The 122354-nt window shown below is 43.2% G+C and overlaps 5 protein-coding genes across 12 annotated transcripts; 3 read left to right on the top strand and 2 right to left on the bottom strand.

Annotated features, from left to right (window-relative positions):
• Positions 1-2851: 2851 nt before the first annotated feature.
• Positions 2852-4856, top strand: CCR9 (C-C motif chemokine receptor 9). The gene is made up of 2 exons (XM_062568481.1): positions 2852-2869; positions 3693-4856. Exons 1-2 carry the CDS (start codon positions 2852-2854, stop codon positions 4854-4856), a joined length of 1182 nt encoding a protein of 393 aa, XP_062424465.1.
• A 4750-nt stretch (positions 4857-9606) lies between these two features.
• FYCO1 (FYVE and coiled-coil domain autophagy adaptor 1) lies at positions 9607-66397 on the bottom strand. Of its 5 annotated transcripts, none has more exons than XM_062569436.1 (18): positions 66379-66397; positions 55914-56098; positions 54245-54351; positions 53024-53149; positions 49634-49740; positions 48579-48722; positions 47706-47799; positions 44442-47072; positions 43279-43371; positions 42100-42218; positions 40557-40724; positions 39967-40116; positions 38304-38509; positions 37748-37892; positions 17645-17740; positions 15536-15746; positions 14031-14140; positions 9607-13577 (listed from the first exon to the last, which is right to left on the bottom strand). In XM_062569436.1, exons 2-18 carry the CDS (start codon positions 55966-55968, stop codon positions 13502-13504), a joined length of 4638 nt encoding a protein of 1545 aa, XP_062425420.1. In that variant the 5' UTR covers positions 55969-56098; positions 66379-66397; the 3' UTR covers positions 9607-13501. The 5 variants fall into 5 exon arrangements, with proteins under 5 accessions (XP_062425420.1, XP_062425419.1, XP_062425422.1 ...); XM_062569435.1 differs by lacking the exon at positions 66379-66397 and adding an exon at positions 64894-64980; XM_062569438.1 differs by lacking the exon at positions 66379-66397 and adding an exon at positions 64894-64980 and having other exon boundaries at positions 46011-47072.
• Positions 26964-32893, top strand: CXCR6 (C-X-C motif chemokine receptor 6). 4 transcript variants are annotated; one of them, XM_062569440.1, is made up of 5 exons: positions 26964-26999; positions 28220-28306; positions 28444-28519; positions 29754-29824; positions 31449-32893. In XM_062569440.1, the coding sequence occupies exon 5, from the start codon at positions 31472-31474 to the stop codon at positions 32498-32500; it is 1029 nt and encodes a 342-aa protein (XP_062425424.1). In that variant the 5' UTR covers positions 26964-26999; positions 28220-28306; positions 28444-28519; positions 29754-29824; positions 31449-31471; the 3' UTR covers positions 32501-32893. The 4 variants fall into 4 exon arrangements, with proteins under 4 accessions (XP_062425424.1, XP_062425425.1, XP_062425426.1 ...); XM_062569441.1 differs by having other exon boundaries at positions 29754-29828; XM_062569442.1 differs by lacking the exon at positions 26964-26999 and having other exon boundaries at positions 27987-28306.
• A 10606-nt stretch (positions 66398-77003) lies between the features above and the next one.
• Positions 77004-78020, bottom strand: XCR1 (X-C motif chemokine receptor 1). Its single transcript, XM_062567869.1, has one exon. It carries the CDS (start codon positions 78018-78020, stop codon positions 77004-77006), a length of 1017 nt encoding a protein of 338 aa, XP_062423853.1.
• A 32111-nt stretch (positions 78021-110131) lies between these two features.
• On the top strand, positions 110132-112906 carry LOC134136136 (C-C chemokine receptor type 8-like). Its single transcript, XM_062567868.1, has 2 exons — positions 110132-110172; positions 111842-112906. Exon 2 carries the CDS (start codon positions 111851-111853, stop codon positions 112904-112906), a length of 1056 nt encoding a protein of 351 aa, XP_062423852.1. The 5' UTR covers positions 110132-110172; positions 111842-111850.
• Positions 112907-122354: the final 9448 nt, after the last annotated feature.

The following is a 122354-nucleotide window of genomic DNA, read 5'->3' as shown; positions in this document are numbered from 1 at the left end:
AAAAAAAAAAAAAAAAAATAGGCACTGTGGAGACCTGCAAAGCTGCCCCAGTGACCCAAACTGGCTCTGCACCTTTCAGCAGATTCTACAGAACATTTAGGAGAGAGGTCCCGGAGGTGAATCAGTACCGAGATGACCGTGTCGCTGGCCACACTCACCACTCAGTTGTATGTGATACGTCTCAGTTTCAGTGGATGGTTTTTGCGCTGTTGTGCCTGAGACGAGAGGCTGACTATCGGGGGTAATTCTGACAGTTACAGTTCTCAAGGGAGATTTCGACTCGCTGAGGAATTTTTTGAACAAACGAATTACAGCGGATGGCACTTGTCAGATTTGACATTGCCTCGTAGCTGAGACAGAGCAGTAGCCCACTTAGTGCATTGATTCCTTAAACCACATCATTCCCAAAAGATAAGCAGAGAGCCATCAGATTTATTCCGATTAGGTAACTGCCCCTGCTTGTCTCGAAGGACAGCATACTGCTTGTCAACTTTTACTGTGCTGTGAAGTTCACTGTAGGAAAAAAATTAAATGCTCGCTAGAACATCTGAAACGAAAGAGCACCACATCAAAAATCAAATTACTGTGATTATTGACATACCCTGTAACAACTGCAGTGACGATACAGCAAACCCCAAAAGCGCTGGCGCCCTTGTGGCTGGCGTGCTGCATCCTCTGAATGGAGGAGGATTTTGTGACTCTTCTTCTCGGAGGTGCAAACCTCGCTCACATTTTCTGCTGTGTTTGGGTTTGCTGCCCCAGGCTCTGTCGCCTGCTCCCGCGGCTTGAGAGAGGGCCGCTTTCCACTGGTCTCTATGCATTCGCAAATATCCTTTGCATACGCTGTTTTCGTGGCTGTGGTTGATCGTGATTTCTACATCCTAGGGTTTACTTGTGGTACATCTGATTTACCCATCAGCTTTATACAGGTGATATCTTTTCGTCTGCTTGTGTATTTTTGCTGGTGGAAATTCTGAGCCACGCTGCAGCATTAGTAGGGTCTGGCTATTTACCTTCCTTGGTTATTTGCTTCAAAAAGAAGACAAATGAAACTATATGTTTTGAATTTTGCATATTCCAAATTCAACTACTATGCACAGTGTACAGATGTCATTGCTAAAAGCAGAATGCTGCATTTATAACTGTACTTGAAACTCGAGGGACCAACATAATTTTGCGTGTAGTTGTGTATCTTGATAGAAAATTTAAAAGTTAATAGAGCACATACTTAAAACTATTCTTATTTGTTTAATCTATTTTTAAGCAAATATTCTCTCTACTTAGACTAATGATGTTCTTTTACTGCAAAGGACTCATGTTACAGACCTTACTCCTTAATAATTCTTGTTCTTTAAAGTTGATTCATGAAGACAAAAAATGGAAAGATTTGTCCTCAGAGTTGTGCTTTCGGAACAAAATCACTTCTGAATAAGTGAAGGCAACCGCCTAAAGAATTCTTTTACTAAATTCCAAAACACTGCAAACATTTGCGGCAAACACGCACTTCGGCACCCATAGCAAGCAAGGGGATACGACGCAATTCAGGCCAGAGCGTAACAAAAACACAGCTACATGTCTACAAACACACTCGCTGTCCCTTAAAGAAGCTGCTTCCGCGAAACTGGCTTTGCTGGTGAACTTGCTAAGAGGGTCAACAGTTCCGTAGGACGTGGAGGTGAACGCTGGATTAATTCGTACCCTGAATAACACTGGGGGAAGGCGTTTTTAGTCAGCGCACATGAGAAACTGAAGGGAAACCAGAACGTGAACGTTGGCCATTTCCCCTTGGAAGAAGTTCAATTTAGTGCAACTGCTGCTGTGGTGAGAGGCTGGGCTTTGCGCCGCGACCTCTGGGGTTGTTTGACCTGTTTTCAAAGATGCAGGTGCACATGCAATGGGAAAGCCCTGTGCTGATTGCCTGAATCCAGCTCCCTGGGAGCCGTGATGGGCGCCAACATCTTGCTTCTCTTTAGGCTTGAATCCCAGCCATTGGCACGTGCAAACTGGTGCACAACGTGTTGAATATATACGAGCCTATAACTTAAAACGTGTCCACCAGGCTCATCTACCTGTTATGATGGTAGACTGGCTTGAATCCAAAGTCATCTGCAGCAATGAAAAAACCCCAGATTTTCTTGTTTATTGTGGTGTAATGATCTGCTTTGCTGGCCACCAGCGATGGACATGACAGTTAAATGTGAAGATAGGAAAGAGATATTGCAGGCAGAACAGAGCAGATGAAAAAAATCAGTCACTGCAGAGGATGCAAATATTTTAAAACTGCAAACTCCTACTAAAGGCAGGTACTTTTCCTTGTTAGTTGCTAGACAATTTGAGAGAGAGATTTTGTTTATTCTCATGAGTCTTTTGAAAGTTTTGGTGCTTTCAGATGACTCTCTTTTTTAATGTGTGCACTGGGGACTCTACATCTTATTAAAAATGAAATCATGGTGACTCTAGCACGTCAAATGACTTAATCAGCACAGCACAAAGAAGCTGCTGAAGATCATGTCATTAAATGTAAACTTGAATGTATCAAGGATATTTTCTGGCAGTCTGTTAGCAAAATGGAAACACCTAAGAATTTCAGACCAGCGACGTGAATTAGTTTGGTTCATTCTTCAGCCTGCCAGACTCATTTCAAAGGGACAAGACCAGGCATGGGAGCTGACACAACGGTTTGGTCCAGAAAGCTTGCTGCGATTCCTTCGGAGGTTTCTTTTAGAAAGGGAAAAAAAAAAAAAAAACACACAGTTCTATTTCAAGGCTATTTCAAATCACTTGTTTTCCCTCCATCTTCCCTCTCTAGGTTACTGTGCCTTCTTCAAGACTGAGTAAAGATTGGCTAAAGATGGCATTTACAAGCATAGTGAGTATACACTTGTACACGCTTGTATTGTTGTATAATCTTACTTTGTCTTTCCCATCTTTTTGCCCTCATCAATTTTCTAGCTCTCCTGAGCCTACAGTGCAGCTCTGCCATAGCAGCAAAACAAAGCCTTTTTCGTCGCCTCTTTCCAGGATTTGGGGATTATGGGTGGGATTATGTATTTTGTTACATGTATCAAGCTGCACTATTGCAAATAGTCTGACACAGGTAAGACTATCACCACCTGCCGTTTTAGTGCTTGAAGTGGGCTAGAGGTTGGGAACAGCTCTTTTGTAAAGAGTTTGTTAGTCAGCAAACTCAGAGCAGTAGACGAATACTGAGCGTAAGTAGTAGCGGTCACAGTAAGTGCACTAGAGCATCTGGCTCCACCCCAGAGGCCAAACTCGAACATTTTTAGTTGGAGGTGAAAGCAGCATGTGGCCGTTTCTAAAGGCTGAGTTTTGCAGCAGCTCAGTAGAAAGTTTGCTCCCCACCAAATGTCTCCTACAGCAGCTCATGGCGCTGATGGGAAGGCTCCTGCTGTTTTTTTGTTGTTGTTGTTTGTTTGTTTGTTTTTGCTGTTGTTACTGGAGAAAGAGCAAGCTGTCTTTTGGCCTCTTTGGAGCAAGGATTAAGTGTTTAGATGTTGGGTGCAGGCACATTTCAAGCAGTCTGAAATGCACTATACTTCACCGGGAGCCTTTTTACTTCTTATCTAAATAGGATATACTGAGAATCTTAAATTACATCTGATGGAGAGGGTCAAATTTATGCTGTATTGAACCACCTCTTCAACACAAATTTATCTGATGCTCCATTGCAGGTCACCCACCATGACAGGACCAGCCTGGGTTATTATAAGAATGACAGCACTGTGATGTCTCTGTCTGGAAACGTTTTAAATGACACAGATTTCATGTGTGACAAGAGGCAGGTCATGAAGTTTGCTAGAACTTTCCTGCCAGTATTTTTCTGGCTTGTCTTCTCTGTGGGCACGGTGGGAAATGCTTTAGTCGTGCTTGTCTATTGCAAATACCGCTTCAGGAAGAGCATGACGGATCGGTACTTGCTGCACTTGGCCATTGCTGATCTGCTCTTGCTTTTCACCCTCCCTTTCTGGGCCAAAGCTGCCTCTGATGGCTGGATCTTTAAGAGTTTCATGTGCAAAACTGTCAACAGCATGTATAAAATCAACTTCTATGGCTGCACCTTGTTTCTAACGTGTATCAGTTTTGACAGGTACATCACTGTTGTCCAGGCAACAAAAGCTAAAAATTCTAAGCAAAAAAGGTTTCTGCGCAGCAAACTCATTTGCTTGGCTGTCTGGCTGATATCTGTGAGCCTGTGCATCCCAGAAATTGTGTACAGTGAAAGTAGGCAAGTTGGCAATGTAACAGCTTGTAAAATGACATACCCACCAACCATCAACAGGACCTTCAGAGTTACTGTCCTGGCTTTGAAAATCATGATAGGATTCTTCCTTCCGCTCCTTGTCATGGTTATTTGTTACACTCTTATCATCAACACCCTCCTTCAAGCCAAAAGATCCCAAAAGCAGAAATCATTGAAGATCATCACCACCATTATCACCACTTTCCTCCTCTCTCAATTCCCGTACAATAGTGTTTTGCTAGTCAAAACCATCAACACGTACACCAGTGTCGTGCACAACTGTCAGGCTGCCAACTGGATGGACATTGGGCTGCAGGTCACCCAGAGCATTGCCTTCCTGCACAGCTGCCTCAACCCGTTCCTCTACGTCTTTGCTGGGGAGCGCTTCAGGAAAGCGCTCTGTAGGATTATGCACAGCTTCGTCCACTGCTCGAGCGGAGGCCAAGACCAATGCTCCTCCGTGTACGACAGCCAGGAGCGGAGCTCAAACTGGTCTTTTGCGATGCTGGGGAGACGACGAGTGAGAAGCTCCCTGACCCTGAGCACCCATTTGAACTTCTCTATTGTGCCCCCCTCCTGCCAAGCCCTCATGTAAGTTGGTACCTCCTGCTCCCAAAACCGGCTCTCCGACACCGTTCATATACCCCAAAGACTCTCTCAGAGGAAGAACTCGCCACCGTGTGTCAGGGCTTGCTTTTGCAAGGGGTGGTGCATGCAGGCCTTCTGCTGGCCCCAGCGGGAGCGGAGGGTATTCGGGGCTCCTTGCACACCCCATCGGTGCCTTGCAGGACCAAGCCCTGGATTCTTAGCTGAAAGGAAGTGAAACCTTGAACGCGAAGCAACAAAATGGAGCGATACTAATTGTAAGCAGAACCGATAGAGGATAAAAGCTGTCTTTGTGACAGCTGTAAATACCCAACCCATCTGTGGCTTGCACCACAACTTGAAATAACAAGCGTCTTGGGGAAACAATGGCTCAGCTACCACGGCAACAGCCACAAGTCAGGCAGGATGAGCCAGTGGTCCCATCCATAACAAGTATCAGGAAAGATATTTTTGTCTTCATTTGTCGTTTCAATCAGGGTCTTGTCCAGAGGTGGTTGGAGTCGAAAGCCCTATCGGTTCTTTTCTACATCATTTATGAAAAATGCTGAAGTCCTTTCACTAGGTGTCCTCTAGAAAAGTCTACATTTGAGTCAAGCTGAAGTCGTGATCAGCCTTGTGATCCCCTCAGACCAGTGCTCAGCTGCATCTTCTAAAATTCAAAATAGCCTCTCAGTGCACCAAACCAACTCCAGATTTCCTCAAATGTAAGCAAAAGCAGCCTTTAGCTCTTATGATATTTTATTTAGTCTCTGATAGGTGAATGGTATTCCCTGTGTGCTGTCTTGTTCTGCTGAACGGATAGTTGTTGCAAAGGAAAGCTGATCTTTCGTGTTCATAAAGTGATCATTATAGAACTAGATTGATTTTTTCCCCAGTTTTAGCTGTTTGATGTAACATGAAACCATCCCCCAGCATGTAATTTGGTATTGGAATTTTGTGTGGTCTCTGCCTTAGCAAATCACACCACGCAATAAAAAATCCAGTGGGATCGGATGCTTTGATTTCTCTGTCCCAGGGAGATTTGCTGCAGTACGGTGAACAGCCATAGTAAACCAAAATACCCACTCCAAACCAATGACTGGATGAGCCATCGGAGGGGAGGGCGCATTTTGGAAGGGGAGCCGCTTCCCGAGGGTGCGGGAGGAGGGGGCCGCCCTGGGCACGCGCTTCCCACCTCCCACCATGGGAGACAGGGCTGGGATCCTACCAAGGTCCGGGTTGCATCCGGGGGAAGCTAACGTGCCGGCTGGGCCGGCCTGGCAGTCCTGCCGCCTGGACGCCGAACGCTGCCCCCTGCCCCGTGCAAACCCCATTGCTCCTTTTCAGTCATCCAGTTTTCAATTTGTTTTTTAACAGCTTCAAGCATGGATAGCAGATTTGTCTCAAAAAAAAAAAAAAAAAAAAAAAAAAAAAAAGCCCTTCTGAACTTTACTTACCTGGAGGGGAAGGGACAGAAATGAGGAACCGGGAAATCGTCCCGCTTCTGCGGTCGTTTTTCGTAACAGTTATTGGCGCTGAAGCCTTAATTCCTCTCCACACCGCACGCAGCCTTGGCTGCTACTCCCCGCCCCACGAATTAGTGTGCAAACCTGAGCTGCGGCCCGGCCTCGCGGCCCAGCTCCCGGCGGCGAGCGCCTCTTCGCCGCGCCGCTTTCCTGCGGCCCCGGGGTCCCCCGCGCGGAGCCACCGCCGGCGCTCGGGCAGGAAGCGGGTGTTTAACGGCGGCCGCTCCAAAAATGACCATCAGTAGGTATGAAAAAAAAAAAAGAAAAAATAAAAAGAAAAATCTGTGCTGGAAGAGCAAGCCAGGCCGAGCGGGAGGCCCGGGGAGGAGGGCTGCTCCTCGTGCCGCGCTCGGCGAGAGCCTGCACCGCGCGTCCCCCTTGCCCCCGGCGTATGCCTGACCTTCCTTACTGCATTTCCCCTTCCCGCTCTTCGGATTTCGGCACCTTTCGCATGAGGGTAAAGAGGCTCCCTCGCGGCGCGATACGCAGTGGGAAATCTTCACGCTCGGTCGCTCAGCGAAACCGCCGAGGCTTGCGAAAGGGCGCCGAGCTTCGGCTGCCCGGGGGCTGCGGACGCCCTGCCCCGAGTCCCGCTCCCCGTGATACGCCGCCGTGCCCGGGGGGCTCACTCCCGGCGCCCCTGCAGCGGCGGGTCCCCGCCGGGCGCCCCGAGGCAGAGGACGGCCTTTCGCCGGCCCTGGCGCCTCCCGCGGGGCGGGAGTTTTGAGCTGCCCGTGTCAGGCGGTGTCTGGATGAATCCCTAGAGCCTTCTCCTGCCCTAGCTGGTTTTTCACCTTTCCCTGCAATTCACGGGCAGCAGGCAATACCCAAAGGCTTTGGGAAAGCCCTCCACATCTAGCCCTTTCTGCACGGCTGGGGAAGGGCAGCGTCTCCTCCTCCGGGAGCCAGGCACACAGCAAACTCGCCCCTGCTTTCGGGCAAGCATCAGCATCTGGTGCTCCGGCTGGCGCGGCGCAACGCGGTCCGGGCGCAGGACGCGTGAGACACAGATACCGCCCCCGATTTCCTTTGGCCTCAAATCTAACAGGTCACGTAAGGTTGCTGTATTTCCCACCGCGGGTGCAGACTGCTGAACCCCAGATCAGTGCACTGGTCTCCCTCGATCTCCTCTCTGTGCTCCCGCTAACCGGAGCAAGGCACCTGGTAGAATCCTTGGAGCCAAATGCAAGCGAGCGCTGGTTTAATAAAGCAACACTAAATTTCTCCACCCTACTCACAGTTCTGCGACCACACGAGGAAACCTCCACCCTGCTACAGGCTATTTAGCAGCAGGAATGAACGCGGCAATAATGCTCCCGGCGTGGGCAGCAGTCCTGCGGCAGCACGGGGCTGCCCTCGGCCAGCTGCGCAGGCAGCTGTGACTCGCGGGCACGCAGCACCCTCGCACGCTGCCTGCGGTATGGGCGGCGGAAGTTGAGACAGCTGATTGAGAAACTTTCGCTTTCTGCAAACTCATTTAACTGATGATCTGAAACATGGGGCACGCTGTATAAAAACGCCACTTCCAAATGGCAGGAAAGCTACGGAAAGGAACGGGAGAACTGCTAGGGATGCTGCAAGCATCTCCCAAGTCATGGTAAACATGGTAGCCCAGGTGTATCGGGTCTGGAAGCAGATCCCTCCCGCTGAGCTTGGCGTGCGTAAACCCACCATTTCCAAACAGATCTGGATCAGTTATGCATGATTTAACTGATCAAATACCTTAGCGCCTGTGTCCGGAGAGCTGCCCATCTCTTCCAAGCCTCCCGGGCCCTATCAATTCAGAAACCTTAGATCTGGACTATGAAAAGTCCCTGCGACAGTTCAGTGGCTAATGGAGAGGATGCTGCTGTTTCACGGCAGCTCTGCAGGCACTTACCTTGCTAGTGCACGCCGCAAGTAAGACAGGCTTAGAAAAGCTGGGGAAAAGCACCACGCGCCTCAGAAGCACAGTCCAGACAGCAGAATGCCCTCCTGGGTGTGCCAAAGCCGGGATTTGGGGCACATGCCAAGAAACAGGTGGGTTAAAACCCCATATTAGACAGACTGAGGGCTAGGAGAGACTTGCCCCTAACACCGAGAAGCACGGGTGGTCTCGATCACTATGGCTAAATGTCAGTTATTGGAGACGTAGATATGGACTTCCCACAAGTGCAGCAGAGCTGTTGAACAGCAACAGTACAGTCACCTATGCTGGTACATTCGGTAACGTAAAACTTTAATCTTTGCCGTTCCCTTGCACTGCAGGCTAGACTTCAGTGAAGACTTTTTTAAGACAGCTGCCTCCGAGCAAGGAGTCCGGGCTGCTGCTCCCGCCGGTGCGCGGGGAAGGGAAGCGGCCCAGCCGGCACCCAGCAGCAAACTCCTCCGAGGAAACAGGAATAAGCAGCAGGTTTGGGGGGAAGGAGGGAGGAGGGGAAGAAAGAAAGAAAAGAGGCCAGGTGGGCCCAGAAGCTCACATTAGCCTACATGTTTGCCACAGGGCTGCGACCGCCCAAGCAAGTACGGATTTCCCTCCCCGCCTCAGCAAGACGTGACCTGGGAAGAGCGTCTCCGACTCGCACAGCGCTTCCCCCTCTCCCACAGCCGCTCAGCACGGACGGGACATACGGGCTCTGTCAGGACACGGAAGAGACCGTGCTCTATAAGGAAACGAGGGAAAGGCTTGGGAGAAAAAATCAGATCCGGGTCTGAATTCCCGGCCGCCCCGTTTAAGCAGGCTTTCAGTGCTGGTGCGGAGGGAGAGCTGGCCGTACGCTTCTTCGGAGGATGAGCTTTGAGAAAAGGCGGCCGGATGCGGTTATCCGCTTCGGCCAAAGGACAACGCTGCTTGGAAGAGCGTAATCCCTGCCCGTTGGGGCGCTTCGTTTTTGTCCCAGGCGGGGAGCGACGGCTGGTGAAGGCGCTGGCGGACGCGACCGTGACGGGGAGGCGCTAGCTGGGGCCGCGGCGCTGCGCTGCCTCTGGGCGCCAGCCTGTTCCCAGCCTCTGCGGGCCACGAGCCCACGGCGATGCTGCCTCTAGCTCGGGGACCAGCTCACTTACCCCCACATTAAGGATCTCCGCTGCTGCTGTGCTGCACCGTGTGGATGTGCCCTTCGTAACTCCACCAGCAAGGCAAACTAGAGGAACAATCCTTATTTTCTAGGATTTTTCCTGCTCAGAAGTAGATCACACAATCATCTGATTCGAGTTTAAGGCAAACTCTACAAGGTAGAAAAGTGACATACGCTCTTAATGATATAGATTTTTATTTATTTAATTCCTGAGGTTAAAAAAGGGGGAAAAAATCAGAAAACATCCCAGTACACAGTCATCTACGTCCCTGTAACTGTACAAATGTTGGTATACATAAATCTTTTTTCCCCCTTCTGGAACGTGAAGTTTGATGTGAACAGGCTGTGAAGTATTTTGGCAAGTAAGAGCAAGAGATGTTTCAAAACAAGTTACAATATATTATGATAAGCATTATTAAAACTACAGTGCAATTTAAATTTTTTTAAAAAGGAGCAAAGTCAGGCATTTGCAGCTTTGCTACTTTGTAATGCAGTAAACTCTTGTGCAATATATGTCAGTGATTTTTCCTAAACCAATGTGGAGTAATGTTCATAGAAATTTAAAGGAACACTGTCATTTTCTTAAAGCAACTATGCTCTTTCCTTTGCATAAACCTCTGGAAAACAAATTATTACCCTCCACTTGTCTAGCTCCCAGAAAGAACACCCAGTTGCTCATGCTGTCCACAACATATACTCTTTGCCACATAAATTTAACATCCCCTTAAATTAATGTTATGATCAATTTTAAGTATTTCTTCTTTCTTATTTGCATTGCCAGGGATGGTCAGTTCCTAAAGGGCCCAGTTCAGAGCACCTGAGCATCCGCAGGTAAACAGACGCATCAGTGTCACTGGAAAACCCCACGCGCACAAGTTCTCCTGAGCTGGGCTGTAAGGTGCTTGAACGAGATCAGTTCTTGTAGGAACCCGTCCTTGCGGTAAGTCCTGTGTTGGGCTCCTGCGACTCCCTTAATAAACGGTCTGGGACGATCAAAGAAAAGGGCCGTATGACAACAGCAAGTTCTTCACCATCTTCTTGGCCCAGCCTCCAAGACAGAAAAATGCCCCTCTTCTAGGTTACGCAATGGGATTCCTGTTCTCCTTAAATAGTTCCTTTAAACACCTGCGCTCTTGTTCACTTGGTGTGCTTTACCATTTTAAATATTTCCTCTTTTTAAACTTTTTCTCCCTCTTAAATACTCCCCTTGTTAGTTAGAGGCAAATATTTTCTTTTCGTTTATAAGCTGCAGGTTTTGGCTCTCACTCATCTTGCTCTTTCAGAACGCAAAGAAATTATAAAACTATTCTCACAGGGCAGAAAAAGTCTGAAGAAAAGGTGCTCTAAAGACTCAAAGGCTAAATAAAAAAAACTCAGTGTTTTTATTCCCTTCCCCCTTACTGAACAGGACAGAGCCAATTACTTTAAGAATTGCATAAATGGTTGCTTAAAAATATTTGCCACAGGATGCAAAAAAATGTTAAGAGCTAGGATGCAGAGAGGAAATCCAGAGGCAACTCTGTCAAACACTTGAATAGAGATAGTTCAAACACTTCTGAGCTGATGTCATATTTTGACCTATATGACAGTGTCCCTTTAACTTACATTTGGCATTTTAAGAAAGATATCCTAGTGAAATTAGTATTCTAACAACAGCAAAATGCTTTCAAAAAAAAAAAAAAACAAAAAAAAACAAAAAAAAACAAAAAACACACACCTAAAAGCTTAATGAAAACTGCAACAAACTTCAGTTACAGTTCTGTGAAATTGCACAGCATATGGTACACAGTATTCAATTTTTAAGCAATAAATTTCTTATTACCTAATTAAATACAAAATATAGCTTCAATGCTGAAATATACCATAATTCATGAACTGATCAGTGCATTGTTTATTGCCCACTTCAGTCTCTTGTCCATCGCATTTTAATGCATACGGCCAGGTATTCAAGGGTTTAATTGTGTTGCATCCTGACCCCACAGGAGTAGAAGTAAAGCAGCTTGTGCCTTTCCTTTTGAGAGCACACCTCTGCTTGGCAGATGCTACACAGCACCACTTAAATATTGTAAAGAACATCTAAAGGGAAGGGAAAGTTACTGCTGGGCCAGACATCCCAGCTGGAGAAGCTTCCCAGTTTCAGCTTGGTGCCACCCCGAGTGCAATTTGTTCTATTAGAAAGCCTATACATGCAACCCAAAATCTGCACAGCCCAGGAAGGGGAGTCATTCTTCCCCCATCTTTTTCAAGATCAGTATATTTATATCGTGATAGCGACTGGCATGAGTGACTATTAAGGCATTTAAATTTATCTGCTTGTCACTACCTCCTTCTCTCTCCTATTAGCAGAAATCTCCTTCTATCCCAGCTGCTTATATTTAAAGATCAAACACTTGTCTTGTGATTATTACCTTTTAAACAACCAGGCTCTTGCTGTACAATGAGATCTCCTATGGGTAGTGAATTGGACCAGCAGTACATAAACGTCAGCTGGATCCTCCAAACTTCCTCCCCTAGCTGAGCTGATCCCTCCATTCCCTGCCCTTGCTTTTACATGCATGTCTCTGCGCTTTCTTTCCTTATCCCTTGATCATTTACTTCAGCTTGTACTTGCTATTCTTCATCTCCCTCCCGTTTTATTTTCTGTGTCCCACCATGACCCTTGTGTATGAGCAATAGTTGCCACCAAGAGTCTACAGGCTTTCTGGTCTGGAGCTTTCTTTCTGGAGCTGGTCTTCTACCAATTGCTGCAATAAAAAAACTCCCAGAGCCTGAAGTTTCCTTGGGAAGACAACAACATGGAAAAAATAAGACATGTCTAAAATTATGATGAAGGCTGGTTGGGAGACACCACTTTTCTCCTTTCTCCTGCCAAAATATTTTAAACGGAAAATATACTTCCAGATATTTTGACAAAAAGTTGAAATTCTGTATAGAAAGCAGACAGTTTGCATGGATATTTTATATAAATGAAAATTCATTCTTCCTTCCCTCAACATGCAGTATGTTTATAGGCAGCTCTGTCCCTAGATTTGAGATGGGAAGTTAGCAGTTTGCTATGGCCCAGCAAATACTCACAGGCAGAGATGAAAACAAGGGTTAGGAAATGGGCAAAATACACTGACATAGGATGGAGAGCTTACCAGGGCTGGATATGCATTCAATTTTAGATGGACTTTTTGAGACTGTTTCAAACACTCTTGCTACCTTCCACTTGGTCTAAAGGAAGGCCTCCTTACAGGCTGCTTTCCTGTGAATGCTGATGACTAAGGTGCTAAAGCAGAAAGAGAAACGCTCTTCTTCCTAATATCACACAGTGAGTGGTACTTATTCTGCAGATTATACTCCTGATTCTGCCACTGATACTCACCCTAAGTGCTGATTTCAATGGATCAAATTGCAGAGTATGGTGAGCAGAAGTGGAAGGAGTTGGTGCTCTATCTTTGATTGTTTTGTAATGGGTAGGTAATACCACAGTATTTTTAAAAGCTACTTACGACTTAGGAAATCTTAGCCCAAAATGTAAAAAACCTCTATATTTGCTGTTTATAAAACTTGAAAAAGACAAAAAAAAAAAATTCTAGATGGATTACAACATATGCCTGCAAAGACTGATGTATTGCATAGCTATTCTGACACTACAACCAGTAGAGCAGAAGAGAAATGGGTATGCTTACTCTCCACTGAAGAGGTCAACAAAAACAAGCATTTTTCTTCAAGTTTCCTTTTGAAATTTTTTTGGGGGAAGAAAAGTCTTTCAGCTTTGAGTATAGAATCTGAGATTCCATTTAGAGAGCCCTTCCTTTATTTTTCTCCCCACTGAAGAAAAATTTAATTGGAACATTACTTGACCTGTTAAATCAAGCAACACGGCTTTTGAGCAATCTGTACACAGTACAGAATCATTAGTGTTCCTAAAGCAGCTTCCTCTTCCTAGTGTGCACGTTCTCTAAGCTTGTTATAACTATTGCATAGTTTCCAAATCCTCAAACACATTGGTAGCCATATTACTTTCATATACATAAATAATAGCATTTCTTAAAAGTGTAATTAAAAATAACACAGTATTTTAAAGGCTATGGAAAATCACTTCCATCATAGATGACAGGTCGCTCGACAGTCAAGTGATAAAATACTCTTTTTGAGATAAATCTGTTGAGAGAAAAAAAAAAACAGGATGAGATGATCATGTTAGCTGAGGTCAGCTAGTCAGAAAGTCTACCAGTATATCCAATCTTTCACTTTACACTCAGGCAAAAACCCCACTTGTGTCTGAAAAGAAGTTTTTGTCTGCAGGAAGATTATCAGGTCTGTTGCTTATAAAATGACAGTCTTGACTAATATGACTTGAAAAAAGTCAAAAATTACTTGCTTACTTCTGTTTACCTCCTCAAACATTAAGACTGAAAAGTGGAATTATGCTATGGTGGGGGCAGGGACTGAAGAAAACAAGAGCTGAAGGCCTTCAGGCAAGCTGGAACCAATTGCTGGTACTTACTTCCAAATGGAAGTAAGTCATACCAGTAAAAACAACAGTATATCTCATCCATTCCACATTCTGTAAAATAAAGCTTATTTCACCTTTTACACTCAGCTAGGACCTACCTAGAAAATGTGTTGTCAAAGATCAGCATGTAGATACCAGAATTTCTGACTTTCACCTGTCCTCTGATAGTTTCCTTATGTGAGTTGCAGCGGGTCATAGGAATAAGAACCTAAAATTAAATACAAATCAAAATGAAACTTATTGTTTGCTCTATAAGTTCACATTTGCCTTCAAAAAAGTATTTAAACCTCAGACATCTTGAAATCCCCAAAGTGTGTTAATGCCTTCAAAACTCTATTTATTTTTACTGATTAGCATTAAAAATCCACTCAATCGAAAGTCTCATAGTGTGACATCTATTTTCTTTTGATAACCTTTTTCTAACATTAATCTATGGCTATAAATCTCAGCTTTTGAGAGAGAATCAAATCCTGACCTTTTTTATGTAGTTTATCAATACAAATTTACTAACATCAGCAGTACTACATTAGAGCTATACAAGTATATTCAAGAGTAAATTCTAGCTAAGTATATCTTTTACAACATCCTTTTATATTCCCTGTACTATTTTAAATGAATAAATAAATAAAATAAAACCTCCCTCAACAAATCTTTACTGTTTGTCTAAATTTGTAGCAAAACTAGGTGTAACATAGGCTGACTAACTTGCTATAACTTGCTGTTGGGCACAAAACTCAGGTGGTTTTCACCTCAGCACAACAGCTGACACAGATCAAAGTCAATTCTATACAACCCAAAGCTGTATCAAATAAACACATCAAGACAGAATCATTATTTAGTTTCCATTAGGCCTTCACATGAAGAAAACAAGAGATTTCTATGAGTTAGGCATACTGCAGTGAATTAACTCATATTGTATAAATGATCTTTCTCCTCTTCCCCCAGTGGAATCACAGCCTTAGAGCATTTCCTAAGATAGCTGATCCAACCAACAGATGCCTTGTTTTCACTAAAACTCTGCAATGAGCCGAGTAATGCAAATTCACTTGAGGCACAATCCTCATGAAATACAGGCAATGCATATAAAAAAATGGTGCCCTGGGCACTGGCAGGGTGATTTTGCAAGATGCAGGTACTTCATCAAAGCACTTAAGTATTTACTTAACTGTAAAAAACACAGGTAACCCAATCAATTCATCTATTTTCTTGTGGTCTCTGCTTAAAAGCCTGATAAGATCAGCCTTAAGCAAGCTGCAAAATAAGTAATATTGAGGACGGGGAAAAGATTTTTGCAGGTTGAGGCATTTATTTTTGCTTAACAAGAAGTGAGTGAATTTCAAATATGAACAATAGAAGCTACAATGCTTTTCAACTCAACTTTCCCAGGCAACATTAAATAATTAAATGTATCTCTGCCTTCAGGAGAACTGTAACTTAATTGGAGAAACAACTTCCTAAGATGCAACAGTAACTGGAATTGTTGTGAAGACCTACCAACTATTCTGACCAATTCCACGAGCTAGCTCATTGTACTGATTGTGCTGTGCTAGAGTTCTTGAGGTAGTAATGAAAGAAAATGTCCGCTGGGAAATAAAGGCCTTACTTTGCACTGATCCAGTGGCGCTTCTTCTGATTCTTGGTAAACAACGCTGAAGGATATGCTTTTAGGGTCTGATGAAAATATCCAGCTAATTGTTAGGCCTGTCTCTGTCACGGTGATGGGAATGATACTGTAAGTGCTGGATTTAATGAACAGCTCTCTGTTGCCTTCTCCAAAATTTACGATGTCTTCAACTGTAAGGGGTAATTTTATCCTGTGAAGGAGAAAAATACAATCATTTGAAGAGATCCAACCTAATTATTCAGGCAGAAACAATAAACATTGCTTTCTATTTTTTTATTATGTCAGGCAGACTACACAGTGATGTTGGGGCAGGGCTACAAGATGCAGCAAAAGTGAGCCTTTGATAAAAGCAAGAACCACAGAAAAGATGACTGATAACAAGCATTTCTCTGCTCTGGCAAATGGGGACTTTATGCACTTATTTATTCCATTTTGACCATAAAAAGCTGAATTAAGCTTTTATTAAGCTTTTTTTGCTTAATAAAATGTATTAAGCTTTTTAATTAAGAGTTACCATGACAAAAGAGTCTGCTGCCCTCTATTGTTCCTTTAAAACACAAACTGTTGTCACCTTACTTTTCTAGATACTGTGCAGCAGGGGGGCACGGGCGATAGATGGATTGAATGTGAATAGCACTTTTCTCTAGATTTTCTGGAGCATTTAATGCTAAAGATCAGATTGCTTTACCCAAACAAGCTGCATAAAAGCTGACTCAAAGTACCTCTAAACAGAAAGGAAGTTCTCAGTGTCCAGACATTCCTGAGTGCCACAGCATTTTATTAGCCTACCACATTTGGATGATATGCAGTGAGCTGCTTAAACAGGAGAATCATCTTCTCCAGGGGAAACATGCAATTTCTAAGAGCAGAGGATCTCACCTACAGTACCCTAAGTAAAACTGATATATCACTCTTTAGACTATATAAATCGTTTCCCAAGCAATAGCCCACTGTAAATCACAGTACTGTGATATGTTTGTCAGCAGCTATCAAAAATCAACACATTTACCAGAAGATAATGCACAACTACCATGATGATTTCCTGTTCTAGAGTAAGGAAGAATTCACTTTCCTGCATTACTGTGCAGTGCTTAGGGATTAAAGTTGATCTATTATAGCTATTTTACTCCAGCCAAAGAGGAAACTTTATAGGAAGTTTTACTTATCTCATTAGTTTTTCTTCTTAGGTGACTACTACCATGTCCCAGGTGACCTTTGGCTTTGGTAAACTAATGATCACTCCTGTTCTTGCCCTACTGCCCAGCTGTGACTCTAGTTACTGCTTCATTTGCCTGATTCTCTGAACAGCAGCAACAAAATCGAAACAATGATCAATTATCTCCTTGTAGTCAAAAATCTGAAACCTTCCCACGATTAAGCAAAAAATTCAAAGCTAGCCCTGAGGGACAAAGGAGTCTTCTCCAAGTCATGGGGGTTTTGGTGTGTTAGATTCTCCCTTTGGCTGTGCAAGTGATACGCTGTTTTGCCATTGCACACAACTATTAATTTCTGAGCAGTATATATGCAGAAAGTTGTGTGCACACAGTTCACAGACATTGTGCAGAGGCTCAGCTGAACATTTTAAGCTGATGCACACAGAGTCGGCAGGACAGCTACTGTGAGGCCTACCAATAAATAACAGGCCATGAATTCCCGCCCCAGCACAGAGGGACAACTAGCACCATACTCCCTGATTTCCCCTTGCAGATGCTTCCAGAAATTACTAGAAGTCCACGGTCCTCTTCCTAAGCCCCTTCCTGTTCATGGCACCTCCTGCAGTAACAACAGAAAGGAAGTATTTCTGATCCAAAATCTCTGCTCTTTCTTTTTTTTGGATCAAGGATCCTAATTTCTCCTTTTTTACCCACTTGCATGACAGTTTTGCAGAAGGGAAGAGAAAGGACTTGGCTCATTGCTGCTGTTCTGCTTAGCTGAGCTATGCTCTCTGCTGCTCCTCAGACCAAATTCTGCCTTTAGACACAAGCAATCAGCTCCTGTGGGAGTCTGCAAGACTTTTGCTCACATAGCTGATATCTGAGTTCAGCCTTTATTCTTTCAGTCTGGTAGTGATGAAACTGTTCTGCTTACATGATTTCTCCTGACTTCAACAAGCATATCTCAGCATCTTGAGCAACTTGCCACTCTTCTGATTCATCAAAGGTTGAAGAATTACATGTGCTGTTTCTAGGACAAGATAAAAGGAAAGCTGTTATTCTCTGGGTAGTAAGTGATCAAACATTGTCTGCTTGCTGATGTCTTCCCAAACTAGAAATGTTTTGATAGCTATGATGCCAAATTCTGGAATTTTTATTTTGTGTGTTTTAGTGACAAAAGTGCTCCAGACAAAACTGCAGCTCCAGTCTGCTACCTGCTGTGCAAATATATAAAACAGTTCCTATTCTGGTTTAATGAGCAAAGGGGAATGCATACATCCAGGACATCTCTTCAATAGTCTTGAAATGAATTCCCTATTCAGATGCTTCCAGGTTTTAAAGCTTCCCTGATAGGCAGAAATCTTGATGGATCCTCTCTAATAAAAAATCCACATAGGGATGTGACACTGGTCCTGGATTTGATCCATGGGATGTGACACTGGTCCTGGATTTGATCCATGAGATGTTTTACAAATGTATTGTCTGGTTCTTTATTCTGACAGTAGTACTCAAAATGCATACTATGGCTGCAGAATCCCTATCATGTATCTTCTGTTATATGAGAAATACTGGATAATTCAAATAAGAGTACACTACAGAAACCGTTACAGGATGAAAAAAACACATGCCTCCTCCCCGCCATCATGTGTCTAGGAGACTGAAAGAAGTAAATGGAAGAACCTCCTATTTACTCCCTGCCTTGAAAGGGGTGAAAATTCTAGGGGTTCAGTGCAGTAGCATCAACTACGAATCACAGTGCTGGTGCACAGAGAGGTAGGTTGCACAGAGGAGAAATGAGTTTGAGGGTTAGTGAACAAATGCTGAAAGTTTCCAAGTAACTTAGTGCATCTCTAAGTGGTATTTACTTAGTTGCTCTGCATCTCAACATGTTTGCTAACTGAGACAATTAGGCTATCATTTTCCCAGAAAAAATCAAAGATTCTTATACACAGGGAACCAATCACTTAGTTCCTTCCAAAAGCCAGTGGAATCTAAAAAAACGTATTATCACTTATACCTGCTTTTGAACCATCAGGTGTAACCATGTAGCAAGGGTATAGGTCTTAAGCATTCTGTTGAGCCAGCTCTCAAAAACAATGCAAAGTTTATCATTTCTTTTAAATTCTAAAAGATCTTGCTCTACAAGCAGCACTACTGAGTAGAAGAGCATGAGAAAACACATCCAGGTAACAGCCACTTCTGCTCATCATTAGTAGAGTCTGACATGCTGTGTCAGCACACACTGCCATGTGCAAGTTTGTGGGGTAACAGTTTTGGTTGAAACCAGAATTTACTGTCCTGACCACAAATTAAACCACAAACACCCACTGTCTATGCATGCATCCCAAACCTATAAAGCACTATTATCTGTGGATTTCATGTTCTCTTATTCCTATAGCTTTTTGGACAACTTTTGACTTCTGCAAAGTCATACCACTATCGTTAATACCCTAAGGAGAGAGCTGTGAGCTACTAGGTAGGAAGGGGGAAGGGGAGAGTTATAGAGAGAGGGTAGTCAGTAAAACACAGCTCGGGTTGGGGGGGGGGTCTCCAACAAGTGCATGCGGGACATGGCTATGGGGCTCCCTTACACCTTTCCTGGGAAACCTGCAGGCATGACTACCTCTCTGAAATGCGTGTACACCAATGCACGCGGCATGGGGAACAAACAGGAGGAGCTGGAGATCTGTGTGCGGTCAGAGGGCCATGATCTCATTGCTGTCACAGAGACATGGTGGGATAGCTTGCATGACTGGAATGCTGCCATGGATGGATATGTGCTTTTTAGGAGAGAAAGGCCAGGAAGGCGAGGTGGTGGAGTTGCTCTTTATGTGAGAGAGCAACTGGAATGCATCGAGCTCTGCCTAGGGGTGGAAGAGGAGGCAATCGAGAGCTTATGGGTAAAGATCAAGATGGGGGACACTGTTGTGGGTGTCTACTACAGGCCACCTGACCAGGAAGAGGAAGTCGATGAGGACTTCTACAGACAGCTGGAAGTAGCCTCATGATCACAGGCCCTGGTTCTCCTGGGAGACTTCAACCACCCCGATATCTGCTGTAAGGACAACATAGCTAGGCACAAACAGTCCAGGAGGCTCCTGCAATGCATTGATGATAACTTCTTCTCATAGGTTGTGGAGGAGCCTACGAGGAAGGGTGTCCTGCTGGACCTTATCCTAACCAACAAAGGAGGACTGGCTGGAGATGTGAAGGTTGAGGGCAGCCTTGGCTGCAGTGACCATGAGATAGTGGAGTTCAGGATCTTGCTTGAAAGAAGTAAGGCAACAAGCAGGATTGCAACCCTGGACTTCAGGAGAACGGACTTTGGCCTCTTCAGAGACCTACTTGGAGGAATCTCATGGGTTAAGGCCCTACAAGGAAGGGAGGGGGCCAAGATAGCTAGTTAATATTCAAGCATTACTTCCTGCAGGCTCAAGAGCAGTGCCTTCCCTGTGAGTAAGAAGTGCAGCAAAGGGGGCAAGAGACTGCATGGGTGAGCAAGGAGCTCTTGGCAAAACTCGGACAGAAGAAGAAAGTACACAGAATGTGGAAGAGGGGACAGGCTACTTGGGAGAATTATAGGAATGCAGTCAGAGTATGTAGAGATGCTGCGAGGAAGGCTAAGGCCCAGCTGGAACTGAGTCTGGCAAAGGACATTAAGGACCACAGGAAGGGCTTCTTCAAATACATCAGCAGCAAGAGGAGGACTAGGGAAAATGTGGGCCCACTATTGAATGGGGCGGGGGCCCTGGTGACAAGGGATACAGAGAAGGCAGAATTACTAAATGTCTTCTTTGCTTAGGTCTTCACTGCTAAGGGCAGCCCTCATGAATCCTGCAGCCTGGATGTGAGGGAGAAAGTCTGGAGAAAGGAAGACTTTCCTTTGGTTGAGGAGGATAGGATTAGAGATCTTCTGGGCAAACTTGACATCCACAAATCCATGGGCCCGGATGGGATGCACCCACGGCAACTGAGGAAGGTGGCAGATGTTGTTGCCAGGCCGATCTCCATCATCTTTGAAAGGTCCTGGAGAACCGGAGAGGTGCCTGAGGACTGGAAGAAAGCCAATGTCACTCCAGTCTTCAAGAAGGGCAAGAAGGAGGAGCCAGACAAATATAGGCCAGTCAGCCTCACCTCCATCCCTGGGAAGGTGATGGAACAGCTCATCCTGGATGTCATCTCCAGACATACGGAGGAAAAGGTGATCAGGAGTAGCCAGCATGGATTCACCAAGGGGAAATCCTGCTTAACCAATCTGACAGCCTTCTCTGATGAAATGTCTGGCTGGGTAGATGAGGGCAGAGCAGTGGACGTTGTGTACCTTGACTTCAGCAAGGCTTTTGACACTGTCTCCCATAACATCCTCCTAGATAAGCTCAGGAAGTGTGGGTTAGATGAGTAGTCTGTGAGGTGGATTGAGAACTGGCTGAATGGCAGAGTTCAGACGGTCGTCATCAGTGGCATGGAGTCTGGTTGGAGGCCTGTGGCTAGTGGAGTCCCCCAGGGATCAGTACTGGGTCCCATCTTGTTCAACTTCTTCATCAATGACCTGGATGAGGGGACAGAGTGCATCCTCAGCAAGTTTGCTGATGATACCAAGCTGAGAGGACTGGCTGATACACCTGAGGGCTGTGCTACCCTTCAGAGAGACCTGGACAGGCTGGAGAGCTGAGTGGAGAGGAACCTCATGAGGTTCAACAAGGACAAGTGTAGAGTCCTGCACCTAGGGAAAAATAACCCTAGGCACCAGCACAAGCTGGGGGCTGACTTGCTCGAAAGCAGCTCTGCAGAGAAGGAGCTGGGAGTGCTGGTGGATGACAGATTGACCATGACCCAGCAATGTGCCCTTGTGGCCAAGAAGGCCAATGGTCTCCTGGGGTGCATTAGGAAGAGTGTTGCCAGCAGGTGGAGGGAGGTGATCCTGCCCCTCTCCTCAGCCCTGGTGAGGCCTCATCTCAAGGACTGTGTCCAGTTCTGGTCTCCCCAGCACAAGAGAGACATGGAGCTACTGGAGAGAGTCCAGCGTAGGGCTACAAAGATGATCAGAGAACTGGAGCACCTGCCCTCTGAGGAACGGCTGCAAGAGCTGGGCCTCTTCAGCCTGGGGAAGAGAAGACTGAGAGGGGATCTTATCAATGTGTAGAAGTACCTGAAGGGAGGGTGTCAAAGGGATGGGGCTAAACTCTTTTCAGTTGTCTCATGTGAAAGGACAAGAAGCAATGGGCAAAAACTGAACCACAGGAAGTTCCACCTGAATATGAGGAGGAATGTCTTCACTGTGAGTGATGGAGCACTGGCACAGGTTGCCCAGAGAGGCTGTGCAGTCTCCCTCTCCGGAGATATTCAAAACTCACCTGGATGCAACCCTGTCTAACATGCTGTAGGTGACCCTGCTTGAGCACAGGGGTTGGACTAGATGATCTCCAGAGGTCCCTTCCAACCTTACTGATTCTGTGATTCTATGAAGTATGGCACAGATCCATGACTGAGAGCTCAAACCTGAGGCATAACCAAACATTCCTGGCCCAGTGAAATGCTGAAATGACATAGCACCTCTTTGTACATAAGGGCTGATTAACAGAACATTTACACAAATATTTAGAAACTGATACAAATCATTTAATTATTAATTATCTACCTTTATAAGATAAGAAAGCTAATAAAATATAGCTTATAAACCTGCATATGTTTTATTTGCACAGTCAGTGTGAAGTGCGATAGAAACTCTCCCTTCCCATCACGTAGGTATACAGCTTAATTTCACAGCCTTGAATTCATACAGATTAAGAGACCTACAAGACTGTGGAGAAGAGACAAACTCTATGATTTATTATGCAGTGCTATGAGTTCCATAATTAATCCATTAATTTCACCTTTCTTTGGGGATCCTGAAATGTAAATTAAACCCCAGGACCAACACATAGTCCATGCTCTGCTCCATCACAAGTGTTTTTTTTGTTTGTTTGTTTTTTGACTCTTCCTGCTGCAGCCTAACACACTCTTATACTGGAGTCCCCCTTTAGTTTGCCACTTGCTGCCCTAACCAGCAAATTCAATGCACCTACTTGCTCTATGCTAAGGGAATGGTAAATCCCTATTTTGTCTCTTAAAGCCAAGTGTATTACAGTAATTGAACAAATCCTCCTTCTCTTCATGATATTCCATTTACCCAGATGGTCTAAACTGATGTCTGGAAGCACATGTAAAAAGCACAGGAAATAGCATGGTGATTTAACTGGACTTCTTGAGTCCAGCTGACAGGAGAATTTTTTCTTGTACGATCTGTTCACGCTAGGTGGCAGTCTGTGCAGCACTGAGAAGGCTCTTATGGCTTGCACGGTCCTAGCCGATACATATGCACCATTATATACACCTCACATACGGCTAATAACATTCAGACTGTTTCTCTTCTCTCTCTATTTTGTTTAAGTGAAATGAAGAGACCATGAGTGTGCCATAAGCAGGAAGAACTGGAAAAGACACTATGACAATAAGAGAACACTTCTGGTTCATAAAGTCCTTGAGACAGACTGTTGGAAGCTGGAAGAGCATTCTGAACTATCATTTCATGCTTGTCCTGCTCTTACACTCTTCTTGAAACACCTGCTGTCAGTCACTGTCCCTCAGTTGGATAGCCTGGCCCAGCCTGGCTGTCCTTATATTTGGATACTTGGAAAGCATTTCTTACAAATGATACTAAAAATATTATGATGAACAGCAGGAGAGGCTTTTGGGGTTAGAAATAAGAAGTCCTCTTCAGAATTCATACCTGAAAAAAACTGGTTCAACTTTGCTCCCTGCACTTTCTTTTTTCCACAAGCACCTGAGCTCAGGCTGCCGCAGCTCAGTGTCTGAGATCTGGCTTCAAAAGGCTGAGCACTGAAAGCTCATAAGCTGTCTGGCTGCTAGTAGCAAAATCATTTTTGAACAGAACTTCAGTCATGGTCAGAACCATACTGAAATTTTGTGAAAGCTGGAAACTTGGAATGGAGACTGGAAGCAATACAGAGCCCCTTACAGCTGCTTAGCCCAGCAGGAACTTCTGTAAATGTCTCTAATGCCAAGAAACAGTCAAAGCAGTTATGCTGGAATGCATTAACGTTACCTTAGGCTCTCCTGTTACCTCACAGGTCAGAGATCCAGCCCAGTTACCAAAAACAGTTACCCTCCTCCTTTCCACTCTACAAAGGGAAAATGGAAAGACAGCAGCGGAAAATCAGAAAACAGCCCTTGGAATGGGCAGAAAGAGAAGTAGGATTTGGGATGGAGCAGGGGGTATACAGAGCTCACTGAGTTTGTAATAGGTTACAAGCAAGTATCTTGTATGTATGGGTGGGAGGGAGATGGAAGGGTTTCGGACATGACCTGATGTGTGCGGGGATGGAAAACATCATGCAGACCTCAATGAAAAAGAAGTGATGGGCAGAAGGAGCCTCTAGTACGTGTTGTGGGTGATCCTCATATTGGTACTAGGAAATCCCAGCTATTTCTCAGTAAAATTGTAGGATTTAACTGTACTACATCATGTATGGACAAACCAAAAGGCTGTCCTCTGCCTTAAAATTGCTTGCAATCTATCTGTAAGACCACGGGCAGCTGGTGCATACAGAGAACCTTAGGAAACAATCATGATTGAGGATCTCCGAGCAACAAGTCCGACCATGCAAAATTTTTTTAGATTTCTTTAGTAGGTATTGCGATTAAGGAAGAGATTTTAGAAAGGCCCTGAAATGAAGAGAGCTTTCAACTGTCAGTCAGATATAGCACTCTCAAGATAATAGGTTCAGATAATAGGTTTCAAAATAAGCAACTTGGGGTTTTCTATAAAAGGGTGCTTCCAGTTCCCTTCCCCAGTAGGAGGCAGCAAACAGACAACCATCAGAATCAGCACTCGACATACCAGCAAGCCTCTGCCCCAAAAGATCCTAAATATTGCACAGTCATGCAGGTCACAACCAGCCCTATGTGTAATTCCAGCTGACTTCAGTTGAGAGGTATTTCCTCCTAAAAACGAGCTGATCTCTCTGTGATACTTTTGAATTTTCTCCTCACCCAGTTCTCTGGAGAACATGACGGTGCCACTGAGACAGAAATATGGGAGAGAGATAGGAGAGATGGCTGCCAGGGCCTGCTGCCCCAGTTTACCCTGCTGCCCCCAGGCCCTGGTGGCAGAGCTGCTGCCCAGCTGGGACCTCTGTGGAAGCTGCTCCATCCCTGGACATGGGCACAGGGCACTTACTGTGGGAGGACTTCATGATGGCACAACTCAACGCTACTCACAACAATCAATCCCTCTGCAGCAGCCACTTCTACTGTCCTCTCCCTGAGATCACCTCCTGCAACTCAACACTAGCTCTACTGAAATTCCTGTGTTACAGTGATAATTCAGTCATGCTAGGGTATCCCATAGGCAAACCTATGAAGGTTACGTGGTCTCACAGCACTGCAAACATACAGACATACATGGCAGCAGCTCTTACCTATTTCATGCCTTTTACCTGGAGAGGGGTGTCTTAGAGCAGCCCATCAAAAATATTTTATGGAAACACAGCTTATGAAACAAAGGGGGAAACAAGTCAAATTATAGTGAGGCTACCCAGCTGAAATACAGCATCTCTTGAGTTTCTTTGGATTTGCAATACATGCTAAAAAGTTGGGCATTATGCTTTCTTCTTCAGTAACGGATTTATTAGCTGTTACACAGAAAGATATTATAGATCCCAGGACGCCTCACGTATGGCTTAGGGCAAGCGGAGCCCTGCTCTCCAGGGAAGGCCATCTCCACACACATTCTGAGAAGGGGACATCCCTGCTTGTTCTGGAACCATCAGGTTCAACAAGGTTACTGTGAACTAAGTTGATGGACAAGCTCAAATCATGTCTCCCTAAGTGCCCACTTAAGACATTTCAAAAGGGACCCTGAATACTTTTTGTTTTGAAGGCATTTCAATGGGCCTGGTTAGCAGAAAGGGCTGATGCTGGCCCTCCACAACATGGTGGGAAACTTGTTTTCTCAAGGCAGACTGGGACAGTCACACCATTACAGGGGTACAAATGTTACCACATAGTTTAGCCACTGCTTTATTGCACTCAGACCCTGTCCTGCATCTGAAAACAACTGATAAATCCCAGGTGGGTATTACAGCCTCTTGTTCCCCTTTTTGACAGGGACACTGTGTATAATTAGACCCCTGCTGCAGGTTTTTTCTTCAAGGCAGAGGAATTGCTACCACCTGTTATGAAAAGCAAGGGGGAACTAAACATGATTTTAAATAGCATTATGGGGTCACACATGTCTTGTGAAAACAGAGGACTGTCTTTCAGGTGATGATCCGGAAGGGTCAGAGTTGTTGTTTGTTTTCTATACACATCTGCAGGTATCAAATTCAAGTCCTCAGAAGTGTATCTGCAAGCATATGGCTCTACAGGATTGAGTCCCAGAAGCACTTCAGCAACTGTATCATCAGCCTCTGCAAAGATCTAACTATACAGGCTAGCTGCTCTAAGCACTGTCATCCTCTCTTTCCAAATTCGTACGTTAGAAAGGCTACAACTTTCTTCCCCAACCACTGCTCCCAAAGAGAAGTTTCCCAAGGGTATCATGAGCAGTGAGGCTCACTCGGGGAGCTGGCACTCCTGATAAACAAATCTAGGAAACTTCTTAAATGTATGGAGGCCTTCCCAGCTTCTTTTGTCATCTCTGAAATAAAATCTAGCATATACACTATCTTTAACTAGGACTAATCAAAAACTCATTTGGGGACAGCCACCAGCACAATATATTTCTAGGTCTATGTTCTGCTCCTCTCAGATGGACAAAAATAAAACCTGAGAGAAAACTGTCACTGAAGTATTTTTCCACCAGAAGAAACATAAGAACTAGGGGAAAAAAAAGAAGAAAACAGTATTCTCCAATAGGTGTCACATAACACGCACAAGTGGTTAAGAAAAGGTAAGTGGTTAATTTTAAATTCTGTAAATAATGTTTCAAAAGTAAATCAATTTGTTTCTTGTCATTTCAGTAAAATGGACATGTGTAAATGAAACACAAATATTTTCCACCAGATCTTGAGCAAACTGCTTCTTTGCACTGTTGTTGCTGTAACAGTACCACTCAAGAACGTGTATCAAAACAGAGGAGTAATTTCACATCATTGTTTTGATCAACAACTACAAAAGTCATGACGAAACAGCACAGGCTTCAGCACAGATAAATGAAGCAAACTGCTGCTTTCAGATTTCCTCTGAAAGATAGACGGCTGCAATCCCCCAAGATGTGACATCGTCTAGTAAGTGACTCTTTTCTTGATTTTAGGTGAATAGACAGAGGATTAAAAAAAAAAGATTTAGGATTTAAAAATACTCAAGCCTGAAAGATTTTGTTAGTGTCATAGATATCCTCCATCCTGAGGTGCAAAATTTAACAGAAAAGGTATATTTTTTGTTCAAACTAGTGAAGATGCTGTGTTTGCATTAGGTTTGTTATTAAGTCTTTTTGAATGTTCTGGTATTGCAGGAGTTCTTCGGTGTACATTTGTTAAAGTCCTTTTAGAGAATTTTGGGGGACATCTGAAACTCAGCGGTTAATTATCTCCTCCTTTCTGTTTATGCTCAAGAATGTGCTTTTCCAACTAGTATTTACTTGAAAACCTTGCTTCCAACAAATATATAATATATAAATATGTCAAATTCCTTTCTTCTGATTAAAATCTTCCAAACCTATTGTAGTGAAAACGGATGATTTTAAGCAAGGCACATCACATGATGCTGACAAGCATTATTTAACTATTTTCTGTTTATAGTTATGGCAAATCATTTTATTATTATTATATGCTAAAATTACGTTTGATTTATTTAAAAAAGAGTTGTCTATATTGGCTATTCTGTGAAAAAAAAAAAAAAAAAAGATAAATTGGCAAGATCACTATTGTTCTTTACACCCTGCTTTTCAGGCACAGCAAGATAGCTGACCAGCACAGCAGAAATTAGATAACTGAGACCAAATGGCAAAATGCCCCTTTAACAGTGAACCTACACGCTCCTAGTTTACCCAGTTCCAGGTACTTTAAATGCCCAGAGCGGTGGAAATGATAAGCAGCCTCCTTCTGGTGACTGGAGTAGAGCCATCTATTGCCAGGGATAATCAGAGTAGCATGTTCTGACTCTCCATTACTTGTTTGTATTTCCATTTCTTTAATTTGAAAGTCCACTATAACAGAAACAGACCTCAGAACAAATTCTGTATTAACACAATGGACATTATATGCCTCTCTTCAATTCACTTTTCTATTCAAGAAGTTGTTTTTATCCAAAGTAAATCTCAATCAAAATTTCAGATCTTTTTAGAACCTAAACAAACTCCATTTGCTACTCTTGCAATTCTGTCCAAACAGACCGCAACATTTTCCGGCAAATAAACTCATCCTGCTCATTATCCTCACGACGATGGAATATTCTTCCCCCCTTCCTATCTATCTAATATGATGCTTTCTCCACTATTTCACTTCAGGTAGAAAGAGTAGAAAAAGCAGAACGTCTCCACAAGGCATAGCACCTCCCAAGTTTGAGACAACATATAATATGGATTCTAACCTAGGTGTGTAAGTAACAGGCAGTACTACTTTAAGAGTTTCTGCCTAGAAAAAAATATCAGCTATGAAAATAACAATGCATCATGAATAAATCACTCAAAAAACCCCCCCATACATTATTAGTCTTTCTTTCTCTTACAAGTTACCATCCATTGAAAAAAGAAAAAAAAGCTCACTGATCTGTGTTTTATTGGACTGGACAGGCTCGTCTGCACAAGGTAAGGCTCTGCTCCTCCATTTTTCATTTCAATATCAGCTTATACATACTGGCAGCACATTTTACTTGGCAGAGGTGGTGAACTGATCTAGAAATAGCTCAGTCTCATAACAAAGAATTGGCCTTTAGGAGAGTTTTATTGAACAACTCAGAACTGTAACTTCAGCCAAAAGGAAACACAACAGTTGAGATTAAAAAATGGTCTTCAGCTTTAGCAACTCTTTCTCAGTTCCTTACTGCTCTCTAGCAAAAAAAAGAGATTTGGCTTAGAAATTTCTACTTTGGCTTCACCTCAACTGCAATGTTAACCTATTTTTATGCAAATAGGGCTTATATATATATATATATATATATTTTTTTTTTTTTTGCAGAGGGCATAGTCAGTCAGGCATTTGAGACATCATCAAACACAAAATATCATTTTTCCTGAAGGACAAGGAACTTAAATGCTTACATCCAGACAGGAGCAACAAGGAACTGAAAGAACACCAATGGCTTTAAGGCCTTTTCATGGAATGAAAAGTAACAGATTTTTAAAATATCAGGTGAAAATTCACTTTCAAGGACTCCCCTTAATCCTTTGGTATCTGGTCGATGGCATCAGTCCCCCAGCCTCTCTGCTAAAACATGATTCATACATCCTGAGTTTAAGAGCCCAACTGAAAAATGTAAAGAGCATGGCATGTTAAAAAAAATTTTAACTGAGAAAGATCTCTTCCACAGTATCTGTTCTCCATCAATATTGAGATCTGCTCACGTCACTATAAAGGCAGCATGTGGGGGAAACCAGAGTATCGAAAGCCACTGCCTCCCATTTACACAAAAACAAAAATCCTTCACATCTGCAGTTCAAAAATTATCTTAGCCTGGCCTCCACATTAAAACAGTAGTAAACCTCTCATCTGCTTTCACCAAAACCATATTAGGTATTATTGCCTGAATGTGAAAATTCCTACGCAGAAAATGAATGTAACATGAAAAGAAGTTTGTTAGGTTTTAAGCATCTTGGACTGTCCAGACAGTGAATGCTACATCTTACTATGGGGAAAAAAATTATACATTGAAAGAAGGTGTTAAATAGACTTCTTTTAGAGGTGTCAGAAAGACTCTCCTAAAGGCTAATTTCCAGGAAGCTTAGATATGAGAAATAACTGTATTACTTTGGTAGGGTTACTAAGGTGGTGTTAGGGTGTCAAACTATTTAACTGAGTACATGGTGAATCACTTTGTTGCAGCTCAGAGAAAAGCATCTTCCTTCGCAAGAAAGAAGCAGGCAAGAAACATCAGTTGACTGCTGTTGCAAAGAGTAGGTAAAGTGAATAAAGCTCTTCCATGTGTCTCATCATATGTTGTCTTCAGCTTGTTAAGCCTATCTTTCTTTTGCTGGTTATCTCGGTCCTGCGCTTGGCTGTTATCTGAACTGAAAAATAAAAGATTTTACAAAACGCCAAGAACTTTTCAACAGGATACACAGTTTTATAGCACCCCTTTGGTGACTCATAGACTTAATTGACTTTGTTTCTTGGCCCCATAGCTGAAACTACTTTTCTGGTAACATTCACTCTGCTGTACATTACAGCTCATACAGGAGAGGCCTTTCAGCCCATCCAAGGGATCAAATGATTCAGGGCAGAATTCTGCTAATCCTATGCTGAGCAATATCTTGTAGCTGGATTAGTCTCACAGAAACATGTTCTTTGTGGTTCAAGAGAGAAGGCATCTGATGTTAGGCTACATATTTTAATACCTCATTAAACTATCTTGCAAATTGTTCTGCTGAACTAGCCAGGCTACACCACAGAATGCACTTTCAAAGGCAGCCACAGACGTACCAAATTAGAAGAGAGTTTAAAGTGACAAGGAATCGTCCCAGCGAGCGCCTGACTCTTGTGCACGTACCCATGCTGGTACTCTCCCACTGAAGAGCGGCCTACAATCTGTGCTGTTTCACTGTAGTCTGATATTCTGATTTTTATACAGTTTCTGCCTTACGAGCATATGACTAAACTTCTTTTTGAAAAACAAATGATGAACAATGCACTTCTGGTACAAAAAAATATTCACAATGAAAATTTGCCTGGCATTCAGGTAATACAAACAGAATCAAAAATGGTAATGTAATCCTATGAATAACAACAGCAATATTTAGTCAGGCCCTTTATCCGCAAATCTAGTTACTGCTCTGTCTGTTACTCATAGGTACTGACAACAACAGCAAACAGGGTCTTTTGCCTTGGAGAGTTCACAGACACGTTGCATCAACTCTAGAGACAGGGTGTGATTGATGGAGAGGATCTCACACAGAAGTGGCCACTTCTATGATAACAATACAAACGTTTGAAACAGACTATTTAAAAACAAATAGGGAAGACACATTCATGAAAATCCTCCATGTTTCCAATAAGTCACTTGAAAAGGGGACAAGAAGAAGTGCCACCATCTGATGATGCAGCTAACATCTACAGAACAAGCTCAGGGTGAACCACAACCCCCCAGAAGGCACACTCACTAAGATTCAAACCCCACTTTTAGAGGTAGGTCTTACCCAAGCACAACACAAACAACACAGATGCTTAGGGTGTTTGAAATTTGAGCCACAAAGCTGAATTTTGCACAATGCGTTTCTCCAAAATCTGTAGGTCCAAACACATATTTTATGTTTTCAGAAGCCTCTTTGTAATTGTTTCGTTTATGTGTTTGAGTCCCCATCAGTGTAAATCTGTGAACAAATGACGTGTTTAAATCCCGCAGCTGTTGTGTTTGGGTCTTCGTTGTCAAGACGCTTGTCTTCCAGTAAATATACGTTTATTTTTGTTTATCTGTTTGTTTATCTCTTATTTGCTGACACTTAGGATTTTGTCTATTTCCTGGATGCATTAGGATTTAATTATTTGCCAAGTAAAAAAAAAAATTAATGTGTCTCTTTACAGACTGCCTTTAAAAAGAAGGCAACATGACAACTACAGATGCTGATAACTTTTATAACTTCTCAGCAATTGATCCCAATGAAACTGGAAGTGACAATTTTTACACATTTACAAGAATCTTTCTGCCCTGTATGTATTCATGCGTTTTTATCTTTGGGCTAGCAGGAAATACTTTGGTTTTTGTCATATTAGTATTCTATGAGAAACTGAAGACACTGACAGATGTATTTTTGCTGAACTTGGCTATAGCTGACTGGGTCTTTCTTTGGACCCTGCCATTCTGGGCATATTCTGCTGCTCAGGAGTGGACTTTTGGCACTGTGGCATGTCGTATTATCCGGGGCTTGTATACTCTGAATTTGTACACGTCAATGTTAACTCTAACCTGTATAACCTTTGATCGGCTTTTTGCTATTACTTTTGCCACCAAAGCACACAAGTGTCAAACCAAACGAACAACATGTGGCAAATTAATCTGTGTCTCGAACTGGGTGATTTCATTAGCCTTTGCCACACCACAGTTTATTTTTAGTGAGGCATTTCGTATTGATAAGGCAATATGTCAGGAAAACTACCCAAACCATCGCACAGAATTTGTTCTTGAAGTAATCCAAGTGGCCCTTGGCTATTTTATCCCTATGCTAACCATGACCATCTGCTACTCACTAATCATTAAAACATTACTGCATGCCAGAAATTTTCAAAAGTACAAATCTCTGAAAAAAATATTTTCCGTAGTTGCCACATTTATTCTTACTCAGTCACCCTATACTTTTTTGAGACTGACAAAGATCATAGATTGGAGCTTTAACTTGAACCGCAACTTTGAATATGCAATCATCATAACAGAAGCTTTTGCTTATTTCCATGGCTGCCTCAACCCTGTTCTGTATTTCTTCATTGGGGTGAAATTCAGGAAGAATTTCCAGAAAATTATTAGGAAGTTAAGATGCATCAAATGGCAAGTTAGACAAGGGCAAACCACAGAAGATGAAGGCTCTAAAACTTTCACTGCCTCAAATAATGCAGATGCAACAAGCATGTATCCGCTATAAAACTGCTTAGAGGATCTGGCAACTATTTGCAGCTTCTTTTTTTTTTCTTCTTTTAATACTGAGGTAGCTAGCACTATTAATAAAGACATGTGATCTGATTTAGGGCAACGTATCTTGAACATAACACTTCAGTGTTTCCTACCTTTCCTTGGATCCAGAACTGATCCTAAGACAAACCTGGTAACTGAGTTAACTGTGCAAAAGTTCTTCAGCAAGTATAGACAACACCACCATAAAATTTCTTTCTTCATGGCATAAAGCTAACTTGGACCTTATGACTCCAGAGAGGTTGGAGACACTTAATCAAACCTTTGGCCTGCTGGTTTTCCATGATAGGTGTTTGTTAACAAAAGCATTTATCAGTTTTGTTTTCAAAGACATTACAGATTTTAGTTCAGCTCATTTATTTGATGAGAATTTTTGGATTAAAAATGTACAAATTTTCATCTGGGCTTCATGTTTGCTTTTTTTTATCTTTTTGTATTTTTCCATGCTGGGAGAACACCTCCACACCCCTTCTACTTCTTTAGTGGTGGTCTAATATTTCTGTAATAAAACAGCATATTCATCTGCTTTCCCTCATCAAATATCAGGTCTTTGGACTCAATCACCATTACACAGCTGTATATCTCACCTCAGAAAATAGAGCCAATGTTGCCAGATGACTAGATTTCAGCACAAGAGATACACCAAAACTTGGTTCTCCACATTCAGCAGTATTTCCCAAAACTTGAATTCTCTCACTCTACTTCCCACACAGTCTTTGGAGCATAAAAGTATTCCATTCTTTCTTCCTGGCACCCCCCTGGCACACCGGTTCCCAATGCCACGAAGTCATAGATCCTCACACTGTTCTCCTTCCGCGTATCCCCCATCATTTTCCACTCTGAGCCTTTCCACTTGCCAGTAGAAGGCAAAAAGGTGGACAGGGAGCAGAGCACAGTGAGGTAGAAAGCATGCAAAAGTTTGTTGCAGAGAGAAACAGAGCACAGGTGGAGACTGGAATGGGGAAAGGAAAGGAGGAGGGATGTTGGACAAGAGCAGAGGAAGGGCTTCATGTGGCTGCAGGTCGTCTAGGATGAAGTTACCTTGTGCCCAGCCCACAGGCTGGAAGTCCTTTGCACTGCAGTTTTGAAACACTGATTTTGACCTGTTCAAATCATTTTAGCAGTAACCACTGTCAGTTTGTAAGTTCCTTTTCTCCCTACCAACACTCAGGCCTTCCTACCAGATCTCCCCCACTCAGTGGCATCTGACCCTATTGTCACCATTGTGCCAATGTCACTCTTTTTCCCTTAGAAAACAGCTGCTTAGGCAATCCTCCTTTTACTGCACAACCACTCCTGTTTCTCCCATAATGAAATGGTACAACAGCCTTAAAAACAAAACTAGGAAGGAATGTACTTTACCTTTGTGTCTGTGTGGCAAGTAAATCTGCTATCTCAGCACATAGCCAAGAGGCGGGTTTTGCTGGGGGAGGGTGCTGAGAGGTGTTCCCATCCCCACTATTCTCCTCAGCTGGTTCTGCCCAGGGCAGCAAATGCCTCAGACCATACGCAGCGTATTGCTATGTAGTTTGTCTTTTTGGGCTATACCAACAACCCGCCTGCCCAAGTGAGTTGTAATTAGGTCAGAACAGAATGTCATGAGTCATTAGGGAAAAAAGAACCCAAACCAAAGCAACCGCAGCATAGAGTGTAGACAGGCAACCAACAGCAGTACCAAACTGTGAACAAACTCTTTGCTCCTTGCTCCTCATACAATGGTAGTGGATTTTTTTTTTTTTTTTTAACACTTCTACTGTCTATGATCTTGATTCCATTGCTGCAGCACTTATTCCAGGCATGTTATTTCTACAATATGTTGAAATTGAAACACAAGGTATTGGTTTACTCCAGGGGCTTTGACACAGTGCTAAACAGTATCCCAGCCTTTGCTTTAGGATACAATCTGCAAATGTGAACACATTAGAAATAAAAGCAGCTTAAGAACATAACAAAGAAGAATGAATCCACCAGCCTTGAACTAGTGTGATATAACCACAACAGAAAAAGATTATCTCATCTTCTCACACTACAATTTCAAACAGGTTGCTCCAAACTCACATCACAGAACTGAGAGCACTCAGAGATTGTTGCTTACTCCTAACCCGAGGGAAAGAGCTTCTTTAGTGTCAGTCAGGGTAATGCCGGCACCGCATACAGCTTACCTTCTCACACACCTGTGTAGCTCATGACCAAGATGAGTTTTATTTGATTCTGAACTGACTTGTACTAATAAAGGCAGTCTCTCAAAATTTGCTACAGTAATCATTTCACAACATCTCAAGGAAAAATGACAGCAGCACAGTTAAATGAAGAAAACAAGCAAAAAATAAAACAGGAGAACAGGCAGTAAAAATGGACAGACAGAAAACAATGTCACTGAAGAAATTCACCACTTTTGAGTACCAGTCCCATTTCCAGTCTGGCTAGGACTCACCCTCAGAATAAGGTAAGGCCAGTGCCACAACCTCACCCAGGCATTCAGATGGAGTAAGGCCATAAGAAACTGTCAACAGAGGATGCCTATGGCAAGCCTTCTTGCTGTCAATCTGAAGTGGCCAACCTTCCTTTTCTTACAGCTCTTGGCCACTCCTTCCCTTTCAATGCTGCATCAGCTAGTTCAAATCACTGTCAAAAAAGAACATTTTGGTTTGTTTTCAGCAAAATCCCAATTAAAAAGTAACTGGTAACTTATTTATTTGGGTGCATCAAAAATGCATTGCATCCAACAAGCACAATCTTGGATCCTTTTTGTCTTTCCCAGGTACAACCCCAAAGCAAATTCCACCCCATATACTGACTTTCTTGCACAGAGAAACATTATTGGAATGACAGTGGCTTATTGTTTGTACAATACAATACAAACAATTGTACAGTCGTTTGGAGACTACCTCAAGTCTCCAAATGGCATCAGGCCACATTTAGCTGGACACTGTCCATAAAAAGATCAGGTCCACATGAAGTCAAGGTGGCCTGCCAGTCTAGTACAGCCAAGAATTTTGCAGGACCAAAATCAGTAGCCCAGAAAGTCCATGAACTGCAGATCCTTGGAAGGTGGGAGAACACACTGGCAAATTATCAGCACATATGCCACAGGCTGCTGTCAAGGACAGGACAGGGTGTTAGTCAAACCTTTGCTCAATCCCAGTATAGTGGTTCTGGTATGTTTACACTAAAATACCCTGGTAAAGCGTGCTGCATACCTGCTCATGTACTGAGCAGGCTTTGGGTACAATACATTCCTCACCACAGAATAAACTGTGAAAACATCAGTGCTGTAATAGGTAACGCCGCTTGTGGCTTCTTTTCTTAAGCACATACCACAGGTATCACACCATGTGACTCACATATCAATTCCAGCATCTCTCTCGTACTACAAAACCACACAATCGTCAAAAGATGCTCGTCATCCGCACACCAAGAAGGCCGCTCTCATGGTAGGTTAGTGTTAGAGCTAATGAGACCTTGCAAACTTTACAACTGCAATGTCAAAAGGCAGGTACGCTCTGCATTCTCTGCAAAGTACATCCCAAGCCTGAAGCACCCCCTCAGGATCTGCTTGCAATACTAAAGAGTGACAATGGGTAAAACAACCAAATACAACACTTGTTTTCTGGCTTTCCTGCATATATATTGTGAACTACAGGAGACTGACAACCTTTAAAAGTTTGTACAGTGCAAGTAAGATGTCAGGGGGAGCCTTTCAAAGCAGTCTTTCATGTTAGTGGCAATCCTTCTCTCCAGCCCGAACAGTTCGTGGGGCAAGATGAATACAGCCCAATCAAAAAAAAATCCTCAAAAAATTAGACACAGACATATATTCTTTCCTCTTGGTTGTAGGCTCTGGAGTCAATTCTCCTCTGATGTCCCCTGTGCAGACAGCATGAAATCTCCTAAATCATTAACTCAAAGAAATAGAATATTACAAAATCTAAAAAAAAAAAACCCAAAAAACAAAAACCAAGCTCTTGTCTTCAAGCTGTCCTTTTGTAAAACAAAGGTAATACTAACTTGACAAAAACATTGTGAAGCTTACCATATTCATGTCTTCTCCATGTATGATTAGCACAAATATATTGTCAGTGTGGATGGCATACAAAATAGGCAGAATACCCAAAACTTTTTATGCCAAGGGAAAAAAAAAGAGTTTTGAGAAGTTTTTTTTTTTTCAAATGAACAAGTCTGTACAGTCTGCCTCCTATCTAAATAGCAAGTCACTGTGGTTTATGCAGGAAGTGGGTCTGCTGAGGGCAAAGGAATCTAGCTATGCTTTCTCTTTAGCAGGATGGTTACTCTGTGGCTATTTTCAGTTTGGCATTTAGATCTATCACTCTGAGATCTTTTTCTGCTGAGAAGTAACACCAGTACAGAGTTTAGGTGAAATTGCTCTTCATTTTCTTTTCAAATATATAAAAGTTGCAACTTTGTCAAGTAATAGAATTAGTAAAAATTATTCATTTTTGAAATACGATATTTTACAGAAAGGAATTTTTAAAATATTTGAATAAAAGTAAAATAAACTTCTATATAAACACAGATATGCATACTATAATAATACAACATAAAGACTGCAAACTTTACTATTCAGTAGACTTTGGTTCCTCCTCATTGCTAATTTATGCAGAAACAAATGCTTTAAAAAAAAGACAAAAATATGCATTTACTCTCATTTTCTGATGAAAAAAGAGTGAAGCTGTGGCAGATCTAGCTATGTAATTGCTGTTTTTTTTTTCCTCCTGTTAACAGTTTCTTTAAAGTAGTAAGGAATCCTAGAGAGATGGACCAGTTACTTCACACTCACTTCAGTGATGTCTGTCATAAGTAAAAGGATTTTTGCTTCTTTTTTCCACCTACAGTAATGATCAGTCTGACAGAGAATATCTGTTAGCTCCTACCATAGATTAAGGGCAAATAACCAGTAATCTAGTCTGCCTTGCAAGTTGACTTTTACAGCACAGAACTGGGACTAATTCTTGGTAATATGGAGAAGCAGGAGGGGGGAGAGGACAGACCTGTTTGGATTTACTAGATTTGATGCTGACTGTGGAAACAGGCCAAAATTATTTTGTGTTGATACACTGAATGTGGCTGGGAACGGAAGTGGCTTCTCTTCATACAGAAGTTGGCTATCCTCAGTAAGGGCAAAAAATAACATTAAATAAACCCAGAAGAGTCTCCTTTCCATGAAACAGTGTTTACTCACAAATCCATCACACTTTGATCCAGAGACTCTCCCTCCGTCTGACTTTCACTGTGGAGCAACTCTGATTCCTGTACTTGGCACAACTCCTCATCGGTGATTATATCAAATGCCGCATCATCTGGTGGTTTAGAGGCTTCACTTGCAACTGTACCATAAAAGAATATCAAGAGAAACATCGGTAACATTAGCACAAGTATCTGTGGTTGTATGAGGAAAAAAAAAAAAAACAAAAAACCAAGAGCAAAAAAATACCCCAAGCAACGAACCATCACCATCAACAGAAAACCCTTCAGAAGGAATACTGGGCTATTCTACCTTTACAGAAGCGTTAGGCAACTACTAAGAACCAACTGAAATCCTCAGGCTGACTAACCCTCACTTCATCTACATGCAGATTTGTGGCAATACTAACAAAACCCAGTGATGGGACCAGTTCCACCCTGACAACACTCCATGAGCATGCAGGTTCATAAAGCAGGAGGTGACCACATGGTTTCTCAGAGAATGTCCAAGAACCCTACTTATTTTGCAGCAGCATGTGAAACAGTGCACTAACCAAAAGCTGCCTCCGTTGGTGACACTGGTGATTCCAATGAAGCTGGTGATCCTTCCTGGTTTGCACTGGACCCGGAGTCATCTGTATAGTCCACAATCACTCTGGGTTTACTAAAGCAAGCTCTGCAGCAACGCTCCTTCTTCCCACCATGCTTTGTCACCATGTAGTTGTTACAGCAATAATAGCAGAAAATGCGACCACACATTCTAGAAATGATTCAAAAGCAAAGGTATAAGAATGGTACCACTTATAGGTGGACCTACTGGATATGACAGAACCTGGGGCTTTGTCGTAATGGTCTTGCTCACTGTAAAAGCCTGCACATCATATCCATGGCAAAATTCATAATACACACTATGTTGCTTTCAGAGATTAGGCAAGCTTTCTTGACAAATGGAGCAGAAATGCACATTCAATCTTTGTTTTCTTAATAAATAGGGAAAATGGAAAAAACATACAAATATTGAAAAAAGAAAGCAAGACTATACATTTAAAAGAAATACATAATAAGAATTAAATATTTACAAAGCGTGCAACACAAATAAATAATGCATATATTAAACACATATAAAGCATACACATTTAATAATATTACAGAAGTTAAATCTCATATTCAGTTATAGCAAAACTCTAATTGATTATAATAAGTTTAAGAACAAATCTATACGCCTCTACTTACTCTATCACCCTGGCACTCTCTTCAGAAGGGAAGAAGAGTCAATATTGGAGACATACATGTATATGCATTGTTCCTGCCCTCCCCCCACCACAGCCTGTCATTAAACCTGTCAAATACATTTCAATGAACATGTTAGGTTTTTCATGAAGAAAAGCACCTACCAGGGATTACTGTCAATTATGAAGTCTTAGCATTTTTGGTTTTCATAATTATTTGAACCATTAGTAGGTATTGCTGGAAACATTAGCAGGCTTCACAGGTTTTAGTAGAAATGAGTAATTTGAAAGTTGCTGCTGGAAATGACTTCATTATTTTCTAATCACCATGGAACATTCTCTACATTAACATGCAATTGAAACAGTTCCAGTTTTACATGCCTTGCATGATGAATCAGGTAAGGGGGGGGGGTAAAGCACACTGAAGAGCCAAAGCTAATGTATCGCTAAGACATGAAACGTACGGTACTACCTGAACTTAAATAAATTTGAAGAAATCTTAGGCAGGTAACTAATAACTCCAAGCAGGCTAACTGGAGAGTGACTAATTCAATATGAACTTCATATTTCTTTTAAAGATTACTGTGCAATTAGTCATTACCTCTCAACATATCTAAGGCAGGTAACCATATTTATAGTTGCATGTCACGTTGGGTTTGTTCTGGAATATTCTAATTAAAATAACAAAACTATCTGAGTGAATATTATTTACAGCATGCACAGGTCAATGGACAGGTTGAGGAAAAACTGTAAGAAACATGGTGTGTAGGGAGTGAATCTTTCTCTAGTACCATTTCTTGATTTCCATATCAGAAACTGATAGATTCGATGTCCGAGGTTGCATTCAGACCCTTGTGTTAACAGATGCCAAAAGACTTTTTCAATGATTTTGACAACTAAGCTGTGAACTTTAAGAAATATTTTCTCTATGTAACCTAGCATACTGGCCTTTCCTTTTGAACAGCATGTTGGGAGTCCACAAACTCACCTGCAGCGGTGTCGGCGCACCATCCATGAAAATTCTCTCTGGCAGTCCAGGCAATGGTTAACCTCTGTGTCTCCCTGCCCCTTCTGCTCTGCACTAAGCTTCTGCTGGAACTCCAGAGCATCTGATTTTTGCCACAGGGCATCCTTATCTCTGCAGAGACACAGTTAAAGGGAGGAAAAACGCATATGAAGCATCAGTGCTGCCTTGCTGTTAACTAATCTCAAACTGAACACTGGTGAAAGCTTCACAGTATAAATTTCATTGCTGTAACTTCCAAGGAGCTTTCAGGAATAAAGATGGGTCAGGAAAATTACTGAATTTAGGAAAGAGGGAGAAAAATGCATGCCATGCACAGAACTACATAGCTTTTGCAAAAAAGCAGGAAATTAAGGAAGAGATCACTTTGGGGGTTATATTTTTGACTCCATTAAGGAAGAGTAGAAATTCCACTGCTGATGAACTTGGCCATTATCTGCACCTTCAATTCAGGAATACAAGATTTTAGGCAGTATCTAGGCATATCTAGGCAGTATCCCTTAAAATCCTAAGATAGGGTTTTAATTTCTGTCTGTTGTCTTTTTAATGCTAACCTGATCAGTTCTATCAAACGTTCTTCAAGGAACTGTTTTGTTCTCATCAGGTCATCCAGCTCAGCAAATAACTTCTGGTCGCTGCTATCTTTGTCTGCTACCACCTTGCTGAGTTTCTCACTGTATTCGAGGGCTTGTTCTTTTGCTTCTTTAGCTTCCTTTTGGGTCCTGATAAAATATAAATGCATTTTTTTAATTCATGTGCACGAAGGAAGATAAACAGGCAGCTTCAGTGAAATTGTTCAGTGAACTACTATGCATATTTTCATAGCTAACCAGAAACTCTCCAGTTTTCTGAATCAGGGCAACTGCACACAAGTCTGTTATGTAGTGAACACAGTCAGCAATCAGCAATTCTGGATCTCCTGCTTACAGCTAAGCTTAAGATGGTTGCCACTTTGGGAATAAAATTGGTACCCTTCAAAGCTAAGACCATTAGGTGCTGCAAACTGAGCTAACAAGCACAGTTCTATAGCCACAAGCTACCTAGCATCTGCAGGTTGTACACAGGGCCATTTAATACATATTCCTCCATAGCTTTCATATTCACAAAAGGGAAGCAAAAGTTTCTCGGTCTATTCTTCTAACATCCAACACAGATGGAATTCAAAAAGTAAAAGTTAAGAACCAAAGTTCACTGCACAATCAGTACAAAGAAGTAAATGTCCCCAGAAAGCTTCACATAATGTAGGTCCTGGATTGATGCTACTGTAACTTCAGTATTATGAGGCCTAGTACCGGATCAACAACACTAAGGCAAAACAATACAAAGGGCCAAGCTGGTCTAAATGCATTCAGCCAATTTAGCTGAATTCAAATATTTTGGTGAGTTAAATTTTATACTGGCAACTTTCACTGCAGATCAAGCATCATCTGCCTTCCCACAAAGAAAGATGGCACCAGCACAAAAATGTAACAGTGACATAGGCTTTGTCTAGCTCATCAGTACTGTGTGTGCTCCTGCCTCATGAAAAATTATTTTGGACTGCTAGATGATCTGCAGTGTAGAGATCTTTGCTATGGATCTTGGAAACACAGCCTGAGTCAAATGCTTAAAACTGTTAAGAAATCATGCAGGACGTGGTCCCATTCAGACAAATCTTACTGTGCCCCTAAAACATCATGGACAAGAGAAAAATAAAACATAAAGGGCAAAATTTCAATTCCTTACTTAAAAAGAAAAAAAAACAGCCAATGTTGCTATTTTAATCCTGTGAGTAACCTATAAGAGTAAAGGGAGGTTATGAAATGCCTTGCAGTTTCATAAAGGAAGTGAGACAATGAATTTAGGTCAGCAGCAAAATTAACTAAGCAATAAAATCCAAATCATGGATCCTAATTCATGAGTACTGCGTAATTTAGATACTTCTCCTTTGAAGTATCAATCTGATCTTCCCAGACAGTGTCCATGCACTATTCTCCCTACATAAATCTGTGGCACATGCTGCTTCCTATACCATAGCAATTTTTGATATGGCTTTGATTACTTGCTCCTCACTTGGCTTCCAGATAACAGCTTCTGTAAGAGAACCCAAATTCCCACCTTTCTAAAAGTCCTTTCAGAGACATCACCTCCTCTTCCTTCTGCAGCCGAGCAGATTCGGATTCAGCCAGCTGCTCTCTTGCCTCATCCAGCTTGCTAGACAAACTTGTGTTTGCAGCCTAGCAAAAGAAATAACTATATTTACTTACAAAGAAAAACAGCACTTTACCAAGTACTCCACAGTTACCAAGGCACCTAAACAATGCTTTGAAAGAGTCAACTAAAGCCAAGCCATCTATCAAGATTTTATTGTGCAAGTGGACACTAATTATTTGTGTACTGATGACTGATTACTTCTGTCACACTGAATAAAGGACAAACTCTAATGTAAGACAGTATTAAACAGTGCCTGTAATTCTTATTAGCCCATGTAATCAGCTTTTGTCTCCTTATCAAGGAAAATCTCTTAAAGACAATGCAGGACAATAAGCTCTAGAAGTTTTTTCAACATCTAAAAGCCTCAAAAGAAAAAGAAAACATAAGAGCTAAACACCTAGATTTTTGCCTGTTCATTAAAGCTATAGGGAATATGATGATAGTGGAAATAAAATCTTATTCCACAGTCCGCCTCTGCAGACAAATCTGCCAAATTTGGACCCTCAATTAATGCATCTAAATTGTATTAAGGCCTCTAAAAGCGTACATATTTCCATCAGGACGCAGGTCCAGGTTCCTCAACCTTAACTTTCTGCTTTCTTGAACTCTTATTTACACCTCAGTACTACCCTCATAACCCAACTATTTGATAAATACATTAAAAATATACATTTTTTCTGGCTGCATTATTTTTCAGCCAGATTGGTTCTGATTCAGTGCCCCTTGCAGCCTACAATTGTGGGGCTGTGAATCCACGTGTGGGGCTGTGTGGGACAGGAATACAGAGTCTAAGACAGACACTTTTTAAACTGTACCCCCATTCAAGAATTGAATGCACAGCCAGGTCTTAGATAACACCTGACTGGCTTTCAAGGCAGGACAAATCTTAAGTGCTGCTTGTGCCTTTGGTAATCTTCACTTCAGAGGCTAACTTTAGGTTCCCAAGTATTTGGCTGCAGCATCTGTACTTGTTCAAGGGCATTCTCAGGCTCACAGGCAGTCATGAAAAATGCCAGCTGCCCGCTTGACAACAACACCTGCTGACACAAACACCTCTGCCTCTTAATCAGATCAGGCACCTACTTGCAACTCTGCAATCTCTTCCTCTGCGGCACAACGTTGTCGCTTCTGCTCCTCAAGTTGCTCTTGTACTTTTCCACACTCCTCACTGACAGCCTAGCAGAGATATTGAACCAGGAGTTAGCATTCCTCTAGTGGTCACTCCCTCACTTAAGAACTTGCCAGTTGTGGATCATGAGTGCTCTACTGCCACATATGGGATAAAGGCAGCACCCTTTTCAGACTCACGAAAGACACAGTTAAAGTGTTTCATGGGGTCAAGAAAATTTTCTTCTGTGGTGGCAGACAAACTGTTTTTTGCTTGCTATGGGCTATTACAGTTTTCAACAAAAAGAAGACCCTGCTTGCTAATTGCTTTGGCTCAAAAGAGTAAAATGGCCCAAGCCATGTTGAGGTTTAAGTGCATACGAAAAAGAAACACAACCGAATGCACACAATATTCTTACTTTCACAGGATTGCTGCATACCCAGTGGCACAAACCTCCGATCAGCTGCCAGTCTTAGACACTATCTCAGAATGGCAGAATAAACACACTAAAATCTTTAGCCTTCAGGTGTGCCGCTTCACATATACAGGGCTGATTCATGCTTTTGTGGAACAAAAGCTTTGATCTTCTCAGCTGTTACCTTGAGCAGTCAAAAACAAAAATACATGATGGAATTATCTGCAAAAGCATATGGTCTCAGTCTGTCTAAATTTGCTTTCATCAAAATCAGTTTTCATGGGAAGTAGTGTTAGGGCCATGGGAGGCAGGTCTCAATGTTCATATCAAGATAAACAAACAACAACAACAACAGCAACAAAGACTGTGACCTGAGAGTGTAGTTCAAGGAGATGCTACCTTTAGCAGTGAAGCCAGCACAAAAAGTTATCATCCTCTCCTCTACTGGCTGCCTTTTCTACAGCACATGTCTCTCCCCTGGGTTCACAGGGCCACATTACACATCTTCAAAAAACTACAAAGGGTTTTTTTTTACCTTGAATCACTCAGCTCATGGGTGTAGAGACATTTTCAGATTCTCAGGCTAAGGCTAGTTGCGATCTGCTAGTCTCAGAGCCTCAACAACACAAACCTCAGTATTTCACCCAGTAATTTCTGCAACAGATGATGAAGCAGGGGAAATTCTGCATGGCTCCCTGATGTATAATGATTACATTAATTTACCTTGTATTTTGTCTGATAATTTAGAATCTCTGTGCTCAATTGAAATTTTATTGTGGATAGCTCTTCTTGGCTGGTCTCTTGGAAGCTCTGTGCCTGTTTCTTTGCTGTCTCCAGCTGCATTTGCAGATTTGGGACAGCTGCGGCACATATTTGAGCTTCCTCCAATTTCTCTTGCAGGATCTTGTTCTCCTGCCTGAGAGTAGAGATGTCAAGCTTTAGGCTCTCCTGTTCCTTTGCAGTCTGTTCTTCCAGTTCTTTGAGCCTCCCTGTGGCCTCGGCTAACTTCTCTTCTGTATTCACCTTTTCAGAGGTCATGGCACAAATCTGAATACCGAGTTCAGCCATATCTGTGTTGGTCCTGTGGAGGAGATCTTTGTTTTCTTCATTTTCCATTTTAACAACTTCCAAGTACTGCTTAACCTTGGACAGCTCTTCCTCTAGATTCAGCAAATTATTTTCTAGTTCAGCTTTTTGATGGGCTGCCCTCTCCTGCTCTTTTTTCAGCACTTCTTCTCTCTCTTTACACTGCATCAATTCTTGCACATGGTTTCTGTTAAGTGACTCACTTTCCTCTTTCAGTTGTTGGACAAGCACCTTGTGTTCCCCCAAGACAGTCTCTGTGACTGCTAGCTCACCTCTCATCTGCTCTCTCTCAGCAGTGGTCTGTTGAAGCTTGGCTCGCAGGTCAAGGACTTCTGTCTGCAGCCTAGACACTTCACCTCGGTTGACCTGCAGCTGCTCTTCACTTACAATCAGCCTTGAGGCCAGCTCTTTTGCCTCTTTCTCCAGAAAAGCTGTCTGCTGTAGTTGGTGTTTTTCCACTGATTTCTTCTCTGCTGTGAGGGATTCAATCAGCTTTGTCTGGTGAAGACACATCTTTTCAATATTAAGCTTTTCCCCTTCAAGAATTTCTGCTTTCTTCCTGTGTCTTTCAGCTTCTGCTCTTAGCTGCTGGAACTGGTTCTCCATGCCTTGCCTTTCTGCCTCTTTCTCTGTGAGCTGTGACTGGAGAGACTCTTCACTTTCCTTCAAGGAGCCCAAGCTCTTTTCCATTTGTAAATTATACTGTTTGGCACTCTTCAGTTGTCCTTCAAGAAGACTACAAGACTGCTTGGTTGCCTCTTCTCTTTGCTTCAGTTCGTTGTAGTCTGAGTGTAGAGCATCTAACCTCTCCTCCAGAACTTGGTTTTGCTTCCTGGCATTCTGCAAGACTTCATCCAGTTGTTTGTTCTGGCCCCAGAGCTTCTTCTCTTTTTCATCGACCGACACCAAGGTATCATCTAACTCACTCTGAAGCTGTTTCTCAGAGGCTCTCAGCCTGGCCACCTCAGCTTCCAAGGAGGCTTTAGACTGTTCCACATTTTTCAGCTTCTCTTCCACCTTCTTCTTGGCCTGCTGTAAATCTGCATTGTCTGATTTAAGCTTACGGCTCTCCTCATCCTTTTCACTCATTGCAGAGTTTTCCTGCTCCATCTGCTCCTCCAACTGCTTGACTTTCTGGCTGAGGTGCTCTTTTTCAGATGAGATTTTCTGGTTTTGTTCCTCAAGGCTATGCACAGTGTGACTCACCTTTGTTAAGCGACCTTCCTGTAGTTCAAGTTGCTCTGCCAGAGACTGGGCTTCATGCTTCAGTGCTCCTTCCTTCCTATTGTACTCCTCCTCAAGTTCCTCTTTCTCTTTCCTTGCCTCCTCAAGAATTTTTTCCAGTGACCCCACCTGAGCCAGCAACCCCATTACCTGGGTCTGGAGCTCAGCCACCTCCTTCCCTTTCAGGGTTAGGGCCTTCTGAAGTGCTTCCATTTCCTTTGCCATGGTTTCCAGGCTCCCAAGCAGCTTTTCACTCTCTTCCCTAGAGTCAGCAGTTAGGTGATTGTATCTGGATTCCAGTTCCTTCTGCATCTCTTCTTTCAACCGCAGCTCCTCCCTTGCTGCTTTTAGCTGAGATGCCTGTTCGTCATTGAGTCTTTGCACGTCTGCCTTTTCCTTTTCTTTTTCCTGAAGCTTCTCCAATAGTCCTTGTATCTGTATGGCAGAATCACAGTGGGCTGTGGCTTGCTGTCCTTTTTCTCCCAAAGCGGCGTCAAATTTTGCCAGGAGCTCCATGTTCTTCTGTTCTATTGAACTCAGCTTGGCCTTGAGTTCATCAATGCAAAGATCCTTCATAGTGACCAAAGCCCTAGAGGCCTCCAGCTCCTGATTCAACAGCTGCACTTTTGAGGCACAGTTCTCCTTGTTGGTCTCCAGCTGCTCCAGTTTTGTAGAGTATTCCTTCTGCTGCTCCACTGCATTCAGCTCCAGTGATTGCAAGCACTTCTGCAGATCGTGAATAGTGCTCTGAGTGGAATGGGAGACCTCACACTGCTTCTGCAACTCTGTGATCATCTTTGTCAGCCGGGAGTTCTCCTCACTATAGTTACTGCTCTTCTCTTTTTCTACTTGTACTTGTTCTTTCTGAAGGCTGACGGCGGCCTGGAGCTCCTGGTTTTCCATCTGCAGCTGTTGAATTCGTTCCTGAAGCTCTCTCTGTCTCAGCTCAGCCTGGTCAAGTTCTACACGCATCTCTTCAAAGCCCTCAAGGTGTTCAACATTTAGTGAGTTATTTGCATCAGGGCTAGAGGGAAACTCTTGGGCCTATATGAGCAGAAAGCAAAAAACAGAGTTTTTAAAATTTAACTGTGTTGCATTTTTCAAACAAAAAATTCATAAGTTCCAGAAATAAGGATGGCTTAGCTTTTGTTGCTGACTATTGGTGATACTAATGATAAGAACACTGAGGAGATCCTGTCAGGATTAAAAAAAAAAAAAGTGCATAGCACCTTAACATCCAAGCACTTTATGTTTTAAATTATTCCCTTTTGTTGGTAACAGCTTCAAGGAAACTTAAATATGCATTTAAAAGTTTTGTTCAAATGACAGCACTGGGTAAACTCAGGTTCATTGTGGGTTGCATTCATAGCACTACAAAACATGAACTTAAAGGAAAAAATGTTTGTTTTCACTAAAGATAAATGAAAACATACCTATTTATACGCTGTCTTTTAAGGATCTTTTCTTTTTCCTTTAGAAGATCTGCATGTTCAGCTGAATCAGCTACTAGACCATCCGCTTTCATTTTTAATTAAAGATATCTTTCGTAGCTTACTGTTCTAAGATTCATAAGCATCATAAAACTATCAAGCTCTAAGAAACTATGCCATTAAATAAAGGTCTACTGTGCTAAGGAAGTAATACTTCTGTTCAAACATTTATTTTTAATTTGTTTACCTGCAAATAGTTGCTCACTAAACTGCTCATGCTGGAACTCCGACTTGGGGGCTTCCATAAATACGCTGAAGATCCAAGGGAGGATAGCGTTCTCCTGTCAGTCACACAGAGGAAAAAGAGAAGACTAAGCACATACATACACGTTTTTCTACTCCTATCTGTAAGCTTTATCTAGTTATAACTACCACAAACAACAAGATGTAACTGCGCTTGTTGTCTGGGCCAACAGTCACTGAATTTGATGGAAAACAAAACAGAGATATTAAAGGTGCTGATAGAAGACTATGGGATTGGTATCCATGACTTCCCACATTCACAAGATCCAATGCAGTTTTGATCTATGAAATTGTACTGCTGTGTGGTGGGTGCTCAACCAGATGGTGGCAGTATGCAGCTGCAAAAAACTCCAGTGGATATACATGGACCTGAATCAGACCTAGTAGTGTTTGCTGTTCCCTCCTTTGAGATGGGATCAGGCCTCCTGTAGTGAAGGCACACTGTCAACTATACCCCTACAGCAGGTGAAGCAGACTCCTCAGTCATTCAGTCATTATGGGCCTGAGATCTTTAAACAAAGGAGTCAAAAACATTTATTCTTGTGTCTGTGAAGAAGAAAATATCTTGGGATTTGAGCCCAAACTGAGTTAGTGGAAGGACTATTACAGATCTGTGTAAACATCAAAACTGATCTCTGGTATGCTGTATTTTGGAGAAGAAAAAAGGCCCAATTTGTTCACAGACCAATTACATGGAGAAATTGTATGCCTGCTCTAACAGGCATGTTACAGCCTGCCTTCAAAAGCAAAAAAGCTTTTACAAATTCTACAGGTAGGTATAACACAGCCCTGGTGCTACAAAGTGTTTCTCTCTTACCTGGCGAATGTTGGCCATGCAGCATCTAAATCATAGCCTCTTGATGCCAGGTCAAACTGAACATCAGTGAGCTCATAGAGTTGACCCACAATGTCAGAATTCATTTTGGAATTCAGAAATGGACTTCTTGCATAGTACCAGTCACTTGAAAACAAAAGATAAAAGTTGTACTAATTTATAAGTAAAAACAAAGCAGAAGTTTCACTTGCAAGAAAATAAAATATTTTAATTCACTCTTTTCTTCTAAATCATTGACTCTACCACATAAAAATTACTCCAAATGCAAAATGAAAGCAACCAGCCCCATCAACCAAGATGCAATCCCTTTGATATGAATGAGGCAAATTGATCCAATGAAGCCTACAAAAACATTTTTCAAGAAGCCCCTACACAAAACATTTTTTGCTCTAGTGCTTGGGCAAAAAGATTAGCATGACAAGAGTTGCCATACACTGGATAATCACACAGTAAATACATAAAGCACACACTTAGTACATCAAGAATGAGAGTCAGTGAGCAGCAACTACAGTCAAATACACTACAGTCAAATACACTGTATAAAGTTAGCTTTTCCTAAAAGCCCTGCCTATGTCCCTCCCAACTAACTATAAACTGTCTTCGGTGTTCCTTGGCCAGGAACAAGCTGTTCCTCTGCGTGATACTCTAGAGAGTAGTAAACACTTTCTGAGGCTTTGCACAGCACAACCAAATTCATCTTCCTTTATGATGTACAGCACATAAGACAAACCCAGGATCTTCAATGTTTATGAAAAGTTTACTTTCAAAACTTGCATAGAAGCATCAGGACTTGAAGGAGCGACTCACTGCACATACGCTCAACTGTAAAAACTTTCAACATTTACTAGCCTAAGATAGGTATGAACCAGTAACCCAGGCCAAAAGATCTATTTTTATTTGTATCCTATTACCGCTCTATAAGCCAGCCACTGGAAGTGTTTCAATTTCGTTCAACAGCCACTCTGTCAATCTTTTGTTTTGTTGACTGTTCACACTGAACAATCACCTCCTGGTTAACAAGGTACTTTGCTATTTACCTGGTCACTTTGGTGTTCATAAAACATTGCTGCAAAGTGTCTGCCAGTCTTTGGTGAACTAAGGAGTAACGAATAAATGCTCTTCCTTTTCCAAGAGATGTTCGTAGCTGGAAGGGAGAAATAGGAAAATAAAAATAAAGTCTAAGCATCATTTATAAACATATACAGAGACATGACCAGAGCAGACTACATACATATGCAAAAAACACAGTAAGTCGCTAAGCATAAAGGAAGTAATAAGAAGTGCCACTGAGACAAACTCTCTCCCAGTATGTTTTGGGGAGAATCTTTTAGAATGATGATTTCATATTTGTAGCTGCTGCTGCTTGCTGCTTTATAAAAATTCAGAAGGCATCAAAGGACCAATGCATCTTCAGATCTGCTGAGTACATGGGTACACGTTATGTTCAGGGCAATTCCAACATAAGGCAAAATCTCAGTGTGCCTTTTTAGGAAGACAATTAATAAATCAACATTAGAGGAATCACAACACTCAGCACTGAATTTTGTTACAGCTGCTATCTTGGGAAATTGATGCTTTCTTTTGTTTTGTTTTTTAGGTCTGAGCTATTTGCTGTCCTTCGAAACAAGGCAACTACTAATGTTTTGTTATTACTGTGTATCAAATCAGTAATTTAGGAATGGAAAATTAAAGAGATTAGAAGATTTTCTTATCAGTCAGCTATGCTCTTCTATATCCTAACCAAACTGCTTATCCACTTAGCAACTGAATCTATTCATGATGAGAAAATGGAGGCCAAGAAAATATTGGAGGGTTGAGGTTCAAGTTAGTAGGCTACTTTGAATTTAGCTGAATAAGTCAGTATGGAAGAAGGTGTAAAGGTCACAAAAGCTGTCTCCCCATTTGATCAGTACTCCACAGTCATGAAGTGAGAGCAATACCTTAAATTTAAAATTCCTTGATTTTGCTGGCACTGGGCTTCTGCCCTCAAAGAACAGTTCCTTTGTTAAATCAATTGTCAAGCAATCCATTATATACACAAATGTTCCTCACAAATGGAATGAAGAAACGTGAAGCAAAGGAAGCAAAGCCTTTTACTGCTTCTTCTTTTGAATTCTACATGACACAACGTATGAAATAACAAGATCCCCAAAGTTTAAGTAGCCCAGAAACATCCCATCGCATTAATCTATTGGGTTTTTATCCTCTTTGAGCATGCAGATTCCTGGATATTTCCCAGGGAGATGCAATCCCTGCCCTGTGAACAGAAGCATACTGACAAGTGTTTTTCCTCAATAGGGGTTTTTGGTGAATCCCCTAAAAATAGCCCAAAAGCCCGCTGAAAGCTACTGAGCTAATTCTATCATTACTCCCATTGGCTTATCAACTGAAACAGCAATGCTTCTTTTATGCATAGAGGTACTAGAACAAATACACATGACAACAGAAGAAGGGGAAAATATTTACATATATGCAGCTACAAGTAGCCAAAGAACATTCAGCTAGGAACAAAACCATGCCATCTCCTTCCAGAGCCTGCCAGAGTTCAATGAGGCAGGCTTCATGTTGACTGTACACTTTGCAGCTAAGGTGGTAGTGTATGTCTGGGCATAACTTTTAAAAATCAGAAAAATATGCAGCTGCAAAGACTTGGAAAGACGTGTTTTCAATGTAATCACAGTACTACATTGTAGTGCAGGGAAACAACCACAGCTCACCTCATGTCATCAAGAATAAGGCTCTCTGTCTAACTAACAGCAAGGCAGTTTCTACAGTACTCTTACTTTCTATCCTGTTTTACCTCTCTAATGTATCACACACCCTTATACTAAAGCGCTGCAAGCAAAACAGAAGAGGAGACAGTATGCCGTTAAATGTTTGACCCTTCTTAAAGAGTGACTGGCACTGCTGTTTCCTCCTTGTCCACTTCCAAATTTGAAAGTCAACATACAGTATTCTGTGAATAAACAAATGATATTTGGATACCTTAAAACTCTATCCAGCTAGGTTCAAATATTGGCTGTTGATTTCCTGTATTGAAGGGAAACAACCCAGTATTCATTTCTAGGCTTGAATCTGACAGCTCAGTTATGTGAAATGGTTTATTTTTTTTTATTCATATTCCTAAATCACAAGCTAACAAACCATGTTAAAAGAAATCTTCTACAAGGCAATTTCTATAGCTGCAAAGAAACTGAAATAGGAAATGTCCTTCTTCCAAACCATAATTTCTAGTATCATGCAAACCATTAAATACTGACAGATACTGGAAGAGGAAAAGCAGAGCTGCCTTAACCATGGTAACACACATGATGTGACCACACAGAACAGCATGGTTGTTTTTGCAGAGAAGGCAGGTTGGCTACTGCGGCTGAGAGCTTATGGGCCAGTAGCTACAGTTGGAGGACCTCCTCTGCAGCAGCAGTCACTGTCCTTACTTTTCTGGTCTTCCTAGAGGTTGCAGGAAAGGAAAACCTGATTTTCAGGGCTCTGCCCCATTTCCCTTTCCAATGCCTGCTGTGGCTTGTCCTCCTTGCAGCAGCAAAATTCAGTGTAGAGAGAAGAAAGTGAGTTAGGGAACACAGAGCCTACCTGTGCTAGAGTCTCATGGCTCTCTTTCAAATCACTCAAGATAACATTAGTTGGAGCTGCTGTGGAGGAATTGCTCAGAGAATAGATAAATCTGCTGTAAATAGTAACTTGCTAATTAAAATTAGCATTGCTCAGAGATAACAAAATTGGGCATCAGGACAACACGGGTTGGCACTGACAAACTACCACCTCTTCTTCCCTACAGGGAAGTTCCTCTTCAGATGATTCTGGGTAGTCTAAATACTACCCAGTCCTCAGACAGGATCAGCACTGTAAACTTCTTGCAGCACATCTAATCCACAAATCTAGTTACAGATGTAAAACGGCTGTTATGAGATTTATTACTACATCTAAGAAAAATAATAAAGCTTTTTGCCCTGTTCATATCAGCCTACTAGAGGTTACAATAATCATCCTGTACCATTACATCGCATTTTTTGACATCAAAGAACAAAGTAGAGACAGGAGATGAAAATCTCCTCTCAGTTACTCCTCCTCAACTGTACTGACAAATAACACTGTGTTAAGAAAAGGTTAAACATAGGGATTCTTTTCTCTTACACTTAGAGCAAGTCCTGCTTTAAAGGAAGCTGTGCTAATGATAGCAGGCTCTGTCCTTGACTTAATTTTTCATTCCTTTTTAGAGCAAATGTCAGTAATTTAATGAAAAGGCAGCACAAACCCAGAGGCCAACAAGACCATTCATTTGTTTAAGTGCTCTCCATATAACACTTCAGGCTATCTAATCTTACATAATTTGGTGCTACTACTCTCTTGAAGCAAAGCACATATCAAAACACACAGGATATGTTGTGATGTTTAGCAGATATACTTACTTCTGTAATAGATTTAACAAAGCGGATTCCATCATTAGCTCCTTTGACCTTTGCCAGACAGTCACAGAAATAATCCCAGTAGTCTCTTCTATTTCCCAGCAATGTGTTTTTTTCTTTCTGATCAAACTTAAACAAGGAAAACAAAAACAATCAGTGAAATATACTTAAATAGAGCTACTGTGGAATTCTTCCACAACTTCCACAATTCCACAACTTTGTATACACGAAGGGAAGAGATATTATACCGTATCGATGCAATACAGTGGACCTAGAAGCTTTTACAATCAGTAACAGACATTAATGTTCTTGTGTCAGTTAAAATAGAGGCATCCATTCAAAACTTCTGAAACATTAAGATTTACAGCAGTTTCGGCAGCTTTTTAACAACAGCCAGAAACTGCAAGTCCCTGAGGAAGGACTGGCAATAAGAACTGTGCCAGTAGTTTACATGTACATACCAGAAAAACTTGCTCTAGCTAGATCATGCACAGGGTGGTGAAGCAGCAAGAGTATGGAATACATCTTGGACTACTCAAATCCCAAAGGATTTCTTCAGCTTCTGCTGAAGCCTGTGCAACCCAATTAAAACTACCTTACCTAGATTAAGGCTGGATTAGCACGTCTATATTGCAGTCAGTGACATGATTACAGTATGTATAGACACAGACTATGCAAACTGAATTCCAGTTTGCCCAGCAAAGTGTCTTCTTTTACTTAAACTTTGAGAAGGCCCAAAAGCAGCATTTGAGATTCAAATTCAGCCTTTTGCATTAAGTTTTCCATAAAATAAAAAAATGAATTTCCAAAATGAAGTCATGAAAAATTCTGTATATTACTCAGACAGCTCTATTTACACCATGAGTAATTACTTACTGGTAATTATTTTGCACTGAAATGCTGTCAAAACCTCATTATCACAATTTATCCAGGATAATTTAGGAATGTATATTTCCAAAAGTCAAGGTCAGATGTTCCAGATCAATGGGAAATGCCTTACGTTTTTCAACCAACCTGCCAGTACCGCCTTTTGATTATATTCATTTGCTTTCATGTGAAATATATGCATTAAGGACCACACATTTCAGTTCACTTACTAAAGTAAGAGAGACTTAACTGGATATTTATGATCACTATTTGAATAACCCCACACTTTGAAGAGAATAACAGAAAAGAAGGCCTAGCTTTGATACCGGATTATGAGTAACACACATCACTTTTTACCTGTAAAAGATACTCAAGCTTGTAGGAGAATTTTTGCAAGCTGACACTGTCATCTGTGATCGGTTCCCCTCCTTCTTTAAATTCTTTGCTTAATTCAGTCACAGCATCTTTAAAACAAAACACAAGAATAATTAAGAAACGCAAGAGAGATTTTGTACTGAACCCCTAAGCAACTAAGTAAATGGGCTGTATAAGTAAATGCATGTGTATATGTTTTCTTTCAGTAGTAATGTCTTAATGACAGTGCAAAAGCTTGCTGCTGCGCTTGTAATTTAAGATCACCTGTAACAAAAACTAGAGCTCAAATTATGCATGCTCTCATACTGATTTATTATCTCTTTTCCTTAAAAGTAGCAAAACCTTCTCATGAGACTCAGTAAAAAAATGGTAACAGACAATTGCTAACTTGATCCTCAACAGAGGAAAGAGAAATAACTTCTTGCAGTCTTATGTGCACATTAAAGTTCTTCTATTGCAGTAGGCCAAAGAGAATTCTGATTAGAAAGAACAGAACACATAATCTGCTAAAGGGGATCAGTAACACAAGAACAGCTATTCAGTCAGCACATTTATCTTCTCAATGCTTTATTCTGGAAGATTCAGCTTGTACTGGTTACAAAATGCAAATGAAAAAAAAATCACATAACAAGAAGCACAAAGCAATTCCTCTTCCCTAAAACTGACTCCATATCAGGCTAGGAAATCCCAAGTCAAAGCATACTCTGCTCTCTGCCTGGACACTCCGGCCCCAGAAGGGCGTACTCTTCTCAGCACCAGAAGTTGCTGGTTCCACTTAATTCTGTACTCCTTCCAAGCACCTGAGTGAGCCTTAGCTCCTAGTCCCACTTCCTCCACTTTATGAATAAAAATCTCTTCCTGTTAGCGGGCACATAGGTCTCCTTCCTGTATCTCCTGGATATAGGAATATCCAGATTCCCTGCTTTGGTGCATATTATACTTTTTATTTAATAAAAATGAAAAGGAAAAATGCTTGGCTCTTGCTACAGGTAGCTGTTTAGAACAGAGACAGGACAGGAAATGGATATAGGTCTGCTGCCAATGTTACCTGCAACATAGTTGTAGAAAATGAGGCTGGTTACTGCTGGTGGAGGACAAGCCAAGTGTGCAGAAAGCAAATTCCACTGCAGCAAGAGCAGCAGATCGAATTCTCCAGTACTCTTCCTTTGGCTCTCTATCTTCAGTTTAGTTTTGCCTCCTGTTTTGCCCTTTCCCACATTAAAAGCAGTTTGACAGCAGCTTCCCATCAAGGGAGGGGATAAATATCAGATGTTATCTTCCTCTCATGTGAAGTCTTATAACAGCAGAGCTCTATTTATTTGAAATGTTGTAGCTCGTACTGCTCAGGAGAATAATTCTGCTTTCTCTCTGCAGAAAATGTCTTTAAGTTGTAAGACCAATCTCTAATGTTTTACATTTAAGTTTATAGGATTTAAGAATTTTTGATCCTCCAAAAGTACAGCACATCTTCTCTCACACAGAAGAAAATCAGTCACATCTCTATTGAGCACATGGCAGACCTTGAACTGCATTGCTACAATTGCTATACACAAGTATTAAACAGTTAAAAACACAGCTCCCACTCTCTGTTATTAAAACACGCAAGATTCAGCTCAACCTACAAAATGAATCTGTCAGCATGACAGTATACCTTGCAAGTCCCTTATAATTCGCTGTAGCTGGCTTTCGCCACTTGTTGCTGTCATCTTGAAAACCAAAGGAGTTCCTTGTCTGGGCTGTTAACCTTTTCATCCATCTAGATAAAAACAGCAGAGTTCATATCCTTTATGACCCTTGGGCTGATAAAGATGATTCTTATCTGTGACACCTGCAATTCTGTAAAAAAAAATAAATAAAATGAATGGGTTTACGATCTCATAAAAGACATTTAACAGAGGGCATTTTAAATCTTGTTTAGTAATGAATTCCTATAAACCAACTCTTTTCCAGAAACCTCACTTCTATTTCATTCTAAATTTCACTTTCTTTTTCAGTCCTTTCTGTTTCCACCTTTCAAAACTACTGAGTCAATCTCAATAGCAATTCTTTCTCTCTCTTTGGAGTTACAATATAGTTAGTTTTACAGCCTAGCTCAGGCTGTGATTTAATACAAATCATCTTGTGACCATGAGGGAGGTTCTGATGACACAGGAGTTTCCCTCACCAAAACCATCTGACAGACCTTCTTTACAAGTTACAGAGAAAAATGATTTAAGGACATTTCCATTTCAGAGAGCATTTCAAGATACAGTCTAGGCATGGGCCAAGATATATAAAAATGATTCAGGTTTGATTCTCTGGCATTGGAGGATATTTCTTAATCATGAGAACTACAAAGAGATTCAGTACTTGAGGTTGGTTTTAATATGAGAAAAAATATCTCATTTTTTCTTCAGGACCCTCTGTTCCCAATACATGTAAGAGGATAGCATGTTATTTTAAGCTCTGATACAGCATCCCTGGCTGGATAAATATACTTTGCTCATTAGAGCATCCAGCTCCCTCCCTCAAAACAACAACATGTGAATTATACCTCACATTCATGGAGAATTTTTTATTAATGTATGAGCCTCAAAATACTTCCCTGAAATAACTAAGCTTGACGATCCAAACTTTCAAATCCTAACCTGGGAACAAACTTCCAAAGCAACCCTATAGAAACTACATAAGGAATTTATCTATCTTCAAAGGTTGTTCAGAACTCTGCCTCCAACAATACAGCCTGAATCTTTAGAAAATTTGCTGTTACACTTCAGGAAACCTGCTTGTGTTACTATTCAAGCTGAATTACAACAAGATTAAGTTGCAATTAAAGTTTTACAGGCTTCTGAAGCACAAATGAGAACAGGTCAAATGGTGATATCTCGTCTTGTTTCTTTCTTTCACTATCAGAATAACTAAGTTGTCACTAAGTAGAAGTCTGAATGGATTGAATTCCTTTGGATGAATTCGAATGGATTCCTTTCTGCACCATATGTCTAGGTTTTCTTTGGAAAAGGTCCTGATGCGATCTTGTATTCTCTTCTTTTTGATACAAGGTAGATGTGGTTTAAAGAAAACCTTAACAAAACCAGAGAGGCAGAAAGATGCTAAATAGAAAGAGAAGGCTGAAACAAGGCTTACTAGTGTGTTTCTCTTAATTCCCCTGTTTTGTTACCTGCTAGTTCCATCTACATATTCTGATAGCACTAGTTACATGGCATAGTACACATACGTAGTCTGTACCATGCGCTGTCTAGACAAGGGCCTGTGCCTGCAAAATCCCCTCCACATCTGTGTTGCCTTAGGGAGAAAAGGCCAGCACAGAACACAACAGATGACCTTTTTGTGTTGTCAAACTCAATTTTTCACCTTCAATCAACAGTATCACATACCCAAGACTCCTGTCTCGTTAATACTGAGTGTTCATATAAAGTATCATATTTCCTGGTAACCTGTTGAGATTGGACACCAATGAAAAATGGCAATAATAACAAACTCAGTCAGTCAACATTTCCCTTTCAAAGCACGCGCATTAATATCAGCCATATCTGTTCGTTTTGCAACCATTATGCAAAGGAGCAGAAGTCAAAAGACGAGACTGTGTAATGTGGGCCATGGCAAGTCAAAATACACATCCAAACCAAATGCTGTTCCTCACACAATGCAAGAAAAGAATAAGGGCCAACAAGAGAGTCCTGCCCTTCTCTCCTGAAGGCCAGAACAAGTCCTAGTTCTAGGACTGAGGAAGGACACAGAGTACGCGAGACTCATACCTAGACAGTTACGATTGCGAGGCATGCCATGAAAATAGCAAACCTGCCAACTGCGGGCATGCACAGGGGGCCTGGAAGACCTGGCAGAGTTGGGACACTGACCCTGAGCCCTTATTTTGCAGCAGCCAGTGGGGAGCAGGACATGCAGTATCCTGTAGCAGCCAAGAGCAACAGGGGACCACGGGAAGTGCTAGTCCTTGGCAGACTGCCCAAGCACTGATTTATTGAGGTTGGGATGGAGGATTAAGGAGGCTTTAGAGTCTCGCCACCCCCAATAGAGCTGTGCAGGCTACTGCACTTGCCCAGAAGTCACAGATAAATATCTACTGCATGGACGACAGTTCAATGGCACAGTGCAAGCGACAGCAGCATGTTCCCAATGGGCTGACCTTGTTTTTCCACAGGAGCCAGAGGCATGCACTTCTATTCCTGCCAGGATCTCCTAGGCAGATTACAGGAGCCCTGAACAGACATCCCCATATCACATAACCTGACTGCAAGCACATAGGTGCACAACCCCTTCCTCTTATTCTCCCCCCCAATCTCTCTTTTCTCCAGCTCAGAGGGAGCAGGGTCTGAGTTTCCTCCTTCCTTGCACCAGCCCCCACCCCATGAGCAATGCGCTCCCTTCTTTTCTTGGAAGTGGATCATTCAGTTCTGCAAAATGGGGAGAAAGGTACTTCTCCCCTCCCTAGTTCTTCCCGAGGTGTTGCAAGAAAATAGAATATAGCCCATGGAAGGGTGCAGAGCTCTTGCCTATTATGCCATAGAGAGTCATCAACGTACCTAAACTGGTTCTCCAAGGCTTCAAAGTAGGAAGAGCTTCTGTAAATGTCTACCTGGTACTTCCTGATCACAGACCATTTTACCCAGAATTTTTAGGGCACAGCCCTGCTCCCTCTGCCATTTCCTAACCTATTAAGTAGATCTGTAATTATTTGCCTTGTGAGAACAGCAAAAGACCTCATGACACATGCCAGGCATGAGTGTCCTCCTTCAAGCTCTAAGCTTTTATATGTGATGCTGCGCTACCTCCTATATAATGACATTTGACTAAGGCCAATGGCATCAATCAGTAGAAAACTGCAGTGCTGCAATGAAATCAGTGGAGCGACAGTGAGGACCTGGCACAGGGTAGGGCAGAAAAAGCACCACGGGGTGTAACATCAGTCCCTCCTGTCACCTTAGGGTTATGCCTGCTGAGGCCTGAAGGTGGCTCCTCCCTTTCCTCCTGGCACAAGTACTAGTGTAGGGGTGACAATCTGCTTTTTGGGGACGAGGACATCCTGGAGATTAAAGAAAGCAGCAGAGAGGGACCAGCCCACTGTCACATACTGGAAAAGAAAAGATTTACCTGAAAGGGAGGGAGACACATAAGAAGCAGCAAACCAAACCCAATGATGGTAATTAGATTGGAGTAGCAGCAATGACAAGTTTTCAATTTGATTTAATAAAATTTCTCTTTCTGTGACTGTGGGCTTGTTGGCATCTCCAACAGCTACAATTTTGGAATTCACTGGTCAAATTGGACCAGCTTTGACAGAATTACAGAGGTCCTGAAAATCTTATGTTCCCCCATATGCGATCAAAACAGTAAACTGGCCGGAAGGGGGAACTGCATGAGCAGTCCCACTGAGAAACATGTTCTACCAGGACCTCAGTTATGACTAGACATCAGAGAATTCACTCCTCAGTCAAGTGCATTTTCTGGCATATACTAAGAGCAGAGCTCACACTGCACACCTGGTACAATTCACTTACAGAGTAAACTGGATCTGCAAGAAAAATTCACTGGAGATCAAGCTCCTCTGCTTACTACTGCTAATGGAAATACTTTGTGGTAAAATAACTACTCTGGTCTAGCTGTACCAAACAAGGACATTTTGTCACATGTTCCTCATGGGTATCACAAGACCTTTAATTATTTGATGCCTGCCATTCTCTACCTGTTATACAATAACACTCTGTGTGAAAAACACAGGCAAGGGAGGATACAGAGCCAAATCCTATGTCCACGAGAGTCACATTAATTTTAACTGTTCCCGTGTGTAATGTATACATGATTTGTCTCACAAAAGTAGGTAGTAACTGGTAACTGCTACGGCCACTGTTGGAATATAACATAGAAAAACTACCTATTCAGTCATAAAATGACTACAAGAAACAGAGAAGAAAAACCTGAATGTAAATCTCACTGCAAAGCTGAAGGAAGAACTGGGAAAGGAAGGAAGTCTTTGCCCCTCAAGGCTGTAATATCACAGGTTTAGTTAAATAACTGCATTCCAGTATTTGTCTAGAAAAGGTAGTTTGATGTTGCAAGAAACATACAGTCCCAGCACATTTTCCTGTAGCTGTGCTTCTAGCTGGTCCCATTTTTTACTGTACAACTCCCTATACCCTCATAAAGTTAAAGAATTGTTTCCTGCAATTAAAGGTTTGAGCTGAACTGCAAAAAAAAAAAGACAGTAATACAACTCCGCACTCATGCACAAATACTTGCTTTTACTGGGCAAGTCAGTCCTTTGTGCTTTAGTACAGCATATAAAGACGTGCCACCCTTGAGAGGGCACGCTGGATGACATTAAACAGGACAACTACAATCAAAAGGCAAGGCGAAGCCTGGCTGTCAGCTAAGGTTTCCCTTCTCTGAATTCTGAAGCTCAGTTCTGTTCTGAGAAGTGAAATTTTCATACTAAATGAGTGTTCCCCCTCAGTTTTCCACACCAACAGATCTTCACATTCCCATGACAAATATACATTTTTTGAAGTATTTTTTGTTTCTTTTGGTACCCCAGACAGGTTACAGGAGACCAAGCTGCAAACCTATACTTAATTTCCTACACACAAACACACACACACACACACAAACCTCAGTGTTCAGGCACATACATCTTCTGTAAAAAAATGTGTCTTGCAGAAAATCCACATCCAGAAAAAAAAATCACAAAGTAACACAGCATAGTAAAATAGAGTAACCAGATGCAAAGTGGACAAAAATACATCTTTTACAAATGCCTAGGAGAAGAGTAGTATGTTCATAGTTCAGGATTCCTTACAATGAAGCCTTTTTGTAGGCAGGCCTTGCAATCTAAGCATAGTTGCATTTTACAACATAAGACCAGAAGCTAATGACATTCCCACAATACTATTTGCATCCCTAACCTGAGAGACTGTCACAACAAAATTACCTTTTGTATAACCTTTATGCAAGCCTTCTTATCCTATGGGAGACAGGCCTGCATTCTCCCCCTATTTTATTCCTCATATTTGCAAATTGTTCTTAGAAAGAGATCAAAACTAAACAACAGATAAGAGTATACAAGTGGTACGATAACAACTGAGATACAGTTAATTTTCACACTGAGTGGGGAAAGTGAGCAAGCAGCTCTCCCAACTCTTCTTTTAGTGCTGCACCTATCGAATCATGCCACCACACCAAGAGTCAACTTAAAACCTTTTAAAATGGTACACTGAACGAATGCCAAACAGCGCAGATATACTAGACCAGAGACTCAGTTTCTGTATTTGGAGAATACAGTGCTATGTCTCTGATATTCCTCACACTAATGAAAGTTAAACATGAACTGAAATGACCATTTACACAAACAACAGAACAGGGATGAGCTTGTATTTATCACACAAAGCAGCACTGTGTCACGATGAGAAAGTTGCCTGTTTGAGGAAGCAGTCAGTTCACAAAGAGAAGAGGGCTCTTCTGATAACAGGAATTGCACTAGTATCACTATTAACAAAATCATCTACCCTTTTTTCTTAAGGCATGCCACTCCTTACCCCAAGTGAGGAATGCTGCACTGTGTTCATTAACATCTCCAAATTAACCTAACCCTAACTCTCCCAGAGACTTGCCTCTCCTCAGCTGCTGCCTTCCTATTTCACTTCCCCGGGGACATGTTCCCCTGCCACCCCAGTGCCTGTATGGGGAGCTAATGGGAGACATTTCATTAAAAAGAACTTTTTTTCATCTTCGCACTCTCATTCTTCCAAGTCATTTTCCTTGTGTCCCTATGTACCCCCCCCGATACAAAACCCATTCTTTCTCTCCGTAACTCCCACCTAATTAAGTATCACTTACATGTTCCTTAAGCCAGGGACTTGGTGCTTGAATGCTACCCTGAGGAGTGCCATAAAGATGCCTACAGAAATACATCCAGTACGGAGTTTCCAGAGCGAAGCAGTACTAGTGACTCATCGTGCTCATATCACTCATTGTATGAGCTTGGAGTCAGTCTTCCAAAACTCAAATATGTTTTCCAGGTTTCCAAATTTGGTGTCTGAGAAATGGAAGCCATACTAACCTCCTCATCAAGCTTGGCCTCACCCTCAGGCACCTCCGAGACTTAAGGATACTCAGAAAGCAATAGCCGCTGCATCGTAATTCTGATCTGCCTCCATCTGAACAGGGGTTTCTTAGTGGGAATTTTACCTGGGTATCTACTGTTCCACACTCTCCCTCCAAGCTGAGATTCCAGAGATAAGGGCTGCCTCCAATGGACAGTTCGGAGAAGTTTGGCAGGTAGTCAGCTGTCCTCCACCCAGCTGACAGCACTTGTAGCTGCCTTGGGCAACTCCTGGCCTATAAGTAGTTCCCAGTGAAGTGGCAACAAGCAACATTGAAAATTACAGGTTTTGGCCATGTATATCCAGATGAAATAGTAGGCAAATACTTTAAGCAAAGACCAAGCTGAAACAACCCAAACTAACCGGCTATTGAGTGAATCACACTACCCTAGAGCCAAGAACAAGAATTCTTGCTTTCTTTCCTCTGCAGCAGGAAATACTGAATATTGCCTCTCTCCCCGTCTTCCCATGGGTTTCCCAGTGAAGGTCACTATTCTAGGGGGAAGAGGGAGTGTCTGAGTTACAAAACCCAAATACTTAAAATGTGTTTGGAAGAGAGGCCTGTTCGAGAGTGCTGCCACCGAGCCTGTTGTTAACAGGCAGGCACATAGATGATGCAAGCTTGGCCTGAGGCCAGTTATTCAGGGAAATCCTGATCCAGCCTTTCTGCTTTTAAAACCTACATTGCCTTGCAGCAGCAGCAATACCTTTCATGTGTCCATCCTCCTCCTTCCCAGCAGTAAATGAAATGCCAGAGTGGACACACTCTAGGATAACCAGTGTTTAAAGGTAGCTTTGCTTAGCCCACTATACCATTAGCAACCACAAAATACTGCGATGGACAACAATATTAAATCAAAGGGAAGAGTATAATAGTTAAAACTATGTGCAGCAATAGTTTCCAAGCACTGTGACCTATGAGACTGGGATGGTGTATTTAAAAATTCTGCACCTTTTAACAATGCTTCAGGATAGAAAGCCTCTTTTTGAATACATTTGGACAAAATGTTTAAATTATTATTATGGCACTTCTGGGCACTAACAACCCCCACTCCCTGGGCAAATTGAAATTATTCTAGGAAAACAAAGAAAGGACACAGGCTAGATAAAAACTGCCAAAGAAGTTTCTTTCCACTGGCAAAGCCAAACAGGAATAAAAATGTAGTATATAAATACATAATAATATGTAATAATAAAACCACTTGGGTGTTTACAAGTCCCTTCAGTTTAATAATCTAAATAATACCTAAAGAAGTAAAGTAAAGAATACTAGAAGTAAAGGCCTAAGTGTTCATTCATGTGTTCATTCAAGTGTTCATTCAAATGTTTTCATTTTCAGGTATATTTTCATTTCTAAGTGTCATTTCAAAAGGATATTATTAATTTTTAAATTTGATTTAATGTTATATTTAAACTAAATGTTAATTTTAAAATGTGAATGTAATTTTTTAAACATGAAGAAAAACAAGTAACAATCCAAGTTAAAAATCATTTTCAGTCCTACTTTTCCTTCAGTATCCCTGATAATTTCTGCCATTTTACAAATATTTTTCTTTATATTTTGAAAGTTTTCTCTCACTAGTTGTTCTGTTAAGCCTTGATCCCTCCCAATTCAAGATTAGGCAGATCGAGGCCTTCAGGACAGATTCTTACTCCTTTTATGTAACTGTCTAGCAGCAAATATAATACATCCTTTCACTATTGTCAGATCGTGTACAAAAGAGGCTCCTGTATGCACAAATATCAGGCTTCATAACTAACTGGCTCTTTAGAGGAAGTAGGGAAGTCATGTTCACTTGAAGGGCTGTCAAATATATATTTGAGAAGAAGAAAAGCATAATATCTCTACTTGTTTTCAGCCATAGTCATCTCAGATATAACTTGTTAACAACAGTACATTCATCTTCAAAATAGAAATGTTCTGGAAACATTGTTTGGAACATCTGCAACATTTTTTAAATTTAAGTGCTCCCTCAAGGACCGTTGGAAAACTTCAGGAAATTGCCTTGTACACAATAGTATCTTGAAAATATAACACACCCTCCTGCAAAGACAATTTATCTTCTCTGTTGCACATATTGCTGCAAAATATCAAAGCTGACAATAAAAACACCTATAGAAAACAAGTTGCCTTGTGCTGGCAAGACACAGTCTGTCTTCTGCCTTGAAAGGGCAATCACGGTCTGCCTCTACAAGTGCATGAAGTCAGGGTGGATAAAATCAAACACTCGCTTTCACTCTTTAAAATGAAACAGGTAAAGGCCTGGTTCTCCTCTTCCTTCGTTTACACTTGAAAACTAACTTGTTGCAAAGGAGAGGGTGGACTGAAAACGTGACACCTGCAGCCTGCCAACTCCATACGCCGAACAAACACCCGCAGCCAACTCCACGGAGTTACATGAGCTTTGCACTCACGGGCAAAAGGTTCAGGCCCCCAAATCCCTACTGCGGCACCCAAACAGCAACGAATCCACCAGCCTCCGAAGCACGGCGCAGCCTTGCCGCACGCAGACTCACCGCCACAGCACCTCTACTCAGGCAGAACCCCAAATGCGAAGCCGACGACCATTTCATAAAAACACTGCTTTTTCCCCGCTCGCTGCGTAACACAGACACCAGCGCGAGCTGGAGGAGGGACAGCTGCAAACCCGGCATCTGGTCTGGAGACAGACCCAGCCGCCCACGCGCCAGCCCAGCTCTCCCCGTCATCCCCGGGAGATTTGCCGACACAAGGGCAGCAGGATTAGGGCTGTGGCAAATATTTGTGTGTCAGCGCTTTACGCCTCTCCAGCGAGGCCACCAACACAGGCAGCTATCTGCTTTCTAGCACTGTCCGAACGACGCCTGCTACTGCTGAACTCTGCCCCAGGGCTGAGGCATCCGAGGGTTTACTTGGGGGCAGCGGAGGTGGTGAGGGTGCTGTAAAGAACAGCAGGCAATTTTGATGCTGGTGAAAAACGAGTCACTCACTGGGTCCGGTTACAAGTTGTGCAGCATGTCACTGGCATGCGGTGACAACAGCACTCTGGAGCGTGCCACCTGAGGCACCCGGGCCAGCAGGCCTCTGCGTGCGTGCACGTGTGTGCGCATGCAGGGAGTCTGTCACCCCTGCTGTGCGTGTGTGTGTGTTGTCAGGGGGACTGTCACCCCACCTATGCGTGTATGTGTGTGTTGGAGGGACACTGTCACCCCTCCTGTGTGGGTGTGTTGTGTGTGTGTGGGGGGGGGACTGTCACCCAACCTCTGCGGGTGTGTTTGCGTGTGTTGGGAGGGGGGTTGTCACCTGACCAAGGGCTGAGCTGAGCTATCTGGGCCCCATCTCAGCTGGCTCCACCACAGGGCTGATCTGGGCACCAACGCGTACATGTGCACGTGCATCTGCATGTTAGGGGTATGCGTGGTGTGCGTGTGTATGGGTGGGTGTGGTGTGGGTGTGGTGTGTTTGTGTGCCTGTGCAGTAGGGGTGTGTGTGTGTTGTGTATCTGTGTGTGTTTGGGGGGGGGTTGGGTGTGTGTGCTTTGTGTGTTCTCAGTGTGTACGTGTGTTAGGGGGTCTGTGTGTGTCCCTTTGTATGTTTTAGGGGTATGTTGAGTGTGCGTGTGTGTGTTAGGGGGGTGTTCACAGCACCTGTGTGTGTTGGAGGTGTGTGTGTGTTGGTGCGTGTGTGTTGGGTGTGTGTGTGTGTGTTGGGGAGGGGTGTTCGGGGGGAGTGTTCGGGGGGCTGTTGTGTGTATACGTGTGAGCTGGGGTGTGCGTGGGCCGGCAGCGCTGCGTGGCGCTGGCGGCCGGCCGCCCCGCGAGGGGTGACGCTGCCCGGCAGCAACAAGTGGGAGCCACCGAAGTTACTTCCCCCCGCGCCGCCGCAGCCGCCTCCTCCTTCCCCCTCGCCGCCTCCTGCCCCCCCGCACGGCCCGGCGCGGCCCGGCGCGGCCCGGCGCGGGCGGCAGCGCAGCGCGGAAGCGGGACGCGGCGCCCCCGCGGCCGGGCCGGCGCGCGCCTTACCTGCGCGGCGGCGGCCATGTCGCGGGGAGGCGCCCGCCGCCTACAACTCCCATGATGCCCTCGGCGGCGGCGCCTCCCCCTCGGCGGTGCCTCCCGGCCCGCGGGGGCCGGCGGGCGGGGAACGCGATGGCGGCGGGGAACGAGCGTTTTTAACGGTTTTGCGGGGATAATCGCCGCCTTCCTCTGGAGTCGCGGCAGCGCCTCTCGGGGCTTGGGCGGTTGTCGAGGGTTGTTTCTGTTGCCCTCAAGCACGGAGGTCACCACTGTTAGCGCTTTTAATCCAGTTCGGTGCTTTGTTCGTTCGTTTGTTATATATCAGTTCATAAAGCTGCTTGGCGGGGCAACCGAAGGGAACTCGAAGCTGCGGCCTCGCGAAGCCGGCGCGCAGCAGGTTTCCTCTCCCGGCCGCCGCGGGCCCGGCAGGGACAGCGAAGTCTGTCTGTGGTACTGGCACCAGGCGAGAGGAAGCGGGTGCGAAACTTGGGTTTTGGCCTGCTTCCTGGCACGAGGACCTGCGCAGGCACCTGCTCCCCCAGCACCAGGGTTTTGCTACCAACAAGCTATTTCTGGTCTTTTTTTTTTCTTTCTTTCTTTCTTTTTTTTCCTTTTCTTTGTTTTCTTTTTTCAATTTTAACTTTTCCATAATGTCTCTGAAGAGACAGCATTTTTTCATAGTGGCTGAAGTTGGCTACAGTGGGCTGGTATTCAACGTATGCTTGGAAACTCAGGCTGTTCCTTTGCCTTTTTGCCCTGATGAATAAGTGATTTTGAATAGAACTTGTGACCAAACATTTTGTCATCAGTTCTTTGTTTGTGACTATTTCAGTTTCATAAATGTCAGTTCAGGCATCAAAGCGTCCTATTTTTAAGACTGAGAAAATGCACATAGTTATTTAGTGATTGATGTGTCACCATCATCCTTGTTTTTTTTCATCCTCAAAAAGCCTAAGGATGACTGAGTGACCATCAAACTTCAGTGAATAATCTTCACCTAAGTCAGGCTCCAAATAACTGAAAAACATTTTAATGGCCTGTTAAGGGTAGGCTACAGGGATAACTATCTTGTGGTACAAGAATGAGCAACATGAAATGGGACATCTTACATAGTTGTGAAGCAATGGTCAAGATAACTTTTCTGGGGACATGCTTTGCTCTGTCATGCAGTAGAGGGCCAGGGTCATCTGCTGGAAACAAATGTTCATTTTCCATTATTCCGTAGATGACTGGGTGTCTTCCCAAAGTAACAGCAGTGTCATCAATTGCAAATAATGATACACTACCAACATCCAGGTATTTTGACTACATTAGATTTTAAAAGATATTTTCAAAAAATCTTTGTGCAATTTTATTTTTCACTCAAAAATAATAAAAATGGATTATTCTTCCTTTCAATTACATAGTGACAAACTCAGAAATATTTCATATTTGTCATTATTGACATTAATATTTGACATTAATTATTGTATTATTGTGTATTTACACAGAGATCAGTGTCTACAGAGAAAACATGCTGTTTCCAATAAATCTTCAGCTGACCAACACTTCCTTAGAATTTTCTGTATTTTCATATTTCTTAGCAACGGAAGTTTCAAGATTGCTTTCTGGAAGCTGCACTAGAACAAAATGCATGATCTGCTCTAGTTGTATTTTTTTTTTTAATCTGACAAAAGCTATTAACTTCTTCATAAACTGAGATGAGCTGGTTGGGAATTACTGTCAGCTTTATTAACTCATAAAAAGTAATGTCACTCATTCCAGCAAGTGAATTCAAGCCTTCACTGGGAAAAATCTTTTGACTTCCTGATGAAATATTGCCCTTGTGAGTACTGTCATAAACATATTCCATAAAGGTACACAGTCAACCGCAACAACTACATTATTACTTACACTCAACCTTAGATCAAGACAATGCTGTGTCCTTTAGGTTCTGCCCTGTATAGCGAGAATGTGTGCCAAGATAAGTATATAAAGGGTAAAATCAACTTCTGATAAGAAGTTGAGCTTAGCTCTAATGCTAGCTGTGGTTCTTTTGATAGAGCTTTTCTGAAAGTTCAGTTTGCATGTGATTTTTTTCTCTTTTTTTGCATTTTAGAGGCAGTAGAAGCCATGTCCATACAAAGTTTGCAAATAACTATAGAATCCTTTGGTTTTAATGGTGATGCATAAATGTGCTCTATTTTTAGCTAACTGGGCTCCATCAAAAACCAAGAGATTTATACTTGTTTTCCTTTCGCAGGCAATATCCTGCGAATATTTCAAAGTCGAAAATGTTTTTGACCTCATGTCCATAGAACTCATTCTTTCCATCTGTCTGACATTATCAGACGTGCTACATGTGCTACATTAGTTTTCTACTTTTGAAAGAGTTACTTGATTGTATGTAATAACTGGAAGGGGTTTTGCTTCCACTAGGCACCTGAGGAATTTTATGAGGGTAGCAAGCTCCTGGTTTCCCTGGTCACACTCAGCGAATTAACATACCATTGTAGCTAGCCCGAACAACAGGCTGCTGTTCATCATCAGAGACCTTATGTGACTGTTTGTGGGGAGAAAGCTTTAGAAGCACTTTTTGCATTTGTTTGCATTCTGCTTTGCATTCTGCTTTGACTAGGTAGACAAAGTAACTATCAATAGGTATAGAGCTGGGGATAGGCCTCATAAAAAGAACAAGCAGAGCTCCAGGAAAATGCAAATCTGGCACTTCGGACAAAGTGGCTGAAGGTTTTGGACAAATAATCTGTGTACTAAAGTCAGCTTCTGAGACTGACTCCCCCTGAACTGGGGTTATGAGCTGCCGCTGCTCAGAACCAGCTGCATTTCACGTCTATATGGATGAAGTAAGGTGCCAAGATTTTGAACTGGTTCAGTGCCAGTTCGGCTGAAACAGCAATGGTAAAGAAGAGCCAGAGTGCAGACTCTGGCTCTGGTTCAGAGCTGGTTAAGATATGTGGATGAATACAGCCATCAAGAGATAGAACTTAATCTTGGAAAGCAGCATTGCTTGGAGGAAAGAAACAATCTCGCTGAAAGTATTTCAGATTCAGTATCTCAGATGCTCCTGAATATAAAGGGAATACTCCACTCCTTGCACTTCTCCCTGTCGTTCTCCATTCTTTGCTTCATTCCCGCCAGGATCGTCAGTATTAAACTGACCTCCTGATTTAAAAACTGAAAATATATGTATATGCTGGACATATACAGAGACTAAAGCTTTTATCTAAAAACTGCCATGATCTTTCAGAAGGAGCTGGCTTCTTTCCAAAACTCTGCCCTGCATACAATATCTACTGAACCTTTGCAATAAAGCATACAGATCCAAATGCCACATGTATTCTTGTTTGGATAGCCATGAATGAACCCTTACAGAAACTGTATTTCTTGCTTGCCATTTTTTTTCGTACTTAAAAAAGCAAAATGTATGTTTTTAAATTTTTAAAATTTTATTTTTTTAATTAAATTTTAATTTTAAATTATGCTATTTTTAACAGGCATAATCTCATATAGGAAGACACCTCCATTACATGCTAATTGCGCAGTTCGGTGAAGGCTTTGGACAATAAAACCTAACTTCTCAATTTTAAGTTTTTATTGGTTTCTGTTAGAAGACTATGTTCTTCAGGTTGAACCCTAAGACAATCTTTCTGCAACATTTAATTGATTTAATGTTGCTCAGGCAACAGGTCATAAAATCATAGACCAGTTTAGGTTTGGATGGACCTCTGGAGGTCTCTAGTCCAGCCTCCTGCTCAAAGCAGGTCTCATCAGATCAGATTCTTCAAGGCTGTGTCCAAATGAATTTTGAACGCCTCCAGAGACAGTGATCCCATAGCATCTCTGGGCCCCTGTCCCAGTATATTACACCTCCAGAGACAGTGATCCCATAGCATCTCTGGGCCCCTCTCCCAGTGTATTATCACCCTTGTGGTTAAAAAAAAAAAAAAAATCACCAAACCTAATTGAATACCTCATGTTCCAGCTTGTGTCCATTGCTTCTCATCCTACTGCTGTGCACCTCTGAGAAATGTCTGTCTCGGTCTTCTCTATTTCCTTTGATCAAGAGGTTGCAGAGAGCAATCCAGACTCCCCAGAGCTTGCTTTATTTAAGGCTGGATGAATGCAGCTCCTTCAGTTGTGTGCTTTGTGTGCTCCAGCCCCTGGCCAGCTTTGCAGCCTTCACTGGACTCACCCTGGTATGTCTGTGTCTTTCTTGTGTTAGGGAGCTGAAAACTGGGCAAGTACTCCAGATACAGCCTCACCAGAGCCAAACAGAGGGGAAGGATGTCTTCCCTGAATCTACTGGCTACACTCTTACTGATACAGCCCAGAATGTGGATGGCCTTTGCTGCAAGGGCACTTGTTCAAGGACACCCAGATCTTTTCCTGCAGAGCTCCTTTCCAGACAGTTGCCCCCCAACCTGTATTGTTATTCCATCCCAGAAGCAAGACCTTTTGCAAATAAAAGTAAAAAATAAGCAGTGGTCTTGTTTGCAAGCCCCACATGGTCTTCTATCTGGCTAGCCTTATTGGGTTCCCTAACCTTTCACCATAGTCACGTTCTTATATCTAGTCTGCTAGATGCCATCCTTTCCTATAGGTAATGTCTATGACATGACTTCATTGTTCTTTGTATTTTAAACGTGCATAGGATTTTTAGTGTGGATAAATGAGCTTGAGGTTCATTGTCAAAATTGGTGTGCTGTAGCAGCAGATGAGTTCACCTCACAAACAGCTCTGTGCTATGTATGTATCTGTATGTAGCACATACAGTGCTATGTAAACTACTGTGTTTATGTTCTTCCTTTATGGTCCAATATAGCTAGTATTCATAGGTCATCTTTACTGGTACTTCTTACTGTCTCTTTTCATTTTGACTGACACCTAACTCACAAAATATTTTCCATTCGCATTTGTGTACTCACTTTAGTTTTGCTTCCTGAAGAACATGTTGGCTTTTTCAGGGCTTCTGTCCAATTACACTAGTCAGCAGCTGTGAACTTAGTACAGCAAACATCAGTCAAACTTCTCTCCATTTAACACAAGCCTTTCCAATTTAAATACTAATGAGTAACAGCACTTCAATCTGTTGAGTAACTGTGAGGGAAAATGAAACAGAATTTTGATTATGATTTTAATAACAAAGTTGGTGCTTTCATGGTAGTAAGTTATAGATGGAGGACTCTTACTTCATGATGAAAATAATCCTGGCAAATAAGCAGAGCATGCCATGCTTTGTCCAATGCATTGCATTGAATCTAGAATCTGAGTATTGCTCTGATTATGATCAGAAGCAAAATTATCATTGATTTCACTGGGAATGGGTGCTTTCTTAAATCTGTGGGGTGTAAATTTTCTTGTTTTACTCAAGGCGATGTACATCAGCGATTGAACAGATTATGTGCTTCACCCCTTGTCTGTGAGGATTTTCCCTATAGGCCCATCAGTGACTGATATAATTCCTGTGGCTTCACAAAAGTTGAGACCTCTGACAGGTTACAGCAGTGATGCTCTGCTTCATGTTAATCTGCTCTAAGGAGACAGGCAGGGAGATAGACTCAGTCCAGGGGAAGCTATTTTTTCTCCCATTCCCACTGAGTTCTTTAATAAGAACATAGACCAGCAATAGCATATCCATGTAACTGTAACTTGCAATCAAGGTTACAGGTGCCATCTTGCAGACATTCTGCATAAAGGCACTTCTGATGCTCTACAACAGTTGTAATGTTGTGACTACTCAGCTGCTCCCACCCCCCCAGTAGACTGTGGTTTCCAAAAGCAATTAATTTCTCCTTTCTCACTTCATGAAGTCCTTTCTCTCAGTTCTGCATTTGCTCAGACCACATAATAGTTGATTGAATGAGTGAAATTAAAGATCTAAGGTCCCCTGAGCATTATCGCCTAAGCACAGCAAGCCTGTATTTTCCATGCACCTGGAGCTGCCAGAAGGAAAGAGATGTTTCAGCATGGCACTGATTACTTTGTAAGAGGACTGCTGAGCTTCACAGATTGCCCATCCACAGACTTGCACTGGACAAATCTTACGGTTTTAGCTCCATGCATATCTAATGACTTATGCATATAAACAAAGCTGGAAGCCCTGCCAAAATATTTTCTCCTGACAACAGATATAGCTCAAAGTGCCTTGCAGGTCTCTGTGCATAGTAGCAGAGCTTGGGGAGAGAGGTACTACTCACGGTAGAGGAGGATTGTTTTGGGACTACTTAAATAGTCTGGGCTTGTAGAAGAATAGAATGGGCAAGGTACCTGTGATAGTGCTGAGGGACATGGCCAATGTCATTGAAAGGTGCTCTCTATTGCCTTTGAAATCTTCAAGGCCTGCCTGAATGCAACCCTGTCTAACATGCTCTAGGTGACCCTGCTGAGCAGGGAGGTTGGACTAGATGATCTCCGGAGGTCCCTTCCAACCTTACAGATCCTATGATTCTATGAAATGTCATGGAGATTGGGGGAGGTCCCTGATGACTGAAAAAAAGCAAATACCATACTCATTTCCAAAAAAGGCAAGAAGACCAGGGGACTGGTCAGCCTCATCCCAGTCCCCTGGAAGACTGTGGAGAGAGTTCTGGAAGCCATAACCAGGTAGATATAAGGCAAAAAGAGTTGGGAACAGCCAGTGTGGCTCTACCAAGAGCAAATGGTACCTGACCAATGTGACAGTCTTCTACAATGAGCTGACAGGCTCTGAGGTGAGGTGAGGGCAGTGCACATCATTTAGCTTGATTTTTGCAAGTCTTCTGACACAGTCTCCCAAGGCATGCTCATAGCCAGACTGGGGAGATGTGGACTGAACAGGTGGACTACAAAGTGGATGAAAAAATGACTGGACCATCAGGCTCAAAGGGTAGTAGTCAGTGGTTTGAATTCCTAATAAGTAGTTGGTTATAAGTGGTATTCCTCAAGGGTCAGCAGAGAGGCTGGTCCTATTTAACTTCTTCACTGGATGATGAGACTGGGCACACTCACAGCAAGTTCATTCATGACACCAAGTAAGAGAGAGCACTCAATATGTGGAGGGGCAAGGCTGCCATCCAGGGAGACCTTGGTAACCTGGAGGAATGAGCTGACAGGTACACCTGAAATTCAGCAATGGTAAAGGCAAAGTCCTGTGCCTGGGATGGCCAAACCTCTGCAGTGGTGCAGGCTGTTAGCTGGCTAGAGATCAGTGCTGCCAGAAAAAGTCTGGGGAGCTCAGGCGGGCAACAAATTGAACACAGCTCAATCATGCACTCTTGCAGCAGTGAATACAAACTGCATATGGGGCTGCCTTAGGAGGAGCGTTTCCAGCAGGTTGAAGGGAATGATTATTTTCCCCTACTCGGCATTTGTGAGGGAGGTCACATCTGGAGTACTATATCCATTTTTGAGCTCCCAGTACAAGAGAGAGATTGACAGATCAGAGTGAGCCCAGTGTAGGGCCACCAAGATGATTAGCACACGAAGCGTGAGGAGACAGGGTTGGTTGGGTTTGTTCAGTCTGGAAAAATGAGGCTTGAGAAATCTTACTGTTCTTTTCCATTATGTAATTGGGAGAGTATAGAGAAAACAGATCCAGACTCTTCTCAGAGATGTGCATTTAAAGAACAAGAGACAGCAGCTACAGGTTGCAGCAAGGGACATTTTGTTCAGGTAGAAGGGGAAGAAAAACCTCTGAGAGTTAAGCGTTGAAACAGGGACCGAGATAAGCTGTGCAATCTCCATTCTTGGAGGTTTTCAGAACTCAACCAGAGAAGGCCCTGAGCAATCTGATCTGCTTGGACAGTTAGACCTCCTTTAAGCAGGAGGTTGGAGTAGATGACCTCTGGAAGTTCTTTCTCATCTAAGTGAGTCTATCAAAATTTACAATTGCTTGTTCAATTGAAAATACCTCAACTTTAATAGATAGTTATCAAAGACAGAGAGCAGTAGTCACAGCATAGTATTCCATTGTACTTCTGAATGTTTATTAGTACTGCTTCATCGTACCAGGAAGGGAAATCTCCATATGCTGAGTTACTTTGGTTAGAGTAGGCAGCAATACAATTGGGTAATATTTAGCATTTCCTTTCAGCATTCCCTTTACATGTTCAGATATAATCTAACAAAATAGGCTCAAGCTACAAACAGATTTAAATAACTTGCTAAAAACTGCGCAGAGCAGAATCGTTTAAATCTCTTGCACCTCTGTTATGCTGCTTGACTTTTTTAGATAAATGTGGAATATATTGACAGTACAAATTAGAGGGTAGTGTAGATCTAGAACAAGGAGTTGAATGGCAGTTGTTGAAATGATATGGATGCATAAGACATTGTTCTGGCCGTTTTCCCAGCGTTCTCCTCTTGTAGATCTTTGCTGGTGTCAGTGAAGTGCTCCAGACTTATGAAACATAAGAAGAACTGGAACTCATTTGTCCTTTAGCAGCCTGTCTCTTCTTGGCTGAAGGTATTGAGTCCCCAATCTAAAGTCTCTTGAAGTGTATAGAAGGAATCACATTGATTTTGCATGTCTATTGTCTGTTACCGAGAGGCGAGAGCCAGAGGCTGGACTTCACCACAAATCACACTGATGGCAAGTTCCATGCTTTGAACACAAGCCACTCCCTATGGGATTAATGAATATTTTTTTTTTTTTTTTTTTTTTTTAAGCTTTAGGCAATAACTGTAATATTATGATACCAGAACTGACTTGTTCAGAAAGGTGCCTCTGATGATAAGGGACAAGATATGAGCATTTTGTTCTGCAAACAAACTAGACACAACTAGAAACTAGCACAACAATAGTTTCTAGCACAGCTAGAAACTATTGGCAAGTCCTATCAGAAACTAGGGTATTTGATTAGAGGGACTCTTAGTCTGGCTCAGTATAGGTATTACTGAATTTCCATTTCCTTACAAACTACACAGCAGCTCAGAAGGATCTGTTGTCCGCTCCAGGTGATCTTTAGAGATCAAATGAAATAGCATAGAAACAACATAGAGATCATTGAAGGTGTTTATCTAAAAAATGAAATTGCTACTTAGAACAAAAATCAAATCTGATGCCATTGCAAAGCTGCTTTGGCTTTCTATACAAGCACCAGGCAATGAAATATTACAGTTTTCAGAGGCTTTCTAATTTAGTCACACTGGAGTAGGCAGTACATGTTTTTTACATTTTTTTTTGTTTTCCTGCTTAGGAAAAAAAAAAAAAACATGAGCTACCATGAAGAAGAATATCAATTTATACAGAGAAAAAAGTGTTGCTTTTGACTGCTTCAATCATGAAGTCATTGTTTTTGTTGCTATAATGTGAGATGTTGGAGTGGATTCCCTCAGCTTGCTTTTAGTTTTGAAATCATATTTTAACGATCATTTTAACAAACTCCTGCACTTATCACAATGAAGCCTCTTAGCAATGTTTTCAAAGTTAGGTTTGTGAAAATTTTTGCACTTCACTTCCCATCTGCCTGTGCAGATGAAAGGCGTCCATGATGTGGAAGAATTGCATCTGCCCCAAAAGCTGGCTAGACCAGATGTAAGCATATCTGGTATTTAGACATGAGGCAGATCAAAAGTAAACATATGGCTGGCTTTGATTATCAGGTCTTTAGCAGAGATTTCAACAGCTCTGTGAAGGAGTTAAAAGAAAAATTGTGAAGGAATAAGCATGCAAGTATATAGACTAAAATCTGCTGTTCTGGCTTCTTAGTTAAAAAGACCAAACATTATTTTTACAAACAAAGCAAGCTATTTCTGTCCAGCTATTAAAATAAGCCATTTGTTCTGCACTATAACCTTTTTATAAAGCTTAATTCTCCTCACAGCCATGGCAAAGGGAAAGAGAGAGGGAGACAGCAATTAGGGGCAAATATGCTCCTGCCTTGCATGGAAGAGGGGCTACAGATCCACTGCAACTGCCTGAAGGGATATTCAAAGCCTGGAAGGTGTCTGGGGCGGGGGCAATGACAGGAGAAAAAAGAATATCCCAGCAACCAAAGTGTCTTGTTACAACTTAGTTTCTTTTAGGACTCTCCCAAACTTCCCATTTCAGATACAGAAAACTGCCTTTACATTAAGCTAGTTTTACAAACATTTACCCACCAACAGGTAAAGGAACATTTGCACTGAAGACTTCAGAGATTCTGAGATCTTGTAGCTATTTTCAGGCCAGTAAACCTTCAGAGCTCCAAAAAGAGAGAACTGATGAACTCAGCTCTGATATTCACCACTGTAAAGCACTAAAAGGTTCAGAAATACATATGTGTTCATTGCTATACACAATCCAAGTATTTTAAGTCAGATAAGAAAGCAACATGAAGTACCATTTATATTAAAGCTTGATGTTTTAGCTCCCAAAGGAAAAAAAAAACTAAACTTTTTCTGTTGTTTTTAAAAAGAAAAATCAATGAGAACAAATCCATCTCATGGAATAAAAAAGCACAAAGTGAAATTTACAGACAAATGAAGTAGCTTCTCAGCTTCTCCAACCCACTGCAAATACTTTTTTTGTTGTTGTTATTTTCCATACCTTTTACAAAGATTAAACTTGTTTATCTGTTCCTCAGGGAAGTACCTCTAAAAATTAGAGATTATCCATGGCTTTTAAAATCTGAAAGTTCATCCAGAATTAGCGCTAATGGCTAGGTGTTGCTTCAGTAGATGGACGCATCTTCATAGTGGAATTTGCCTTGAGAGCAGATCCTGGGGCTGGAGACTTGACCGATGCCACATGGTAAACATTGATTGCATAAACGTAACAAATGCCTCTTGAACTTGACCCCAACAAATACATAGAGCACAGGGTTGAGGCAGCAGTGGGAGAAGGCAATTTTACGGCTGATGTGAAAGGCAAAGTTGGAGTCCTTTTCATACTGACAGGTAGGTGGTGGAAAAGTAGACAAAAAACTGAGGATGTTGTAAGGTGCCCAACTCAAGAAAAAAGCTACCACAATAATCAGGATGAGTTTCACAGTCCTGTGCTTTCTGCGAGATTTTGCTCCAAGCAGAATTATCAGTATCTTGAAATAACAAAATACAATAATTGCAAAGGAAAACAGGAAGAGTATATTTCTCTGATAAATGTCCACTTTCTTCCATTTCCAGTCAGCATAATCACAGGTCTTCATGCCATCCAAGTCTTCTTGTACAGTGGTGTGAATCACTTCAGGAATCACAATTAATATGCTACAAGTCCAAATGGCCAAGCTCACCAGAAAAGCACAACACTGTGTCTGGGATCTCAGAGTTGAAAGGGGATTCACTACAGACAAGTACCGCAGAATAGTCATGAGAGTCAAAAAGAAAACACCGCTGTAATAGCCAGTGGAGAAAACAGCATTCACTGCTTTGCAGAGGAACTCACCAAAAATCCACCCGAAGGACTGGTCCACTGCCCAGAAAGGCAGCATGCAGGAGAAGACTAAATCAGAGACACAAAGATTCATGATGAAGACATTTGTTAAAGATGCAAGATTTTCATATTTGAATAGGATCCATAGCACTAGAGTATTTCCTAGCAGGCTGAGTAAAAATGCCAGAGTATAGAGGATAGTAGTGAGATGGGTGTAAAATACAAAATAGTTGCCCCTTTCACAGACATTGCTTTCATTAAAAGAGTATTCATATGAATAATTCTCATCTGAAGCAGGTAAGTAATGTTCGTCATCCATTTGTCTATGTGAACCTCACACAGTTCTCCAACAGCTGCTTCAAAGAACCACGACCAACGACTGAAGCAAATTTTAGTGAAAATGAACACATTTACTAAACTCCCACTCTGGATGATTCTGTTTTAAGATATGAAAAGAAGCAGTGAAACTATTTTTTATCTTGTTTTGGGGAGAGAAAAGGATCGTTTCCTCTTATGACGATAGCATGAACAGGTAGATACGAAGATTTGCCCTCAAAGCAATGTTGAGATCTTAAATAACTAAGAATTCAGAAACTGAGAGGTTTTTAAAACAATGTGGTCAGTGACAACTGCTGATTATTAAACCTCTACTGTGACAAGGTTGAGGGTGCACTGGTTTTTAACCTAAGTATCTCAGGACTGTCAAAGTTGATCCTATATTTTAGCTTGTCTGCAGTGGTATTTTTTAGCAACTTTCTGAACACTTGGCCCTGTATATGGTTCTTTGTCGCAGCAATTTAGCACAGCAGAAACTTAAAAAGCTGCTCAATACTGGTATCAACAAATGTGAGAATGAAAAAAGCAAAAAGTTGTGTTTCCTACAGATTTTTGTCTTCAGATTGGTTGATATCTAAAAATCTGCAAGCTTTGATGAAAGCATTTTCCATGCTGGGCAGTCATGTATCTTTATGGTTTGTTGATCCTCAGGGATGCAGAACAGAGCCTTTTCCTCAGGGTTGTTGCTGGTTACCTGTCTCCCCATTTACAAATACGAATTTAAATCCAGCTTGAAGGTTGAAATTGACTGTCAGTGTCAAAAGTTACTGAGACTCAGAAGATAACACACAGTCATATAAATATCCAAGGGCAGCATATTCACATTAACCTAATTTCTTTATGAAATTAGCCTAAAATATGGGTACAGAAAAAATTAATAACAGCTCCAACCAATGGTTCAAAGTCCAGATTAACATCCCAGATGAAAGCTTACCTGAAGCACTATGTTTTTGACTGAAGCCAGTGGGAGACCCGCTACTAATTTCTGTGGAAAAATAATCACAACAAAGAAACTCTGACTCAGGCCAGGATTGTGCTGGTGACATTTTCTTGTCCTTTTTTCTTTCTTTCTTTCTTTCTTTTTTTTTCTTTCTTTCTTTTTTTTTTTTTTTGATTAGAAAAAGTAGAATCTACCTGTCATACCAAGACAAGATACACTTCTGTAGAAAGATGGAAAGATAATGCCTACACCAGCAAGCAATGCTAGGAAGATGTGTAGCTGCTGATGTTTAATCCCATCTGCACTAGTAGGTGTCGGGTCAGCTAGAGCTTGGCTCGGTCAGCACAAATCAGGGAGCAGCTATCAATTTGGATGTGGCCACTCTGTTTTGGAGACAGGGACGTGTGGCATTTGGTACCAGCTCGCCCCCGTAGTAGCAAATGGCCCGGGCAGGACTCAGTTATCACGGGAGGCAGAGTCTTAGCTGGAAACTGTGCCTGTGGCCCTCAGGCTACACCATACTGCCATCTTCAGGCACGTAGAACAACTTCCTCGCCAAGGACATGGTCCTCTCTGGTTTCACTTGGCAGCGCAGAGGGCACTTAAGCAACGCATGGTTTAGATTGATGTCATGACCATCACTGTGTCCTGTTTCAGCCTGGACAGGAGTTAGGGCTGCTCCCGAGCGGCTGCCCTAGGGAAAAAAAGGAGCCTTCGTGCAAAGAGCGAAGCTCCTCTGTGCACTGGACGACCATGATAACCAGCATCTTCATTCACTGCTGGAGACGCATGCAGGAAGGCTGCTCACTCGCTGGGAGCTGGGCTGTGGGGCCATTCCTCAGCTCTGCTCCTGCTGCCAGCAGAGAAGCCATTTCCCAAAGGCCTTCCTTGTCCTCTTGCATCGAGTGTTTATCTTGGGCTGCAACAAGGCCAGGACAAAATAGAAGGGACACTTTGCTGGGGGCTGCAGTTGGAATGTAACACACTCTCTGCAGAGGTTGTTTTCCTGCTGTGCTGTTTCACAGGCAAGCAGCAAAAACATACCAAAAAAAAAAAAAAAAAAAAAAGAGCAAAACTTGTCTGAAAACAAAATTGTGTTTCCCTGGAGCTCCCTGCATACCTATCAGAGCTTCCAGATACTCTACTGAGCTGCTGTGTACCCAGGAAGTCTCCCAGGGATAGGTCTCCCCTTCTCAGCTCAACCTAGGAGTTATTTGGGCATGTGCATGCCCTCTTCCTCCTTACCCAATCTCATACTTCTGCTGAAGGGTGATCAATGGCTGAAGACTGAAGAACTGCTACGGAGCATTGCTCTCCCTGCTGCTCACCATGCAATGCTGGGCCACACTTGCAGAGACCCAGTTTGCAAAAGTATTTTGAGACCAATGTCTGATAAAGATTAAGTGCTTATTTTAAAAAAGGGGACATGAAACCCATGTTTTTTTTTTGTTTTTTTTTTTTTTTTCTTATCCAAGATTGGGTGATAAGAGGTGTTAAACTGTTTCTAAAGTCTGAACAGACTCCATTTTCCTGTGTTTGCTGTCCTTGACACCAATTCTGCTGAGTATGCAGGCACAAGTCATACAGACAGATAGCTGAGTCTGAAAATCCTCCTACAAACTCCAGCTGTTTCCACCTCTGTGTGTCTCTGTGCCTTGGTACTTTACCCAACTCATCCACAGTGCAGTATTGCACTCTGGGAGGAGCCAGAGGAACGGTTATATGGGGTCGGTGCAAAGATTGCAGAATCTTTCCTCTGATTTTGTGCTAGGCACTTCTTGAGAAAGTGGAACAATGCTTTTGTGAATAACTACAGAGTAACTTGTTCACAGTTGCCTCTTACTACTGCAAGGTTAGCTCTTGATTAATGCCTTGACATACAAAGCAGATTTGTTTGTCTTGGATTTCTCCCCCATTGAGGCTGGAGTCACGTTTTCTGAGAGTGCCACTGCCAAAGCAATAAATCTGGACAACAGGCATTCGAGCAGTCAGGAAAAGACAGTCTGTCCTCAAGGAGATAGCCACCATGCACTTGCATAAAGCTACACAGTGAGATGTAGTCCCTGCTACCAAGATCTCAGCACCCTGATAGCATCTGAGGAGCCTTGGGAAGGCCGAGATGGACTGCAGCATCCCCTATGCAAAGTCAGCTCCTCAGTTTCCAAGGGTCCACAGACTCCCTAGTCATTTGTACTGGTTACATCTCATCTTCTGAGCTCATGGCAATGCTTCCACTTACTTCAGCTATTGTTTTTCCTCCCTCTGCTATTGCACTTTTTTATGCATCTTGTGTCCTCAACTTTCTTCATCACCTCCTGCTGCTGAGGAATCTGAAAATGTGCAGTGCCAGCTCCTCCTCTCTATGCACTGTGGGGCAGACATAGTCGAGCATTACACTGCTGCTGTTCATGCTGGCAGCAGGCTGCCCACCAAGCGGTACCTTGGCACCACGGTCTCAGTGCAGGGGACATCTACATCAGAGACCTGGCTTCTGCCCAGCTCAGCCTCCAGCTGTGAGCGTTTTCTGAGCTGAACGCTGTGGGGCCTATCATTTCAGACACAGAAGGCAAACAGCCAGTTCATGGTGGATTTCCACAGGGTAGTTCAGAGGTGGGAGGTAGTTCAGAGTTTTATTGTCCCCAGAGCTGGGAAGCCCTCAGGCCAGTGATGGGAAGGAGTGCCTTGAAGGAACCCAAGGCTCTTGGACCTTTTCCTTCTTGTTTTACATTTGGTACAAAACTTCTGGGATCAAAACTTGTATTTTTGCTCTTTTGTATTTTAACTCTCCACTGCTTGCTCTTTCTACTCTAAGAATGCATTACTGTGCATGGACTTTCAGTTAAGACATGTACAAGGGAGAGAAATACTTGATGTAACTGAATCAATGGACTAAGAATATGTTAGCCTCAGACAGGAAATACTAACCATGCAACTGTTTTCAGTGTATAACGGTGCAAATGAGAGCAGAAGTTGACTGGAAGATGGAAATTACCTTAAGTTTTGTTGTCAGGCCAAATAGGAACAGAACAAAAATACCTCATACAGTTTAAAGTTATCCCTATCCTTGTAAGAGGCACTCAGTAAGGCATTCAAAATTAATTTCACTTTTTGCCAGAGGAAACTTCTGCTTTTCCAGAAGTTGTCATTTTCATCAATGTTGTTCTTTGTTTTGGAGCATCATGGAAAAAGAATTTTCATATCAAAATGTGGAAGTGCTATTGTTAGAGATGTCTAAGTCAGTTCTGGTTTACTTTGAAGATTCAGCTAGACTTCCTCTGCCAACAAGAGATGCATATTTTTCATTAGATTGTTTTTTAAAACTGAGGATTTTAAAGAGTGGCAGGAAGGAACTGTGTATGCCCCCCTTGCAGCCAAAGGAAAGAGAGGCCCTGCAGAGCCATGTGGCTCCTTGCCTTGTGCTATGCTGGCTGTTTCACGGAGCAGAGGGACCACTGAGATGCCTTCCAAGGTCCTATCCCATTAGGTAGAAGTGGCTAATAGTAGAGCGGCCCTCAGAGAAGCCCCCTATGATAAGATGTGCACTGACAGGAGTTATCTCTGGTGTGGTTTTGGCTCGCTGTGTTCAACCTCCTGCAGCCAGACAGTGTGGCAGGACATCACTAGTTCCAGAGTGTGTTGTCCATGTGCTTGGAGAGTCTCCTAGCTTCATAGCTTGTTCTCCAGGCTTCTCAAGAAAACAAAACAAAACAACACAGTTAGCTGTGCAGGAGGCTTTGCACAGTTAGGTTTGCAGGAGGATTTGCTCTTTAGCTACCTAGGCAGGCAAAGATTGAGTCAGAAAATCTGCTTTGATTCTCCTAAACCAGAATTTATCTGTTAACTACTTCCCTATGCTTACCCATCTATTTCACAATCACTTGTTCCAGTCTGGGACATGAAAAAAATCCTAAACTTGACTTTTTTGGCAGGAAAGGATTTTAGTATTTCAGCTAGGTTTATGGAGTGAACATTTCTATTTAAAGGAACTTAAAACACTTTTCTAATAATATTTCTCCTTCCCAAACTATCACTGGAGTTAATTTAGAAGCATTCCTGTGGAGTCACATGTAGGAGATGGACAGGAATGTCCTTGAAGTCATAATTAGGATATAAACGTGGGCCAAACTGTACTTTTAGGTTCTGATTTTGCATTAATTTCTTGGCCTCGAAGTGCAAGCGCACACTTCATAATGTGGTCTGCAATACTAAGTGAAATGAGTTTTTCTCTCTTTTAGAGAAGTTTTGCATGTGATAACAAATCCTTTCAGGATGTAGATGAAGTACTCTGAAGAAACCTGAACTGTGTTCAGACAACATGTTATAGGACCTACCTGAGCTTTGCACTGACCTCCCTCTGTAAGCTTATGGAGAGCAAGCCATAGCATCTCTGAATACTGGCCTGTCCAGTTTTCCCATTGCTCCTCTGAGCACCGAGATCATTTAAAAATCTCAGCCTATTTCCTACGAAAAGTCAGGAGGAGTTCCCTCATCGAAGTCAGCTTTGCGGAGACTCAATAAGCCTAGGTACTCATGAAAACTCTTGTCCTATTTTTAAAGAAAATCTACTCTTGAGTTGGGGTCATTTTTTGAGACTGTCACTTAAGCCGTGCCACACAGGTTTAGCAAGCCTGTTACAACACGTGCAGCAAACCTGGCTCCTCGGTGGTGCCCTGCTCCCTGCAGAGCTTTACCTCTCAGTGCCAGCCGTCAGCCCTGTGAAAACCCAAGTGCAGGGAGGCAGAAGCAACTCTAGTGAAGAACTTGAATGTTGCTACTCAAACGTGTTCAAATTTACACATCAAGCACCACTACAGCTAAGGCAGGAATGGCTTATGGTGTATATGTACACACACAGAATTAACACTTGTGGGACTTGCTGTGTGAAGAATGGTATCTTTTAGTCCCAGCTGATGTGCTGCCACAACACTGCTGAAGCAGCAACCTTTTTGTTCATCCAGAGTTACAGCAGGGGTAAAATTAGCAGGGAAGTCAGTTATAATGAGGAAGAGGTTACTTTTTTTTTTTTTTTTTTTTTTTTTTTCTCCAGCTTCTCCTTTCCTAAGAGTTACAAATACACCCCTAGGGCTCTTTAAAACAGTTTCACGGTAGCTTCCTCTGTTCTCGAGTTTTGGGAAAAATCTAGTATTTGCACTCTGGTTTTGAACTGGTTGCTGTCTTTATTTCCAATCCAAAACTGGCCTCTGGGCAGACAGGACAGCAGGGAATGAAAATGTCCACACAGCTTGCCCGTGTACCAGTGGGAAGCGCTGTCTTCTGGCAGGTCCGTCTTGGAGTGCCACCACCATCCCAATGGGGCAGTGGGTGGGTGTCATCAGGTTTACGGGATCATCGCGTGTTATGATGGCAGCCATGACCTGTCCCTGAGCCTATTTGTTCGGTAGGTTATACTGGCACTGAGGCTGTCCGCAACGGCAGCAGCTTCCCCACAAGTGTGGAGGCTGGAGCAGCCTCAGCCAAACAGGCTTGCATAGAGGCGGAAGCGGCTCTCACCCGGACCTGGGACAGGCTGAGTCAGCACCCCACGCAAGCCCCGCGCTCCTTCTGGTTACGGGGAAGAAGCGGTCAAGGGCTGTAATTTGCCCGAGCGGTGCAAACAGCAGCATTGCTCCCTGCTTGAGTGAGCAGCTGGGGGCGAGGAGAAGGAGCCCTTCTCATAATACATTGCTCTAAGGAGCCCTTCTCATGATACATTGCTGTAAGGAGACAGCAAAGTAGAGCTTTCTGGGGGTTTCTGCGTGAGGAAATTGTCGACTTATTTCTACAGTGTGGACAAGCACGACTTTAAGTGGTATTTTGCAACAAAGGGGTTTCATCAGTCTGTGAGTCTGACATGTCAGTGATTTCTCTTAATAGCGAGACTCCAACAAGTCACCAGATACTCGGGAATTTCTCACTGGCCAGAAGGTGTTTACATGGCATACCACTTTCCCATCTGTTCCATGGAGAATATAAATCCTCTGTTATCCAGCCACGAAAAGATCGCTTTGATTGTTAACAGCTAGTTTTTCTGGCTGTTTGAATCAAGCAAATCAGACTCTTATTTTTATTACTGAAGCAGAACATATCTGCAGATTTCTGTTGCCAGCAAAATGTTGCCACACGTGCACACAAATTGTCTCTCTATGTGTACATACATATACATACTGCCTATGATATATTGCAAGACAGGGTTGTTCTTAAGAGTACTCACCCAAGGCTATACCATGTATTCTATCAGTAGTCTTAAAGTTATGTAAAAAGTGTACTAAGTAAAATGTGTGTCAAGAAGCTCACTCTTGCAGTCACAGTATAAGGCAAAGATCAAGACCAAGGAGTGTATGTTACCTTGGGAAAAAATAACTGCACGCCTTCCCTTTTAAGCCTAGCTAAACTAACGCCTCCGCATAAAGTTTGTGAATTAGTTTTTACGGTGTAGGGACAACAGCTGTGTTTTTCTGTATGATTTCATTGCTGCCAGTGCGGTTAAGCTATAAGAACCCAATTTGTATTTTTTTCTAGAGAAAAAGATGTCTACTTTTTTTTGCATTTCCCACAGTATCCAGGGGCCTACCCTCAACTGCTTCACAAGGTTGGAGTTCAAGGGAACGGCTGTACCCCTTTGTCGGAGCCCCGGCTGCACTGAGATTTCCAGCGTCGCCGCCGGGCTTGTTCCTGCAGGGCTGATACCGAAACGGAGGGATGCAGCTCCGACAGCGGCTGGTGTGACCTGCAGACTGCGAGGGGATCCCACACCTCTCCCAAGGGAGGTGTCCCAATAACTCACCAGACTGCTGCCCGGGGACATGGCCCGGGGAGGGAAAACAAGGGGGCAGCGTCGGTGGCTGCAATCTCAGAAAAAAGCAGAAATATTTTCCAGCGACCTGGGGGAGCGGGGAGAAGGGAGCAGCTCTGAGCAGCACCGCAGCCAAGAGCCCAGCGCTGTCGCCACTGCATCCCCAGGGCTTTAGCAACACTGCTTGTCTCCATTTGGTTTCAATGACGTGAAACGGGCTCATTTGTTTTGGGCTGTTTCCACTTGTGAAATAATTCTGACGCTAAAGTCCGGGAGACTAAAAAGGCTTGAACCAAAAGGCCAAAGAAGAGGAAGAAGGAAAAACATACCAACGGTGCCACGTTTGTCCGAAACTGAAGACTGAGCCTAGTGTAACCAAACAAACCACATACCTGTATTTTGCTATTGTTTTTCTCAGCACTTTTAAACACACTTTCTTTTATATTCCCTTTATTATATCCTTTAGTTTTCCAATGTGGACCAGAAGGTGAGCACGTCTCGTTCGCACCACCGGCCCTTGCTGGCCCTGCTTGCCGCCCCCTCCATGCGCAGGCCACGCCGGCGGCTCCCTGAGCCCACCTCTTGCAGGGCATGTCGGTAGCTCCCGGCAGGCGCTCGGGGCGGCAGGGGAGGGCCTGCAGCCCCGGCCGGGGCTGGGAGCCACTGCACGTGGTGCTGACGGAGCAATAGGGAGCCCTTCACAGAAAGGCCGAAGAATGAGGGACCGTAGCCAAGTCAATGGCTAAAGGGTGTTGAATTAAGCATCACCATTACCTCCTCTCCACTGCCTGTGTCCTGGCCAGCCTCAATTGCTAATGACTCTTTTGAATGGTGGAACCACAGTTATTTTGAAGACTAAGACTTAAAGCTTTGGGTAAATCATCCAAATTTCACTGGCACTTCTGCTCGGGATCGTGCAGAAGTCCTTGAGTCTTGAGCTGAGCAGATTGCCAAGGCCCCGCTTTAACGTAGAGCAACCTCCTGCTGACAAGGAGGAGAGAGCAGCTCACCATCAGGTGAGCTGCGCCAGGGCATTCGTCTGCCATTGGGTTAGCTTTGGTGGATGCCATGTTTGCACAGCTTTCACTCGGGGCAGCAGCTGCTCTGTGGGCTCACGGAGGTTTGGACCCATGGTCAGTGCTGTGGCTGCTCAGTGTGTCTGAGGGCACTTTGCTGATGCTCTGATGAACCCATTCGCTGTCACCTGTTACTCAGTTATTGGACCCACAAAGTCACCACTCAGTGTTGTAGTCAGTTAAGAGGGTGACATTAGAAAACCAGATGAACAATAAAAAACAAAAAAGAGAAACCACTCTGCCCACCATTGACTGCTCATTTCCTTTGAGTCTCGCAACAGTGTTCTGCAAAAAAATACACTCTGCACAAAATGGCCATGTGTTTCTGGAGAGTACCAAAAGACTGTGCCCATCTCTAGGTGATCAAAATAAATCTGAATTTGGAAAAAGAAAAAAATGCAGGGTGGTCATTTGCAGAACAGCTTGTAGAACAACCTGTTTGTAAGGTACAACAGACCAGTGAAATGGCCTGAAGCTTTGCTGTGTTGAAAATCTGAAGGCATTTCAGACAGGGAAGGCATGGGGTCTGGGACTTAATCAGACTGGCGAAACATGATTCTGCTTGTCAAAGTCAGAACTGAGTTTTTACAAATGAAAAACATAACTCAGGAATTGTCTTGTGCTAGGACATTTCCAGAGCAAAGCAATTCTTTCTCAACTCTCTTCAGAACTCTCTCAGTCTCTCTTCAGATAGACTGAAGAGCTAAAGCAAGATAAATCACATTAACTTCTAACTTAAAGAGAAAAACACCATAGTTATGTTCTGAGCACTGTTTATGTTAACAATGAGGCAATTAATAGCTTGCACCAAAAAAATTCAACCACAACCAAACCCCTTCTTTGCTGTTTTAGCCACTACTTCCTCAAAATCCAGCACTTCTTCCTCTTGTGGCATGTTTGCTCGTAGCAGTGAAAGGCAGGCCGTAGACGCATCCTATTCAAGGCGCATTCACAAAAGCTTCATTTGAAATTGGGAACCCATCCCCTTAAATTTTTTCTACCGATTCTTAAGAATGACTGTGGAAAGGGTGGCTTCTTCGGCTGATCCTGCGATGATTTCATCAGGTGGCACTAAGCTGCACTCGCTCTGTGCAGCTGTGCTGGACCTTCCTCCAAGCAGACAGATGCAGTACTGGCATTCAATAGACTTTGCAGAGAAGAAATCCTTTCCCTTGGCGACCCCTGTGAGCGCAGCTGCTCCTTTCAAAGGTTTGAGCTGAAATATAGCAATCTGAAACATTCAGACTGAGCCCTGCACTTCTTACTGGCATGTTAAAAACCTGCTAGATGTGGCTTGCTTTGACACTCCCAGATCTTTACCTCTAATGTTTTGCTTATTTGGTTATGCTGAAGATTCACCATTGTTGCAGGGTGCAGCTCGAAGTGCGTTACCCTGTGCAGCCACGGAGCTTGGCGGAAAACATGTGCACATTTCCATCTGACACGCCACGCACTTCGTGCACATGTATTTCAGCAATAAAGTATGAGCAAGCAGGTGGCCAACAGCAGCAAAAGTCCACTGAGAAAAGCCATTATTTAGCAAAAAGTCAAATGTAACACACATTCCACAGCAGGAGGCAACATAAGGGGCTCTGTGTGCAAAGCATGGATGAACCGAGACAAAATCTTAAGATTCCAGTTCCTGAGACATTTCATAACATCTCCGGCCATCTGTCCTTTGGCAAGATCTTGCGGTAAGCACAGAGAGGGCAGTCAAAACTTTATGCAACAAAGGGTAGCATGCTATTCTCCAAAACTGCTACCTGGCTTCTAGATTGCTTTAAGAGGACTCCAAGGTAGCTCCAGCCTCTCAGTTCATCTGTCCTGTTCAATACATATGGCAGAAGCATTTTGTTCTTCTTCAGTGATAGCTTTCTTCTTTAGTGATATTATGCTCTCTTCCATCCAGGAACATTAAAAGATCAGCAGAGAGGCAGGCCATGTTATACAGTGCTGATCCACACTAGGAAAATCAGGTTTGTGGGCTGGGAAGTCTGGCCAACAACTTCCCCCAAATTAAAGGTCAGAAAGTAAAAAACAAAAAGGTCAAATGTAGGAATGGAATTGGGTAGATGTTAGCATCAGCCTTCAGGCTTGTGCAAGGCCCAAAGATCTATAAAGCAGTCTCCTTGCACACTTACACCATCTTCAAATTGTTCCTTACTTAAATTAGACTTTAAATACATTTGTAGATGATAATCAGGAGGCAGATTCAGGCTAAATATCAATCAGCACAATCAGTGCAGGACATGGAATTAATAAATTTACCATTCTTCAGAGCTAGCACCCACCACTAGTTGCAACACACTCATACCCAGCCCCTCTCTCTGTGCAAAGAAACAGCCTCGTGAATACTAACTCCGGAAGCCCATGGCTTTCAGTTTCCCCAGCAAAGACTTTAGCACCCAGAGACGTGGCTCGTGGACTTTGCCACAGAGCTTAACCAGCACCCTGAGGGACGTGTGGTACCTCCACATTTGTCTGCACCTTGTCTTCAGGAGCACATCTGACAACTGCGCAAAGAGTAAACCTTCACCTCCGACTTCTAGCATGCGCTTCCGCTGCCCACGCGACTGAGTGTGTATTTGTGCAGCTGCCCGGCAAGCTTGAAGAGGCAGCTCCTTTACAGGGTGCTGTATTATTTCAGATTAATGACTACATTCTCTCCCTTTTGCCACAAATTACTGCTGCTTTTTCTGAAACCAAACGCAATTTTCAATTACTTCAGAAATTCCTGCAGCACAGAAAAGCCAGACTTCTGCCAAATCCTATTGCAATTTGCTGCTGTTTTGTTGCATAAAACTAGCAATAGCATTACTGTGGTTAATATGAGCAAGGTGAGACTGGCAGAGGGAAGTTTTAAAGACCAGCTTACAGAGACTGAAAAAACAAGATGCTTAGAGAGCTTGTCTGCCTAAAAGCCCTTTGCTTTTAAGGTCTCTTGTATCTTTGAGACATCAAACAGCTCAGCTCTATATTCACTGTGTGCTTTTGCCAGCGATGTCTTTTGTTCTAGCAAAAATACTACCTATTGCCACAGGCAGACTGTTGTTGATAAAGGCTTTGTCAGCCTGTGCAAGACACTAGCCAGGACAAAAAAGTTAAGCCTTGATTATAGGGAATAACTGCTAGGGGTAGATCATGACAGAAATGAGCTACAGCTTTTGGAGGAACTTTGAGGCAGTTTCTCCTTTAAGAGGCAGTTAGCAGGGGCTTCTCAGCTGATGTAAACTGGTAGCATTTTTGCTAAATTGACCTTTGTGTTAGGTGGCTTTAAGCCGGATCCTTTTCTGCCTGACAGCAGCTTCTTAGTGCTTCTTACCAGAGACTTTCCAAAATGACTGGAAACGTTTCTTTCGCTTGGCCGTCCCACACCCCACGAGCCCTGCAGCAGCCACGCTGCCCGTCCCCGGGGAAGGTAAGGATGTAAGAAGTGTGCATGGCCAAGGGAGTTGTCAGGCAGATTTATAGATTGCATAGTTGGGGTCTGGGTTTTTTTTTTTTTGTTTGTTTGTTTGTTCGTTTTTTAAGCTCTAGAAATAGAGTTGGAGAAAACAAAAGGGCTTGCGAGCCCAGAGAGCTGGCCGTTCCTTGCAGCGGGAGCGGCCGGTGGGAGCAGGGCGGCATGCCGGGCCGGTGAGCGCCGGTCGGTGGAGGCCGGAGCGGTAGGCGGCACACTCGAGTCGGGCTGGCGGCTGCTGCCGCCCCGGCGCGGCCGAGAAGGACCGCACGCGAGACCGCGGCAACCACAGCCCTTTTGCAGAGGGATGGGAAGGGGTCCCGCCTTTCCCTCTGTGCTTCGCAGCCCAGATCCCGGGGTGCCCTCTGGCACCGGACCCCTGGCTGCGACTTTAGCATCAGCGCATACGGGATACGTTCAGTTAACGCTACATCCGCTCCAGGTTTGATCAGATCTTGCAGGTTGCTGCAGGCGAGCCGAGGCCCCTTGCGGTGTTGGTTCCCAGCTGCTGGGGCCATATCGTGGTGGTGTGCTGTTGCCTGGTGCTGGTGGCTCATGATTTTCTTTTCTTCCCTTCTCAGCTCCCCTGCTCCCCTTTGCTGCTCCTGAGACTGCCCTGCAAACCCCGCAGGACTTGTTCTCCCACCCAGCCAGGGGCTCTCTCACATCTGTGAGGGAAAGGCCACCCTGCCACCGCACCCCCTCCTTTGCTCCTCCTGGGTGCTGCGGTCTTCTCCAAACAGCCAGGTCTCACTGGGGTCCTGCGAAGCGCTCTGAGCTCGGACTTCACCTCTGCAATAACCCGTGGTGCAGTTTGCTGAGCTAAACTAAAACCTCAGCAGCAACAAGAAGTTTTCAGGTAGACTTGAAATGAAAATACAAAACATTTGGGACCAGTACCTTTCCCAGGGGAAGGCAGAAGGCACTGTAACAGCTCTTTAAAAGCACACATCCAAAGCACACATCCAGATGGGACCCTGCTTTGCGATGCTCTGCTCAGAGAGAGCTGAGCTTCTGCTTTGCTCAGACAGGGAGAAGGGCAGGTGGCCTTGGCTGGGGAAGCTCCTCATCGGGGTTTTGGTTTCACGGCCACCCCACTCAAAACCAGAGGTGGTTTGAAACTTTGAGCAGCGGGAGGCCAGAGCAGCCCCGCGGGGACTGGGGCACTCGCCCAACCCATCGGGGTCGTTGCCTGGCCCGTGACACTACTTTGGTGCTGCCAGAAGAGGCTTGTGGGGTACGAGCACAAGCATTACAATCTACCCAAATCTGAGATGAGAAAACAGCATATTATTCCCAATGTCCCTGTGACCGCCAAGCTAGGGCTGCTTGCATGCTCTACCTAAGAGAAAGCCCCTAACATGATAGGATGCACCTAGATTTTCACGTTCCCTTTCTCAAGATGCAGCAATACTTGGCACTGTTTTGGCTTGCACCTGGATGCACCCCCGTTCCCCATAAACACTAACGACGGCTGTTCCTAGGTATCCCTCCAGGTTGCTGAAGAAGGATGCAGAAACCAGAAAAAGCAGTAAAATGACTTTGTGAGAAGCGCAGTCATGAAGGCTTTATCTGCCACCTAAGGATGTGTGATCGAGTGTCACGGTACCATTGCACTGCTAAAGCTAACTGGACTTAAAAAGGAAGCAAGATTAGATGAACCCCTGAAGTCTCCTTTTCTATGATCCTATTGCTACAAAACTGAATATCAGATCTCAATCTGTAATCCAAAAAAAGAAAAAAACACCCTATTTGAAATGTAGATATTTTTGTTTCAATTCTTCATCTAGGGTTTTGTAATACTACTACCGCAGGCATCTGGGCAACACAGTATAATTTTGCCCTTTCATGCTGGAAGAGCAACGTCTACTTGTTTTTAATGATGACAGAGGGGGAAAAAAGTGGTGTTTGTGCATTGGATTAGGTATGCACCTACGTGATATGTTAGGAAGTTAAATTTAAATACAGACTAAAAAAGAAGGGGAAAAAATCTGCTTGCTTTCACAGTACATATTAGGTTTGAGCTTTCTGGTTTTCCTGAAATACTCTGCAGCTGAACACTGAGGTGTTATGATACCCAGAAAATGCAATATGACTAACAGAGGTGGGAAGTGGTTTTCATGTTTATAGCCTGATTTTGTTAGTGTCTTTCTACCTCAAATGCCAAAGGAACACCTTGGAAAAAAAAATGCTTGTTTAAGTTTTGAAAGTATTCCTAGTCCAGAGCCAAGAAGGCTCTGAGCCAGAGGAAGCAGAGAGAGCTGCTGCTACAACTGGACTTCTAAGCTGTCCTTATTTTTAATGTGAGAGCAAGCAAGACAGGAAAACTGTAAATAAAGCAGCAGCAGGGTTACTTTGCTACAGAGAGCCAGACAAAAATAGAGCTAAAGCTTTAAGAAAACAATGCAACAGAAAGCTTCCTGCAGCTCTGCAAAGTCTCTGCGTGAGGAGAGAGAAATGGGGCAGGTTTGGCTCTTGGGAGCTTTCACGTAATGTCACAGCAGAGCAGTGAGGACGTTGCATTCGCTGGGCTGGTCGTGGCCAGCCCTGGACCAGAGGTTTAACGCTGGGTGGGATGAGACATGTGCTCGTGCCTCCGACACAGCTGTGCCCAAGCCTGGCGGCACCGCTTAAACTCACGCGGAAAGTGGGTTTGAAATTAGTGCCCACGTTTGCCCGCCGACGCTGAGCGCCCTGCTTTGTTGCGTTAGCACGGAGGGTGGAAGGCAATGATTTGGACTGCCGCAGAAAAGTTTGTGAGGGCTTCTCTGCCCGAGCCTCCAACGGGTGTCTGCAAGCTGACCTAGCTGAAGCAATTCAAAACTATGCAAGTGAAGTCTCAGTTGGATTCGGAGTAACCATTTGTACATGTGTTTCTTTAAAATCTGCTTTTAAGCAGCCTTAAAGACCAAGTGCCTTAGTCATCTTTTCTAGGAACTGAGTCAGTGTCACAACATGTTCCTGGGGTGGTGACAGGTACTTTTTTTTGTTTGCTTCTTGCACTTTAAATGAAATCATCGTGAAACCACACATCAGACACCACTGAAATATTACTATTGTCTAATTTGTCCTAGTTGTCCACTTTTTCGAAGTGGCCAGGTCGTCCAAGGCCCACAGAGCCCATGGCAGAGGATGGGGTGATCTGCGGGCTTGCACATCTGACCGGCCCCAGTCCTTTGGGGTGGCTCCCTGTGGGACAGGCCATCAGGGTGAGTGCCTGGCTGGTCCCTTTGGAGTGACTTGGGGGTTGCCTAGACCTCCCTGAGCAGGGCTGCAGAAGACACTTCAAGCAAAGGGATTCAGTGCAGGATCTTCCTCTGCTCTTCTGCAAGCTGATCCAAAACTGGAGGTCTGGGATCACAGGGCACGAAGGACACTTTAATTGCAGCTGAAAAAAATGGAAAACAAAAGCGATCCTCAGCAAGGAAAGCCAGTCACTGTTTCCCAATGAATGCACCAAAATTGAAACCTCACATGTGGTCACTAGCCCTTTAAATCACCTTGGGGATGCAGTTGGTCCTGCATGTGGGTTAAGGACATGGATCAAATCTATGAGCATGCCTTTCCCTCTGCTATGGGGAAATGCAGTAAGTTCACAGAGCAGCTCCCAGATTCCCTGCGTTTCCACTCTGCAACTTTGTTTCAGGAGTAGAGTCACCCCAAGATCCCTCTGCTCAGATCAAACCATTTCAGTATAAATGAAATCATCAGTGGTGGGAAGATGGAATAAGGTAAAAAGAAAGGTCACTGGAGCATTTCATCCAGGGCTTTTTGAAGCAACCCCACTGTGGTCAGCAGAGCTGCTTCCACGTCACGGAATTTGACCCTCTGGATCTCCATCCTGCTGAGCTGCAAGGGGAAAAGATGAAAATGGAGGAGGTAATGCACAGGAACGAGCTCCGGGTCCTGCTGCAGGACTGGAGCCACAGTGACAATCAGAAATATATTTTTTATTTTTACTTTTAGAGAAAGACAGACAGAAAGCAGAGTGCATAGAGAATCTGAGCCTTAATGCATCTTCCTCTTGCCACTGTGTCACTCCCAAGCTTAGCTGTGGCTGTCTCCTTTCTACGCGCTGTTTTGTAACCCCTGCTCCTTGATGCACTGTGTGCAGCAACACAAAAAGCCTTACAACAACATTCAGGGTCTAACATGTCATGGTGAGCATTCGGGATCTTTAAAGGGTATTTGTTGGTGTTGAGATGTCAGGTCAGATGCTGGCTCCAAATCCAGCTGTTTTCGCATTACCTCAGAAGCTGAATTTTGCTGACTCTCTGGAAGACTCCCCAAAATATGAGGAATTTGACAGCACAGTGTAGCTGCAATTGCCTCGGCTTTCCCATCTCTTCATCCTTGATTAATTCAGGCCCCTGGAAATCAGATCACAGCTGGAGTCCCTCTGTGTCCCATTACTTTTCATCACATGAGTTGAAGCTGTCTTCAGAAGGCAAAGCTCATGCAAAGACTTGTCTCTTCCTGAAGTACTTTGGTTTACTTTTTAACATATGCATGGAGAAACTAGCATGTCTTAAGGGTGCCACTTACAGAACGATGGGCTAGGAGTGAGGTGCAGAGCCAGGAGGCAGAAGGAAGAGTTTGGGTTGCTCCCTGCTGCCAGTCACACAGCACTGATTATCCCTTGGTCACCATGACTTGGCTGAGACTGCTGCTCCAGGTTTTCCTTCCTCTGCTGGGGATGGCTGATGTGCAAGTCTGATCTTTAGAGTACTTTATCTTCATAGCTTTGGAGAATTACAGGGTGATGGGAGAATGCGTGCATGTTTTGGAAAAATTCTTCGTATTTTCTGGAGGAATGTAGAACAGCAATTGCAGGGCCTCTGAGAAGGAGCTGATGAGAGCTGGTAACACAGCAAAAGGTATGTGGGAGTAAAGCCACCAGCTGGGGAAAGCAAGTGCTCTGCAAAGCCAGATAGCTACACAGCTGTGATACCAAAAGTGGGAACTGAGTCATATATTCAAATAAGCTTTGCACAAAGCAGAACCTGATGCTTTTAGACCAGATTCTGTTCTCCTGTGTACATCAGGTAAAGTTAAGTATAAATTAGCTGCAGAAGATTAGCACTGTATTCAGCTGGTGAAACCAGCAGCAGTGTTTGGATCCTTGCGCCAAATCTATGCAGTAGAAGCTGGAGCACTTAAGGGGTTTAAAAGAAAGACCAAAGCTAAAGGGCCTGCATGACATTCACTCCTTTCACCTGCTTTCTGTTTCTCTCAGCCCATCCTGCTGTCCAAACCGTCCTTGACATCTCTGGACCTTTCCCTCACAGTGCCTTGATCCTGCGCTCCTAGCAGTTCAAGTTCATGGCTTAGCTCTTTGCATGTGTTTAGTTGTCTGAAATCCATGCCAAAGGTGCTCTGCCAGATGATGAAAAAGAGGAGCTCTGGCTCCTCTGCTAAACCCATGCTAATCTAGGAGGCTGAGTAGGTGTGTTCATGCAAAGTCCCTTTCCCTGGGGGTGATGGGCTGGCATGGGGGATTGCAGCATTCCCTAGGACATCCCCCAGTGCCGCAGAGATGCCTCTTCCTGAAGAGCTGCAGGTGGCAGAGGCAGGTCTCGCCTGCATTTTGCCATCAGCTGGCCACCTCGAGGACAGTCCTGGCTGGATGTTGTCCTTCACTCACCTATCTCCTGTGGACTGCAATTGCTCCTTTCCATCAGCCTTGCTGGAGGTTGCCACAGTCCAGTGCAGGAGAGGAGCTGAGCCCTCCACTCCATCCTGTTCATGCAGACACGTAGCTCACTGCTGTGCAGCGGGATGCCGATTCCCCTGCAAGGTCAGAGTCACTCATGCCTCTGAAAGCGCCTAGATCTGCTTGGGCCGGTGACTCCCTGAGATGACAGATGCCCACACACAGATGCTTTCAACTAATGTGGGCAGAAACCAAGGGGTAGAGGGTTCCTGCAACCATTAAGTCCTCATTGAGTGCAGAGGCTATCTAGGAAACTCCTTCTGAGTGCAGGTTTCTGTGATCTGTTAAGAAAATTTAGGTTTGATGAAGACCACTCCAGGCCTTGCATCTGTCTGCTCCTATGTTTGCCCGGTGCAGCACAAGCAGGAGAACCCCTTGTTTTCTTGTTAGTTCCTCTTGTTTCATGCCCAGTTTGCTTTCCAAAGCTTTCTGAAGAGCAGAGAGAGGGTCCTTTGAGCAGAAATCTTCAAACCTGACACAAGAATTGTGGCCAAACAAGATTTCTTTCCACCCAATTCCTGCCGACAACTGCTTTTCTGGCATGCTGTGCCCCAGGCTCTCTGCTTGCAGATCATCCTCACTGTATCCAGCCAGATTCCTGGATGTGTTATATATTATATTATCTCTCTCTCTCTATATATATATATAAAAATTAGATACATATATTATATTATATTATATTATATTATATTATATGGTTTGAGTCCTTGTTTTGGTGTGCACAAAGGTGCTGCCTCCTGTTAGCCTTCCCTTCCCCTGTTGGGGGGGGTCCCCCAATACGTGCAGGTATTGAGGCCTTGACGACTTTACTGTCTGGGTGCCATCAACCCATCCCGTTCTCTTATCCCTTCTCCTGTGTCTCCTCCGAGCAAGGCCGTGCCCTGATGTGTCCTGCTTGTACCAGCCCTTGCAGTTCAGCGGCAGCTCCATGCAGTCGGGCTCTCCCACAAGCAGCAGGTCGGTGCTCACTTCCAGACAGAGAGACACCGAGGTCCAAGACCTGGATCAGCCATGGATTTAAACGGGCATCCGGGAGGGAGCTCTGACCGCTGGGCCACACGGCAGCCTGCGCGCGTAGAAACGTACGGAGGCTCTTTCCATAAAACCAGCTCGTACTTGCAGGGGCAGCTGCCACCTGCCGAGCGCTGTCGGGCTGCCGCATCCCGGGGGAGCGCTGCCGCGGCGCAGCCCGACGGCCTCGGCTTGCCGCGGGAGCCAGCAGCTGCTGCTGGCGCACAGGCGCGGGAAAGCCAAAAAGCTGCTGCAGGCTGGCGGCGCCTCCCGGCCCTGGCGGCCGGCCACCAGCCCCCGGCAGCGGGGGGCTCCCGTGCGGCTCCGGCGGGGACTCCGGCAGCGCCAAAACCTGCGCCGGCCGGGTGAGGAGGAGGAGGCGGAAGCAGAACTGAGCTTGGAGGTAGGTAGCATGGCCATGGCGGGGTGGATGGCGTGGAAATGCGTTTTATCTGCCCGAAACTGGGACAAACTTGCCGGAGCCCTGGCTGCCTTACCCGCTTACCCCCCGGTTCTGACGTGCAAGCGGACTGCCCGAGGGAGGACTGGCAGGAGTTTATCTTCAAAGCAGCCTTGTGCTAGTTCTGTCGCTTTCCTTCTGCTCTCTCTGGATTTTTGGGGCTCTGTGAGACCGAATTGCTGTTTCAAGCCTCCTCCTAGCTGCGTTTGTGGTTTTTTGGCAGCGGCCACACCGAAACTCAGTTGCCCCAAACCCCCGCAGCTGATCCCTGTGTTTTAGTGCCCACGGCTTTTGGTGGCGATTAACTGGTGAAGCTGTTGGTGCTTTGGTGTTTGTCACCTTTAGAAAACCCCAGTCCCCAGTGCTGGCGCCTGAGATGAGAGAAGGTTTGAAACACAGGTATGCTAGGGAGGGACCAGTCATAAGGGATGTTTGCAGCTCAAGCAATACAAGTTTACACTTCGACATAGCTGAAACATTTACCGTTTCTCACCTAGCTAGATCAGCAGAAACGCTTCAAACGAAACACGAGACCTGTGCATAACCCTGCATATCCCTGCCTGCTGGGACGGCTGGATGTATTTTTGGAGAGCATGATTTTCCTTGCTGAACTTCTGCAGCAGGTAAGTTCTCGCCTTTCAGCTCGCCTTGCATTTTGTTGCAGCAACGCACTGGGGCGTGATTTCTGGGCAGTGTAAGCTAGCGCGAGCCCGTCCCGCTCTCCCCTGCCGCCTGCTGCCCAGCCCTACGCCATGCCTGCTGCCGGCCCAACCTTGTGTCCCGCCGTTCAGCGAGCCAGGCACTGTGCTCGCTCTGCTGAAAACCTTTCCTTTACTGGCAGAATAAATGCCTTTTCTTTTTACGTGGGGTTCCTTCTCAGCTACACTGCACATGCCTTTCTGCCGTGCCCCCTTTAAAGCATGTTTCGGAGCAGCACATCCATGCTGTGCCCTGTTAAAAGTTGTAGTTATGTTAGTCGTAATTACAGCTGTGTTTTGACAGACCAGCTTGTCTGAGTGCTTTCCCAATTTTTTAGTTAACTTCTGAGTCTGTTTGCTGGTTGCTTGCATGCCCCCAAAGCTATGTGAACTTATTTCCATAAGAATTTCTTGGAGGACTGCCAAGCACTCTTGGGATCAGCATTTTAATGGAGAGGTGGTGATGGTTACTTCTGACAGGGTGCAGTGACATCCGAAGGCCACTTACTTGATCTTGTTGGCCAGCAGCATCCTTTGACCCTAGTTTGGGACCACTGACTTAAGATATTCTAAAACACAATGTTGTAGTAAAAGCTTCCCTCCATAGGAGTTAATGAATGATTCCCAGATGCAGAAGAGGCTAAATTTCACATGTCACAACACAACAAGTAAAATAATGACCCTTTTCCATCACAGGTTTCTAGGGACATTGGGAACAACTGTGTAATTTCTCTACACATTTGCTTCCTCCTCTTGTACTTTGGGAGAGTAAAAGGTGTATTTTATACAAAGCGTAACAGCAACAAGATAAACAGATGCATGTTCGGGATCCACGGATATTGTTGAATAGCATGCTTTACTGGAAAGTACATGAAATGTTAAGCTTCTGTGGTATATGTGGTAAGCAGTTGTCTGATGTTGTTCTTATCGAAATAATCATTTCCATTTCAAAAGGTAAAGAAAACCCTCAAACACTGTGCATCTTTTTTGCAATGTGAGTTCACTTCATTATCTTGGACTACTTTATTGTATTACACTGGAGCTTTTCTGGTCTTGTTCTCTGTTTTTAATTTTCCAAAACCTCAGACTTAGAAAATTCGAGTAAGATGTAGTTAAAATAAATGGGTTTTATTTATCTGTTCTGTCTCATTTTACTGATAGAAGTCCTAAATAATCCAAAAGATAAAACTTTTTTGTCTCAGCTTATGATACTGATCATTGGCAAAGTGAATTGCAAAGGTTTCCCAGCATGAACTGCCATCACCTACACTCTGGGCTCTTCTTAAGAAATGTTCACATCAGAAAGGTTTTTTTCAGCGTTTGGAACTCGTCTGGCTTTGCTCATATTTGACTGAATAAAGACAAAACCACCAGAACGGCATTTTGAGTAAATGAATCAGATATTTTTGGTTACGTACCATTTACTATTGAATATTCAATCCTGTTTGAGACAAATTCTGGAAAAACTTTGTTTTTTCTTCAAAAATTGCCTAAAGAATAGTGGTTCATTTCTTGATTTCCAGATTTCTTGAATGTCTTTTGCTCTGTCCAAGAAACATGGACACATTACTATCAATCTTGTATATGAAAGCTGGTCTTGGTTTTGGTGTTGGCCAGAAAGACACATTCACACCTACTATTGGTTTCAAAAGGTCAACTCAAGTTTTGACTTTTTAACTCTTCTGCTTGTAAACTTATAAGCAGGGCAGGTATGAAACCTTGACGGTTTTTGAAATTATTGGAGCATATCAGAAAAGAGTGAGAGAGCAAAAAAGAATTCTGCGTTTCATAAAAGGAAATACAGATTTTACCTAATCATCAGAAAAAGTTCATCTGTTTGGTCACACTCACCTGAAAGCCACAAAAACCCCTCTTGCACTTTCAGTACACAAGGAAAACTTGAAACTGAAGTTTCATAATGAGAACGAAATCTGCCCTGTGCATTTGCGTCCTGGAAAGACACCCTTCCTCCTCTTCAAACCGATTGCTTGTCGGACCTGCTATTTTTCAGAACATCTTGGGCCTTATCTCTTACTTTAACCAGCATGTCCAGGCGCAGCCTGCAGAAGAGGCGGGAGGTGCAGGCGGGAGGGCGAGCTCTGCTTGGCCCTGGCTGGCCTCAGAGACCCTCCTAGCGCGCAGGCGAACAGGGGTGGGAAGGGCTGAGGCTTGAACTGACCCCGGCCAGGTGGGCAGCAGCCCTTGGGGAAGCCGCCCTTGCGGTATGGAAGTGTGTACGCGGCTGCATTCTGCCCAGCCAGGTGCAAGCTTTCGGAGATGTTGCCTTCACCTTTGGGTTTCTTAGGCTGATACAACTGCCATGCCTTCGCTGTAAGGCTCTCCAGGTCACCGACTCTCTTGTAGAGGGTTGAGCTAACCATGTTTTCAACATTTTGTATCTTGCACATTTCCTGCAAGAGGTGGCAGAAAATGTGTTTCCTGAGATGAAGTAAGCAAAAAAAGAATAGCTATGAAAAACAGACAGAAAGAACCTAAAACCTAAGAAAAAGAATACAGCTATTCAGCAACTTCCTGTTTACCAGCAGCTCAGACACAGATTTAACAGCAGCCCTACCAACTTCTCCTTACATCTCTTGGGTGACAGCAACGTGAGATGTGCATGGCACACCCTTAAAGCGGTTCTTCACGTTCCTGAGGAGCACAGAGGCCTCAGAGAAGACCAGAAAGAATGGACAACTCTGTGCACACACCTCCTTTGGGATCCTGGGACGGCATCGCTCTCCAGATCTTGCCGCACAGGGCTCACTCACCAAAAGCAAGGCAGCAAAGCAGCCTGCCCCAGGGAGGCTTCACTGCAGGCCCACAGCCCCTCCAAGGGCAACCCACTGCCCAGGGCAGAGAGCAGGTTTGACTCCAGATCTCCTCAGTCATCAGGCAATTATTCAACCACATCCACCGCATTCACCACACCCACCTTCCCTATTTTAAGAGTTTGGTTTCATACATTACAGCCCCAGCAATTTTCTTGTCTGACCTGACAGACCTTCAGAGCTGTTTCCCCAGCAGGCTGCGCTGGCTAGAGCAGAGTGGTGCCAGCAAGACAGCCGTGGGCAGAGGCAGCATGCGCCTCTGCCAGGGGGATTTCCTCACGGGCATCCTCCGTAGAGATGCCACTGGCACCGGGCACAGGGCTGGGCAGGCACAGCAGCCTCCTGGGGATGTGCCAGGGATCTGCGGTGGGCACAGGACCATGCACAGACACTCCGGCTGGGCATGGCATGCAGGCTGGACCAATCCAAAGCCAGGCTAGGAACCGGTTCAACAGGGCAGGCAATTTAGTGTCATCACCTTGGCCCCAGCCCTGCAGGGTTGACCAGGATTTGTATAGCCAAAAGATTTTGCACTGTGCTATGCAGCTAGTGGTGGCTGAGGCATCACTGCGGTGGGAGGAATCCTGCCCGATTCCTGTCCCCTCACAAAAAGGTCAAAAAGCCCTGAGAAGAAAGCACTGAGCCTTGGAATGCAGGTTGAGCCTCAGAAGTGTGCTATTCTTTTGGGGGTCTCTGATGACCAAAAGCATGACATGCCACGGTGCTGCCCACCCTGGGAGCCCGAAGCAGAGCTGTGCTGCGGCTGGGAAGTGATGGCGCTCCACATGCGAGATCTGCTGGAGCATGGGGCACATTCGGGAAGCAGCGTCTGGAGGAGAGGGGCACTCAGCTCAGCCAGCCCCTGCCTCCTGAATGGAGCCGGTGCTTGCCCAGGCAAGGGCAATACCCTTCACTCTGGAGTGCTCCTCATACGGGTGAAGGACAGCCTTGCACAACCACTTGCTGGCACGAGAAGGACAGGGCAGCCTTCTTGCTGATGACGAATGGTGCAGGGGCTGGTAAGTGTAGCAGGAAGAAGATCACCCTGGCTGGGCTTGGCCATCCTGCTCTTCCCTACCCAGCTGGAGCGCAGGGCCAAGTGGCCCTTTGCTCCACACCACATGCGCACTGCCATGCTCTTCCGGTGAGCGCTGCTCAGCCAGTTCACACAACTAGGCTCAATGGTCTGGCACTGAAAACAACAATTTATGACAGAGGAGGAAAGGGAAGATGATATTTGGAGAGTTAGTTAGTTGTTTTTGCATCAGGTGAACCTGAAGAAATTCACTGTAGGACATACAGATGGGTTGCTGAAGCAATCTGAAATGGTTAGCATCCACTCTTGATGTGAGATGTAGGAAAAGTGCAAACAATAACTGTTATTAAAGAAGATTAAGGGGGAAAGGTAGGGAATTATAGTCCAGTCAGTTCAACTTCAGTTCCCGAAAAACACTAGAAGGATAAGCAGCCTGCAAGGAAATCAGAAAAGGGTAAGAGCCAATATAGATTTGTCAAGAAGGAGCTTTGTCAAACTAGTCTATTTTATAGCTTCATGCCAGTAGGGCAAAACAGTGGTATCACGTATCTATGAATTAGAATTTATGAATGTTTCTAACACATCCATTTCCTAAGTTACCCAAGTGAAACTCATAGGTGGGTGCACAAGCAGTCAGAAAGTTAATCTTTGTGGTCTCTGGCAGATGGGAGAGCTGCACTGAATGGGATTCTGCAGTTAGGGCTCTACTGTCTCCCGGTACTAGGGAACTTGCTCATCAATTATTTGTGTGAGGGGCTGCAAACACACTTGGGGACAGGATGGTCATTCAGAGTAACCTTCACAAATAATAGCCCAGAAACGATGGGCTACAGTTCATTAAGGACAAATACCCAGTTCTGCACTTGGGCATATTCAGTGAAGACCACAAATACAGGATGAGGAAGGCAGCATTTCTACAGAAAAGGATTTGGGGGCTGGAGTTCAGCACAAGAGGAGCATGAATCAACGGTGCTACACTATTGCAAAAAAAAAGCCAGCTCCCACAATGAGATGATTCTTCCACTCAGCTTTGCTGGGATAAAGCCTCAGCTGGAGCTCTACATCTAGTTTTGGGCACTGTAATGCAAAAAGATTAAGGACAACTGGACATCCACCAAAGGAGAACAATGGCTGTGATTAAAAATTTAGAAAACATGACCTAAAAGGAAAAAAATGATGGAACACGAGTTCTTCAGAAGAGGAACGTGATCTTCAAATATGTAGAAGTAGCCAGAAGAGAGTAACAGTTGATCTACTATGGATAAGACAAGTAATAGACTTAAATCATACCAAAGGAGTTTTAGGTTAAGATAAATCTTCTAGGAGTGAGGCTAGAAAGACACCAGGATGGACTGTAAGGAGAAGCTGTGGACTCTCCATGCCAGGGGAAAAGCAGGAGTCATAGAAGCAGATTTAACAACCATGTGGTAGGGATGATGGGGGGATGCTGACCCTACCTTCAAGCCAGAGAATGGACTATGTGATCTCTTGAGGTCTCAGTCAGCCCCATTTTCTATGATTTCACTATTTTATTCATTCTTGCTTGCATCCTTCACAGTTCTCCACCCTTAAGCAAAACAGCGCAAGATGCTAACCTGAGACGCACCCATGCACTGGCATACAGAAGGTGTAGGAGAGCAGACGCTTAAAACCTAAGTGCTTCAATGTGAGAGAAGAGGCATCGGATTAGGGGTGAATAGTGAAGAGCCTCATTCTCAGAGATGTCATACACCAGGGATGTATTTGCTGACTTACTTCTGTTCCATAATTATCCTGTCGTAACACAGAAGCGAGAAAACCCCACTCTCTGCTCACGTTATCATGAATGAGTTACTGTGCTGGAAGTTTTGCAACGCACAGATTTCTGCTTCGGTGAAACGAAGCGATTGTGCAAGGCTGCAGCTGTCGAGGCTGTCATCCGCAAGGCGTTGGTGCCAGCAGCGAAAGGCCGAATGGGAAGCAGAGGGAGGTGATCCAAACAAAACAAAGCACCTTCAGCTGCTTTTCCTGAATAAACTCAGCGACAGTTTTTGGAGGACTGTCTGGCTTGCAAGCTTCTTCTCTGCACTGAGCATCTGCTGCAGTAGAGATAGCTGGAGAAATGACAAATAGGGTTTTCTTTTCAGACAATTTCATCTGCACACGTAAGTGCTCTGTTACAGTAATATAACTCCACTTCAAGTAATACTGAAGCTAACTCAATATTTCTGCTGACAAAGCTGAAAAGAAATAAAAAAAAATCTATCTGCTATCAGTGCAAAACAGACACATCTTAGTTCTACTGGAAATTTTTTGAAATTTTGGTGTCTCTTTCTTTTTGAGGAAGAAAGGTTAGAAGAAGAGGTTATTTATAAAAAATGGCTATATTTTAGAATGACACATTTAAAAAACAAAAATGGCAACATTTTGTCTGGAACTTGACAGAATAAAATATTGTGACTTCTTCCTAATTTTTCCTCTAGTGTGAAGGGGGAGATTTCCCCAAAACAGTTTGGTACATTCAGAAATATTTTAGTCAGCCTTTTAGTCATACCCTTTTGATGAAAACAAACCACCACCATCCTCCAAAATCTTTCCCATTTCTCTGTGCACAGCCCTACAAATATGAGTTATTTCCCTTAAAAAAGAGAAGTAAGTAATTCTACTCTAAGGCATATTTATACATATATTTACGTACACACTGGGCCTTGGGCTGATTAAACAGTTCTGGTTAAAATGATGCAGTTGTACTAACCTGCATGTCGATTGCTGCTGCTGATAGATCTGAGCGTTGTGTTGCTAACTTAAAATAGGCAACAACTCCCCAAAGTACAGTTCCCCTCCACTGAAATATTTGTCACCTCTTTACTCCTCTTCAAATATGACAGAGAAAGCCATTACCCACCTTTTGAGCTGTGAAGGACAGCTGATTTAAAAGGGAAAGCTCTCATTTTGACTAAGAAGCTGCTGTTAGTACATCATCAAGCAAAGGCAGAGGAAAGTGCTATTCCTGGACAAGTGCACCAGAACAGGCTGCTTACCACTGTTCTGAGACAGCTGAAAGCAGAGCATCGCTTCAAGGCCCACTGGGTGCTGTGAGAGCAGGCTGATTCAGGAAATACTTAGTCTTGTCTTGGGGTAGGTAGGGTACCTTGCTCTGGTTTTATTCTAATCTTTTCCCAACTGCTGCTAAGCCAACACCTGAGTATGTCCATGGTGTCAGAAAGGTGCCTTCCATTAGCCTGACTGAACAGCTAGAGTGATACCAGGGCTTGCAAGCAATCACTCCGGAGGCCACAAGCAAGTTCTTGCTTGCAGCACCTTCTGGCATGACCGCAGTTTCCTTTCTGCGTTCAAACTCAACTTGCCTACACAATCTGTAGGAGGAAGAAGAGGTTTTGATAAAAGAAGACATAGCATTTTTGCAGCAGCTAAGCTGGCAGTCGACCCAAGGCTCAGGAGTTGCAGTGGTGGCATGAGGTAAAAACGGCCTCTGGGTGTAGTGGCAGGGGCTGAGCCAGTGTGCACTCGAGGTTGCTCTGTGTCAGTGAATGTGCCTCTTTGTAGCAGCTGAGGACTTAACCCTCATGATGCTATTGGCCTCACTGTAAGATTCATTTTGGCAAATCCCACAATCTTTCCCTTTAAAATGGAAGCATCACGTCTCTGACCTTGGGCATCTCACTAGCTTGGAGGAGTGAAAGCTTGGAAGAGGGGAGACGTGGTGGTCACTTTTAGGAAGACAGAGTCTTCGGCTACACAAAGGGTTGTGTGTGGTGGTTTTTCTCCACTGAAATGACTATTCTGACAGAAAACAGCAGGACTTTAGCGTCAAAGTGCTTAGGCCATATACAAGGATTCTTGGGAAGGCATTGGCAGCAGGCGCAGCTGCAGTGGAAGCATGAACAGACAGCCACGTGGTGCAACGTGCCCTTGCTCCTAAGGCTGCCTGGGGCAGCTGTAGCTGTTGCTTCAGACTTTCATGGCACCCACTGAGAAAGCCTGAGACAAACCAGATGGCTCCTCCTACTGTAAAATTTCCCCTGTGATTTTAACCTGTGTCCAGCCTGACTTGTGAATAGATGCTTGTGCATTGGGTTTTTCACTAAGATGGTGATGTCACATGGCTCTTTTCTCCTGCACCTTACAGACCTAGCTCCAGGTGCAGGGAGCACAGCATGGGGCATGGAGCCTGCATCTGAAATGGCAAGTTGGAGTCCAGGAAATACCAGAAGACTCTGTGTTGGTTGCTTTCTTGTAAGGTATTTCTATCTCACAAGAAAGCCTATAAAAGTATTGAAATAAGGTGCAAATACTGATACTAGTGTCCAGCTGAGCACAACTAGAGTGACACTACAAGGCAGTGGCAAGAGCTACTGGAGGAGAGATCTCTAGGGTGTATTTCAAGCAGGTTTTTAGCAAACAGATCTGAGACTTCCCAGCATCTTAGCAGCACCAGAGGTCCGGTGTGGGACTGCTGCCTGCTGTCCCATCCCCTGCTGTGAAAGTCACCAATTAGGCACCCTCTTTGCACAGTTGTGAAGATCTGTTTTACACCAGCTATCCTGCTTTCCTCTTGTGGGAAGGTTACTCCACATCCCCAGCGTCCTGCTGGCAGACTCCCTTCAGCACAAGGGCACTCATCGACAACATATATTGCTTCTATTACAATGATGCTTATTGTATTAATATTGCTCTCATGCCAATACTTTCTACCAGCTTAACCATCTCTCCTTTTTTTCCCTGTTTCTTCTCTGCATTGCCTGTGCATAGCAAACATATCCCTTCTCCAGCTTTGCATTATTAGCCAAGCTCTTCCTCGCCACTCTTCTCTGATGGGCTCTGTGCTTCCTGTCACCCTGCCCTCTCCCTTTTCACCTCTTTCCACTTAAGTTCATCTCTTTCAAGTACAGGTGACATTTAACTTCTGTGTTTGCTTTTTACCACCTCTTACTGGTTTACCTCATTTTCAGCTTTCTTATCTCCCTCAGATGAACTTCAAAGGGCTGCTTGTCAGCTCAGTAGAAAACTCCTGTTAGTTTGTGTGGCACTTTTGTAACTCTGTATACTGTGAATACCCACTCAAATGAAAAAAATGTCATGGAATTAGGCTACTACAGCCTGACTGATGGTGGGGAAAATCAGAAACACCCACCTACACTCTTGAATATCCTCTTCAATGCCTCTGAGGATAAGTTTAGCATACCTACCACTTTCAGCATCCATACCTGTGAACAAACTGGTGGTTTTTCATTGCTTACACTTTCTGGCTCAGCAGTGCATTGCGCACCCAGGCTCAGCCCCGAACTACCTGTCCCCCAGCTGCTGTAAGGAGGCACATTGGATGCCCACAGAGAGGGGAAGGGGCTGCAGCTCGGCACACAGGCGAGAGGCAGGTGGCATGGGGCACCAGCCCTCTGAGAGCCCTGGATGGGGAGGGAGGCTTGTCTCCCACGAGCTGCTGGAAGAGGAGAGCAGGGTCGAGGGGGAGCATCACCCACAGAAGTGCCAGCAAGCAGGACACCCTGCTCATGAATGCCCTGTGCAGCAATCACATCTGCCTCTGGTTCTCCTCTGCTTCTGCCAGCATCTTCCTTAGTTTTCATCATCTGAATTACCAAACTTTCTGCCAATAGTTTCCAAATCTACCTCTTTTCTATGGGTGTCCACTTCTGATCCCCACCCTGCCCCAGACAATACCTTTCCAAAGCCCCATTTTCATCTTCAAACCCCTTCTCCACCGCCTTCCTTAGGTTGCCTTTGAAAATCCCATACTCTGTCCACTTTAATGAGTTTTCCTTCATTATTCACAATGAGTTAAATGTTCCAAGGACGGTTGTGCATTAGGAACATAATCTACGCCAGAGCCGGCATAGCTACATGAACCTTTCTGAAGACCAGGCAGGGCCAGGGGCTTGACTGTATCTATCAGAAAGCAGCAAGGGTGCTCTTGAAAATGTTACTTCAGCCTCCATAATTCTATTATTTCCCTCCAAAACAGTACTACCACCACGCTTTTTCCTTCCTCTCCCTCTGACCAAATTCTTACCCATATCCACACTGCAGTCCTCTCTGGTCTGCCCAAAGTACAGCAATTAGCGTTATTCCAGCCATGGCAGTTGCCATCTTCACTCGTATCTTGTCTTTTTTTCACTTTTAGTTTGGTGCTATAGCTTGCCTTCAAGGTCCTCCATATCTCTTCATACCACCACCTTGCTCGCTCTAGTTTTCTCCAACACATGTAGCATTTCCTCTTCTGCTACCCCTACTTACTCTTACAGCTTCATGCTTCATTTTGCCCAGCCATTTAGAACTGTAGCTGGTGAAAATACATGTTTGGAACTTTTTCTAATTGAAAAAAAAAACACGTTTTGACTAAACTGAAATCTTTTTGTAAAAATCATAAATTCAAAAAAAAATAGTTCAAGAAAAGAGAAGTTTTTTTCATTTTATATATGGAAGTATTTTAACAAGCATATATATCTTCAATAGAAGCTTTCACTCTGTTATAGCCTTCATGTCAAACTATCATTTATTTTTTTTGTATGTGTTTATAACTTATCAGCCAAACTAATGCGCAAAGCCTCCACAAGTAAAAAGGTAAATCCTTAACTGGAAAAATAAAATGTTTCAATCATGACCTTACTGATTTTTAAAACATAAGTGTAAATATAATGTAGTTACATTACACTGTATTGTACGCCAGGACATACTACTGACATAGTATTCATCACATAATAGAGAATAACATAAAACAAAGTTCTACTAAAATAATCTTCCAAAAGTGGATTCTGCACAAAATTAAAGGAAAAAAGAGGAACTGGTCTCTCTTAGGTAACAAAACTAACTGGGTGGTTGGCGGCAGGACACTGCCATGGTGACTGGCAGCATTTTGAATATCTCAGAGGATTAGGCTTTTCTTTCTGACATTACTGCTGACTGCTGCCAGGTCCTTCATAAGGTTATTTCTTTTTCTTCCCAGCCCATTTTCACGCTTTTTTTTTAATGTTTCTGTCTGAAGTACTTAGTTCTTCTGTTCTTTGGAGCTGCCTTTTACTGCCCTTTTACACAACAGCCAGCAGGCTGGGAAGCTACCAGAAACCAGAGAACTGCTTAAAAACAGTCATACTTCGCACCTGCCACATACTTGTTTGGGGCTGTTAGGCAGATCGTTTGGATTCTCTGTGCTCCTAGAAATTAGGAAAATGATGCTTACCAATTGTTGAGATTGATGGATGAAAATCATTCCATTTGGCTGACTTATCCTCATCACCATCATAATTTCCAGTATTATAAAAAAATAACAATTTCAAGTAATTATATAAAAGAAAAAAATGTCAAGCCTGTCTTTGTTTCCATATTTTGTCCCTGGCCATGTGTCCTAAATGCACTAATACATACTTTAAAAAAAAAGGAGCAAAGAAACCTGAAATATATCCACTTAAATAAAGTCTGTTTAAAAAACGACTGGAAAGACGTATAGATAGTATTAGTCCTTAGTTTGCTTGGAAAGTTAATACATTATAAACAGAAATGGACATAACCGGACTGCAGCATATAGGTTGATATTAGTGAAAAAAAGTTAGAAAACCAAAATCTGCTTCTTGGAAATTATACACCCGCTGCTGAAGAGAATTGCAAAGTTATTGAGCTTAATGGATCTATACAAATTTGTAAGGGTCTAGCATTATATGTGGCCAATCATACACGTTCTCTGATGGAGACAGAGCAACTTTTAACTGTATTTGTCACTTAACTTAGGGGTTGCTTGACTTAGGATGGCTGTGAGGAAGGAGGGTTTAAGCAAACTTGTATTAAAAGGAGAGCACCTGTTCACGTGTTATCTTTACTGTCTTCAGAGAAAGTCATATTTGATTTTTGCTTCACAGAATGTGTTTATAAACCCTCAACTCTTTTCCTGTTTATCTTAGCTACGAAGCCCTCTGTTAGTCTCAAAATCTCTTCCGTAACTGACAGCTGCCCATTCCACATTTGCGAATCACCACATCTCTACCATCTCCAGAAGAAATGGAGTAAACTGTATGCAAACACCCAAGCACAAGAGAGGAGGGGACACGGGAGAAGGAGAAGGGGTCCAGGACCAGCTAGGAGAGTGACGGTGTCTTGCTGAGTTGAAGGTAACATTCATCTACATTTAATGTGCTGCCTTGAAAGTAACTGGCTAATTCTGGTAATTTTGGTAAGCGGCAGAGAGACCTGCAACAGTTTCGTCTCTCTTGATACCCTTTGGATAGCTAATTTTTCAGTTTGACTGTTTCCAACTGATGTGGAGAGGGGAGAAAATGGAAAAGGCCGTGCCTTGGGAGTAAGCTGTCAGAGGAAGACGCGGCTTGAACAGTGTGAAGCCAGGTTGAAAGTCTGAGGTGGAGCATCTCCAGTCTCTGTGCAGCCCAGGAAAATCACTTTTGAATTATGCCAAACTCAGAGGCACCTTTTATAAAATGTATATATCTATCCTATCTATATATCAAGATTCATTATATTTTGATCATTTTTGACTTTTTGCTGTTGAATCTGTGGACTGCTTTTTAGGGGGTCCTGACAAGCAACTTGGAAAAGCAAGCCTGTTGTTGGGAGGCTTACAATCACAGTGTATATGGCCATTATGCATGAAATGCTCTACATTTAATGAATTAATTGCTATCATTCTTGTTATTGCTATTGCTAACAGCAATGATTATTACCAAAGACCCTGTAAAAATAATGCTTCTCTCTGTCTGCTGGTGTATTTTAAGTTCTTCTAAGAACAGGCGTAACATAGGTGAAACGCACAACAAACATGCAAGTTCTTTAGAAGTGAGAAGCAAAACTCTTTTGAAATTCACTTGAAAAAACTCACTTGAAAGAGCCAATACTTCTTAAAATGTAAGCACTTACCTCTGCAGATCAGATCCCCCTTTATGGTGGCCATGGGGTACCATCCGAAAAAAGGGTGGCTAAAGCACTGACTCACTTTTGGAAAACAGGTCAGACTATTTTAAAGCTGTATTTGTTGCAATTCTTCAGAAATTACAAAGCAATATCTCCTGCCTTGCAAATATTGGCTTTTTCTAAACTAGAAAACTGAAATTGGGCAAAACAAACAGGAGCTTGAAACTGCTGCATTATGTCGGTAGACACAGCCGAGCTGTACACCAGCTAACTCCGAGAGGAGCAGCAGCCTTGCCTGGCAGTGCAGCACTCAGCACTGCAAGCAGTGCTGTGTAGTCCCATGAACTCCTTACTGCCACATCTGCTGTTGGATGCTCTCTTGCACCAGCTCTTGGAAAAATAATGTACGTGTCTCTGCACTCCTGGTATTTGGCCCTGACCAGCTCAGCTAAAACTATGGTTATCATGACGGGCAATGGTTTCGGTAGTCAGTAGATGAAGACTTTTATAAGGGTCTTTATGGTACAGTTAAGAAAGTCTCATTCTCTATGCCAAGTTCAGGGAAACCCAGATTTTTAGTTCAGGCACAGGTTTTGTACTATTTTTCACTGTTATGACTATTTGGACCACAACTTGTTCCCCCTTCACTATGAGGAGGGGCTAACCTGCTGGTATGCTGGGGTTTCAGGGGAACTGAGAGCATCCTGGAGCTCATGCTGATGCATGCACAGGAGCGACTGCAGCAGAGTCATTGAGTAGTATGGCTGCCCTAGTCAGCGAGCCTGAGACCACCTTCCGAGGTCCCTCCTGCTGACCTGCTGGCCCAAGGCAGCACAGAATAGTGGGACTGAAGGGTGCCCTGGGAGGTCCGTGCCGGGAGAACCAGCCCTTCACCTCTCACTCTTTCCTGTGCAGGTATCTGAGATGAATCCCACAAGCCAGTCCCCTGGCACAATGGAATACGACTATGCATACGATGAAAACACTGCTCCGTGCAATGAAGGAGATAGTTTTCACAGGTTTAAATCCCTCTTCTTGCCGATCCTTTACTGCCTTGTGTTCATCTTCTGCCTTCTGGGAAACTCCTTGGTCCTTTGGGTTCTTTTGACCAGGAAGAGGCTGACCACAATGACTGACATCTGCCTGCTGAACCTCGCTGCCTCTGATATGCTCTTCGTTTTGCCTCTCCCTTTCCAAGCCCACTATGCTTCAGATCAGTGGATTTTTGGCAATGCTATGTGCAAGATAACAGCTGGCATTTATTACACAGGTTTTTACAGCAGTATTTTCTTTATAACCTTCATGAGCATAGACAGGTATATAGCAATTGTCCATGCTGTCTATGCTGTGAGAATACGGACTGCCTCTTGCGGCATAATTATCAGTTTAATTCTGTGGCTGGTGGCTGGCTTGGCTTCTGTACCTAACATTGTGTTCAACCAGCAGCTGGAGATTGAGCAGTCTGTGCAGTGCGTCCCCACATACCCCCCAGGTGGCAATACCTGGAAGGTTGCGTCTCAGTTTGTAGCCAATATCTTGGGCCTCTTGATTCCCCTCAGCATCCTCGTTTACTGCTATGCCCAGATACTGAAAAACCTGCAAAAATGCAAAAATCGGAACAAGATCAAGGCAATCAAGATGATTTTCATCATCGTCATTGTGTTCTTCCTTTTCTGGGCTCCCTTCAACATTGCGCTGTTCCTAGACTCCCTGCAGAGCCTGCACCTCATCAATGACTGCAAGGCAAGCTACTGGATAGCCCTGGCCCTGCAGCTGACTGAAACTGTTTCCTTCATCCACTGCTGCTTGAACCCTGTGATCTATGCGTTTGCTGGGGTGATGTTCAAGGCCCATCTTAAAGTAATATTTCAGTCCTGTGTTGGTCTCTTCCTGAGTCCTGCTGGAGGCACTGTGCCTGGTCAGTCATTTTTGGCACCCACCCAGCTCTCTGGCTGTTCTGACAGCACAGGGGTGCTGTAAACCACCCTGGGCTACCTTCTTCTGGAGTCAATAGCTGCCTTAAACACTGACTCAGCCCCATAGGCTATGCCATGCGTGTGGCGTCCTCCTGGGGTGACTCAGTATACACATACTTCCTTTTGGCATGAGCTGTGAAATAGCCACAACATTAATTTTCTATGGCCACCAGTGCATTTGTAAAATGGCAGCCCTCCAAGCTCACTCAAGAATACTCTTTAATTAAGTTTTAGATTTTTTAAAATATACTTAAGCAAACAAGGTGCTTCTTCTAGTACATTTTTTTCTCCTCTGATGAAAGTATTGCTTTTTCCTCACTCCCAAATATGCTCAGACTTGAAGAAGTTGTTTCACGTATGAATCCCTACATCCCTGGGACAGGAATGGGACATTCCTCTGGGAGGCAGGGAAGGAGACAGATATGGGATTACTTTTTACTGGAAAGAGGGCATCACTTCAGCCACCATCATTGCTTTCTCCCTTTGCCTCCGCTTCCAAATAAAGGGGTGACTCAGCTTCAGCCTTTGTTGCTTCTCTATTGGAAGCTCCTGGGGGTCCTGGCTGGGGGTCCCTGGAGCTACTGCTGCCCAGAGCAGCCTTTCACTGCAACACCTTCAAAAACAGCAGATCAGCACCTCCAGGTGTTCCCAACACTGGTTACTTCTAGCCTATAGAACCTGAATATGTCAACAGCAATGCAGTCTGCTAGTCTGCGTTATCTATGGAGGTGGTGGTCCTCCAGTTTTGTGCCCTCTCCATTTGCTGTCAAATGTAAATATCACAAAATAGCATGTATCACATCAACTCAGTCTCTCTTTCTCCATATGTTATTTTCTGCCATTTTAGAAATGTTTTCTTGAATAAAACAAATTAACTATCTTTGTACGGCCTGGCTGCTGAAAGTTTTTCCAGGGACCTGCAATCCTAGATTAAGATAAAGAAAGGATGCTGTTACTGATCCTCAGTCTGTGTCCTGTAAAATACATCTGATGGAATTGAGAGGTAGGTACCCTCAAGCTTTCCAGCAAAAAAGGGCTTGTTTGCACTTTCCTACTAAGCAACATCTGTTCTCAAAATCCCAACAAAAATTCACAACGAAAAATAACATTTATGTTGGGGTAATATTCCTGCAACCTATTTTTTAGAAGTTGAGCAAGAGAGTACCTGAAACTGTGGGAAATACACAGCCTAGGTATTGCTAATGACTATTTCCTAGGGTAAGAAAAAATGTAAGAAAAAGTGTATCTTTCCTTCTGAAAATACAAACGCCTTTCCTTCTGAAAATACAAATGCATTTATTTTATGACTCCTAAGAATTTAAAATATGTTTCCAACCCTAGTGCCAAATGGTTCTTGCCACTAACTATGTAAGCAAGATAGCACAGACTTCTGTCATTTATAAGAGATAGGTAACATTTCTAGATTGTATTCCCCAGATGAGTAAGAAATACACTAAAACTTAATTATTACATTTTTTACTTTTCTGAAGATTTTTAGGTATTTAGAAAATTAAGCCCTCTATGTCATGTTTCTGTGTTTCTTACTGTGCAGGTCCTTCAATGATTAAAAAGATATACAGGTCAGGATCTCAGGTCAGATACCTTGCTCCTGTGATCCTTTTGCTATTCAGACAAAAATATTTCTGTTCTAGATGATAATGGAAGAGAGAAGAAACAGAAGTTTTATGTATATTCTTTCTTATTTGGTATTTTGAGAAGAAGAGGGGATGGAAAAGTTTTCTGGCCAGCTCTCACACACTATCCCAGTGAACTGTGTCAGTGCAGTTTATATAGCACAAAATCGGCAATCAGAAGTTTTGTTACTTGGCTGCCTGGAAAAGAGGTAAGGTGGCATTGATCAAAGAAGGAGTGCTGGTCCTATCAGGACTGCATTGGATTTACAGGACCAAGGAGCTGCCTTCAAGGATACAAAGTATCTGTGGAGTGTGTCCTGCCTCTAGATTTTAGGGAGTGATTGTGTCTTAAACAGCAGCTTTTTGACAGCTTTTTTTTCTGATTGAAATTGAACAGGTATGAAATAGCAAACAATTTGCCTTGATCAATTTGTTTTGTCAAGAACTGCACCCTCCCCAAACAAAACAAAACAAAATAAAAATTAGGCATTGGCATCATGAAATTTTGCAAGTGGAAACCTAAAATGCATCAAACGTACTCTTGCATCATTGAAACAGAAGTGTTCCCAGCAGAAGACTAGGACTCCCTCCAGGTTACGAGACAAGGGCCAAACTCTTTGGTTTCTATTACTCTTTCGTCTATCTTCCACTGAAATCAAGCAGGGAGGGGAGCAGTAGCAGAATTTCATCTAAGTGATAGGTGAAGCTTTAAATGAAGGAGGTTTTGCTGGGCTCACTGTAGAGCTTCTTCTTCCTCCTCATCCTCTGCTGCACTTGAAGCACACTTACTTAAGAATCCTGAAAGGTAGATTGAAACCACCATCCTCTTCTCAAGCACAGCTCAGTAACCTTGGTCTCTAGTTGATTGAGATGGCAGATTCTTAGGACTTTTCCTTTCAAAAGGATCTTTCTATGTCTAATGTGGCTGCAAAAAGGAATAATGCAAGTAGCTGTTTTGTTCCTTTTATTGTATGAGCTACCAGAACCGAGATACAAAAACCCATCAGCACCGAAAGGACTCACGTAGAGCAGAGCTCCCAGAAACATTGTGCCTCTTCTTTAAATGAGTAATTTAATTCTCGATGTTGTCAGTCCACAGGATTTTTTTACTACTTTAGCATGTCATCAGCAAGTAAAGAATCTAGGTAGATGCACAGCAAAGTTCAAAATTTTTTGCTCTTCTATGCCCTGAAACAATTATGGATAACAGTACTGTTAGATCAAAAGCAAGGGTACTGTTAGATCAAAAGCAAGGTGAAGCTCTACACTAGCAGGATAATGTCAAGGAACAGGTATTGCCGTTTCCTCTATTTATACATTTTGCTTTATATAGGAACTTGTCAACAACAATCTGGCCTCTTCCAGAAACACAGTATTTTCCTTGGAATAAAACAGGTAGCAGAAGGGCAATTTCCTCATTTTGAAGTGTTATGACACAAAGCAAAATTAGTAAAACAATTTTGTAATCTGCTTGTAATCAGATTCCTGGAATCAGTTAGTTTTAATGTGGTGAGATGTGGCATCTGCAAAACACACTGCAAAAGCACTGAGGAACATCCAGATTTGACGTTATGGAGTTGCTGGTCTTGCAGGTGATAATGTGAATATATATGCCAAAGACATCTGGTCCAATCTTGTTCCACTGTTTCCAGTGGAAAGTTGATTATTATTGTGACGCAGGTGGAATGCGGAAATTACTGCTGTGAGTAGAACAATCTTTCAATTAGAGGCTGCACAACTGCAGCAATTAATGTTCTCCAAGAACTGAGCTGTCACACCTACGAGTGGTATCAGATTGCTAGCTGAAGTGCTAAGTATCACTTTTCATATATGATAACATTGCCCTAGCTAGTTCTAAAATGTGTTTGAATCTCCTTGAACTTTCTACCTCTTGATTTTCATTTTACATGTTTCATAATCCTTCCCTTTCATGTTTCTCTGCTCTTTTGCAGTATAAAGCCTATGACATTGGGAAGTCTGATCTTATTCTTATCCAAGACCATTTGGCAGCATGAAACAAAACATCCAAGTTTCTGAGTACTCAAAAACTCTGCCCAGATTTTTTTAATATGTAAAGTATAAGAAAACTGCTTAGCACAGCCAATTAGAACTAGGAAAGAAGGAGAAGCCTCATATAAGAGGTAGTGGTGGTGATTCCTGCTGACTTTTCTCCAGCCTGAAAATGCAAGGATCACAGGATTTGCAATGTTCCTCAATCATATTGGCTTGCCATGAGATAGCCCAATCTTAGGAAGAAGTGAGATTGAATTTTAGATATGTCCATTTGGCCCACCTTCCCACACTGAGGTCAAGAGAAACATGTTTTGATGAGGGCTCGGGAAGTCAGCTGACCTCCTGTGAGTTAAAAAGAGTGAACAGGAGAAATTACTTTCCAGGAAGAAAAATATCTTAAAGCTAGGTTCTGGCTATTCAGGAACAGTATTTTGAGGTTGTGCACACAGGGAGACAACCCACAGAGTTTGTAGAAAATGCTTACTTACCTTACTTTTTCCATGCTTTGTGGAGGAAAATCGGACATTTATTTCTAACTAAATCCTGGAATTTCATTTATTCAGCTTTTGGATTGCATTTGCTCAAGCTGCTGGACTAAAATTAAAGAGAAAAGAGCAAATAAGACTCTCAGTTAAGATGCCTAAGGCATATGAAAGAGTGGAATCAACTATTAGAAACCACTGGCTGAAGTGATATCAGAAATTACGTAATACTTCAGGATGATACAGCTCTGGTGGAAAATCACATTAAGCTTCTCATAATACTAAATTACTTATGTTAGTGTTCTCAGTGAATCTAAGAAGCCATTACTATACGCCTCTGAAAAGATAAAGGATTTCTGCACTCCCACCAGATGTATTTTGCTGCCAATCAGATGCTGATGGCAGTGGCCATCACAGACTCCTGTCACTGGCAGCTCCAAGCAGGTTTCAGGCCCTGGAGCTGCACACTCTCAACAGCTTGCAGTATTTGGCAACTAGTTAATGCAGTTCTGAAGACACTGCAGTTTACTTGATGATATCAAGGTTAGCTCACAAGTTACACATACTAGACAGTAAAGACCCATAAAAAGTGTCCTTTAAATGCCAGAAATCACTTTTTTTCCAGAGTGATTTCTACAACAGGCAGTACAGAATCATGAAAACAGTCACCTTCAAAATCAGAAATGTGCCTACACAGTATCACAGAAGGAGATCATGTCACACAAACCTATGAAGTCAAAAAAGCGTGCTGCTGAGCTCAGGCTAAAGAGCAGCAGAGTGTTATGACTAGTAAGTCTGTTGCTGCTCCCGGACCTAGCTTTTATGTCTCTGTACTCCACAAAGTAAGCACACTTCTCCACTTATTAAGAACTGTGCACCAAAAAAGTCATTAGCACTGGCTTTTGGGAAGTCACTCAGGTTTTCCACTGGTTCAGGGACATGAATATCAGTGGTCTGTGACAGTGAGAACATGGGAGATTTGAAGAAGCCCTTGAATGCGTAGCTGGGAGGGGAGATTTTTTAATAGATAGGACAAAGCCAGACAGTCCCATCAGCTGCCTGGGAACCTAGAACAGGTGTCTAAAAAGGGAATGGCAATAAAACTGGTTATCACAAGTCAAGTGAGAGAATCTGGCTGCTGGCAACCACTGAGCTGTCTCTCAAGTTGCTTTTGCGGCAAATGAATTTGGGAGTTGCATTTGCTCTGGCCCAGAGAAAACGGAAGTTTGCTCAGGAGCTCGTGTACACCCTCAGTCTGACTTGCCTGAGCTAGCTGGGTCGTGGGGAGTGGTACAAGCCCAGCATCTATGCTAACTAACCTGCTGGGACTGACACATAGATGCGACTGGTACACAGACTGATCTGATGCGGTTACCACCAAGGGCTCACAGCAGAGTTGCCACTTCCCTAAAGTTGGAGAATTCCTGGAGATGGGAGTCACACGTGACCAGCAGGTGCTGTCACCCCCCTCCAAGCAGCCAAAAGCATGAAGAGTGGAACATGGGAAGGAATGGAACCATACATGCACATCTGATGTGAGGAAAATGGCCCTTGTAGTTATCAGCTAATTACAGATTTCTAGGAAAACCATTTATTCCTAAATTTAGAAATCTCTTAGGTGGACACTTTAAGAAGTCAGTGGGTTCAAGTCAAACCTCAGCCTGCGGCTGTTACACGGAGGGCCTGCTAAAAAAGGACCAGAGATTGCTCTGAGTCCCTCACTAAACTCCTATGCTACCCTAGAGTGCTGGTGCGAGCAGAGACTTGGCAGTACACACAGATACTTGCACACAGACAGACACAGACATAGAAGTGGTTATCTAAGTACTTCTATCTATTTTTTTTTAAACCATGCTACATGTCTCTAGTGCAGCTAGTAATAAAGGATACAAATTTCATGCAGAGTGTTTGCAGTTCTGAGGGGGTGGGGGAAAACTCTTTCTTCAAATCTGTTTCCTTAGACCTGTCACAGGAACAGCATCAAGCCTCAGGGGTAGTTTTTTGGAATTGTTGCCTTCCTTGCTGTCGAGTAAAATGCATGCTCCAAAATGAGGGCTCCAAATAACCTGAATACGAGACAGCACATGTATACTTATTTCTGGGTCTGGCCCTGCACCCAGAGTCCAGCTGGCTGCTCTTCTGTCCCTCCAGGGGCAGGATATCCCTGGGCTTCTGCCTGCTTCCAAACAGCATCAGCTCCTGCCTCTGTTTCTCTCCTGCCCCTTCTGACGTACATCTCTGCAAGCTCAGGTGCTGCACTTTCGCCTTGTTTTTACATCCCATTTGTTCCACATTCTCTTTTAATGCCATTACAACTGCCCTTGTCATTTAAAGTGCATAAAATCCAGCTGTCACATACAATCTGTATAGTTGTTGTATGATGAAAGATCAATCTACTCATCTTTCAGTGGGAGGCGGAAAACAAGAAGTTATGACTTGGCACTGCTCTTAATTCCAGGAACTGTTTTAGCAACTCTCCCACTCAGAAATTGCAGCTCAGTGTAACATGCTCTTGAGCCTTCATTTTCCTTACCCTTATTTCATTCCTCTGGAGCACTCTGCTTACGAGTCTTCTCACTCCTAAGGTCTATTTTCCCAGCTTCCGGAGCCTCCAGCATTTAATAACTGAAATTACTGTCATTATGATTATTGAGACTTTTTCTATCCAAGAGTATTTTTTCCCCTTTTCCTTTTTTCCCTATGATAATTAGATCTGTACTAATAATGATTCTTGGATTAGACTCTTAAGATTTCAATTACATTAACAATAAATTATTGATTTTATGCATAAAGTGTGTTTCCTTTTTGGTTGTAACAAGATTTTGAATATAACACTTCCCTTATAGACTAGGCCAACTAGCAGCATCCAGTATCCTGCAAAACATGATGGGTTGTTGCACTAATAATGTGTGAGATATAGTACCACCTTGGGGAAACCCAGGACAGGTAAAAGTGAGTATGCCTTACCCTGAAGGCCTGAGATTTGACAGATCTGTACATGACAATTGGTTTAAAGCCAGCTTCTATCACATGTTTGAGGTCTGCCACTGAATTTGGTGTGGCAGGATTTGATAGTCATCAAGATTAGTGTATCACTTTTCTGGGACTGCATCAGTGTTAAAAAGATTGAAATTACATTTATGTCCTTTACCTCTTACTAAAGATAAAGATATAAGCAAGGAGAGTTGGACCAGCGAGACCAATGAAATCAATCATTTTTGGCTATTCTCTGTAACTATTTGAAATTCTATACTACCATTTTGGCTAAAGAAATGCACCTCACCATCCTCTTTCAGATATCTGGGGGAGAGGGAAGAGTTGCTCATAACTAGAAATACATTCTAACAAATCCCAAATGCTTTAATAAATGATCCCAGAGATGAACTACAAAACTTCCTGAGGTTAGCAATTTTCTGCTGAAATGACTTCATAATTGCCACTAAATTCTTAAGCTTGCCTGACTTCAACTTTCATTAGGGACTTGAAAAATCTTAGAGCTCTGCTGAAATTCTGGTGACCCCTAGAAAATTTTCAAGCTTGCCTTACTTCTCTCCGTCATCAATTCCTTTCCTTCTCCTCATCTGGAGAAGATAAGCAGGCACCCTTTCTAACCCATCCCAGTGCACATCCATGGCAGCTGACCAGGCTATCTCCTCTCCTAGTAGGTCCTGTTCTTCTGCTTCTTCACTCAGGGTAGCTAATAAATTATGTTTTCACCTACTACAGCTTTCTGATACATTGCTTTTTCCAGGCTGTGGCTGATGTCCAAAGCTTTTGGTCCTTATTTGTCTAGTCTTTTTTCTAAGACAGAGAAAATATTTGGATATATCTCAGGAGAGACGTCCCATTTCAGTGAAAAAACATAGATCTGTGGGGCTTAGGCCTGTCTCTTGGCCTGTCTCTTGGATGAACAGGGTAGAGGGGAGGAGGCTGGCGGGCAGTTGGAAGTGTCTATGATGTAGGTATTCAATGTTTAATGCATTTAACACATGAACAACCAGGAGATAAGAAATAATACCCAGTGAGTGTAAAAAGAGACAGTAAATATCTCCATTATCCAAAGACAACTTTATTGCTAGTAGTATTGAAAAGATATTGTGACTTAATGAAGTCCTTGTAAGAAGGAGCATCTGTGTAAGTTGCTAATTCCCCAAAGAAACATACTAGAGATAATTTTGGTTTTGAGATTCAGGTGAATCCAAGTGCACTTCAGGGAATACAAAACAAAACAAAACAAAAAAAACCCTCAAACTCAAAACTTTTTGCTAAGATTCATTTAAAGCTTTGTATAGGACTTAATCCTGGTATATTTTACCACAGCTTGGGCAGAAATGCCAATTTTCCCTTGAATTCTCTTGCTCAGATAGCTCTTCAGTTTAGATTATTTCTAACACTTATTTGTGGCTTGCTTTTGTCTCAACACTTTCATAATCTCTTCCAAGAAGAACTTGAGGCTGGTTTGCATGCTCTAAATATACCTGCATAAAATAATAATTTTAATGTAATCTGAGAGCTTCACAAATACATACAGATCTGCCTTCATACCATACTTGCTAACACTGATAAATGTTTTACACTATTACATGAACAGCTTATGCACATCTGTTCAGCTAACAGAATTGCTGTAAAATATCTCACTTGTGGACAAAGCAGTAAACTAGTTCTTCCAGTCCTGTTATGAGACAGCAATTAGTGCTGAGTAAAAAAAAAAAAAGAGACAATGCAGTAAAATTTACCACACTGTAGTACAGAAGACACCATAGCGTTCCCCAGTTGCTGGGGATGGAGAACAACATGCATGTGGTATCACAAATTCTACAGTGTGGTTAGCTTGCCATAGAGTGTGATAAAACAGGTTTTGCTGACCTACCTAAAGCACAGAGTTTTCTTACATTTTCTCTACAGAATCTACTAAGGAAATGGTATCTCCACCCTGCAAATAAAACCTGTCAGAAGATGATTTGGGTCAGATTCAGTATTTCTATAATTTGGTGTAGCATAGCCACTAGGTTGGCTTCAGGCTGCTTAACTCCTCACGCAGGGGATTCTCAGAGGTAAAGCTGGCTTCACCAGACAAAGGTAGCAGAATGAAACAGAGACAAGTCCCTTGATAGATGGAACATAGCTGGGGCTGGCTGTGCTTTTAGTATTCAACTTCATTCATTTAGTATTCAACTGAATAGCCCTGCAGGTACCCAGGAAGCAAAATCAGAGAAAACTTACATTTCAGACCTGTCTAATCCCACGTCACAAATTATTTTGCAACCTGCAAGCCTATTATAGACTGGCACAAAATCCACTAGGGGATTTAGGCACATAGGCC

Source organism: Rhea pennata, chromosome 2 (assembly GCF_028389875.1).
Source record: "Rhea pennata isolate bPtePen1 chromosome 2, bPtePen1.pri, whole genome shotgun sequence".
Taxonomy (NCBI): Eukaryota; Metazoa; Chordata; class Aves; order Rheiformes; family Rheidae; genus Rhea; species Rhea pennata.
The sequence above is the reverse complement of the archived record's forward strand: the minus strand, read 5'-3'. Positions and strand labels throughout refer to the sequence as shown.

Excerpts from the sequence above, each read along its gene's own strand:
- CXCR6 (XM_062569440.1), top strand. The coding sequence starts at position 31,472 with ATGACAACTACAGATGCTGATAACTTTTATAACTTCTCAGCAATTGAT.
- LOC134136136 (XM_062567868.1), top strand. The coding sequence starts at position 111,851 with ATGAATCCCACAAGCCAGTCCCCTGGCACAATGGAATACGACTATGCA.
- XCR1 (XM_062567869.1), bottom strand. The coding sequence starts at position 78,020 with ATGGATGACGAACATTACTTACCTGCTTCAGATGAGAATTATTCATAT.
- FYCO1 (XM_062569436.1), bottom strand. The coding sequence starts at position 55,968 with ATGACAGCAACAAGTGGCGAAAGCCAGCTACAGCGAATTATAAGGGAC. Across the intron at positions 17,741-37,747 it reads GATCAAAGTGTGATGGATTT|AAACAGCACATGTAATTCTT; the intron begins GTGAGTAAACAC and ends ATCTTGTCCTAG. Across the intron at positions 14,141-15,535 it reads CGCCACTGGATCAGTGCAAA|GTTCTTATTCCTATGACCCG; the intron begins GTAAGGCCTTTA and ends ATTTAATTTTAG.